At 33.7% G+C, this 144,179-nt stretch overlaps 4 protein-coding genes, 1 long non-coding RNA gene and 1 other non-coding gene across 6 annotated transcripts in view; 3 read left to right on the forward strand and 3 right to left on the reverse strand.

Moving 5' to 3' along the window:
- Nucleotides 1-22,396: 22,396 nt before the first annotated feature.
- LOC123655940 (protein mothers against dpp) lies at nt 22,397-34,095 on the reverse strand. The gene is made up of 3 exons (XM_045591678.1): nt 33,801-34,095; nt 27,271-27,432; nt 22,397-25,468 (listed from the first exon to the last, which is right to left on the reverse strand). Exons 1-3 carry the CDS (start codon nt 33,906-33,908, stop codon nt 24,470-24,472), a joined length of 1,269 nt encoding a protein of 422 aa, XP_045447634.1. The 5' UTR covers nt 33,909-34,095; the 3' UTR covers nt 22,397-24,469.
- Nucleotides 34,096-34,542: 447 nt separating this feature from the next.
- Nucleotides 34,543-43,935, forward strand: LOC123655762 (stress-induced-phosphoprotein 1). The gene is made up of 7 exons (XM_045591516.1): nt 34,543-34,551; nt 34,625-35,074; nt 38,789-39,245; nt 40,235-40,435; nt 41,721-41,917; nt 42,489-42,614; nt 43,102-43,935. Exons 1-7 carry the CDS (start codon nt 34,543-34,545, stop codon nt 43,279-43,281), a joined length of 1,620 nt encoding a protein of 539 aa, XP_045447472.1. The 3' UTR covers nt 43,282-43,935.
- Nucleotides 43,936-48,640: 4,705 nt separating this feature from the next.
- Nucleotides 48,641-49,222, reverse strand: LOC123655981. Its single transcript, XR_006743483.1, has 2 exons — nt 49,078-49,222; nt 48,641-48,853 (listed from the first exon to the last, which is right to left on the reverse strand). It is a non-coding gene; the product is annotated as an uncharacterized LOC123655981 (long non-coding RNA).
- Nucleotides 49,223-50,114: 892 nt separating this feature from the next.
- On the forward strand, nt 50,115-92,968 carry LOC123655540 (protein croquemort-like). The gene is made up of 11 exons (XM_045591311.1): nt 50,115-50,340; nt 68,878-69,010; nt 69,504-69,683; nt 74,266-74,391; nt 75,069-75,278; nt 87,024-87,232; nt 87,948-88,056; nt 89,233-89,393; nt 90,356-90,460; nt 91,197-91,344; nt 92,600-92,968. Exons 2-11 carry the CDS (start codon nt 68,897-68,899, stop codon nt 92,714-92,716), a joined length of 1,479 nt encoding a protein of 492 aa, XP_045447267.1. The 5' UTR covers nt 50,115-50,340; nt 68,878-68,896; the 3' UTR covers nt 92,717-92,968.
- Nucleotides 92,080-92,161, forward strand: Trnas-gcu. Its single transcript has one exon. It is a non-coding gene; the product is annotated as a tRNA-Ser (tRNA).
- An 8,253-nt stretch (nt 92,969-101,221) lies between the features above and the next one.
- The window catches only part of LOC123655763 (protein croquemort-like), a 47,906-nt gene continuing 4,948 nt past the window's right edge, over nt 101,222-144,179 (reverse strand). The window contains exons 3-13 of the mRNA XM_045591517.1: nt 126,547-126,703; nt 125,939-126,056; nt 120,067-120,246; nt 114,873-114,998; nt 113,705-113,914; nt 113,061-113,269; nt 112,538-112,646; nt 112,136-112,296; nt 110,852-110,956; nt 106,037-106,184; nt 101,222-101,374 (exon numbers count right to left, since the gene is read on the reverse strand). Of these exons, the coding sequence (XP_045447473.1) occupies nt 101,222-101,374; nt 106,037-106,184; nt 110,852-110,956; nt 112,136-112,296; nt 112,538-112,646; nt 113,061-113,269; nt 113,705-113,914; nt 114,873-114,998; nt 120,067-120,246; nt 125,939-126,056; nt 126,547-126,703 (1,676 nt within the window). The remainder of the gene's footprint in view (nt 101,375-106,036; nt 106,185-110,851; nt 110,957-112,135; nt 112,297-112,537; nt 112,647-113,060; nt 113,270-113,704; nt 113,915-114,872; nt 114,999-120,066; nt 120,247-125,938; nt 126,057-126,546; nt 126,704-144,179) is intronic.

Consider the following 144,179-nt stretch of genomic DNA (forward strand, 5'->3'; position numbering starts at 1 on the left):
GGATTTCCTTAAATTGTAGAATTAATTGTACATTTTAACTGATAGCTTTAGAAAAATTTTATGTTTTTGCTCTGGATGACTGGGTGTTGAAATACTTCTAAAGATCTGTCTAGTTTGTCTAAGTCTGTTTATAATTATTATAAGTTTATTTGTAATGACACCCCTAAGACTTTTTAATTTTTCAGAAATCATACACTTATGTATGCATGTCCTACATATTTTATTTATGAAAAGATTTTGGCACTGTGTACAAAAAATTTTATTTTGAGGCTTTAATATATCATTTTATATCATTTTATATTTAATATCATAAGCAAAATCGTATTGTTTGGATATAAGCATTTAATAGAAATATCATTAATAAAAAAAGTTTTTTTTGACTAGCCCGTCGGCGCAGTTTGTAATTAGTGGTCCAGCTTTCTGCTCCGCGGGTTGCGGATTCGATTCCCGCCTAAACCTGGGTATAATATTTGTATTTATATTTATTTATCTATTATATCTATTTATATATATTTCTCTTCATCCATATATGTATTATTTCTATGAATATTTATAAAAAAAAATGCTTTAAATGTGAGCTTGTTACCTATAACACAAGTATTAAGCTGCTTACCATAGGAACAGACTGCCGTGTGTGTATGTTATAAGGTAGTATTTAGACTTCATTTTAGACTATTGTTAATAAATTGAACAAAATTCCTTTTCCTATTCTGGATGACCAAATTTTTAAAATTATTATTTATGACACTCTTAAATTAATAACAACATGTACGTAAGTAACAAATCCTTACAAATTGAATAACCTAGAAAGCCTCTCATTAGTAAATACAATTAAATGTTTTAATTTATACAGCAACTAACGTACATATGAAGCTATGCGGATGAGTCTATATTAACGTGTAAACAAGCAACATAAAAAAAATTAAGTCAATTCCTACTTACGATTAGATCAACAAAGAAAAATAATATTCTAAATTAGCTGAACTGGCGATGTTTATAATACCAGTTTTTTTTTGTGAACATACTTTTTTTTTTAAATTTTATTTCATACAAACTTTGTCTTGACTATTGGTGAAAAAATCTTATTTGATGCTGTCGTTCGAAAGTTACAGACGTACATTTTGGCGATTTATTTTACTAATTAGTAGGTATTTGCAATTTTATTAATAATTTCAGTTGCCGTCCACTATAAGTATCTAAGATATTTTTGATCAAAAATGATCAAGCTTAAAAATATCTTAGAAATTTGATCTTACTTCTATTTTTAAATTTGGACTTTAGTGTTTACTGTTTAGTAATAGATTTAAAAAAAAAAAGTATTTTATTAGCGATTGAATATTTAAATAAGGTCTACAAAATTTCATTTAATGCATATAGGGAGAGTGTAAAGTGTAGGAATTAAAAAATGTAATCAAGCGTAGAAGTCATGACATCAATCCATGGTCATAGATGAACATTTTATTACGAAAATGTTAAAAAATTACACCTTGTTCTCATTGCCTTAATATTAAAAACTAACCTTCGTATATAACTTTAGGCTATTTGAAAATTAGATAAATAAAAAATATTAAGTAACTGTTTACGTTACTTTAAATTTATTAGTAATTAAAATTATTTTATTTCAAGACTAATGACGAAAACTAACGAGACTTAACTGAGGTAGGCCACAGCAGGAAGTTTTCTGCTCAAAACATGGAGCAGTCCGACTAAGGTACCTCGAGCTTACAGAAGATCACTGCTAAATAATAATGTTGTTGTTTTCCTATTGGTGAGTATGGTGACCAGAGCTCGTGAGGGTAAGGATGTTTTTGGTGTTGCAGACGTCCATAAGCTACTCTCGTGGTCAGAGTTCCCGGTAAAATGATACCAAGATTCTCAAGATCTAATTTATGAAATATTAATCCGCAAATGGTAGATGGCAAAGTTTTATATCTATAACGTTATGTTATACCTTTTCATATTTAGTGTCATCATTATAATAATTATTATAAATCTAATAAATAATAATAATTATTATTTCAAAAATAACGAACCAAAAACTTGTTTTAAAGCCTACTTGAAATATTTGAATAATCTTGAATAAATTATTTTGATTTTCACTGATATAGCCATAACTAATATAAATATACTAATATAGATATACTAGTACTTGTATAGATATAGGAGTATATTGGACATTAGGCGACAATTCAGCCTGTAATATCCCACTGTTAGGCATACGCCTCTTTCTCCTTGTAGGAGAAGGATCGAAGCTTAATCCACAACACTGCGCCACTAAGGGTTGGTGGAGGGACATTAGAAACGATCTACAATTTTAAAAACTTTTAAATCAAGGTTCATAATGTACATCAGAATCAGCCCTCAGAGCGCCTCCGAATGTTCTAGACGCAAGGCCAAGGGCAACCACTCTTGTGTATTTATAGCCCAGGAGATTGCTCACTTTCGATATACTTTGAAGAAATTAATAATATTTATTGTATTTTTATAATCATTATTGTTTAAATATCATTTTGAGATAAATATAGATTGACATTTATATGTTAGTGACGGTTTTTTTCAATATCATTTTAATGTGAAAAACAGAAACAATGTTTTCGTAAACTATAAATATGTTTTTTAATGTGGAGGACAGTATATTATTCTTACTTCAAAAAAAGAATGTTAAGGACAAAATTTTAAAAAAGTAAGACAAATGTAATCTTACTTTTTTCAAATTTATAAATAATTATTATAACTGAGGTAGGCACAAGAAAATTTCCTGCTCAAAATATGAAGCAGCCCGACTGGGGTAGTACCTCGACCTTACAGAAGATCACAGCTAAATAATACTTTTTTCAAGCAGTGTTGTATTTCTGTTGGTGATTAAAGTGACCAGAGCTGCTAGGGGGAATTGGGGGTAGGGTCGACAACGGGCTTGCAATGCTTCTGGTGTTGCAGGCGTCAATTGGATACGGTAATCGTTTACCATCAGGTGAAGGCGTACGCTTGTTTGCCGACCTAGTTGTATAAAAATTATAATAAGTTCACTTCTAATAAATTCTATTTAGTTATAGATAAAAGAAAATTGTTTATTAATATTATTAAAAACCATAGATTGTTTATGCTTATCAATAAACGTAAAATCATCACCAAGATCATTCTTTGAAGATAAACTTATACTCAAATAAGTATGTTATAACGCACAGCTTAAGACCGGGAAAAAAGTATGATACTCTGTGAAGTAAACACGGGTTAGTTGGTCTATATATATTCGTATATCTATGAAAATAAATAGCTTAATGAGTCTTATTTTTGTTTTAAAGTTTACTAATACTTAGTAGAAGTTTCTTGTTAAATGAAAATTGAATAATTATTATTGTTATATTTTAATTATGGTTTTTAAATTCTACGCGTTTGACAGTTAGCAAGAAAGAATGTCTGTCTGTTCAGCTTAGTTAATAACAAAATTGAAACTACATAAACGATACACGTCATTGATAAGTTAGTAGTATGGATTACCCGACTAGAAAAAAGGTCAGGCTCAACCAGATCATGTATCTGGACTGGATCAGGATAGAATGAGGCATGCCAGATCCGGCAAGTTCTATCAGGACCAGGTCTGGTCCAGACAAGGATAGCCTGATGTAAAATATAATCAAGTATGGTAAGGCATACTGGATCAGGACCCGGTCCGATCTAGATCAGGATAGCCTGATGTAAGATATAATCAAGTATGGTACGGCATACTGGATCAGGATCCGGCCTGGTCCAGATCAGGATGGCCTGAAAGAAATTACGCGAACTGAGCCTGAATCGCGCTATTAATGTTTTTAAGCGCACTTAGTATATATACAGTTATCAGGACAGTCTAGCAGGGAGTCCATTTCTACACAGTGGAGCAGTCGTAAGTAATAAGAAATAGTTAATTAGTAGTTAATTATTAGAAGTTAATAAATAAAATTTAATTAATAATAATAGTTAATTAATAACATAAAAATAATTAAAAATAATTAATATTTAAAGTAAACACATAAATAAATAATACATTGGAAAAATAAATGGAAATAAATATCATATGTAGTTTAGTGTTGCATTGGAGCAGCGTGGTGGATTAAGCTCTGATCCTTCTCCTACATGGGGAAAGAGGCCTATGCCCAGTAGTGGGATATTACAGGCTGAAGCGAGTATTGTGTACGAACTCATCATCACAATCAATATATAAAATATAGTGTCGCGTTGTTTGTTGTCAAAATTTTGTGTGCACATCGGGTAGGTCAGAGAATCGACCAACATTTATTTTTCATACTCCCAAATTACAAGGGGGGGATTAAGGGGGTTAATGATATATATGACAAAACAACGTTTGCTGGGTCATCTAGTATTAAATAAAAAAATAAAAAGCCCCACGATATAATTCCACTTTATGCCAAAAATGCCTTCCATAATTAGGCATTGGGATGGATTGGAATGGAGCTTACAATAAAGCCACATCGTTTTTTACCAAATATATACCATAGCTAAGAACCACTACAAAGAATATCACTTTAACGTAGAAAAGACGCATCGAAAGCGGTCTATTTGTTCGAGAGATAATTATGATCCACAAACAGATAACGGCGCGGAGTCAAACTTATAACACGCCTGTTTTTGCGTCGGGGTTCAAAAATAGGCTCATTATTTAAAATAATGTTTCGCAAGAACTTGAGTTCACGCAAGGTTGATATGACCTAGTTCCAACGCGGTAGTAAATATTTTTTTAATTATATAATAATAATAATAATATAACAATTTATATTATTTAATAAATTATAGTATTTTAATATTTAATTTTAGCGTTAAAAGCTTTTAGAAGAAATCATCTCTTACATTTTTTTTAGTTAACGTCATTTCAAGTTGAGTTAAAATAAATGTAATTTTCGTCAGTACAAAAAAAAAACAAAAAAAAAAAACAATCAGAAACAATGCAGGAATTATTTATAGTGTGCTACATTTATCCATATTATGCCTAATTATTAACATGTCTTGAATGGAAATTCGTCTTAATACCAATTTTTAAATAAATAAATATCTTACAACACGGTCGTCTGTTCCTATGGTAAGCAACTTAATACTTGTATTATAGGTAACAGTCGGCGGATATAGCTAAATACTTTTTTTTGATAAATTTACATAGAAATATTACATATATAAATATATAAATAAAATATTACACCCAGACTAAGGCGGGAATAGAACCTTCAACCCGCGGAACAGGAAGCACTACAAACTGCGCCAACCAACTAGTCAAGTTAAGAACATGTTATAAAAATTCTTATATTTACATGCTGTCTCATACACGAGTTTTCTTGTAAATCAATTTCTTCCCAACAAATACTTTACCCTTTTTTAAAGTAAGTATTATTAATTATTAATAATAAATAATTATTGTTTCAACTTATATTTAAGGCTATTTACGTCTTATGTCGTGATTATTAATTATTATAATAAATATATATTGCTTTAAATCTCACAATAAAGTTCTTCTTTTGAACCATAAATTCCATCTGAAGTTAAGCATGTTTTACTGTCACTTAGTCAGACAAATATTCCATTGAGAGAGGATAATTCGTTGATCAGGAATGCAGAATAAGCTGACTCACTATCGAACCTACGCTACTGCTTATGATTGAGTAAAATTTTTTTATTGTCACTTTATTCAAGTAGGCATTAAATATGCTCGTATCATTTTATAATATTTATACTAATATGAAACTTACGTGAAATTTAGAATGAAACTTCTCATTATCATCATCATCCTGACTTCAGCCTAATACAGTCCACTGCTGGACATAGACCTCCACAAGTTCGTGCCAAAAATTGTTGGCGTGAATTCATGTGTTTTGCCCATAGTCACCACGCTGGGCAGTCGGGTTGGTGAACGCAGGGCTGGCTTTGTCGCACCGAATACACTGCTGCCCGTCTTCGGCCTGTGTATTTCAAAGCCAGCAGTTGGATGGTTATCCCGCCATCGGTCGGATTTTTAAGTTCCAAGGTGGTAGTGGAACTGTGTTATCCCTTAGTCACCTCTTACAATATCCACGGGAAGAAAGGGGGTGACTATATTCTTACTGCCGTAACCAAACAGCATATGAATAATGAAACTTCTGCCGAGAATAAAATCTGCAACGGTTAATTATTCTATTATCATTGTCACATCAACTATATACGATCTACAATCTGCCTATTAAGGTTACATCAAAATCGGTCAACGGTCAATCGGTTCATTTTATTTTTTCGGCTAGTTCGGCAAACGAGCTTACGATCCACCTGATGGAAAGCTGTTACTGTAGACTTTTGACACCTGCTACAAGCATCTCAAGTGCGTTTTAGACACTACTCCTAATCCCCCAAGGTGCACCAGACACCTTAATCACCACAGCAACACAATACTCCTTGAGAGCAGTATTATTTAGCTGTGATCTTCTGTAATGTTGGGCTACTTCCCCATATAATTTACTCCAGATTTTAAGCAATCTATGAAATAATTAAATGATATTACTTTAATACAAAGAAATGTATCAACTTGATTTATTCGAAATTAATTTTAATTAGTTATGAAACCAAAATTACGGAAAAATATTATTCAAATTCCATAATTCGTAGAGCTGTACGTAATAATAGTACATTGCGATGTATGTTTGCAATCATTAACCCCGTTCTAGTACGTAACTTACATGTTAATTGTTATTTATTTACATTTTGTAATTAATGCTGTCATTCTCCTGGAGGAGAGAAGTGTTATTAATGAAAAATAAGAGCATCAGAAAGCACGTAAAGTCCGGGTTGTTATCATAAAAGCTTTTTTTATAAGGGTATTTATCCATCAACGCACAGTTTAGAAATTTTTTATTTTATTTCATTTCTCCTCATAAATGTCCCTGTGGCAGTGATGTCGATAAGCTAGGACATCACGGTCTGTCATGCCTAAAAAGTGCAGGCCGCTTCTTGAGACATGCCGCACTTAACGATATCATACGCGCGTCCCTTGCCACCGTCAACGTGCCAAGTCTACTTGAGCCGACTAGTATTGCAAGAGACGATGGCAAGAGACCGGATGGTATGAGTTTGATTCCATGGAAGATGGGCCGGGTGCTGGTATGGGATGCAACCTGTTCAGACACGCTGGCCCCTTCCCATCTACATGGAACCAACAACAGAGCTGGTGCGGCTTGTGAAGCGGCTGAAAAAACAAAAGCAGACAAATACAGGGGTCTAGGCTCCGAATATGATTTTGTCCCATTCGGTGTCGAGACCCTTGGTCCGTGGGGTCCTAGTGCTATAACACTATTTAAGGAAATAGCAAAAAGGTTATTCGACGTCACAGGAGACCGAAGAGCTGGCAGCTACTTCGGACAAAGAATTAGTCTAGCTATCCAAAGGGGGAACGCTGCCAGTATCTTCGGAACCTTGCCTAAAGGGACTCCTTTTAATAATATTTTTTAGTTATTATATTATGTATATATATATACTTAAGGTTTTTTTTTAGTTTAATGTAATAAATGTAAAATATATATATATTCTTATATTCACATGCACAAACGCCCAAATCACGGCAAATATCTGTATGGCCAATACAAATTATGCCATCAGAAGTGCAAGCGCCAGCGCTATAGTCTTATGACGAGTGCTTTGAGCGTTGCGCTAACGTGTCATCTGTACTTATCATCATAGCCTTTACTTGTGAAAGATATAAAATATGGTATCATAATTATTAGCTGCACGTATTTTTTTTTCATAATTACTATTTTTCGTTTCCTGATGATTTTTTTCATCATCAAAGTAAGAACGTACTTTAAACTGCACGTATAAATAGCAATTAAAAATTAAATAATTATTTAGAAATATTGTTTTAAAAATTACTACATTACAAAAATGAAATACTAAATTGTGAAAAATTAAGAAAGACATATGACCGTGCCTGTGTGTGTAACAATTTCAGTGTAATACATTATAACATCTTATGCAAAAAGTTGTATAATTTATTAATAATATAGTAATAAATATTTGCAATACTTTCAAAGTCACTGAAAACCTTACATCGCTCAATAGTCGATTAAATAATCGTCTACAGCGTGCACATATAGTGTGAAATTTAACAAGCAATTTTTTTTTTAATTTTACAACTGCTAATTGAATAATAATTATTTTATTAAATGCCAAGCGGACGAAGTCATAAAAAGAAGAATAATATATCACAACACAATATGTAATATTAGGACTAAACAAAATAGTAATAATATAAAGTAAAATGCAGCACCGGGAAAAAAGTGAATACATTCAGAGTCAAAATAATTAAGAGGAGTTTCTTCAATATTTCCAATTCATTAACACCCATATTATACTGGTTACGGCTGCTAACCCATTTAACAATGTAAAGACGGTCCACAAGCCTTCCGATTAAAAAACTCAACTGAAAAATGATACCTTACTACTAAGACTATCAGTCTCTCTGTTTATTACAAGACGTTTAAGGATGAGGTTGTTTGGACATGGCTTTTTAAGAAGTAGTTACGCATTGTAGATTTGTGCCTTTTTTCAATTTACATGAAAAAGTAATACAACGTAGGTAGACAGTCGAAAAAATAAACAATGAAACACACATTATTACGGTTAATTCCAAAAGCACTAGTCAAATCTCGATCAAATTTAAATGGGACAAAATGACAAGTATCACCTTTATATTAGAAGTTATCATCAAAATCGGTACACCCAGTAAAAAGTTGGGTTGGTGGTGAAGAGTGAAAATTTAGGGTTATATGAATTTTTTAATGTCAAATCATAATAAAATAAAATTGACAAAATTTGGCCAAAAAAATTAAGAAAATTTTTTTTGGGGTTGGCAACTCTTATAACTGATACTCGGACATGCCAAATATGCACAAAATTTTTCATAAGAATCGGTCAAGCCTTTTCGCAGGAGTTTGGCCCCTAACATTGTGACACGAGAATTTAACATATTAGATTGAGAGCCTGCTTTTTTTTGAAGTCGGTTAAAAAAAGAAACCTGAAGCCTTTTTTCATTATAGTAACTTTTTTTACCCTTCTGCTGTTAAAGGCCCAGCTCCTAACTGTATCGTGGTCTCTACTCTCTATGTAGTACACTTGTGATAAAAACGTCCGTTGTCCCCTCTTAACATACGTTCATCATTACAATAGAATTCGTCAATGGTACACCGTGAAGTGTAGGCGGTGATAGTTTAAAAGCCCTTTAAATATCTATTGTTCTTGATTATCCGTGACAAATGCCTGCATTAATGTGACGAGTATTGTTGACTTGACTTGATGACATTCAAATGAGTTCTGCTTCAGGCATTTTCTTGTTCAATTACAAGTTTTTTTTTTTTTTTTTTTATGTCACTAGGTCGGCAAACAAGCGTACGGCTCACCTGATGGTAAGCGATTACCGTAGCTTATAGACGCCTGCAACACCAGAAGCATCGCAAGCGCGTTGCCGACCCAATCCCCAATCCCCCCAGGAGCTCTGGTCACCTTACTCACCAACAGGAACACAATACTGCTTGAAAACAGTATTATTTAGCTGTGGTCTTCTGTAAGGTCGAGGTACTTCCCCAGTTTTACGCTTACCTTTCTTTTGTGATGTGATTTAGGTGTAATAAACATTTAAAATCATTACATAGTCTAAAACAAAGTCGCTTCCCGCTGTCTGTATGCTTAGATCTTTAAAACTGCGCAAGGGATTTTGATGCGGTTTTCTTTCGTAAATAGAGTGATTCTAGAGGAAGGACATGCATAATATAGCAGAGGAATACTGATAGTTTTTGCACCTGTCCGAAGCCGGTCGCTAGTATGCAATAAATGTCCTTGAATAACGAAAGCTTTAAGTTTAGAATTTAATAGTATCGTAATCGATAAGTTTATCTAAGTTGCCAAATGTCATTTTTGATAAACAATATTATTTTTATATAACTATGTTGCAAGACCGATGGCCGTTGGAGTAGACGGGTCCTGGAGTGGCGACCGCGTCTTGGCAAACGCAGTGTGGGACGTCCTTCGGCCCGTTGGACCGACGATCTACATAAGATTGCCGGTAGTAGTTGGAGCCAACGTTGAAAGCGACCAGTACTAGTTTATTATTATTTACATTGTTAATAAGGAATTAGTAGATTTTAAATAATAATAATAATATACCTAGATAGATGAGGATTGCGGAAAACCGGGATCTTTGGCGCGAACTTGGGGAGGCCTATATCCAGCAGTGGACTGCCATAGGCTGAAGTGATTAACTTTATTACCATAATAGAAACGTCTCAATGAATATCATCTAATAACATCATACGATACGTCAAGAAAAATGAAAGATGCACATATTGAGTGGGCCTTGTACCAGATAAAACCACAACTACTTGAAATTAATAGGATGCGGATCAAATCAAATGCATCAAACTTCTATTTACTGCCTACACTTCAGCCTAATACAGTCCACTGCTGGACATAGGCCTCCACAATTTCGCGCCAAAAATGGAATGAACTCACGTGTTTTGCCCATAGTTACCACGCTGAAAGGGGGTGGCTAAATTCTTAATGCCGTAACCACATGGCAAATGAACATTGCAGATGTATAATTATTAATTATTTATGAGGTAAGTTAATTTAAAAGTTCGTTTCGTTTCTGTGATAATAATGAAAATATAAAATAAATTGACCAGTGAACTCACAATTTATACTATATTTTTTTAACAAATAGGATCAACTACGGTCTGCCTAATTGTAAGCGGTTACCTTTATAGTAGCTTTTTAATGTCTGTAACACCAGGAATATCACAGACGCGTTGTTGATCCATTCCACAAGGAACTCACTTCCTCACAACATCAACACAGCAACACTACTTGAAAACAGTTTTATATAGCTATGATATTCTTTGAGATTGAGGAATTTCCACTATCGGGCAGCTCAAGATTTAAAATAAGATATTTCTTGCTGAGTCGTGTCTCAAAAATCTCAATTTTTTTATCTAACTAGTAAATAGAGATGACGACCAATAGATATTTATCGGTTTCTAAGTGGCTTTTGTCGCTTTTGATGGGATTCTAATGGAATTTCCAATAGGGTACGATGTAACCCTGTACTTGTGCAATGTGGTGTATGTAAACTTAAGAGGTATACACTCTTAACACTTCTAAGACCGTAATAAAATGTATAGCGCGGAAGTCTATTAAGCTACATACTAGCAGAACATTAAACCTGCTCTACTTGAGTCCACACAAATCGGCGGAACATCGACTTTAGTTGAATATAAGGTGGCAAGTTGTAGGCCAAAAGCCAAAATCTCCTCTTTTCCCATTCTAAACTTTCTTTTTGTCCTCATTATACCTACCCAGGAAAGTATTTGTCGAACTTTTGATGCTATAAATGGCAGACGGTAATCACTTAATAACGTTTTACCTGTCTTCTGGTTTGTTTGCTATTTCCATTGGCGCGAAATATTTACGGAATGCGCACTACGTACGGTCTTACTAAATTAAACAGGGTTTGCTTGTATGAATAAATAGTATATTCAAATGTACGTGATCCTAACTTCGCGTACTCGGTGGCATTCAAATCGTAAACACAAATTTTAAAGCACAGTACGATTATTATGAATGGGCAATTGACAGATTTAAAAGCGACGTTTGCGAACGAAATTAACCAAAATTTTAGCGTAAGTTAGCTATTTGTCCGAAGTACCTCAAACTCTCATGCAAAAGATAAATAGTTCAACAGCCTTATGGAAAAAAACCACATAAAAACATGTATAAATGTGGACAAAATTCCCATACCGAGTTATGAGCCTATAAGATCTATGAGACTATGAAATAGATCTATGAGAGTCTGCATTCGTCCATATCTTTTGAGGTTGACTAAAGATATTATTCCTGTGTAATAAAATACTTCAAGGAATTAATATCCGTCTTAATTTGTAAGAAAAACAAATTTTAAACAAATGTTCAATAAAACAAGCTTAAATTTTTTAAATTATCTCACACTTAGCAATAAAATAATTTAAATTAGAATTAGTTGTATCATCAACATCCTTAACGTCTAAAAAACTTGAAAATAATCTTTTATAATAACGATTAACAATTAAATTAAAGGAATTAATTGTTTGACCTTAAGTTTTATTACACAATAACCGGAAAAACAAGATTTTTATTAGCTTTCATATAAATTATGTTTATAGTATGTAATCTATTAAGTATTTGGGTTATAATGTCGAATTAGTCATAAGTAATACTATAAATAAATTTATAGTAATGAGTGTGAAGCATGCGTAGACGGATATAAAAGACAATTTTGTAAACTATTAAAATACTAATATTTATCGAATCTAACATTCACGCTACGAAAATCCAACTTAAAAACTATACCTAATAAGTAACGGCTTTTTTAATTTCATATTTATATCACGTGTTAAAATCTGAATAAAATATTATGACTATTTTTATTTTATGATTACATAACTCATAATTTCATAAAAGAAAAGTTTAGTAAATCGAGATTTTGGGTAAGCTAGCTTAATATTAAAGTTAGTAATTCAGAAGATCTGTAATTGTAAAATTTTTTTTTATTAGTGTTGTATCTTATCAAATAGATGTATGTCAAATAGCTTAAGGATATTGTGTAGATTTTTATAACTGAACTAGTTATAACTGGTTTTTACCATTTTAATTATTCAAACAATTTTAATTTGTGTTGCTAAATCATTAAGTTTTGATGAGCATAGTGATTATAAAACTTTAAGTAAATTAAAATTATTACTGTATGACTAACTACTGAAAATATTTCGAAAAAATGATTTGAGAGCAATCTATGACCGATACTGAACATATATGAAATTGTAACTTTTTCACATCACATCACGCCGCAACTACTAAATAAAATTAAATGAAGCTTCGCAAGGTTGAACTTATTCCTTCCTACCTTCAAAGGAAATTTTTTTTACCTAATTTTAATGAATTCGATCTGTTCAATATATATACCTACAGACTACAGTTTCTCTTTGGCTTTTCTCGACGAGAACCGTAGGCAACTTATTTATCACTGATTCTTTATTACAATCAGAAAACACTACTCTACTGAAAAAAGGTTCTTATGGTTAAAAAACTAAAACCCTAATAAAATTTTATACATGAATGTCCATCAACACTATTTTTCTTTTTCTTAAATTAGCCTAATGAATCTGTGAAAGTGTCTATGTCACTTGACATTTTGTATACCATATTCTGGCAAAAAAAATAAGAATAAGTAAAACTGCATTTAATTATATATTTCTTTTTTTTATATTAAGTCGTGATTTATCTATGTACTTAGATTTATTATGAATAACATGAATGAAATCGTTTATAAATTCTATAAAAGCTAGCCCTAGACGATATTCTGGGCACACTTAAATTAATTCGATTAAAGAGGGAAGGACACAGAGTATAGTAATAGTTATAGAAAAGGAAGGACAGTCAATGATATGATTAAGCAGATTATACAGAAAAATGCCACCAGGAGCCTGATTGGGTTTAACTGTTAGAATGTAGTTGAAATAACGTAACCGGTCATTATAGTTATTGAGACGATGATCATTTTATGTTCTAACTTTAGAAGATAATCTTTTTAAAAATATTTTTTTGCACCGTCTTAATGCACTGTACAGTATAAATAGCTTCGGATGCAAAATTGCAAACAAACTTTGAATTTGTTAAAAATTATCAAGATTGACCTAAAAATTATAGAAACAAACAATACAAGGTGAGTAAAGACGTGATATAAGTTTAGATTACATTTTCACAGAATTGGCACTCAATAGTTGTTACCTTAAACACTTGATAACGATCATTACTTGTGGAAAGTACTACAGAGGAGCAACATAGTGGATTAAGACCAAACTCTCTTATAAAAGAGAAATAGTGCCTTTTTTGCTGCATTGAAGCATATTCGAACTGATTTAGTTTAGTTTAGTTGTGCAAAGATTAAATACAAAACAATATTCCTAAGCAATGTATTATATAAGCAATTAAGCCGTTTATTTTGCGTCTGTTTCAATTATTAAGAGTCTTTTAATAATAACACTAGGTACAACCATATGATAATGTGGGTTATTTTCGTTTAAAAAAAGAGATATTTATTTAAAATGGCTTAGTATCTGTTAATATAAATATGAAATTTAATATCATAAACTATTTTGAAATACAGGTAAGTTGTTTTTTAAATAACATATTACGTCGACATTCCGGTGAATCATCGACAAGTCACCAATTAAAATTAAATGTACTGCACGATGTCCTCAACGTATATAATAAAGGACCTAATTTTCACCGCGTTTCGGCCATGACAGTTGTCATTAAAATTCTTGGCGCGAAACAAACGTCTCGATAAATTGCATATTATTTTACCGCTTCTGTTACATAATTGTAATGTTCAACACTATGCAATAACGTTGCGTTTGGTAACAAATATACTTGCAATAAGATTTGTTCATTTAGAATTTTTTTTACATGCCTTTATTAGAAAATATACCTATTTAACTGTTTCGTACGCAGCTATTACTAAAGTTATGTTTAAATCGAGTCAAGTTAACGTTTCAGCTTTATTTTTTATCTTTAGGTGTCAATTGTGTATGGCCAAGGCAGAGGGGCTTCTAATAACTTAAAATAAAAGTATATTTTTCATATTATTACTTAAAACTACATAAGGTAATTCTGAATGACGACCGCTCTGGTTTATTCTTAGTGGAGGAAGGAAGAAGGAAGGTTATTCCTCGGAGAGGACCCTAGAGTATAAATATTAAGAAAGGACGTTAAGCTGTCAGTCTCTTTTGTTATCATAGACACTTGATAGTGATCGTTACTCATACGCTACAGCCTGTAATATCCCACAACTGGGCATAGGCCTCTTTCCCTATCTAGGAGAAGGATCAGAGCTTAAACCACCACGCTCCAATGTGGGTTGGCGGATATATTCCCTACTATGAGTAACGATCGCTATCAGGTGTACATGATAATAACCGGGACCGACGGCTTAACGTGCTCTCCGAGGCACGGTGGGGAGACTCACAAGGACTGCACAAACACCACGGCAAACACCTGTATGGCCAATACAAATGTTTGTCATGTGCGGGGATCGAACCCGCAACCGCCAGCGCAACAGGGACAATCCATGGCTGTGACCGTTGCGCCAATGCGGCGTCGATCGTTACTCATAGTGGGAAAATATATCCTACAACCCGCAGTAGAGCAGCGTAGATTATGCTCCAACCCTTACATAGATATAAAAAAGCGGTGAGATATTACAAAATCAATCAATTCAAATATTTCTAATATTTTTCGATGATATATCATAACTAACTGGAATCGATTTCAGATCTGACATTGTCCTAATATAATTAGAGGTCGCAGAATAGCGGCTTACCGCATCTAAGCATTTATATATCGCTAACCGCTACGTGCTTTAAACCAGTAACCTTTAAAGACTAGTGTATAGTAATGAAATCCATTCGCAGTAATTGTGTATTTGTTCACTTATATTGCTTCTGCTTTTTGAGATCGCACAAAATCACTTCGTATGTCTATCTGCATATTGGAATATATTTTTTTTAAACTATAGCAGTGCCCCGCGGTTTTACACGCGTTAATTTGAAGCAAAACAACCTATAGTGTTCCTTGGTAAATGGGCTATCCAACATAAAGATTTTTTAAATTCGAACCAGTAGTTCCTGAGATTAGCGCGTTTAAACAAACAAATAAACTTTTCAGCTTTGTAGTATTAGTATAGAAGTCCCCTATAGGTATATCCTATTATAAGTAGGTACCTATCTATTAATTTCAAATTTTAAAATAATTCGTTTTGAAGATAATTTTTCATTTAGACTGCATAAATTTTTTCTTTTTAATTTGTAAGAAACGATGTCCACGAGAGTAAAATGTACAGAAGTTCTATTATAGTGTCTATTTCATTAAAATAAACACAACAAGAGAAGAAATAGAACAGAAAACAAAAACAAAATAGACTTGGTTCTGGAAAATGTAAGGTCTCTTTACAGATTTTTCTTATACATCTAGGCCCACCTCATGGTAAGCGATTACCGTGGTGTACGGATGGGACTGAGTATACAACATACTACACTACAGTGACTTACCGAAGTATGCAATTCCAGAAGCATCGCAAGCGCGTTGCCTACTCAATCCCTAGTCTCCCTCAGGAGCTCGGGTCACCTTACTCACCACAGAAATACAACACTGCCTGAAAGCAGAATTATTTAGTTGTGATTATCTGTAAGGTCAAGGTACTTACCCTGTCGGGCTGCTGCAGATTTGAGCAGTATATTACCTGCTGTGCCCTACTTCAGTTAATAGTTTAGTAGATACCAAGATGCTACTAGAGTATCATGCACCATTTTATTGCACTTTCTATATAATTACTCGGGATGGTCATTACACTTAAACAGCTTAAACTAGAACACTTACCCAAAACGATAGTATCAGATGTTATATAAGTTGTTTGATAAACTTCGATCTGGAATGCGCGTTTGCCATGGTGTTGAATGAGCAACGAGGTGTCGATGTGAATGTTACGTGTATCATTGTGGTGTAAATACGAAATTAATTTTGATTGTATATTACCTATGTCTTATTCAACCGTTAATTCTTTGATAAGTTTTAGTTTGGTCTATAATAGTTAGTACGTGGATGGCCGAGCTTAGCTCGGCATTTTTAGTAAATCGTGTTTTTTGGAAATCATATTTAAATAGAATTACATATTGATAAAATATGAATAATATTTTCCGATTTTACCAACATAATAAAACAAAATATGAACTGGTTATTCAAATAAAAAATAATGAGTTCAATTAAAAAAATAAGGAAAAAAATAATCGATCTGGACATGGTGATTTGAACCGTGGTCTTCTCGGTCGATCCCGACCGCCTGATTTTTTTGGTAAATAAAAAATAACAAAGGCAAAAAATCTAGAAGGCAATCTTCAAAGAATCCCATAAACTATCTCTAAATAAACAGGTGTAAGAATATGAAATAATGGTACCAGCAAAATAAGCTCGGCTTATACTTAGTTTTGAGCTAGGCTGAGAAGTCGCGTCCAAAAGAAAAGGATGCATCACATGCGCCTTTTTTGTGACGTGCCTAATATTTCGTTGCCTAATATGACGTTTCTCAAGTTTTCTGTTAAAGAAAGTTCTTTCGGTAATAAAATTACCTTACATAACATATCTTTATTTATTTGTGTGTGTGTGTTATAATTCTTGTTTTGTTTCCCACAGATATGCAAATTTTTTTCTTCCTATCCTAATAGAGATTAAATAACTAACTATTTTTAACGAAAACTTCTTAATCGATAGCCATAAATCTTAGTAGATATCTGAGAATGTTAAATAACAGACCAATGTTTAAAAATTCCTGAAAAATTGAAGGACTAGACTTTTTATTAAATAGTCGGATAAAACCAAAAGATACAGCTTGTGTTTTCGTACACGTGAACTGCTTTCCGTCATAATATTAATGCTATTACGGGTTTCAAAACGGAACGTTAGGTACAATTTGATGCAATGCAATGATTATATTGTAGATGTTGATTGACAATCTATTTGTGATCATTATAAAATACATCTAGTTCACGTTGGTGTAGTTAGCGTTAGATCATGGCGTCATTCCTTTTGAAATTATACCATTTTCTTCATATGAACTAAATCACCCGTAATAGAATAAATTTTTCTTTTATTGTAAAGAGCTATGAAAAAAAAATAGAGCAAATTATAGATATGAATCTTGAAATATTTGCCTTAAACGGGACATTATATTTTTGTTATGTCTCGTACAATAATTATCCAAATTGTATTAAAATACGCTTAGTATATCATACATTTGTCTATAAAAGACTGGTCAATGTTTAAATCAAACACCATCTGGCGCTTGTCTTGCACATACTGGACCAGAAAAAAATGTTAGGTCCGTGGAAGCAATAGCGTGCAATAGCTACAGCGATATTTATCTTTGGACAATGTTATTTCTCTGAGTAATACTTACTTTTCTTTGTCTCGCCACTGTGTCTTGAAGAGTATTTAACCGCAGAATTAAATTTAGGTGATCATCATAAATACCCAATAACGAGCGTTATTCTATGTATCAAAAATCTGCAGTATAGCAATGTGGCAACATAAGATAATTTTTTAAGCTACTAGGCGGGAAACAAGCTCACGGTTTGCCTAGTGATAAGTCATTAACAGTCTATGAACGGCTGCAACACCTGAAGCATCACACTGTCAACACAGCCTCAGGAACTTTGGCTACCTTACTCGCCAGCTCCCCGGCCCGCTGAACCGACGATATGTTAGATAATTGCCAGTGGTGACTGGATGAGGATTGCGGAAAACCGGGATTTTTGGCGCGAACTTGGGGAGGCCTACGTCCAGCAATGGTGTGCGATGGGCTAAAGTGAGTGTGAAGTGACTCGCCATAGAAACAATACTATTCGAAATCTTTAAATTTGGCTCTGATCTTGTGTAAGGTTAAAGAGAGTACTTCCCAAGACTCAGAAAAGGCAGCTCCAGATATTGGGCAAGATATTTCCCGCCGTAACTTACCTCATAAATTCCCAAGAAATTTTCATTAAGTACATGGTTTGGTTTAGCAATGAAGGAAATTAAAAACCAACAGCCTAAATAAAGAAACTTTATTAATTATGTACTAAACGGAGAAAAATGTTCACAGTATTAAAAATTAATCATACGATGGCATCTATAACTTTTAATATAAGATCGGTACCGTCCGCCATCATCGCAGCTTTCAACCTTACACACTTATAATACGGCTTAAAATTTAATAGCATTCATAAAAATGACTGAGCGATTTTGTCATTCATTCAATTACATATACAATAACGTTTTATAAATACATCTGTGCGCTTCTTCACGTACGTATTGTAACGTAATTCGTTCATTCAAGTTCCAAATTTAAAAAAGGAACTAATGAAAAAGTTGTATCAGAAAATTTGTTTTGAACATTGTATTTTATTATATTTAGACCAAATTGCTTGACACGCAGTTATGGATTGCTCAACTCATGGTTAGTTAATTTTTTACTTTATAGGAATACACTTTGACTAGTAGCCTATTAAAAAAATCGTGAAAAGCGCACAAATGAAATGCATAAATGTTACATACATTTTGAAAATTCTGTTTTTCATTTCTTTTATTTTGGACATGACGAAGTAAATATTATGATTTGTCATACAACACATATTTTTATTTATACTTCACTTAGTTTCATAGGTGAACGAATGATTCATGATTTTTTTTTTAAGAATAATTATCGACATGTCCAAAATTAATTTTATTAGGTCACGCCAGTCTATTTAATATTGACACGAAATTTACAACTAGTATATTTAAATGTATTTACAATTTTTTTTAATATCAAAATAAAACAAATAATCCAATTTTGACATAAGAACCTAATGTCGCCATGTTAAAATTTACAAATTAATAATTTTATTTTTTATACAATTACTTGATTTAATTTTATCATATTTTAAATTATTCATGTATTTAAAACTGATTGATCTAAAATTATTTGTATTTATATTAAAACTGTTTAGTGAATGCTTTTGTGTCATTATTTTTATTAACCAGTAAAATTATTCATACAGCTCATAATATTAGATTCACATTTGTTTTACAAATACAAAACAGTTTTATTAAATATTTTACGGTATACAGCACATATTGTTGGTATCAACATTAATAATATTTTCAAATATTTTAGTACCAATTTAAGTTTATATTTATGTAAATACATTTTTTATCATATTACTCTGCCTCATATCACAAATGTCTGCAGTAAAATAAAAAGTCAATTCAGTGGTGCCAGTTCAAAAAATTTAATAGCACAGGCTATGCAAAACAAATAACATTTTTTTTTACTTACATTGGTCAAACTGCCAGGACATTGTAACATTTAAAAAGCAATAAAAACTAGTATTTAAACGACCCTGTACAAAATATACATTGAAGTATTTTTTTATTATTATTTAAAGTAAGGCCCAATACTTTTTAACTGTTAAAAGTACATACAAATATTTTTAAACTTGTAACAATATTATTAAATCGTAAACCAAGTCATTACATTATTTGTCGCTAATCGTTTTGAGTTTTCGATACTTCGATACTGTTATTAGTGCCATAGTTTTAGGTACATAGCAATACAAGTAGATTATGTATACTCTACATAACAGCTACATCAGCTACCACTGCAGTTGTACTAGTACCAAAACTCAAAAAAGATTAACAACAAATAAATCAAATACCTTACTTTACATATAATTAATAAATGAAAATCACTGACAAAATAAGGCTTTATTACATTGTTTTAAAAAGGCACTCTATATATCATATTATATAAAGTATCAACGACTGTAAAGTAAACAATACATATTTCAATATTTATACTAAGAGAGTAGCTCAGTTCGGTCATGTTAACAATTATTAATAATATACACTCACGATAATAATACCGAGTCGAGTGTAAAACTTTATTAGATCTTTATTTATGTGCAATTTTACATTAAGTCTTATACACCATGTATATAAATCAACTGTTTTGTTATATTTAAGGACAAAACGGGTACATAGTGTAGTATTAGACGATTTGTAATAATGGTGTTGAGTAGGGTATGTGTATTCTGTTTGTATTAGGGCCTGATTCGCCGGTTGTTGACAGTTTATCCAGTAAATAAGTTACTAATAGACTTTAACACCAGGATAAATAATAGGCTATAAGGACATTTTTCTACTCAATTAATTAACAAAAGCATATAAATTGATATTTGCGAATAAAAATTCTCATTCATTATTAGAATTCAATGATAAAAAGTCTAATATATGAAAAAAAAAAAAAAATCTGTCGAATACCGTAATCCGTCAAATAGCGTTATTTACAACCGGTGAAACAGGCCCTTTGTATATATCTATAGATGTCTATAGTCTCGGCCGACTACTGTACCATAACACGGACGCCGGTGGTGGATAGTGTGGCAGTCGAGTATTACCCGGAGTAGTGTAAAGGTAGTGGCAGACAAGCGAGTCCATATCAATGGAAGATTACAACAGAAGACACAATACATACCATGATTTACATTAGGTGAATTTATTTCAAAAAATTTTTTATATCATTTATCAAAGTTTTTTGGTTTTCATGTTAAATACTTTGGCTATAATGGTACCAAAATGGCATGTATGGTCACGAAGAATGTTGAAGACACAAAAGACGTTGATTTGTGCGATCAAGGTTAGTGTCAAAGTTGAATTTTAAGGTGAATTGAAAAACGAACAAGACGGAGGGTAGATGGATATTGTCCGTGACATTTAATAAAATGATACATCGCTTCACAGGTCTCCAAGCTGAAGGAATTATACCAAAGGTATGAATAAATGAATGAATGAATGAGTGAATGATTGAAACTATTCCCCATTCCACGAGACACTGGCGAAATCACCCCTACGTTGGCACTTTTGGAAGCCAATCATTTAAGTGAATGAATGACCACGGACCATATAAAGGTCCGAAATATCGACATCACTAAAAATAAATCGTGTACACCCGTTTTATCATTAAATATAAAATATTTTCGAGAACCACGTGTCAACGTTTCAAAACTTTTTGTTACTAATTTGTAAAAAGTGGTTAAAACTTTCATATTAACAATTTGTATTAACAATTTATAATTAGTTTTGTTTCAACGATTTCCTGACTCTAAATTTACAAAGGAACCGAGCTACAGAGGCATTTAGCTGGACGGGTAAATACAATTAATTATGTAGGCACGAATATTTACTTCATATCTGTAGCTAATTATACAGACTAGTATGTAACTCCCTATTCTATATATTATATGGACCTATTATATTGTCTGTTCATCTGTCATAGTAAAGTATGTGTATTGTATATCTTCTCATAGAACTTTACCAATATTTAATGGTCAACTAAGGACTCGTGACCAAGACACCGAGGTGTGATCGGCTGTTCTAAATTTAAATGAGTTATAAAATTGAAAATGACAATATTTATATTTAAATGCATAAAATAATAAGGAAAAAACGATAACTGGTATTGTCGGCAGCATACAAAGGTATCGTCACCGACATTCTAGCCGATATCGTGGCCCTGTAAAGTACATAACAACACGGCCATTTTCAGTAAACTGTGCAGAAGTTAGTCTACTGTTACTTATATAATTAAAGATTTCAGCGCAAATATATCTTGATACAGTATGACATATATGTTATTGTCTATATATTTACGACTTTACATAATTAGGCCACTGTAATGACGTTAAAAATACTTTTTTTTAGTGTTTACTCGTAAAAATAAAATACAGAGGCGTATTTTGTAATATCATTCATTCTAAGTTTTTTTTTTTTTTTTTATTGAATGCACTCTCATAAGGCACGGGACACGCCAGTGATTTACGAAGGAACTAAGAACTTAGTATTATTCTGAGATCAATATCAATATAAGAAATTTTGTCTGCGCGATGTCCCAATTTGGTTTCAATGATTCAATCTTTTTACATATCATACCTTCATCATACATTATAATTCCGTCATCAAAATATAAAATATAACATTAAAAAAAAATCAATTTCCCTAAATACGAAATAAAACATTATCCATTTAATAAAAGTCAAGTTTCTCCAACGAATTTACAGATGGCACACACTTAGAACTGCCATTAATATTACATCAAACACTAACGTACTAAACTAAAAAAATTCACATTTCGGTCACGAATATAACGAAATAATTCTTTAAAAAAAACCCAATTAAATACACTTTTATCAGACACCTACTCATTTTACTTCATTTAAAGCACATTTTAAACGTTCTCGTGGCCCCAAAGAAGGGAATATTTCTTTTATTTATTTACATACAATAACTGAAATAAAGGTCTTACTTAATTTTTTGTTTGGGAACCACATGACTTAAAATTAATGTAAACGTTAGTCAAAATACATGAAAAAAATTGCATTTAAGATAACTAGAAGCATTTAATATATTGTTGCTATTCATATAATTACAATACCTTGGTGTACCATATCCATCTGACCGATTCTATCCCTTATCATTCCTATTTACAACGATAATATTAAATTGTCATCGTCAGCATTCTCATTTCATACATTCTTAATTAACGTCATTTTATCTTTAGCTAAAAAGTCAAATAATGGTATCCTTTTTTTCCATATTAACCCTCCTTTTAATAACATTTTTATATATTTTAAAATTACCAAGCAATATAGAATCAAACCGTGATACAATAAAGACATGCTACATTTTTTCATATGGCAATACTATAAAGAAAACAATTATACAATTTGTGGGATGGCAACAATAACTTGTGTCAATAAAAAAAAATCGAATTGACTTTTTGTATCATTTAATTTCCTCATATTCAACGGTCACGTATTCTATTTAACGACATTTTATTATTTTATATATTACCTATGATTGATTATGGCAACGTATGTTATCTTGAATGAAGCCACGCTTCTCAAAAGCTCAAAAAAAAAGATTACTTTGCCTACAAACATGTGTTCGAAATTGAACGAGTATAATGAAGTTGTTTTTTTTTTTTTTAATTAAGAACTAGACTGTAGAAAATATTTCAGCTTTTTAACTAAAGATAAAATGCAATTACACATAAAAATGTCTTTATAACAAATATAAACAAGTAGCCTAGAGACGTCTTACCATCTTGGACACATAATTTGAGCTACAATTTATTTTTTTAAACATATATAAAATATTTGGGCATATTTATATCCGTATATATTGAATACGCACTTATTTATTAAAATATAAAATCGATATATGGCAAACAAATTGTTACTTAACTGCATCGAATGTTACCTGTATGAAGTACCATCTCAAAAGAGTATATATACTATCGGGCGACAATTTTACCGACTAACGATTTAGTCGGCAGACTAATCGATCGGTGAGTGGGATAATAGTTTTGTATTAATTATTAGTACATGTAAGTTGTCGAAGAGTGTCGATAGCGCAAATATATCCGTCTAACACTTTCTCGTGATCAAAATTTAAGTTTTGTATATCAATACACTTATTTTCAAGCCTTAAGAGGTTACTAAGACATAATGACAGATTCTTTAGCGTATCGTACATTTCGGATCAATCTATCGACAATTTTCTGACAGAAATAACGTAGTCATACGTTACGCATACATTACCGATCACATCGAAATTCATACATCATTTAAGAAAAATTATCCCACATAGTAATTCATTCAAATAAAAGAAAAATATACGAAAAATCAGAAACTAACTATTTCTTAGCTTATACGAAAAATGCACTTAATTTTGTGAGATTAGCGATTAGAACCGAAATAGAAGAATACGAAAAAAATACGGTGGGGGGTGATCGACCGCGGCACGGCTAGGACACAGACGATATCGCGTTGTGGGGGGAGCCCATTTGTGTCAAAACTTTGTCTAGCCACTGGAGGGGTCCATGGAGGTGGATCTCGATCCAGCAGGGCGTTGACGTCACATCCTGTCTGTGGTACTCCGCCCCCCAGCCCTTTACGAACGACATCCTGATAGTACACATCTTAGTCAACTCGTAAACCGCCTCGAAACCATGATTCACGCTCTGTGACAGGAGCTGAGCAAACTCCCGATTATTGAATATCTTCAAAGAACACCCAGGCGGTATCTTGCAAACGGTCGAGGGGTGGAAACCGTGATGGTGATTACAATTGCGACTCTGAACAAAGATCGCAGCATCCGACAAACACTCTGCGTACACCTCGCCCCCCACGTAGTACAAATGAACCCCTTTACCTATATGACGCCTCGTGTTCTCTATAGTGGAGTTCCGATTCACGTTACTAAGTTGACCGAGACAAAATCTGTCGCTATTGTTTGACGGGTCGGTGAAACCGTCAACTACTACTGAGTGGGAGTTGCAATGGAAAACCTCACCGACTCGACAGTTCAGCTCGTAATACGCTACCGACGCCCAATATAGGGGTTCTTGGTACGAAACCGGGGCTACTTCCCCGGGGGGTTCTGTATCATCTGATGGAGGTGAATACGCTGGAGGTGGAGTGTCGGGAAGTTCTGAAGTCGCCGATGGTGGGAATCCAGATCCGGAGTACGATACGTTGTGGGGCATGGCCGGTTCCGTCGTCCTCTGGAAGGGTAGTAAGGAGTGCCCCGGGGCGAATTCTGAATGCCGGGGCACGAGAACAGGGGGTAGTACTGGACTTTCGACGCGTTTATAGTGGTAGGGGTTGATGCATACCTCCTTTTGCTTGGCGCTGAATGGGAATTGGCAGATTTCGAGGGGTTTTAATTCGTGATGGCTCTGCAAGTCGGGCCATCGCCATACGCGGCAATAGATCACGTGTGGCAGGCCTTTGCGATGTGAGACCTGAAATATTTAAATTAAAAAATGTAATTTTGTGCAAAAAAAATTTTTTAAATATAAATTTCTATAAAAAAAATTACAAATACAAATAAAAGTAGACAAAATACTTTTTCATAGACAAAGATATTTTGGTAATTATTATTTTACGGTAACACAACAGGAAAATTACAAATTTTAAACATACCAGCAATTTAAAATATTAAGTCATTTAAGCCTAGAAGGTTTTTTTATTTATTTATAGTTTAACTTATATTTTAATAGATTTGAAAACAGTTGAAGGTACATGTTAATGTTACAGGTTAAAATTGATTTTAATTTCATTAATATAAATGTAACTGAGGAAGGGCACAGCAGGAATTTCCTGCTCAAAATATGGAGCAGCCCGACTGGGGTAGTACCTCGACCTTACAGAAGATCACAGCTAAATAATACTGTTTTCAAGCAGTATTGTGTTCCTGTTGGTGAGTAAGGTGACCAGAGCTCCTGGGGGGATTGGGGATTAGGTCGGCAACGCGCTTGCGATGCTTCTGGTGTTGCAGGCGTCTATAAGCTACGGTAATCGCTTACCATCAGGTGAGCCGTACGCTTGTTTGCCGACCTAGTGACATAAAAAAAAAAAAAAAAACTAATTTGTGTTATTATTATTGAATGTTTGTTTTTTGGAATTTTATGATTTTTTTTGTGTGATTATTTAATTAGTTAAAATTATTATTATTTTTTTATTGATTTTATTGAATTGTTTAAATTATTTGTTAAATTTAATGTTATTTGTATACAAAAATCTGTAGATAGAGGTAGAATTTGTGATCAACTTAACTAACGCATTGGGTTCACTGTAATGTTAGTTTTAAGTTTTTTATGCATAAATAAAGAAAGAAATAAATAAAGTTATTACAAAATAATTTTAATAACAGTCATTCCAGTGTCATTTAGTCTGATCTAGATTATTGCCATTTCAATTATTGAAAATAGAATATTATAAGTGTATGTCTAATTTCTCAATTTCTTACTCAAAGTACTTAATTATATAGTACTCTCATAGACCTATATCTAAGTGTATTATTAACTGCTTTTATTATTACGGCTTTGTTTGAGAAAAATATTTCAAACACTTTAGCTACCAATGTTGCCATGGTATTTATTGTTGTAACATATAATTTATATAAAAAAACTATTTTCAGTGTGATGTAAATTTTTGTGTTTGTTTCTAAAGTTTCATAAATCAAATGAAATTTTCGCGCAGATTATTTTGCTAATGTGGAGGGAGGCATAAAGGTGATCGATCAGTGCGGATAAGCTAAATTAAGAAACATTCAGAGATTTTTGTTAATCTTTGAGACATTCAAGTTATTCCTTCACAAAATTAAGTGTCATGTGTATAGCTCATACAAATTCGACCGATTCACTAGATGAGTTTTCCTGAAGTGATTAATTACTCCTTAAAAACTTTACATTTTCTGGTATAAAATGTATATAGTCTGCAACCTTTTCAACCCTTCCTTATCTTTGTAGAACTTTTATTTTTCGAAATATCTTGCTCATAATTTGGAGCAGGTGCATAGGTAGTATTGGAAACGTATGTTGGCTACAGTATCTGTTTACCATCACATGAACTGCATCCTTGTTTAACACCAGTTATATAAAAGTTGCCATCCATAAACCCTTAAAACCTTGACCCCTTAGGACCCGTCCTTAACTCAGATCTTCATACTAATGAAACCTAACCAATTATGAATCTATAAATAATTATTTGTTAAATTAAAACATTAGTTTCGGCATAATTTTTATTTTAAAAGTTACAATACCTGCAACCGTCCATCCAGCGATCGAGGTATAGTGACGCATTTCGAAGGTGTTCCGGGGCAGGACAGCGCACGCTCCAACTCCTCGATGGCTCCCTTCCGTTTCTTCAGTTTCTTCACCAGGCTGTCCACAGCTTTCTCTGCCCATTTCTCTTCTTCATCACCCTGGATAAGTTGTAATTTGAAGTTTTACGTAAATATTTGGACAAATTACACGCAAATGTTCTAACATAAAATTGTCTTTTCACTCGTCTTTCACTGTACGGTAAACACGCACAGCAAGAAATAGCCTGCTCAAAATGTGGAGCATTCCGACTGGGGAAGTACTGACCTTAGAAACGATCACAGCCAAATAATACTGGTCATTAGTGTTGTGTTCCTGTGGTGAATAAGGTTGAAGAGAGCCCTAAAGATCCGAGGGTAGGATCGGAAAAGCATTTGCGATGCTTCTGGAATTGCAGAAGGCTATAGGCTACGGTAATCGCTTACCATATAATTGTATAACAAAATACTAGAAAGAAAACATTGTGCGTTTTATGTTTATGGTATGTTTTAGACAATTTAATCTATATAAATAAATAAAATTGGAGTGTCTATTTGTAATATTAAAATAACCTCTTTTTACGTAATTCACAAGGATGTACACAAGGTATATATACTAAAATAACATTTTTCACAATTTTTGTCTGTCGTCTGTCGGTCGTTCTATCTGTCTGTCTGTTTGTTCTGGCTAATCTCTAAAGCGGCTGGACCGATTTAGACGGAAGTTTCACTGGCAGATAGCTGATGTAATAGGGAGTAACTTAGGCTACTTATATTTTAGAAAATTATTTATTTTGTAAATCTGTGAACAACAACTTATTTTAAGTTCCATGCGGACGAAGTCGCGGTCGTAGCTAGTAAATATATATAGTTAGACTCCAGTAGAACTGAACTCTCACTCTTATACTACAATTGTATAGAATATAGTAGAATTGTAAACTAAACAAGTAAACCGTTATTTGAAAACAATCTTACATTACAATTATTATATACATTGGATGTATATCATAACTTTACTATGATCAGCTGTTGAACATAATTAAATACGAAATATGTATTTAAAATAATTGTAATATTTAGGTGTAGACAGCTTTATAAGTAATAGTAAACATTTTAACTGTTGTAAGGCACAGCACGATATCATCATTTTATCATCATTTCAGCCTATCACAGTCCACTGCTGGACATAGGCCTCCACTAGTTTACGCCAAAAATAACGTGAACTCATGTGTTTTGCCCCTAGTCACCACGCTGGGCAGGCGGGTTGGTGACCGCAGTACTGGCTTTGTCGCACCGAAGACGCTGCTGCCCATCTTCGGCCTGTGTATTTCAAAGCCAGCAGTTGGATGGTTATCCTCCCACCGGTCGGCTTCTTAAGTTCCAAGGTGGTTGTGGAACCTTGTTATCCCTTAGTCGCCTCTTACGACACCCACGGGAAGAGAGGGGGTGGCTAAATTCTTTAGTGCCGTAGCCACACAGCACCAGCACGATATATTCTGCTCAAAATCTGGAGCAGCCCGACTTGGGAAGTACCTCGACCGTACAGAAGATTACAGCTAAAATAATACTTATTTCAAGCAGTGCTATGTTCCTATGGTGAGTAAGGTGATCAGTGCTTCTGGAGAGGAGGGGTCAGTATGGACGGCAACGCGCTTGAGATGCTTGTAATGTTGCAGGCATCTATAGGCTACGGTAATCGCTTACCATCAGATGAGATAGATACGCTTGTTTGCTGACCTAGTTGCATAGGAAAAGAAAACATTAAATCTGAGCTGGATCATTACATTTTCCGAAATTTGCCAATTTTTCATTTTACTAAGAATCTTTATTAAAAAATCAGATGTTTTTTTTTATGATATTGATTAAGAAACAAAGTATTAGAAAACTTTTTAAGTAAATTTCGGCTAGAATTGGACTAACCCTTCTTGAACTTAGCGTTTAGCAACTCATTTGGCGATTTAGTTTTATTTATCTAGATGAGTGTGGCAGGAATAATCCTCACAATCCTGGAGAGGACTGAACTTATAACGTACGCGTTATATAGAAAAAAAAAGTCAAACAAGTCAGTCAAACAAACTATATCTGATATTTGCAAATACAAAACTGAGCTACTCTATTTTGTTTTATCTAAGATATATAGTTTAGTAATCTCTTCTAAATTCTAATGCTGGATATAAGGACTGAACACAATAAGGACAAAATCCCCAATAAACCATCTGTTTATTAATAATGAAGCAGAGATTAAACTGCAATGCTTCTAAAGAAGAATAGGTGTAAAAATTACAATGGAATGTTAAAATAAAAACATCTTAACAGGAACAAAAAAATTTTGTAGCATCCATAAAAAATCTAATCACCCATGAACATGTTGTACTGCAACTACATTTATTACATCCTTTAAAGTTTATAATTAATAGTAGATAGTAGCCATGGGCTGTAAGGCATCAATTGCAGCCCGAGGGTGCAATTGATGCTTACACCCGAGCTAACTATTCTGCTTTACATCTCGGTTGTGAGGTAAGTAGAAAAAACCGGAATTACAAGAATAAAACATTTTATTTGTTGAAATTTAGAGTGAAATGAGAAAAAAATTTCATTAAAAAGAATAAAGTAAAGAACTTTTTAATTTTTTTTTTAATATCGAAATTGAGCTTCGCCTTTCGATATTTAAAATTGATGACTATTATACGCACACGAAGATAAGGCTGAATAGCAAAGAGACCTCTTTGGTCATTGGGCTGAATGCATTATGTCTATTGCCAGTATGATGGTTAGATGTACGCGAACTTTTTGAAAGAAAGAAGTGATTTTTTAAATTACTTACCGCCCTAGGGCTTTTCTAGCTACATTATTACCCTAGAGTGCTAATTAGTCACCTACAAGCCCCATTTGGAGGTAATAAGAACCTACTTACGGAACATGAGAGATGTAAATTGAATAAATAAAATATGTTAAACAAAAATAGTACCGAGTAAAAATGAAATTTATAAATAAATCCTTTATAACCGTAAATAACACATTCATCACCAAATAATAAACGGATGAGTCAGATTACTGAGAACTCAATTGTAAGTTGCAATGAGTCATAGAAAAATACGAAAAATAACAAAAATATTACAATATTTGTTCTTGAAAAAAACAACAACATAAGATATAAATGTTATATAAAAACTTGTTATTTTCCTTGAGAAATTTACTTTTTCCAAGAACACAGGAAGGATGCTTAAATAACATTACTAACTATATTAGAACCTTTTTCTTTGAAATTATAGATTATTATAGAGATCTGATCCTTAAGAGTAATTTTTAAAATTTACATGTTTTAATGATTTTAATATACCTGTGGTAAGAAAACCCAAACATATACCATGTTTGGGTTTTCTTACCATGCCTCAAGATATTGAGCTGTTGATGCCAGTTGTTATCATAGATTATAGACACCTGATAGCGTTCATTACTCAGCATATGGAATATTACTGGTAACCCACAGTGGAGCAACGACGTAGCGAGCTTAACTTGCGCCCGGGGCACAATACGTTTTTAGCACCCACCCCATTCGAAAACGATTTATGTCTAGCAGTTTATTGTTTTGCGCATCGCACCATTTGGCGTCCTTTTGTGAGTAGCGCCCGGGGCATGATTGGGGGAATCATGCCCCGGGCCTTGTCTCCCCCTTCGCTATGCCACTGCAGTGAAATAGCATTGTGGATTAAGCTTCGACTCTCCTTAATAATAACAGTCGAAGTAAAATGTGATAGTCAGAGTAAATGAACAAGCTGGGATTTTAAAGATATTTATTTGCACTATCCCTAGTTGTGTCATGTCTAAATTTCATTTATATATCGGGGTTGTCAGTCAATATCAGTTATAAGACTGCCTTTGGACTTTTTAAAGTTTGAATATTGTAATTTTATTTCATGTTCTTTGTAAAATATTAAATAAATTGTAGTTTAAAATAATTCATTTTAAATAACTTGCTTTTGGAGATATTTATTACAAATAACATTCATTATATATAATTATGTGGTGTTTATTATTTCCTTGCATAATTATATATGCTTCAGGACAATGTAATTAATAGATATACCATTCACAATTACATTTACACAATAATTAAAGTAAATTGTGCATTTTCTGTTATGTATATGATATTTTATTAATATAAGGGTATGTTACTATACTAAAAACTCTTATTTACTAATTAAATTGATTGATTAAATAATCAGTAAATAATAAATTATTAAAATAAATAAATGTGTGAAGTCATTTTTTGCATTTTTTAGTATAGACTAAAACTAGATTTTTCACTTCAGACTATCGCAGTCCACTGCTAGACATAGTTCTCCCCAAGGTCCCGTCACACACGGTTATATATAAATAAATATTGTTAGCCAACTAAAACCATATTAACTTGCAATCCTCTTTTTAGTGAATAGTCTGGAAGAGATCACTATTTAGTCCCAAAAGTAGCTCTGGGCAGCAGATATATAGTATATTCTTTCAATGGGTAGCAGCTCCGCATGACAACATTACAGAACAGATTTGCTCGTAGTCTAGACTGATTGTAAATAAGCACGGAAAAAATTTTTGTGATAACACCACTCATAAACACTCGGTACTTAATCTTAAGCTTTGCTTTCTGGATAATTTTCTGTATGTCTAATATTTAAATTAATAAATATATCCCTCTGTTAGGAAAAAAAAATGGTGTGAATTAACTTATGCTGACCTAATACAGATATGGAAATTTTTGTTTTATTTTTAGTTTTTTTATCATTTTAATTATATTTTGATACATTTCATAGAGAATTTTAATTTTTAAATGTAAATCATTCGTATGGAGTAATTTTCATTTGTATGTTGGAATAGAAACACATATTTTTTATTGGGTTTTTGTAGAACCTGTTCAAAATTTCTCAGAATCTAATGAGAAGTGATTATTATTTATCCATAATTGATTTTCCTCTAAAACACTTGTGTTGTTTAGGTACATACTTTGCAGTGTCAAGTTATATACCTTATTCATATCTCATTTCAATGACTAAATCATTTATTACTCATACATGTTAACAAGCCATACAAGCATTACCAATTTTTAATTCTCTCTATAAAGGGTACATTCATGATCTCAAATAACGTATAACTTATTTAAATAATAATAATATAATAACTATATTGTACTAACAAATTGCCATACAGAGTAAATTTCAATATTAAATACAGCATTCTTAACACTTTAGAGTAGAACTACCAACTCCAGAAGAGAAGCTTGCAATAATGGGCCTGTTAATCAGTAATAATATTGAATCAAATAACATATACAACTAGGGTTGCCAGATGGCCGGGAATTCCGGGATTATCCCGGAACTACGTGTCTTGTCCCATGTCCAGGAATTATAGTTGATTGTCCCGGATTTCAAATACTACTAGTTTTCTAGCGATTTACAAAAAATATTATCAATTTTCATATATTTTTCAACCAACCAAATTCGTTATCCTCAAATTGTCCTGGAAATGACATGCTTGAATCTGGCAACCCTATATACAACTCATATATACATAAACGTAAAACAAAATCATAGGTACACAGAGTACAAATAATATGGTAAAATTTTTAAGTTTTTTATCTATTCTTAATTGTATAGTATCCGCTCTCATCAACGTAACATCACTCAAGCATAAAGTTTACATATTGCTGTAATTTCTTAATTTTAATCTTTAAGGTATTTTAAAATAGTATAACATGCTTTGTCATATTTTTTTTTTTATCCATTATCACTTAAATTCTTTAAATATTTATTTAGTTATTTTTTCAGTTGTAATTTTTTTATTACAAAACTATTACACATTCTAAAGATGTTCATTTTCATTTACGTATTGAATAATCAAAGAAATTATGCTGCAATTTTTAATTATAATAATTTACCATAATTAGTAACTATGTTTACGAATTATAAAAAAATCAGTCAATGTAGTTAAAGTTCAGATTAAGAACCTTTTTTTATTATGTTTACCAGTTACTTCTGCCTATTCACAGTTAAATTTTACCTGTTCCTTTTTTTGCTCCCTTATTATTGAAAGTTTAAGTGATGCATTTCTCAAAGAATGACACGTTTAAAAAATTATGCCGCAAGAAATATTCTTAAAAATGTTGATAGAATTGTAAGTTTCCAAATAGCTGCTTTAATTTTACGCTATTTATGCATATTAAATATTTTGATTAGCAATGTTATATCCGTTTTCAAGAATACCAAGATATTTTAAATTATTAATTCTTTAGAAGCAACCTTGTTATTCAATATTTTATAAAATAATAAATAGTAATTATTTTATTTATGCCGATCTAGTTAGTCTAGTGGTCTAGTTTGTAAACGCTGTTTCGCTATATTAACGTTGTATATATGCTAAAAACAGGACGCTAAAACTGAGTTCAGATAATGGTAATTCCGCATTGATTTTTAACGATTCTTAGATATTCTTGGCTGCCTTACCTGTTTCCAACCCAGTAATTTCTTTACAGCGGGACTTGTGAACGAAAATAAGCTGTTCAAGCTGGACATAGGTCCACTGCTTGAAGATTCACCATCGTCGGTGTCCATGGTGACAAAAGTATATAAAGCCGCGATGAATCACCAGGATTTACAGGAGCGCGCGACCCCGTTCACGTTTTAACTACGGAAATGTTCACTTTGCCATCGATCACCACTATTTCACTTGGTATTTCCCACAACGTTCGCCAATTGTAATCACGAATACTACAAAATAGCGATTAGCGTGACACTAACAGGAAACAGATTAAAATTATTTGAAAGCGGACGTTATTGTCTTTATTAAGTTTGTATGTAAGTCATGTAAGTGTGTAGTATTGAATTTAAAATTATATACAATATTATCTAACAAAATTCACAAAACTATATAATGAATATAAAAAAAATAATCTTAAATTAATATTTTATAAATATTATAAAATTTATAATATTCTGTAATAATGTTGCCATTGTTTATTTATTTAATAAGAAATTATTATCGCTTTTACCTAGAAAATTCTCGAATTTGAAGTGTCAGTGTCCGTTCGTTCATAATTCATACTGAGCTCTAGAACTTTAGTCTTGTTGAAATACTTGAAGTCTTGAACGATTGTTAGCGCGAAGTATAACTAAGTTATAGTGGTAGTAAAGGGTTCACTACGGTGTGATCTCAATTTTATATACAAAAAAAGTAATTGTTGTAATTATGGATCAGGTAAGGTTATGCCGACTTCAGCTGTTTTGGACGGTTCGTGGGGCAAACAATAAAAAAAAATTGCTGTTTTCAGGTAAATCAGTTAAAAGAAAAGGGTAACGCAGCTCTAGCTGCCGAGAAATTCGATGAAGCGATCAAATTTTACACCAGTGCAATCGAATTAGATCCAAACAACCACGTTTTATACAGTAACCGTTCTGCGGCTTACGCGAAGGCGAAAAAATATGCCTTGGCGTTAGAAGATGCGAACAAAACTGTGTCATTGAACCCTTCATGGAGTAAAGGTTACTCTAGAAAAGGTAGCGCGTTAGCGTATCTTTGGAGATTCGATGAATCAATCGAGGCGTACGAAAAGGGCCTGCAATTGGACCCAAGCAATGCACAGCTGGCCGAAGGGCTGGCGGACGTCAAAAAACAGGCCAAGGAAGCTAAAATAAGGACAGATGCGCTGTTCGAAAAGCTGAAAGCAGACCCTCAAACCAGAGAATGGCTGAAGGACCCAGAATATGTGAAAATGGTTAAGGTAAGTTAAATTTTAGTGAAAGATACCCAATAACAATGACATTGACAAATTGAATGAACTAAGTAATACTTCTATAGCAAATATACATAAAATTGTACAAAATGACTAAAAATATAAACTGTTGTGAAGAAAAGCTTTATCTTTGTTAATATATATAGATTACGCGTTGTTTGTCCGCGATGGACTCCTAAACTACTTAACTGATTTTAATCAAATTTACACACCATGTGCAGTTTGATCCAACTTGAAAGATAGGCTATATTTTATTTTGATATATGTAAATATTATATTTCAGAAAAATAAATAAATAAGGCAATATGAAGTTTGCTAGGTCAGCTAAGCTCAGTAATAATGTATGATTGCAGTTAAAATTATTGTGGCATTTCCACACACAACTTTAAAACTATTTCTATTCTAGATTAACCAAACTTTCTTTGTTTAAACATGCTAATATTATAATCTTTAAGAATTGTCATTATGCTAGAAATCTTTGTGGTAAGGAAAATTTTAGGCTATAAAACACATGCTGTATCTAATAGAAACAAGAAAGATTGTCATATTATAAAGTTTACAATCAACAACAGCATTTTTACATCTATAATCACACATATAAAGATGAAGTGGAAAGGTGTCTGAGAACTGTGCATACAATTAATGAAAATTTTATTCCAGTCATTGGTTTTGGTTAAATTTAGTTCCCAAGTAAATAAATATAGTACAAATAATACGTGTGGCTGTGCAGTTTTGACCTTGACTTCGACTATTATTAGAACACGATTATTAAAATAATCATGATGTTGTCCAAAATGTTTGTGATTCAGCAAGCTTGCGTACACGACATATCAAATTAACCTATTTAGCCTACAATGTCCCACTACTAGGCATAATGGCCGTACACCAGGAGGGGGGGGGGAATGAAGCATCCCCCCAACTTCAAACTAATGACAGAATTTTTAGAATTAATAAAAATATAAATAATAGAATTTAGATAGACGAGGTAATTTTTTTATGTACTTAGTTCAATTTTCTAGTATGTACTTGTTGAATTTTTTAGACATTTATTTTCTTCTGGGACCCCGTAAAAAATTCTGTATATGACCATGTTAGGCATATGTCTTTGCCATGTAGAAACGGGTAGATCGACCGGTATATCAAGTAATTGGTAATAATATGCAGGAATAAGCTATTTGAAATAAAATTAAGAATTTCTTGTATTTAAAAAACGAAATAGTACAACATAAAATAAAAAAATATTAAGACAAAAACAAGATATCAAAAGTACTAGGCAAGTTTCCAGCTTATAAGCTCGGACTCGTGGGTAACGGCTTGTTTCAAGTAAAAGATAAAAAATAATATTTAGGAAAAAAAACTTTCTATACTTAACCAGATAAAGACTATGGCGTTTGAATAATTATACCTTGTCTGCGAATGACGGTCATTGTTAAGAATGGGCTCATATTAAAATGTATGATAATTTTATGATGTATAATTAAAAATTGTAATTAGGGTTGTTAACATATCGATTTTAAAATTCTGAGGGGACTTACCGCGATTTTTATTTTGAAACTCCTTACTTATCGGCGCCGTTGCGTGACGCCTGCAATGACACCGAAATATCGCGATTTTGAAAATAACAATTGCAGTAAGTTGAATAGAGTCGAAAGTGCATTCTACATGACATTGGCGAAATCATCTGTGCTCATTTGACTCTATTGAAAGCCATTAACCCTGAAGAAGAAGAAGAGTCGAAAGTGTTACCATATCATCTGTAGAATATATTATTTATTAAATTAGATATAACTGAACAGAAAGAGTAAATAGAAAGAATAGACATTATAATATTATGTATCAACCTTATGGCAACCCCAATTGTAATCATATCACATGGGATGTTTCTAGTATAGTTAGTGATATGGATTTTTAACGATATTGTTTTGTGGTTTCCGTTCTCTCGTACTGGTTCTATTCGAAAGTAACTACTAACAGTACTAAATTCTTCAGGTTGACCATTTTGTAGTAAGTAATAGTGCGAGAATTGATCTTAATAGCAGTCTACGCGGTATCAATTCCTACTCAGGACATATATTTGTATTTATGAACATATTTGTTACATATATTTTTATGAAATTTTGTGTGCATATCGGTTAGGTCTGAGAATCGGCCAACATCTATTTTTCCTACCCATAATATATAGCTAGTATTATATAATTATTGGTGTTAGTGTTTGATTCTTTGTCTTGGACATACATCACTATACAAAGGGCACAAGCCCTTTTATTAAGTTTTTATACCATACTTAGTCCAGATTTAAATAACCCTGCACTGTTTTATTTTTGGTGATGTGTGGCGTATCTGGAATAAATGTTTTGTCTTTCTTACTTTCGATATTGCATTTTCTATATTTCTCAATTTAAAACTGCGTTCGTCATAAATACCGTAGCCGGAAATAAAATGACGGAAGACTGCTCTGAACTTCCCTTAAAGCAAGAGATAGGAAACAGTTAAATCTTCTAAGTTTTATGTAGTAGATATTCGGTCATCAATAAGTATTAAAATGTAGCTACTAAACGGTTTTCAAATAAATCTCACCCTTAACAGTCTTAAGCTTTATTTCATCTACTTTGGAGCTAAATAAAGTTTCGAACTATTTTTATTTGCACTATGTGATTTTTAATAATAATAATAATAATAAACGCTTCACACTCAACGGATCGCCCAGTAGGATTTTCTCTTGTGTTGGAGGACCGGAAACACACAATACACAAACACAACACCCAGACCACGACTAACATCTATATGGTCGATACAAATGTCTGTCGTGAGCGGGAATCGAACCCGCGACCGCTAGCGCCGATTTAGTGATTTGTTTCCAATCTTTCTGATATTTTTCCCCCGCAAAAAATACATATTAATTTAATTAACAACCCAGACTAAGTCATGGTATCAGATAAAATACTTCTAAAGCAGAAAAATTATAACAACCAGATAGTGTCATTGTTTTTTGTTAATCATTAATTTACAAAAAAAAAAACTCACAACGAAATGAGGTTTAAGAATAACGAGTGAGAAAACGAAAATATGTAACTGTTATAATTTTACAATGGAATTGTTATGGAATTGAATCAAGTAGACGATTTACTTGGCCTGGCGTTTCGAGTTACGATGTTTATACTCGTATTATAATTTCATTGAAATAGGGACGCAGGAAATATCTTTTTCAAAATTTGATTCTACCTGATGATGATCTATTTGATTCTATTTGATGCTAGATTGCGGAAGTACCTTACAGAGGATATTTTAACAATCTTAACCTTACAGATTTATAGTATAAAAAAATAACAAAATAATCAGTTGGGTTTTATGACTTTCCTTAGCCTACATATGTAAAAACAATTGTCCAAAGTATCCTGGAAACTCCTAACCTTCTTATCCAGCTATATGACGCGGTGAGCCGTAAATGTATATATAGAAGTTGTATATCGTATGAATAGTTAAATTAACTGCATTAAATCACTTGCTTTGATGCTAATTTCTCTGTTTCTAGAAACAGCAGATCGTGAGATTAGCATGTTGAAACAAAAGAAGCGTTTTTTTATTTTATTATTATATATACTAAAGTTACTATAGGACTAATTTATTATAAAGTTTTATGGCACGCCTATTTAATAAATAAATTTAATATTAATAAGTTAACCTAAAAAAAATCTCTTTCAGAGTATAAATCCAAACGATGTCTCAAACTTAGACTCTTACTTGTCGGACCCTCGTTTCATGCAGACAATATCAGTCATGCTTAGTCTAGATATTGGTACACCAATGGACGTCGACGACTCTCCACCACCGGAGCCTAAACCGGCTCAACCATCAAAAAAAGAGGTACCACCTAAGCCGAAATACGACGATTTACCCGAAAATCGCAAAAAAGCTTTACAAGAGAAAGATTTAGGTAACGAATACTACAAGAAAAAGGACTTTGAGAATGCTCTAGTGCACTATAATAAGGCGATAGAAAGTGATCCAACGGATATTACTTTCTATACGAATATGGCAGCGGTGTACTTCGAACAGAAAGATTATGAGATGTGTATAAAGGAGTGCGAGAAAGCGATTGAGATTGGTAGAGAGAATAGGGCCGATTTCAAGCTTATCGCGAAGGCTTTTACTAGAATTGGTAAGTGCTAACGGTATTAATATTCTTTCCTGTAATACTCATTGCATTGGGTTAGTTATGAGTTAACACATTGAATGCCTCGGGGGACACCAGTTGGGCCTCACTTGTTTAGTCCATAGAGCCAGTTTAAAAGTCCTTATTTACAAAATTTATGTTAAGTTATTATTGCATCACCATACCCATACTTAAAGATCTTACTTATTTTTTCTTACACTACATGAAATATAGTCGTAATAGTATAAGTCATATTTTTTAGGTTGAATCTGGCTCGCATTCATGTGACGTCCCCCGCGGCACCAATGGAAAAACTGTGTGTCGGCTACATGGTTTACCCCATGGCCAAACAGAAAAATTAAAAAAATCAAGCTGGCGTTTTACGTGTTAACTCATAAATTATAATATAACTAGCTTGTGTCATGATATTACACAAGAAAATTGTCACATATGGAGTATTTTTTTGCTGTGTGGTTACACTAGTAGACAATATAGCCACCCCCTCCTCCTAAAATAACCATCCAACTGCTGGCTTTGAAATACAAAATGACAAAGCCAGCCCTGCGGTCACCAACCCGCCTGCCCAGCGTGGTGACTATGGGCAAAACACATGAGTTCACGCCATTTTTGGCGCGAACATGTGGAGGTCTATGTCCAGCAGTGCACTGTGATAGGCTGAAATGATGATGAATGGTGTGTAGTTTTTGTCAGTTAAAGTTTTACTGACAAAATTAATTGAAAACATTAGATATTATGTACTTATATATTACGTGTCATCTCTTTTCAATATATTTACACCTCTTAACAAAATGAACCTCATTAAAGTCTACTTTGAAAGCACTTGTATTTTGCTTTATAATAATGATATAATATTATATAGTATACAGTTACTCTATTTATCTGGTATTGTTATTTGTTTATACTCAACAAATCATTTAAAGTGAAAATTCTTAACTATCCAATCGATTTTTAAAAAAAAAATTATTATTGAACAGGTAACGCTTACAAAAAGATGGAACAATGGAAACTAGCAAAGACATACTACGAGAAATCGATGTCTGAACACCGAACGCCCGAAATCAAGACTCTTCTCAGCGAAGTAGAGAAGAAGATCATCGAGGAAGAGAAGAAAGCCTACGTAGACCCCGTGAAAGCTGAGCAAGAGAAGGAACTCGGAAATGAATTCTTTAAGAAGGGTAAGTTAGTCAATTTTTTTTTATATAATCTTTAATTATTAATGCTACATACAAACACTAGCTGTAGCCTTCGCGCGTTGCTACGCTTTTTTTTTTCATTTTTATTTTTTGGTTGTACCAACGGAGAAGCCCTTATGGGCTCATGCACAACACTGCTGAAGTTCATGACATGATCAAATGTATAGTTTACGATTCTATAAAGGACATACAGACAAATGGTCATATTTATATATATAGACTTGCTGACCCCGCAAACGTTTCTTTGCCATATATGTTATTAACCCGCTTAATCCCCCCCCCCCCTTCCCCCTACAACTTAGGGGTATGAAAAATAGATGTTGGCCGATTCTCAGACCTACCCGATATGCTCACAAAATTTTATTAAAATCGGTCGAGCCCTTTCGGAGGAGTTCAATGTTTAACACCATGACACAAGAATTTTATATATTAGAGATATAATTCTCATGTCAACTGTGACAGGGCCCAAACACCTCTGAAACGGCTTGACCGATTCTTATGAAACTTTCTGCACATTTATTAGGTCCGGCTTGACCGAGTCTTATAAAACTTTTTGTGCACATTTAGTAGGTCTGATAATAAATGGGTCTTAAACTATTTTTAAACCCCTAAGTTGGGTGGCCAACATTCAAAATATTTTTTTTATTTTTATTTTATTATGGTTTGGCATTAAAATACAACCCTCAATTTTCATAATTTTCATATTATTAATAATATGACAAAAACAACATTTGCGGGGTCAGCTAGTTATATAGCTAGTAATAAAGTGTTAAAAATAATCACTCATTGTGTTTCTACTTCTGTAACTTTATTAAGGAATGGTTAATAACATGATTTATTACTACTTGTACTTCATAAGTTATTGATAATTTGTACGTGTGCCAACTAGTGCCATCGATTACTAATTTTCTATCCAAAGGTGCTTGGAAGAGAATTATAAGCAGCAAAATCATATGTTACAACTGATGTAACTTGTAAATTTTATTCGTTTCAACAATTTTCCATTGGTGTTTTTAAGTGTAAAATTAATGATTAATAAATAATGTGCTTGGTATGAATTGTCTATTAGAAACTCGTCCTTTTAATTCGATATAAATATAATTCGAATAAAATATTAATAAGTCTCTTATTTGAATTCAATCTAAATTATTAAATATGGCTTTTGAATATTACACAAGTGTTTATTCTGAATACGAGCTCAAAGTTATACATCTAACCCTATTTCTAACTAATAACCTTTTCTATATTATTATACAAATATTTCCAGGCGACTACAGTACAGCAATGAAACACTACTCCGAAGCAATAAAACGTAACCCAGACGATCCCAAGCTGTATTCAAACCGCGCCGCTTGTTATACTAAGCTAGCGGCCTTCGATTTAGGTCTTAAAGACTGCGAGCAATGCTGTAAACTAGATCCTAAGTTCATTAAGGGCTGGATTAGAAAGGGAAAAATTCTTCAAGTAAGTACAGACGCTTTTACTTAAATAATATTTTTGTTAAGATGTTTGTATTGAAATTGAATCAAATCTTTAACGGTGTGACACAAAATATTAGGACTAAGGTTTTGTTCTTTTTTAACAGACTTAAAAAAAAGTGGTTCTTTTGGTGGTTTATTATGTGTACCTCATAACTTCTTACTTGGTTTTCCAATTGTAATAATTCTTATTTTTAATCAAAACCTGGTACAAGAAGTAATTGTGGTCTTATTTTAAATTAATTAACATCTCAAGAGTACATTTTAAGTTATAACTAATAATAATGTGTCTTTAATTGATTATTTTGTCAACTACCCACGTTTTATTACCTATCGGTGTGAATTAAATCAGGTTTTTTTTTCGTTTGCTAGCAATTATTAAAAACATTTTAATTTTCTTGCACGATATTTATAAATGTATGTATTATTCTAAATTATATGGATGAGATCCCAAATTTAATACTCAACAGTTTGGCCTTAACAACTTTGTAAGAATTGCTACAACTTTTGCGTTTATCATATTAAAGTATAGCTTTAACCTTACATTTACTTTCTAGGGTATGCAACAGCCCGCAAAAGCTCTAAACGCATATCAAAAAGCTTTGGAGCTGGATCCCAGCAACGCTGAGGCTTTGGAGGGATACAGAGCTTGTTCTACACAGCTTAACTCGAACCCTGAAGAGGTAAGCCAGAATCACATACTGTTATTTAGGCTGTTTGAAGTAAAACTTCTTTATGCACGCTCGATTTGCGGAGTTAGCTGTTGAATGCGTGACGAGATCGTTACGAAAAGTGTGATTGGGTGAGGCGAACGTAGCAAGGGAGAGAGAGAGGTGCGAGCACACATTTTCTTTCTCTCATAGCCAGTTACGTTGCGTTATATTTCAGACACAGTGCAGGCCTATTGATCAGAAGTTTTACTTCAGTCGTGTGATCTAATTTGTATCATTAATACTCTGCCATTTTTATGGTGTTATGGGGCTGTTTTAAGGTGACCAGAAGTGACGGTGAGAAATTGCGGGTAGGGTCTGCAAACATGCTTTTGATGTTACAGGTGTTGTACAGTAAACGCTCACCTCAAGTGGACCTTACGTTTGTTTGCCGTTCTTATTGTTTAAAAAATAAATGAAAAACATTTAAGAGATTCCTAACACGATTACATCACAACAGGTCCGCAAACGCGCCATGGCAGATCCAGAAGTCCAGAGTATCCTCCGTGACCCAGCCATGCGTTGTATCCTAGAACAAATGCAACAAGACCCTCAGGCTCTGCAGGACCATCTCCGTAACCCTGACATTGCCGCTAAGATACAGAAACTTCTCGAATCCGGTCTCATAGCTATACACTAACTCTAGATACAGGATCTCTAAAGCAGACTAATCTAACCTTGGATCTTTCTAGATTGGCTTAGACCGGGAATCACCGTAGATACTGTTATTACAATTGTGGGTCAATGTTGAATTAGTGATTTACCGTTTTGATATTTAGTGTAAAAAAATTTAAGTGAATTTACAATATTGTGTGTTTAATTCCATGAATTTTGCAATGGTAAAGTTCATAATATTATAATTGTTCACAGATGGCATTTCAATATATCTAACAAGTCAGAATTAAGTAATAATCGCGTCAATATGACGACCGATGCCTTCAACTAAAATGTTTGTAATTTAGTAGTAGCTTACGAAATAGCATTTTAGCAAAACATTAAAACTACTAGGAATAACCAATTTTACTAGTACAATACCATTATAAGTTCATTGAGAGACTCCTGATCGACCAATGTTAGTTCAAACATCTTAAACATCTTAGTTCTAATAAGTACATAAGAATTATTTGTCACAAAGATGTCAAATTTGTTTATCACTGATTCACCATTGGCATGCGATTATAATAACCAAATGGCGTTCTAGATAGGATACATCTAGTAGCGGAATTGGGATTGATTTTGTGATGTTGCTATATTTAATTTTTTTAATTAAAATTTTAATTTGTTTAAACGTAAACCTTGTTTTTATAAGTCAACCTCCTTTGAATCGTAAAGATACATTTATCATCATTACAGCCCATACAGTCCACTGCTGGACATAGGCCTCCACAAGTTTACGTCAAAAATAACGTGAACTCATGTGTTTTGCCCATAGTCACCACGCTGGGCAGGCGGGTTGGTGACCGATACATACATTATACATTTATATCTTACTTTTAAAAAGTTTGTGCTTAATATGGAATTGAATATAATTACGATATAAGGCAATAATAGTTTAAATATCAATGTGTGTAGAAATTAAATGTACTAAAGCTCTTGTCATCTTGGCTCTATTATAATTATTGGATTTTTCATTTTTCTAACATCAATAATGTGCTGGACTGAGCAAAGTGTGATAAAGTGTTAACAATAAGAAAAGAACTAGCTTAGTATTGTCTACTTGTAATATAGTATGACTAATTTGAGTTTGTCATTTTATGCTTGATTTTATGGAACTTCCTTCATTGATACAGCTATGTCGCCGAAATATCGGAATTTTCAAAATAATATTGTAATTTTATTTCAAACATTAATTAATATATAAAGCATTAAGTCCAGTAATGTCACAATATTACCTTAAGCTGCCTAAAAACCAATAAAAAACTTGTATTTATTAAATTAAAAAGAAACAATATCAATAAAATCAATCCCAATTTTTTATAAAAATCAATTTTCAATATGTATTTTGATAATTCGCGAGAAAATTTAAATATAAGTTAATAATTTACGCCTACTTAAATAGAATTATGAGGTTTGTTTTAAATGATAATAACAAATAACTGATGATGTTGTGCTTTGAAGATATTTAGGGAGAAAAGTTTTTAGGAGGTTACTGCAATGTTCCGATACACATTCAAGTTCTATGAAATATGTCATGTGCATTATCTATTAAAAATGATTTGACAAGTATTCTGTAAGGAATTGATACTAACTTGTGTCAATATTAACTTTTTTGGATCATATCCCTTGTTTGTGGTGTACTTGGGAAAAATCTTTGTTGATTTTACTCTGTGAAGCATTTAATAACTTGTATTGAAATAAAGCGGAAAAATTTATTCATTACTATGATTGACATACAACAGAAAGTCTCAAAGTTACTGAGGTAGGGCACAGCAGGAATTTTCTGCTCAAATATGGAGCAGCCCGACTGGGGTAGTACCTCGACCTTACAGAAGATCACAGCAAAATAATACTGTTTTCAAGCAGTATTGTGTTCCTGTTGGTGAGTAAGGTGACCAGAGCTCCTGGGGGGGTTGGGGATTGGGTCGGCAACGCGCTTGTGATGCCTCTGGTGTTGCAGGCGTCTATAAGCTACGGTATTCGCTTACCATCAGGTGAGCCGTATGCTTGTTTGCCGACCTAGTGACATAAAAAAAAAAAAAAAAAAAAAAAGTTATGAATTTAAGACAGAAATTAACGTTTATAAACAATTAAAATTCACCGCTTCCCGTTGTGATTTATGTAACGAATTAAGAATTTTCTCGTAGGCTATTGTAAACCATTCCAAAGTATGCTTCACCTAAATGCCTTAGCAGAATAGACTTTCTATCGGCCGATTTAACTAAACAACCCCTATGTAGTTCCTAAACTACTAACAATAAAAGTGGCCTCGAAGAGATCGCAATAAGCGATACGGTCACCTATACATATATGTAATTGTTCTAAAATGTATCTTTTTTGAGTGCAATAAAGTTACAGTAAATAAAATCCTGAGTGTTAGAGCATACTTGTAAATCTGTTGAACAGTTTTGATACTTTTCTAAAAATTCTATTGAAGACGATTCAGTTAAGGAGGCATAGAGCTTTCGAGCAGTCTTGAAACTTGACAAAAAAATTCAATTCAAGACAGTCATGAAGTAACAAATGTATTTTCTAGGCTGATAGTGTCGTCTGCGAAGGCTTTTATACGCTAAGTAGTAACTCGGTGAATCTATTTTTTATAATTGTTTTAGGATTCGATGTTTATTTGAAATGGTAATTTATGCGAGTATACTGCCTGCGATTGCGATTTTGTAATTTATTCAATAAAGGAACGTGTAGTCATTTTTATTTGTTTTATTTATCTACTAGCTGCCCGGGCAGACTTCGTTCTGTCAAAAGTTAATAGTATTTTTTTTTGTTTTTAGTATTAAAACCTTCCGTGGGCCTTAATGACTTGTTTACCGCGGGGTTGAATTCAACCCCCAGATTATTTTGCTATGCATGTCACGATCTCACAAGTTTTAGGAACATACGAAAAAATAAATCAGCCGAATTGGTAGAGCCATTAACATTCATTTTTATTTATATAGATGTACTAGCTGTGCCCGCGACTTCGTCCACCTGGAATTAAAAAAAAATTTTGTTCGGTTCGCAGTTACAAAATAAATAAATTTTTAAAATAAAAAAAGTAAGTTACTCCTTATTACATCAGCTATTTGTCATTGAAAAATCGTCGCGTTAAAATCGGTCCAGCCGTTTCAGAGTTTAGCTGGAACAAACAGACAGACAGACAAAAATTGTAAAAATGATATTTAGGTATATGTACCGTGTATATATTCAAATTCATTTAGTGAAAAGCGGTTATTTTAATATTACAAACAGAAACTCCAATTTTATTGATTTGTATAAATTAATACGTGAACCAAAAACTTTGCACCCCTATTTACGAAAATTGCGCGGAAAGAGGAGTATGAAATTGCGCACACTTATAGTTTATAATGATTTTTTTTTATGTATAATAAAAATACCTACTATAAATGAATAAAAAAAAAAAGATAACACGCCTTACCATGTATTTGACACACACACACATACAGGCTGTGTCGCAAATAGTGGATAATCCGTTAACTGGAGGTAGCCCTGATGTCGATCTTCAAGAAAATGTACTTTTTATGTCAGGGTTGCCAACACTGTGAAAATTATGAATATTTTTGTGTTTTTTCAAAAAATTCCTACCGCGACTGGTAATTTGGTCATAATTTTTATAAATTAAGGTATTTTAGTGTACTTTTTATTTTATTTTACTCGGGAATACTTGTACTATCTAATGAAATTACTATTTCTGGCATAATGTTTTCTAAACTTGTAAAAATTAGCGTTAGAAGTTATTTTTATTTTTCTTCGTTACTTTTTGTCAAAATTTAACCATTGATTGTGAAAAAAAATGTACTGCACTAGAATTGCCCAGTATTTAAAAAAAAATACTTAGTTTGTGTAGTTTCTAAAAAGGTATAACAATTAGTACTTGACTCCATTTTGAAAATGACCTTTTGATACGGCGTGCATAGCCTGATGCTTCAATTTCACCAGCGGCTAATGCACACGTGTGCGCAATTCTTCGACTGTGGACACTGCTTTATTGTACACTTTTTCCTTAATGCATCCCCAATAAAAAAAGTCCAGGGGGTTCAAGTCAGGCGATCGTGGCGGCCATAAAATTGGACCCAAGCGCCCAATCCACCTATCTGGGTATGCTTCATTTAAATATTCCCGCACTCGAACAGCAAAATGCGCGGGACACCCGTCATTTTGCAGCCACATTCCTTGTCTTGTCTCAAGTGATAAGTTTTGCAGCAGCTCAGGTAAATTATTTTGTAAAAAATTAAATACCCTTCAGCATTTAATGTCGCTGGCAACTCATATGGGCCTATTATTTTCCCACCAACAATTCCCGTCCGCAAATTTATTTTAAATTGTTGCTGTGCTCTGTCTGCACGTATCAGCTTCGGATTTTCAAGTTGCCAACTGTGTAAATTATGTAAGTTTAAAAATCCATCTCGCCGGCACGTCGACTCATCTGTCCATAAAATTTTGTCGAAAAAATTTGGATCTTCTCTTATTTTTCGTAACATTATTTGACAAAATGTTACTCTGAATATGGTGCATGGCATCAAAGTTTGAACCTTTTGCTAATGGTACGGATAAAGTTGGTGTCTTTTTAAAATCCTATGTACAGATTTCTTCGGTATACCGGTACGTCTTGCTATTTGACTTAAGGATGTAGAAGGGTCTTCTTCAACCAATTCTAGCACTTCGACTTCACTGTGTCGTTGAGGCCGTCCTTCGCTAGCTCTGCTTAAGCCAGTCCCGGGAAATCTTCCTTCACAAAGTGAATTGTGCACTCGAATAAAGACACGGTAATCAGGATGCCGAACATTAGGATATCTTTCCCGGTAGAGTGCAGCAGCTCTACTGGCGTTGCCGTTGCATAAGCCGTAAATGAAATGCATGTTTGCATATTCAGTCGGTATGTACCGAGACATGTTTCAGTTAAATTACAGAAAAAAGTTTCCAGCACAATTCACAAGATAAGTCCGTAAGAAAAGCCAAGTTGTCAAGATCACCGAATCCAATTCGTCCAAATCACAAAGCAAAACAGAGTCCAATATCAAAAAGTTGTAAGCGTTGAAAATACACAGTAAAGAAGAGCGCATGCGACGTATAAAATCACACTGACAAAGAGCAATATGAGCGTCGTATTAAACAAAGACCGCGGCTGTCTTTTTCACAATTGGTGAGTGTGAAAGGGATGGAGCATTTCATTAGATGAACAATAGTCAAATAGTCCCTTGCGCACGCGGGGCGAGTGTGTATTGCTTTTTTTGTCCTTCTTTCACGTGTGTTTTAACCTTGAAATAACTGGTATGAAGTTAGTCGCAAGTCTTAAATTAAAATTAATTTTATAATTTTGAACAATTCTATGAGCTAGATTACGTTACACAATAGCATTTTTTATTGAATAAATGATATTAATAAGTTAAGGTGCCTAAATTCGGACATAGACGCATTACGTGAAAAATCAACTTTCTGACCGTCATAAGCTCTTTCGCTCATACAAAGTAATTTTGCTTGTCAAGTACTAATTGTTATACCTTTTTAGAAACTACACAAACTAAGTATTTTTTTTTTAAATACTGGGCAATTCTAGTGCAGTACATTTTTTTTCACAATCAATGGTTAAATTTTGACAAAAAGTAACGAAGAAAAATAAAAATAACTTCTAACGCTAATTTTTACAAGTTTAGAAAACATTATGCCAGAAATAGTAATTTCATTAGATAGTACAAGTATTCCCGAGTAAAATAAAATAAAAAGTACACTAAAATACCTTAATTTATAAAAATTATGACCAAATTACCAGTCGCGGTAGGAATTTTTTGAAAAAACAAAAATATTCATAATTTTCACAGTGTTGGCAACCCTGACATAAAAAGTACATTTTCTTGAAGATCGACATCAGGGCTACCTCCAGTTAACGGATTATCCACTATTTACGACACACCCTGTATACACTTGTTCATTTTGATAGACGTATAGTCTTTGACAACAGAACCTTGATAATGTAGGTAATTGGAACGAAGTTCCTTACGGCAGGCTTGACATTTAGATGGACGACCGAACTGAAAAAAACGTGATACTAAAACCGTTAGAAAAATATATAACGAATGTGACGTAATATCAGTCACACGACTGTATAATATGACGTCTGTAAAACTAAAATATTACAAGTAAACTTTTTTTAAATTATTTATGTAATTTTATACTGTCGACAAAAATAAATAAAGGCACATGTTTTTGAGGTGTGTGAACTGGTAAAAAATGTCATTATTTCTAATTTAAATAATATTCGACTGAGCAATATCTATATACGCTCTCAATCAAAATGCTTAATAGTTTTGCAATACCCATATTATATGTACTTAATTAGTGAGCTAATTAAATAAATAGAAGAAGCTAGAAGGATTTAAAATTTTGTCTTACCAACAGATGTGCTCTATTTAAAATGTTATTTGCTATTTGTTTAAAAGTCACATGATTAAATTTGCACCCTAATAGCATTTTTGGAGGTTTAAAATTTTTTTTAACTTCGTTCGTGGCGCTTTATCATTTATCTACCTCACTCACAATTAAAACATTTCTACTTGACAACATTGTTATTTAACTGTGATCTTCTGTACAGTTGAAATAGTTCCCTGTCAGACTACTCCAAGTTTAAAGCATGTCGTTCTCTGCAGTACCCTGTCTTAATTAGATATTCACTAATTAGGTAAAATTTAAAAATAATATCTTTCAATGATGGAATGTACACATTTTAACAAATTTACGAATGCGTCCATAGTATTTGTCAAATTGACAGTAAGCTCTTAATTTGTCATGTTTGACTTTGTCACTGTCAATTTTGTTTCATATCGACTGTCACGAGTTCGCGTAAATATTTTGGTGAGGAGTTACGTTTTCCGTGTATCGAATTGTGAATCATTTGCCGCACCGTGCTAATTTTTTTTTGTGTTTCTTCGTCTAATACGATGTAAAGACAATTAAATAAAATAAAAAATGATATTTATGCTCCAGAAAAAAAATATAAAGTTGTGATAATATTTATCTGTTCACCTATTTAAAGGTTAGTATTTATTTATTTTTAATTATGGGACAAAGAGTAAAATAGAATAAGAAATTGTTTTTTTATAAACAAATAATAAAAAAGATGTGATAATATAGACAAATAAAAAAAGGTTACGGTTCCTTTAGTTTTTTATAACTATTTTTTTTAATTTACAATGCTTTTTCTATACTATATAAAAATATTTAATTATATATCGATATAGGCACAAAAACAATATAGTCTTAGTAAGAAAACCATATCAAAGATTGCAATAAACTGGGCTATAACTGTAAAGATAAATTTTATACAAACATTATGGATGTATTAATTTTTTATTTACATATACTATGTTGAAGACAACTCAACAGAGCTAAGAATAAACTTGCATCATGATAAAACAAGGAAAACACATAAAAATATAATAGAAAATAAACAACTATTTTATAGGTAAATAAACTTAAATAATGCATTTTTAAAATGAGAATGGAATTCTTTATTATATTTTAATATAGGTCTTAAAAACCACCGAAGGCTAGGCATAGTAGTAATAATTATTTATCTTTAAACTTACTGTTCATTATTTATATTTGAAACTTTGAAAAAATATATATAAACTTTCATAGATTATTATAATAATTATATCCTTTATAAGGGCAAAGTTGTTTGTAAGAAATCACTAACAGTGATAAGACTGTCTATGTACTTTGTTTAGTTTGTTTTTTTTTTTTAATTTTTCTATAGATAGAGAGTATAATAATAATGGTTAAAGATATAGCCTATGGTAACTACTGATACACTATTACATAGAACTTTCTAATTTTAAAATAATCATAAAATAACATGAAGTTTAAATTTATGTAATTGTTAAGATTCTACTAGTTCATTAGTTTTCACATAAAAAAAGGCTATTTATTTGCTTCAATGAACTACATTGTATATGATTGCTGTACAGAATTCTCACCATGTATGTACCGCCTGTGTTAATCTGTCTGGATCCTAATTAGTCCAAATCTGTCTAAAAGAAAAAAAAAATTGTTTCATAATGTTGTACCGTGTATGTATTATGTATTGAATAAATACATATAAAATAAATACATAAGTAAAAAATTCAAAAATAAACATAAATTGAAGAGGAAGGAATTGAGGAGGAAAAGAGGGCTTTTGCCTAAAAGAGGTATAAGATCTAAAAAAAATAGTTATATTCTTATCGTCATAATTAAATATTAAATTAGTTGTCAGTGTCTGTTACCAGTGGTTATCTTTCTGTGTTTTAACACACACTACGGCACATCAGACTTTCCACTGTTTATGTAACGTGTACATAATGATTTCCTTATTAAAGCATGCAGCGAATGATGCGTGAGCACTATTGCAGCGTTATAGCTAATTATATATTTGCTATTTCGTTTGAGGAGAAATTTATGTGTGTACTTTCGATTTGCTGTCTTTGGATGACATTCGTGGTAATATTTTTGCCATTCCTATAGAATTTTGGGAAATAAAAAAATTGGTGTAATGCAATTCTCGGGTTGCAATGTCAAATTTTGAAAGTTAACCCTTCTTCTATTTTTGAATTTTGCAATCATAAAGGAGGATATCGCTGGGTTGCCTGGAAGAAATTGCCAATTAGCCATAAGTCCACCCATTGTACTTCACTGTCTGTAACTATCTTTATGCTTTATTTGTAATGTATTTGTCGTGTACAATAAAGTATAAAATAAAAATAAATAAATATCACTTAGGAAAAGGGTAATTTACGGTCGATCCGACGATCGTTATTAGTTGTCTATGTTAACAACTGCGACCGGCGACTATACGTGCTCTAAGAGACTGTAGAATCACAAGAGTATGTCTTTATAATCTAAATTAGGAAAAAATATTTTTACGAATACAAATCACTGACCTGAGCCGAAATCGAACCGATCGAACCGGCGATTATCGGATTTAATCTGTCTACTTACCACCATGGAACACACGAATGGAATGCGAAAACTGTCTAGTTTATGTTAAATATGTTTCCCAAAGTTTTCCTAAAGTAGTCAGTATTCAAAATTAAAAAAAAAAGTGTGTGTGTGTGTGTCAGCTCCGACGCACGACTGGAGTTTACTCCTTCAGATCGTCTGTCTAAATAGGCACAAAAAGGCTAACTAGTCTTAGAAAAAGATTAATACCATGTCAAATGGTATATAAACGAATCAAATAACAACATCTATTGGAACCCTTTTGGGTTATAATATATATAAAAAGAGTGACTGCGGTGTTTCTTGCAGTTTCTTCTATGCAGAATCTGCCTTCCGCACCAATTAATATTTCGATTTTTACAATGACGATTCGAAGGTGCCTGTGCCATTTTGAATCCTGATATCATGAAGATATTTTTGATTTTGACAGCGTTACTGTAACCATCGTTTGACATAATTTGTTTTTCGACTGTATTAATGACTGTCTCTGATATATTAAAATTATAATTATATTAGCTGTGCACGCGACTTCGTCCGCGCGAAATTTAACAAAAAAGTTATTGTCCAGCTTGCAGAGTTATAAAATAAATAAATTTCTTAAATAAAAGTAGCCTAAGTTACTCTTTAACCGACTTCCAAAAAAGGAGGAGGTTCTCAATTCGACTGTATTTTTTTTTTTATGTATGTTACATCAGAACTTTTGACCGGGTAGACCGATTTCGACAAATTTTGTTTTAATCGAAAGGTGGTGTGTGCCAATTGGTCCCATTTAAATTTATTTGAGATCTAACAACTACTTTTCGAGTTATATCTAATAATGCGTTTGTACTTGACGCTTTTTTCGTCGACCTACGTTGTATTATACCGCATAATTTTCTACTGGATATACCGATTTTGATAATTCTTTTTTTGTTGGAAAGAGGATATCCCTAGTTTGGTACCGTGATAAGGAAACCAGGATCTGATGATGGGATCCCAGAGAAATCGAGGAAAACTCTCGAAAATCCGTAATAACTTTTTACTGGGTGTACCGATTTTGATAATTTTTAATTTGATCGAAAGCTGATGTTTATCATGTGGTCACATATAAATTTGATCGAGATCTGATAACTACTTTTTGCGTAATCTTTGATAACGCGTAGTTGCTTGACTATTTTTTCGTCGATCTACGTTGTATTACTTGTTGATGTAATTGAAGTCGGTTTTTTTTTCGTTTGCGAGCAAACACAATTATTTTTGTGTATGTTACATCAGAACTTTTGACTGGGTGGACCGATTTCGACAATTTTTTTTTAATCGAAAGGTGGTGTGTGTCAATTGGTCCCATTTAAATTTATTTGAGATCTAACAACTACTTTTCGAGTTATATCTAATAATGCGTTTTTACTTGACGCTTTTTTCGTCGACCTACGTTGTATATACCGCATAACTTTCTACTGGATGTACCGATTTTGATATTTTTTTTTTGTTGGAAAAGAGATATCCCTAGTTTAATACCATGATAAGGAAACCAGAATATGATGATGGGATCCCAGAGAAATCGAGGGAAACTCTCGAAAATCCGCAATAACTTTTTACTGGGTATACCGATTTTGATAATTTTTAATTTTATCGAAAGCGGATGTTTATCATGTCGTCACATTTAAATTTTATTGAGATCTGATAACTACTTTATGAGTAATCTTTGATAACGCGTAGTTACTTGACTATTTTTTCGTCGATCTACGTTGTATTACTCGTCGATGTAATTGAAGTAGGTTTTTTTTTCGTTTGCTAGCAAACACAATTATTATTACATCAGCTACCTGCCAGTGAAAGTCCCGTCAAAATCGGTCCAGCCGTTTCAGAGAGTAACCGGAACAAACAGACAAAAATTGTAAAAAATGTTATTTCGGTATACATGTACTGTGTATACATCCATATGCATTTAGTAAAAAGCTGTTATTTTAGTGTTACAAACAGACACTCCAATTTTATTTATTTGTATAGATTTGTATAGATAGCATAAAATTGCTGCATATGTGTTACCCGCTTGTATTCCTTATAAGTAACACTTTTACCCCGGTTTCACGTTTACGAGCACAGATTTATTTGTTACTGTTAGATGTGACAAGATTATTTTGGTATGACGTAAAATTAATCAACACCGCGGTGGACTTATCTAAATGTGAAATCATTGCGATATCATGTATACTATAAATTTTAATAATATTTTATAAAACGAATAGGAACCACGAGTTTAGAAAATGTGTTTTTACATACTTTTTTGGAGCCTGAATCACTGGTAGTTAATAAAGTTTATCTTACAGATAAGTAACTAGGTAGGCTTTGTTAGCAGGAAATAAAACAGGTTCTGTTTCGCTTCAACTAACAAACTGCAACCGTTGGATTCAAAAGTTTAGAAAACAGTCTTTGACGAATAAAGTGGACCTATCCACTTAATATTAAAAAAGAAAAATATGTGATAGATAACTATTTATTTGTTACAAACCGTTATATGTCAGATAATTCAGTAACCGGCGAAACAGGGTCTAAAAATAATTATCAAAGCAAAAAAGTTATTTCTGATTCACTTCATAGTCTTTATTTTGGATCTTACGACTAGCACTCCCACAAAGCCTTACACAAAGCAAAGTTTTCTGTCCTAACTTAACGATTCTCATAACATAAGCTAAGCTCCACTCAGATATTGGCAAATCCTTCAGGGAGCCAAAGTAAAAGAAGAAGAAGAAAGCAAAAAAGGGTAACTTCTGCATATTTAATTATATATGATTAAATATTAATCAAACAAATTATTACGAGGTCGTTAAACTAAAATTGCAAATGAGATATAAGTTTATAAGTACTTATAAAACAATGTATAAGTATATACAAAAGGCGATGACCAATTACGTGTGTGTAAATGGACGCTATCGTCGTATATAACTTTAAATACATGTAATAAAATTGTAATCGTGTCGTTATGATATATTTAAAACGATTAATATACAATAAAATATAAATAATAATAAATAAATATCTTTAACACACACGGTCGACTGTTCCTACAGTAAGCAACTTCATGCTTGTTTTATAGGTATCACTCGACTCATATGGGTACATTTTTTATATGAAACTAGCCGTGCCCGCGACTTCGTCCGCGTTGAATTTGACAGAAAAATTATTGTTCAGTTCGCAGAGTTATAAAATAAATAAATTCCTAAAATAAAAGTAGCCTAAATTAGTCCTTACTATATCAGCTGTCTGCCAGTGAAAGTCCCGTTAAAATCGGCCCACCCGTTTCAGAGATTAGCCGAAAAAAACAGATAGACAGACAGACAGAAAGACAGACAAAATTTTATAATTTTTTATTTTAGTATATGTATCGTGTATACATCCATAATATGTCATATGTCAAAGGTTGTCTGGAAGAAATCGTTCTTAGCGATAAGACCGCCTTTGTACATCTTTCTTTGCATGTATCAGTTTTCACCCTGCGGTCACCTACCCGCCTGCCCAGCGTGGTGACTATGGGCAAAACACATGAGTTCACGCCATTTTTGGCGTGAACTTGAACTTTATTATTATTATTATTATTATTATTATTAATATGTATTTAGTAAAAAGCGGTTACTTTAATATTACAAACAGACACAAATTTCATTTGTGTATATAGATTACATACCAATAATACATATAAAAATAAATACATATACAACACCCAGACTATTGACAGGAACTGACCCACAAGCACTGGAGCATAAAGCAGCGTCACTACAAATTGCGCCAACGGGCTGATCAAAATAAAATTCAGTCAATCGATTCTTCTTTACCTGGATCTTTTCCATTTTATTTGAGGTCGGCCCTCCGAAGCCTGTGCCTCCAGGCGGTTCGGTCCTGGTTCATGACTTGTGCTTCTTCGAGGTTTTAATTTACTACAGGCATACTTACTTATTCAATTTCTCCCATATAAAACTAAAATTAATAAATTAAATTTAAAAAAAGGAGCCCTATGGAAATAATCTCATAATATAAGCTATAAAAAGATGGACAAGTGCTGACCAAATTCTCATAGATTTCATAGCTTCTCAAATTTCTGTAGCCTATGAGATTGTTTCTATAGGGATTATACTTAATTATAATGTCTACGCTTAAGAAGTCGCGGCTTAAATCTAGTTTTATTACAGTATACGTAAGTAGATGATCTATGAATGTTAATTAGTTAATTTAGGACACACATGTACTCCTATCAATATTAATATTCACTGCATTATTTGTACACCAACATTATTTGAATACTAGAAGTGAAATACGCTTAATTGTATATAGGTACTTGGAGATAGCTAAATATATAAATATCTATATAAGAAACTATATGACACGACAGACTTGTTTTCTGAAATTTTCCAATTTTTTATTCAGGAAAAACCTTTTTTTTTATATACAGATCACTAGAGTGACAAATGAATATACGACCCAACTGATGGTAAGCGATTACTTTAGCCTACCTTTTTTTTAACGTGGGAAAATCCTTCATGGACACCCTCCGGCGAGGGGGCACAAGAGGGGAGTCAGACTCTTAGTGAATAAAAACCATCCACGTGTGACTTTTACTAAGGTTATTTTTTAATATGTTGTAGGTCAGCCTTTCATCTACCTCCCCTTTTTTTTGTCGTACTCTTTACCGGACATCCTGTATAACGATAATAAAGTTTGAATGGATGCTTATTACTCAATCGGAATGGAATTGCTGAATGAATTCGGATGTTAGGTACAAAGATAAGTTAAAAACAAAGATATTATCTCATACTTAGTCATTAAAGAAAATGTCAGTAGTTATTTTGTCTTGGGAAAAAATGTATGATGAGTTCATCATTTGCGAACAAAACACAACGACACCAAAAATAATCACAACAATATTATCGTTATTATCATCATCATCAGGATTTATTTATTTACTAGCAGTGTCGGTTGCCGGAATTAAAAAAAAATCAAAAGTAAAAGTAGGCTACTTTTATTTTTGTTTTTTTTTGTTCCTTACTATATCAGCTATCTGCTAGTGAAAGTCCCGTCAAAATCAGTCCAGCCGTTTCAAAGATTAACCGGAACAAACAGAGAGACAGACAAAAATTGTAATAAAATGTTGTTTTGGTATATGTACCATGTATACTCGTACATCCATATGTATTTAGAAAAAAGCGGTTATTTTAATATTACAAACTGTCACTCCAATTTTATTATTAAAGTAAAAATTTTCATTATTCAAGTAGACTTCAAAAGCAGTTTTGAAGCAAAATACTGAATGATTACGTAACCCTAGGTTTCAATCCGATTCGATGTTATTCGTCCTTTATGGACACCCCGTTCGCGCAACGGTCACAGCACCGGCTTACGGCTGTTGCGTTGTAACTAACATCTGTTAGTGTTGGCCATACATATAAATGTATACCGTTTCTGGGTGTTTATGTTTGTGCATTGTGTGTGTTTCCGCAGCCCCAACACAGGATTAAATCCTAGTGTATGGCGCCTAAAAAAATATCAATCACTGAGTTTTGAAACGACTTATCCGTTAACGAAAGATAAGCGTGCAACAACAATTATGTGTAGATAATAATTCGCGCTTGTTTTTATACGACCGCCGTTTTTGTAACGTGATTTAAAGATTTTCGAGATTGTATTGAAACGACATAATACTTATTTTTTATTACTTATCTACTGCGATATAATATGTTAATCATTAGCGATTTTTGAAGTAAAACTTTACGCACGCTTGACTTGAGGTATTTGCTGGATAAAGCGTGACATGAGTGTTACGAAAAGTGTGATCGTGTGAGGCGAACAGAAGTTAAAAGGGAGATATGTTGAGGTACTTCCCCAGTCGGGCTGCTACAGATTTGAGATGGATATTTAATGATGTGCCCTACCTCAGTTAATTACTAAAATATAATATAGCCTTCCAAGGTAAATGGACTATATATACAACTCGAAATAATTTTTCAATTCAAACTAGTAGTTCCTGAGATTAGTGCGTTTAAACAAACAAACTATTTAGGAACGAAGCAAGAAAATGAAGACGTTATCATTATACAGGTATCGGTACGGATAATGAGCACTTGGTTCTAGGATAGGGATTGCTTCGATCGAGCAGTTGTCCCAAACGGAAAAATAATTTTGTTCAGTGCAAAAATAAAAATAAATAAAATGTAAGAAAGATGCCGCGTTGGCGCAACGGTTACAGCCATAGATTGTACCTGTTGCGCTGGCGGTTGCGGGTTAGATCTCCGAACACGACAAACATTTGTATTGGCCATACAGGTGTTTGCCGTGGTCTGGGTGTTTGTGCAGTCTTCGTGGGTCTCCCCACCGTGCCTCGGAGAGCACGTTAAGCCGTCGGTCCCGGTTGTTATCATGTACACCTGATAGCGATCGTTACTCATAGTAGGGAATATATCCGCCAACCCGCATTGAAGCAGCGTGGTGGATTAAGCTCTGATCCTTCTCCTACACGGGGAAAGAGGCCTATGCCCAATAGTGGGATAGCACACAGGCTGAAGCGTAAGAAAAGTATTCAGTTGCAAAGTAATTTTAAAATATGTACTGCTTATTAAATATTTATATTTTCATATGCTATCGAACTAGTGGACGCTAGTGTAACAGTCTATGACTATTGTCAATTTAATATAATGATTAGGTATCCTCATTAAGCATTCTGCTGCCGCGGCTATCAGCATTAATACTGTTTATCAGAGTCTTGGGATTACATCATGTGTTTTAATTTCGTTAATCTGTAATTAAAAGCGTGTACTTTGTGAAATAACTGTTTTCTTATCAAATCTATAGGCAAAGGCAGGTACGTATTCGAGAGTTCAGCCCCAAAGGTTTTATTTTTGTTTGTCTTTGGGAATGGAAAATTAATCATCGTTATTGGCGGTTGTCTATTTATAAATATTAGCCTTAAATAATAGGACAAAGTTTCACGCTTTATTATTTCAATTTGTTTGGCGTAAGTGTAACGATATAATCTTGATGGTTTGACGAGAGTTCTAAAATAAATAAATTCCTAAAATAAAAGTAGCCTAAGTTACTCTTTACAACATAAGCTATCTGCCAGTGAAAGTCCCATCAAAATTGCTCTAGCCCTTTCAGAGATTAGCCGGAACAAACAGACAGACAGACAAAAATTAAAAAATATATGATTTTGGTATATGTACATACATGGATGTGTATAATACACACATCCATGTGCATTTAGTAAAAAGCGAAAATAAAACTATTAAAATTTTAATATTACAAACACACTCTCCAATTTTATTTATTTATAAAGATAGTAACAGAAATATGATGGAATTCTGTCTTTTTTGCAGATTAAGTGACATTCCTTTTATCATTCATTATGAAATAACACGTAGTTTGGTACAAACTGTTGTTGGAATTTCACTTATGATCACGTACATACGATATTTGAAACGTGAATCGAAAGTTAGAGCTATGTATGTATTATGCTAACAATAATAAATGCTTCACGATCAATAACTTTTTGTAGGATAATAATTCTCTGTCAAGTTTCTGGAAACGTACGTAACACAAACGCTCGACTCCGACAACGTCATCACGGTCTACAATAATATTTGACACTGTAACCCAGATTAATTATCAACTGTCTGTAACAACTATGGTTACATACATTATTTAACATCTTTCTATCTTAGCCCAAGGACATTAGTTTATTCGTGAATTTGAAACGTATTTTCGAACTCTAGTAATACATATTACCATACGAGGAAATGCATTTTGCCTCTTTGATGTTTCATCATAATCATTACAGCCTATACAGTCCACTGCTGGACATAGGCCTCCACAAGTTTACGCCAAAAATAACGTGAACTCATGTGTTTTGCCCATAGTCACCACGCTGGGCAGGCGGGTTGGTGACCGCAGTACTGGCTTTGTCGCACCGAAGACGCTGCTGCCCGTCTTCGGCCTGTGTATTTCAAAGCCAGCAGTTGGATGGTTATCCCGCCATCGGTCGGCTTCTTAAGTTCCAAGGTGGTTGTGGAACCTTGTTATCCCTTAGTCGCCTCTTACGACACCCACGGGAAGAGAGGGGGTGGCTAAATTCTATAGTGCCGTAGCCACACAGCACAGCACTTTGATGTTTGCTAAACTTGAATTCAATACAATTAATTAATTGCCGATCAGTAGGCAAACTGCTTAAGTATGTCAAATATTGATTTGTCTAACGTTAGTTGTCTAATCATTTCCTATATCAAGCTATCGATTCTGTCGAAATATACTAGCTACAATTTCTTGAATTATTCTTTAAATCTGGGGGGGATTGGGTATTGGGTCGGCAACGCGCTTGTGATGCTTCTGGTGTTGCAGGTGTCTATAAGCTACGGTCATCGCTTACCATCAGGTAAGCCGTACGCTTGTTTGCCGACCTAGTGACATAAAAAAAAAATGACATTTTTCATTGAAATAAAGACTATAATTACTTTAACATTAATTTATATTAAGTTTACTTCGTTATGTGGTAACGGCAGTGAAGAATATAGTCACCCCTCCTCTTCCCGTAGGTGTCGTAAGAGGCGACTAAGGGATAACACAGTTCCACTACCACCTTGGAACTTAAAAAGCCGACCGATGGCGGGATAACCATCCAATTGCTGGCTTTGAAATACACAGGCCGAAGACGGGTAGCAGCGTCTTCGGTGCGACAAAACCAGCGGGTTAGATCACTAACCCGCTTGCCCAGCGTGGTGACTATGGGCAACACACATAAGTTTACGCCATTTTTTTTTCCTCTTCCGCTTGGGACGCCGTGAGGTGTGGACGTTTGATCTGTTGTTAATTATTTAATATTACCGATATTACTAAATAAAACAGTAAATAAATACTAGTGATATATTAGGAGTGCATACTATTCAAGAGTTGGTGTTTTTTTTGAGTGTCGTGTGCGCGCGCCGGTCAATCAGAGCAACGCAACGTATAAACCTGTCTTCTTCCCACTCGCTGCTCGAGCACGCATGCGTAAGTCCTACCTATAACTGTGCTCCTGGTAGTTTCGACTGCGTTGCGCTCGAGTCATCTGTTCGTGCTCAACTACTTACATAATAACGTCAATCAGAGTGGTGGCACGCGCTGTTTGTTTTGCTTATGTATGAGTATATTTTTATTATACTCGATATACTTGTGATATAAATATTTTAGGGCGCTTGTACTTGTTGCTTTTTTTTGAGCACTAATTGTGTCTGTTTCTACATTGGACTTTTGACAAAATGATGCGTACGCCACAAAAGTCCATTTCTGAAGGAGATCTGCAGCACTTATCTGACTCCAATTCGACACCACCTAATAATGAATGTAGGCGTTATAAGCGTAAGCGCTCAACTGAGAATGCTAGTGAGCTCACAGAATTTAAAAAAGAAATTATGGATACAATTTCGTCATGGAGGGCACAGCAAATCTCTGATACTAAACAAATATCGTCATCCCTCCGAACAATCGAGGACTCACTGAAATTCATGTCAGCGCAGTATGAAGATATGTTAAAAAAAGTGCAAGAAATGGAATGTGAACGCCGCAAGGATAAAGAACATATACTAATTTTAGAAAATAAATTGGAGAATCTACAAAAAAGCCAAAGAAAGTACTCGTTTGAACTGAAGAATGTTCCAAAAATTGATACTGAATCCAAAAACTCTCTTATTAACATAGTAACGCACTTATCTTCAACACTCAAGGTAGACCTACAGCCTAATGACATTAGGGACGTATATAGATCCTCTTCGAAAGGAGAAAAGAAACCAATAGTTGTCGAAATGTCTTCATATGTGCAAAAAACTAATATCATGACGGCCGTGAAACGATATAACAACCTCAATAAGAGTAATAAATTGAATACCTCTCACCTTGGATTGAAATGTACCAATACTCCGATCTTTGTATCCGACCACCTTACTCCTAATGGGAATAGACTTTACTACCTAGGGAGGCAATTGTGTGTCGCTTTGAATTACAAGTTTTGTTGGACGCACTTGGGTGACGTGCTCGTACGTAAGGATGAAAACTCACCTATTATAAAATTGGTGAATGAATCTCAAATACAGAGTTTGTATAAACCTACTAAATGACTAGCTAAATTAAAATTTAATTATCTATGTATAAATATTAAAATAATGATGCAACTGTTTCATGTGTCGGCTACTATTCCGCAGTCTATATTTTGTTTTGTCAATTTTGTCATTTCCGTTGTTCAAACACACTTACACACTACACATACATATTACACACCCCTACTATGTCTATGTATTTATTTTTCCTTAGTAAAAATTATTACCTATAACTGTAATAATCTTAATTGGTTATACTATTACATTTTTCTAATATTATATTATAATTATATTCTACATTTATTTTATTTATATTTAAGGTTAGTTTATCATGATTTTAGTACATGTATAATTTATGTAGAAATTTCTTTCTTTTCCCTGTTTATGCGAATTTATTCTATGAGCGGAAGTTCATCTTTATTTGACGTGTACCCGTTTCTTGTCGATTATGGATAGTTTATTACAGACTAATATCGATATAGACGAAACTTTAATAGCTCAGTCGGTATTATGTTCGCCAGAGGACTGTCATACTTATTTTAATACAGCGAATCACATAACTATTTTAACACAAAATATACGCAGTGTCTACAAGAATCTTGATGCTTTTATGATTACATTAACTTCGCTTAAATTTGACTGTGACATTTTAGTTATGACTGAGTGTCACCTATCTAAATTAAAACCTATTCCTCCACTAAGTAATAACTATGCTACCTTTTTTACAAATCATAATCACAACCAATGTGATGGGGTAATATTTTATGTACATAAAGATCTTAACTATAAAATAATAGAACCATGCATAGCAAATGCCTCTTGCCTTGTATTAACCCTGAACGATCTAGTTGTCATTGGGATCTATCGGACCCCATCAATGAGAAATATTGATGATTTCTTATCGTCACTTCAGTCGCTACTCCATAATTATAGGTCCTATAATAACATTGTAATTACAGGGGACCTTAATATTGATATTAAGGTCAATTCGTGTGATTCAAACTCATCTAATTACTTAACGACGTTAGCTTATCATGGCATGTTACCTGCTCATAGACTACCCACACGAAATAACAAGTGTATTGACCACATGATGTTAAAATCCAGCAACTCAGCTAAATCAGCTATTCTTACTAATGCCCCGACTGATCATTCTACTGTTATTTTAAGTCTGATGTTAAAACCCGAACGAATTTACACGCAAAAAACTAAAATAATTTTAAATAATCATGCTGTCATTGATGAAATTAAAACTAATCTCCATGAATTATTACAGTTATCGGATCCCAATTTAGCTGCTGAAATGTTAGTAAATAGAATATCTGTTGCCATAAATAACAATAAATTCATAAATATCATTCCAAACCGTAAACGTTGTATACAGCCGTGGATAACTCCTGGTGTGCTGCGGTGCATCCGAAACCGAGATAAGCTTCACATTAAAGTAAAAAATAACCCTCTCAACCATATTTTAAAAATTACCTACGCTCGTTACAGAAATTTTTGTCAAAAACTTATTCGTTCACTTAAAATCAATTACGAAAGAAATAAATTAGACATTGCTAAACACAACCCTAAAAAATTATGGAAAAGCATTAAACATATATGTCACGTTGATAAATTGAAAACTAATGTAAATCATAATCTTGCATCTATTAAAACCTCTCCGTTTGAATCGGCAAACTATATTAATAACCATTTTTCGACAGTTGGTAAAAAACTTGCAGAAAACATCGATTTGTCTTTCCATCCCCCAGTTACCTTTCCCTTACTTGGAACTCCTTCATCAAATTCATTCGTACTGTTAAACACAGATCCTTCTGAATTAAATGTTATAATCTCCAATCTTTCTAATGATTCTTCCCCCGGCTTAGATAACATTTCAACATATTTTATAAAAAAAGCTAAACATATTCTTATCCCTGTCTTGTGTCACATATATAACCTTTGTTTTGAAAAGGGCCAGTTTCCTTTATGCTTCAAAAAAGCCGTGGTTACACCGATTCATAAAGGTGGCAGTGTTGATGACCTAAATAATTACAGGCCAATCTCTGTACTCCCGGTTCTAGCTAAAATCCTCGAAAAGCTCATTAATAATCGCCTTAAGAAATTTCTCTTTGCAAATAATTTGTTGTCCAATCAACAATTCGGTTTTAGGGATGGTATATCAACAGAAGATGCAGTTTTGTCCTTGACAGGGGAAATTAGTGACCACCTAGATTCTGGCAGGAAATGTTTGGGTGTATTTTTAGACCTTGCCAAAGCATTTGACTCCGTTTCCTCAACAATCTTACTTGACAAGCTTTATAATATTGGTATAAGGGGCTTACCCCACCAGCTTCTCAGAGATTACCTCACTAACCGACAGCAACAGCTTAAATTGGGTAACTTATTGTTAAGTGACACAGCTAGTCTATCTTATGGAATCCCACAGGGTAGCGTCCTCGGGCCTACTCTCTTTCTTGTGTATGTAAACGATCTTTGTAACCTTAATCTTACAAATTGCAAAATCTACTCATACGCGGATGACACTGCCTTAATTTTTCATGATCAGACTTGGGACAAGTTGAAGGTGACGGCTGAGGAGGGACTCTTTTATGTCTCTCACTGGTTAAGGTTCAACCTATTGTCTTTAAATACTACCAAAACCAAGTTTGTTCCATTTTCGATTCGGAAAAACACATTGCCCAACACTAGTTTCACCCTGAAAGTCCACTCATGCGTAACCCCTATCTCAGAAGACTGCCAGTGCGATAATATTGGTAACTGTGATCATATAAAATATCTTGGAGTAATAATTGACCAACACCTTGTCTGGAACCGTCATATTCGAATGATCGCTGATAGGATGAGGAAGTTGATATGGGTTTTCAGAAAATTGAAACAGGTAGCAGATGATAGGATCTTAACAACGACCTATAAAGCTTTGGCCCAATCTATTCTTAGTTACTGCATTCCAGTCTGGGGTGGAGCAGCCAAAACCCACTTGCTGAATTTGGAAAGAGGACAACGTGCCCTTCTTAAAGCTACCTTTAACAAACCCTCCCGGTACCCGACTTTTGATCTGTATAATTCTTACAATTTTCTAACTATTCGTCAATTGTACATTTTAAGGGCAATTCAAAAACTGCATCAACAATTATACTATAAAAAAATATCTGTCAACAAACGTAGAAATACTATTGCTTGCCAAGTACCTTCACGAAATACTAAATTTAAACAAAACCAATTCGCATGTCAGTCTGCATTACTTTATAATAGGATAAATAACAAATTAAACATCTACCCACTAACTAAAATTAAAGCTACTCTCGCGTTAACTAAACTTCTGTTATCGTTAAATTACAATGAAACTGAAATGTTATTAGAAAGGCAAAATTTTTAATGCATAATAGTCTAAATTTTATCATGGAAATATGATATTTACTTTATTAATTCCCATTTTGATCCACTCTTTAGTTTAACCGTCCCATACCTAATCAAACTCCGGGGTGTATTTTATATATATTTCACTAGTTTATTCATTCACTTACACACTTATACACACACACATACACACACACACACACACACACACACGTACACACACATAAAAATTATCATTTTTTATCATGTCATTTTTTCTTTAATTATTATTTGTCTGATATTGATTAATATTGTAAGCCTTGGTGGATGAGCGGGGTACCCAGTAATATGGGACACCACCCAGTACAGGGGCCCTTGCGACTTGTTTGTTAAAACTTATTATTATCAATAAACTATTTTGAATTTTGAATTTTTAGCGCGAACTTGTGGAGGCCTATGTCCAGCAGTGGACTGCGATAGGCTGAAGAGTGAATGATGATGTGGATGAGATTAGATAGTGTATATGATGTAATCTGTATGTCAGCTTTAGGAGAACTGTACCATAAGAAGCTTCTGCACATTCCGAGATTCAATTAATTTGAATATTATATTGAAGGTTGTGGTGTAATTTTTAATTATAAACATTGTAATGCCTTTATCAATGCAAAGCGTTATCATAAATCCGAAGTAATCCATAGATAATAAAATAATTAATTTGAAATTACTGATTACTTTTATATTTTACTAGTCTGTTGTATAAAAGAGCTGTGTTGCCAGTTAAGAGAAAAAAGTTTTTTTTTTAATGAAAGAAAGGCAAAGGTGAAAGTTACACAATTCTATCTTGTTATCACTGTGCGTGATAAATAAAATCAGGTGATTTCAAGTAATAATTAGGTATGATAGTGTTTTATCTAAAGCTTATACTTCCAGTTATTTGATTGTAATGCGACCTTGATTGGTATTATTGTATCGCATATTTTCAAGTTCAATAGTGTTTCCAAGGAACTCGAGTAAGTTTAGGGTAAGCTAAGAAATCATTTGGTGTGAGGTCTTTATTTATATTTATCTAAAAATGAATTGTCATCGTTTTTTTTATACAAAATGGTCGGCAAATAAGCGTACGGCTCACCTAATGGTAAGCGATTACCGCAGCCTGTAGACGCCTGCAATACCAGAAGCATCGCAAGCGCGTTGCCGGCCCTACCCTCAATTCCCCTGGAGCTCTGGTGGCCTTACTTGTCACAGGAACACAACACTGCTTGAAAGCAGTATTATTTAGCTGCGATCAAAATCAAAACAATTTCATTCAAATAGGCTTCAAAGGCACTTTCGAATCATCATTTTTAAAGTGATTATTGTATTTAAAAGTAAAACTATCACCGATTTGAAATGTAGATTTTGCAGAGAAGAATCAGCAAGAAACTGCGCAGTTACTCTTTTGAAAATAATATATAAACTGTATTTTAGTACAAAATTAGTAATATCTTGCATGAAATACAGCGTCGCTAAGTCCACACATATTTATCAACTATGTAATATTGTACCGAATATCCTGAACCGAGTAATATGCTTTATCTTTTTTTTTTAACTTAAAAAATTGTTTGTGAGATTTTATTATACATGCGTATACCATAACCCAAAAAGAAGACTTTGCGTAGTCGGAAACTTGGAGTTACAATTTTGTCATTCCTTCTCGTGTTTACACAGCGATTATTACTATTTATATCAAAACAATCAATATTCTTGTGAATATAGATAACTTTGTCATAAATATATTGCGAATTCTGTAAGATCGAAGTATTTCCTCAGTCGGACTGCTCCAAATTTGAACAGAATGTCCTGCTGTGCCTTACTTCAGTCAAATAGATGTTCATGACAATATATATGGTGGTGCGAAGTTTTCTGATTCATCTAGTTATTTATAATATTACTGTACATCGAAGGTAGTTTAGGGCATTTGAATTGATTTATATATTAAAAAGGAATATCTGGTAATTAGTCGTATTAAAAAAAAAGAACTTGAAAGGGATGCTTTGGATGCGTTTCGTGCAGAGAATTAAATATCCGAAAGATGGCTGCGTTAGATTTATTAACAAACGAAAAGAAATAAGGATACCCGTTGCTTTTTTATTGTTTTATTTCCATAAAAAGGAAATACAGTATTAGTAATAGCTATTAATTTCAATATGATTGTCTATCATTGTAAAATTTCCTAAGCTCGAAACTTGATAATCGATGAATTTATTTTTTTTGTTATTAGTTTTTAGTTTTGGGTTTCCTCAACTGTTTTTTTTAAGTCAACCTTTGCAACCCTATTGTTCTGTTTTTGTTTATTTGCAGTTAAACATGCTAACTAAAATACATTTAATTGAATATTTAAAATTCTTTTTACAATAATGTTAATGTTTATGTGTTCGGAGATAAGATTTGTAATTTATTGATAGGTCTTTGGACAGTAGCATGTTTATAAAGGCTATAATTTCTAAGGCTAAAAAGGCTGTAGGCTGTATGGCGTCATTCAGTCCAAACGTCTTGATTTAGGTCAATTTATGTTTTATCTTCAAGTTTGTTGGTTATTTTTGGTATAAAAAACCTCGCGGATTCTGATAGATCTGATCTTTCTGATAACAGAAAATAAAATAGCAAAGATAAATGGCTAAACCTTGAGCAATGACAATAGTCCTAGCTTTTGGGACAGTTTTAATAAAACTCTGTGATCCTTCTAACTAAATTTTTTCTACTTTCCGCAATCTGTTTGCACCATTCAAAGAAAAATATAACAGTGACATTATCGTTTGCAAGCAGTTCAAAATTTCCGTAGCACATGTTTGTATGATGTATTGTTTCTGGGACAAACGATAATTGTACAGTAGGAATGACTAGAACAATCCAAACTAGTGTTTTTATGGAGCAAACATCACTTTCCGCTTTTTATAATCAATAAAGTATAGAACTACTGAATCGACCATGTTTATAGTCTAATTATTATAGGATTTTAACAATACTTTTACCACTAATCTCCTAATACAGTTTTACCCTTGAATAATAATAGATAATAAATAATTGTGTTAAAAATAAAAACACTACTATACATTTTTATTTTTGATTAATTAATGAAATTCGTTGTTCAAAATTTAAATATGTTTTTCTTGTTTCAGATATTAACAGGACTTCAAAATGAGACCCGAGAGAAAGAGCGCCTGCCTTATGACCTTCGGGTCAATCCTAGTTGTAATAGGAGCCGTTTTGGCTGTATTCTGGCCGTCGATATTCTTTGCAACGTTAAAAAGTGTAAGTTAATATGTGCAATTAAGCTATACGTTTGTGCAAGAGATAAGTACATGCACGCAAGTCCACAATTTTTATTATTGATAAAACATTTTATAATTTAGTTTTCATTGTAGATACAAAATTGCGAATTGTATTTTATGTTACAAATAAAAAAAAAAAAAATAATAAACGAGTGTGCTTTAGATTATTCGACTGAAGTATAACTTCTTTAACAATAGTCCTGCACTGTGTCTTAGATATACGAAACGTAACTGGCTATGAGAGAAAGAGAGTGCTCGCACATCTCTCTCTTGTTCTGTTCGCCTCGCCCGATCACACGCTCGTAACGCTCCCGTCATGTGTTCACCACCTTACTCCTCAAGTCAAGCGTGCATAAAGAAGTTTTACTCCAAAAAATCATAAGCCGTGCAGATCTTAAACTTTATAATTTGCTTAGTTAGTTAGGCGTTTAATCGTGCAAAAAAAACAAAATTTAAAAGCTATAATTTTCCAGTTGATGACATTATCACCGAACTCCGCATCGTACGGGATATGGCGTGACATACCGATACCAATGTACATGGAGTTTCATATGTTCAACATATCGAACATGGCTGATGTTATGGCGGGGAAGAACGTTACCCTCGAATTTGAAGAATTCGGGCCCTATGTGTACAGGGAGTCGCAGAAAAAGGTTTGTTTGTCTTTATTAATAATTATGCAGCAGTCCAATAAGCGGAGCAGTGATGTTTTAATCCTATCTATTACATTTTTTAACTATAATACAGAAAATTAAAATATCTATAACTATTAACTAAATGCTCCGACGCACGACTGGAGTTTCCTCCTTCAGATCGACTGTCTAAATAGATACAGAAAAGAATAGTCTAAGACTTAAGCCTAACCCAATAGGGGTCCGATAGATGGCGTTACGAGAAACGTAAAGAGGTCATTCGTTTAGTAGATTTTACTCCTCATATTTTTTCCTACGGGGGGGGGGGCTTTCATTAAAATCAATTGTTAAGGTGTAAATTCCAAAATATTTCTTAAACAGAATAATTCTAAACCAAAACGAATTAGAATTTAATTTACATGACGTCATATTTAATATTGATTTTATTAATTAAGATATCTAGTGTAGTAGGAAGTGACTATTTGATTGTTTATCTTCATTTAATTACGTTACTAATAATTTATCTAATTATTTTATTTATCAAAGTGGAATTAGTTTTGTAGCTTTTTATAATAATATTTAATAACCATAATTTTATTCAATTTACATTGATTACACGTAGTTACAACCGCTCTGGTAGTGGTGCGTGTGTCTATGTGCCGAAACACCGGCGTTTCAGCTTATTTGTACAAATATTTCTTTCCGGTTTGGACGTCTGTCAAAAATAGTGTTACAAACAACATACATCATTTTTTAAGTCCAAAGCAATATATAAAAAAAAAGTCATTGATTCAACAGATTAATTTATAGCTCAGGACTGAGTAGGTCTTAGGAATAATTTAAAACTGTATTTGTAATTACTAATCCCTGATTTTTACGTACTAATAGTAGGTAACTAGAGATTAGGGTCACATAGACTATTTATTAATGGGTTATTTATCACTGTAATCACTGGTTTTGGATAACGCTATTTCACGGATTTGTATCCAACAGATAAAAGTTTATGATATATTATTTATTTTTAGCATCAAATTCCAATATATTTACGAGATATTTCTATACGCACATGTACCTATTCTACCTCCTGCTCTTTAAATCTGTTCGTAACTTATGGGTATGATAAACGTGATCCGCAACAGGCGAAACTGACCCATTTAATTTTTCAAGTAACTAGTTTCCTTAACGTTCGTAGTTTTGAAAACTACAATCCATATCTTTAGAACGATGGCACAAAATCTTTCTACTTATATACTTATTGCGCATATATATCATACATCTGATTCGATTTTTTAATATTTCTAAAATTATATTGTATGTACTTATATTATTATCTTTCTAAAGATTGTATATAAAAGGTTGTCTTGTCGTTATGGTTCATTGTAAATTGTGATTTGAATAATCAATTAAAAAATTCAGCAAAGCATTTTGTCCTAGGACAAGGTTAATTAGTTTATCATACGATTTTGTATCACAATCTTGTTGTTTTAGCTTGCTTTAATATTTAACATTTGCACGTCAAATGATTACGTACAATATTGTTCTTGGTTTCATTTATATATTTTGAAGCATATAAATATATTATAATGTTCTTGAGGTCTCTTCAATTTTAAAATTGGTTATAAGTCATAAGCAAATAATAGAATGTACTCAGAAACTTAAAATATAGTGAAATGTCATTTATATATAAGAAAAATATAAAATGACCTACAATTATTGATCCCTGAGAAACAACCGCTCACAGAAGAGTTACGCTTATAGCATGTTGATAGCTATATTAGTTATGCTCTTAGCTCCGTAATATAGAAATTTACGTTACAGGAGTTTTTTTTTGAGTTTTTTCAATGTGTTTCTTTTCTATGTTTCTATGTATTTTCTTTCTATGTATTTTTGAATATATTAGTATGCTTGATAATTTATTGTTAATAGCGTTGAAATGAAAATAATACGTTTTATCCTTAAATAAAATATATAAAAAATATGTAATACAAGGAGAACTTAGAAAATGGTAAACATATTTCTACCGTCATATTCTTGCTTTGACAAATATTTGCAAATAATTTATTGTGTATTTCATGACACACGTAAAGCGTTGATACTAATTTCCTTAATCAAATTAATGGATAAGTAATTCAAATTCAAATAACAATCAGAACTTGATAAAATATTTTAAGATAATCGATAATTAATTAATCACGTTGGGGCCAACATTGGAAGCGACCATTACTTAGTGTTATTTGCGGCTTTAATAAGGAATTTGTAGATTTTAAATAATAATAAAAATATCTAGCTGGATGAGGATTCCGGAAAACCGGGATGTATGGCGCGAACTTGGGGAGGCCTATGTCCAGCAGTGGACTGCAATAGGCTGAGCTGACTGACTGACCTAACTACCTGACTTTTTACAGCCTTACATTCTTAGTTTATTTCAAATGCAGATATAATTAACATCATAATAACCACCATCATTGTAATCTCATACGTTTCGAAAAAAAAACCTGTGGCACTCGGGGACTGCCGCGGTAAAGCTATTGCATAGCATTTTTAACCGACTTCCAAAAAAGGAGGAGGTTCTCAATTCGACTGTATTTTTTTTTAATGTATGTTACATCAGAACTTTTGACCACGTAGACCGATTTCGACAAATTTTGTTTAATCGAAAGGTGGTGTGTGCCAATTGGTCCCATTTAAATTTATTTGAGATCTAACAACTACTTTTCGAGTTATATCTAATAATGCGTTTTTACTTGACGCTTTTTTCGTCGACCTACGTTATATTATACCGCATAACTTTCTACTGGATGTACCGATTTTGATAATTCTTTTTTTGTTGGAAAGGGGATACCCCTAGTTTAGTACCATGATAAGGAAACCAGGATCTGATGAGGGGATTTTGATGACTTTTACTGGGTGTACCGATTTTGATAATTTTTAATTTAATCGAAAGCTGATGTTTATCATGTGGTCACATATAAATTTTATTGAGATCTGATAACTACTTCTTGAGTAATCTTTGATAACGCGTAGTTGCTTGACTATTTTTTCGTCGATCTACGTTGTATTACTTGTCGATGTAATTGAAGTCGGTTCAAACACAATTATTTTATCAACTTATGCAATTGTAATTATTTACTTATTTTTTATTTATGTAGTTTTTTTTTTCTTTGATACTAATTCAAGTTTTTTCTTTGATATTTTATTTCAAGTTACACTTTGAGCATGGTGACCGATAAGAAAATATTTTTTTTCTTTTATTGAAAAAATGATAAGTTAATATCGTTTAAAGTATTTTTATTATCTTACAATACATGGAGCAGCTTTTTTTTTATTATTATTTTTTTATTTTATTTTTTTTACATGGAGCAGCTCGTCTCGATCCGTGCGAGCTGCGTACAGTCGTACCATATTTAAGCGAACGCTCGGCCGAGCTACATGGTAGGCGGAGTGGGGTGGGGGGGTGTTAGGTTTTATTTACGTTACGCAATTTCTTGATTTGGTCGACAAAAGCTATGCAATAGCTTAAAAAATATTTTTATATGTTTATAGGTAATCTGTTGAACCTGAACTAAAAAAAAAAAGAAAAAATTGTTTTCCGAGTTTCAGACTTTATAACGTCTCCTTAAAAAAATATGACATCACTACAGCCTAGCGCAGTCCACTGCTGGACATAGGCCTCCACAAGTTCGCGCCAAAAATGGCGTAAACTTATGTATGTTGCCCATAGTCACCACGCTGGGCAGGCGGGTTGGTGACCGCAGAAGCGGCCCGTCTTCGGCCTATGTATTTCAAATCCAGCAGTTGAATGGTTATCCCACCACCGGTCGGCTTTTCAAGTTCCAAGGTGGTAGTGGAACTGTGTTATCTCTTAGTCGTCTCTTACGACGCCCATGGGAAGAGAGGGGGTGGTTATATAATTTACTGCCGTAACCACACAGCAGAAAAATATGACATAGATGTAACTAATTTTATGAAAAATATTTGCTTTGTAAAATTAAGATTGAATTGAATTTCGATCAAAATCTTCTGACAGTGTTATTTAAAATCAATTTCATATATTTCTACTATATAAAATAAACAGATAAATTATTACAATGTTTATTATGTATAAATCAGTAAAGTGTCACCTCATTACGTATAGCATTATCTAGCAATAATATTTTTATCGTTTGAGATTTTCCATTATAACTCGGGTGTTAAAATTTAATGATAATTTTTTCATGAGAGACTAGCTGTGCCCGCAACTTCGTCCGCGTGGAATTTAACGAAATAATTATTGTTCACTTCAGTTATAAAATAAAAAAAAAATCTAAAATAAAAGTAACCTAAGTTACTCCTTATTATATCAGCTCAGCCGTTTCAAAAATTAGCCGGAACAAACAGACAGACAGACATCCATATTTGCATTTAGTAAAAAGCGGTTATTTTAATATTACAAACAGACACTCCAATTTTATTTATTTGTACAGATGTATAGATTTCTTAAATTTGCTAATACCTTTCGTAAGGCTTACTTGAGTTTTTAAAGTAGTTGAGTAGAAGTGAAAAGTACCTTAATTTTCAGATATCATTTTGTTTTTGTTATATATTTTTTATATTTCGTCAACAGACAAACTTAACCTGGAACGACAACGGCACAGTGACGTACTACAACGAGCGTTTCTGGCATTTCCAGCCAGATATGTCGAATGGCTCCTTGACTGACGTCATCTACAGCATCAACCCTATTGTTGCGGTAAGTTGCTAACATTTTAAAGTGAAATTTCATTATAATCGTTACGAATTAAAACTCAATGAAACGGAGATGCGTCACATTATATCATATAGAATAGAATGAGATAGAATATACATTACTGCTGAAAACGCGTAAACGACGTTTTTCAAGAGGCTTTGATCATCGTCGATAGAACAAATCTCAATCAAGAAACAGCCTATTTTCCTACGAATTTCCAGAAATTTCATTCTCTCTCACCACAGGAACTCCACACTGCTTAACAGCATTATTATAGAGCCGCGTTGGCGCAACGGTTACAGCCATGGATTGTATCTGTAGTGCTGGCGGTTGCGGGTTCGATCCCCGAACATGACAAACATTTGTATTGGCCATACAGGTGTTTGCCGTGGTCTGGGTGTTTGTGCAGTCCTTGTGGGTCTCCCCGCCGTGCCTCATAGAGTACGTTAAGCCGTCGGTCCCGGTTGTTATCATGTACACCTGATAGCGATCGTTACTCATAGTAGGGAATATATCCGCCAACCCGCATTGGAGCAGCGTGGTGGATTAAGCTCTGATCCTTCTCCTACATGGGGAAAGAGGCCTATGCCCAGTAGTGGGATATATCAGGCTGAAGCGTAAGAGCATTATTCTTTAGGAATTGTCTGCTACAATGAGTTAATGATCATTTCCAATTGCAGACAGTAGCCTACGTGCTACGTGACACGCCTACCTTCTTCAGGGTCCCCGTTGACGTCTTCATGCGTATGTATCACGAACATATGTTCATTAACGCGACGGTCTCGGAGTGGCTCTTCGATGGCATCGACGATCCAATCATTGACATCGCGATGCGTTTCCCCGATCTACCCATTAATATACCGTTCGACAAGTTTGGATGGTTTTATGCGGTGAGTAGCAATTTATTTTTGTAATTGTATTGAGTACGGGTAATGTACGTTATGTAATGGCTTTTACGGGACATATCAATTAGTTGATAATGGCTTAGTAATATATTTGGCGCAGCACTGACTGTTGCGCTGGCGGTCGCGGGTTCGATCCCCGCTCACGACAGACATTTATATCGGTCATATAGATGTTTGTCGTGGTCTGGGCGTTGTGTTTGTGTATTGTGTGTGTTTCCGGAGCTCCAACACAGGAGAAAATCCTACTAGGGTATCCTTTATTATTATTATTAATTAAAATAAAATGAAATGTGCTATTAAACGTTACGAAAGCGAGCCCTTTTTAAAAATCGACTCGCACTTGACCGATTATCATATTATTATATATATAAAGTTTTGCGGTTCTAGAAAATGATCTAAAACTAAATCATTCTAATAATAATTTCATCCTCACTCCGTGCATATCTCACGAACTTTGCTCTTTGTACGAACGAATCAATGTGTGTCATCATGTTGAGATAAAAAATTAACTCAGCATTATAATTATAAATAAGGCTGTTGATTCATCGCAGAATGTGATATAGATTAGTTATATAGTATTTTTAACTACTAGTGGTCACGACACAGGACACGATATAGTAGTGACGCATAGGAATATATATATTATTTATGACGCCGCGTTGGCGCAACGGTCACAGCTATGGATTGTGCCGGTTGCGCTGGCGGTGGCGGGTTCGATTCCCGCACATGACATACGTTTGTATTGGCCATACTTGCCGTGGTCTGGGTGTTTGTGCAGTCCTTGTGGGTCTCCCAACCGTGCCTCGGAGAGCACATTAAGCCGTCGGTCCCGGTTGTTATCATGTACATCTGATAGCGATCGTTACTCATAGTAGGGATATATCCGTCAACCCGCATTGGAGCAGCGTGGTGGATTAATCTCTGATCCTTCTCCTACATGGGGAAAGAGGCCTATGCCCAGTAGTGGGATATTACAGGCTGAAGCGTAATGTAAACTGAACACGAACTAGGAAATAATTATTCTTCACTAGTTATAATGTTTGACTAAGCGAACTTCACGTATTAATATTTTAATAATAACTATTACTACTTCGAAATTCCGTTTAATTTCCGACTGCGCATAACGTCTCATGTCTGGGTATTCGCATGTATAATAAAATCTCACAAACAATTTTACAATTGTCTCAACATAAATTTAAATTGTTTACTAAAATGTAATTAATAGATAAAGCGTATTATTCGGTGTAGGATTACATAGTTGATAAATACGCGTGGACTTAGTGACGCTGTATATCATGCAAGATATTACTAATTTTGTACTAAAACACAGTTTATCTATAATCTATAATATATATAAACGCGAAAGGTCACTCATCATGAAATCTCCAAAACTATAACACCTAAAAACTTGAAATTTGGCAGGTAGGCTCCTTATAAGACGTAGGCATCCGCTACGAACGGATTTTATGAAAATCGACCCCTAAGGGGGTAAAACGGGGGTTGGAAGTTTGTATGAAAGTCCTATGTTTTTGAAGTAAGAGACTTGAAATTTCAAATGTAAGCTTTATAGATAATGAAAAGGTGTCCAAATAATGTATTTTTAGAAAGCAACTCCCTTTTGGGGTTAAAACGGGGGATGGTAGATTGACTCACTCATCACGAAATCTCCGGAACTATAATAGCTACAAACTTGAAATTTAGCAGGTAGGTTCCTTATAGGGCGTAGACATTCGCTAAGAACGGGTTTTACAAAACTCGACCCCTAAGGGGGTAAAACGGGGTTTGGAAGTTTGTATGAAAGTCCTATGTTTTTGAAGTAAGAGACTTGAAATTTAAAATTTATGCTCTATAGATGGTGAGAAGGTGTCGAAATTATGTTGCTTTAGAAAGCAACTCCCTTTTGGGGTTAAAACGGGGGATGGTAGATTGACTCACTCATCACGAAATCTCCGAAACTATAACAGCTATAAACTTGAAATTTGGCAGGTAGGTTTCTTATAGGGCGTAGACATCCGCTAAGAACTAATTTTACGAAACTCGACCCTTAAGGGGATAAAACAGGGGTTGGAAGTTTGTATGAAAGTCTTATGTTTTTGAAGTAAGAGACTTGAAATTTAAAATATATGCTCTATAGATGGTGAGGAGGTGTCCAAAAAATGCATCGTAATCTATATATATATATAAAAGAGAAAGGTCACTAACTCACTCATCACGAGAACTCAAAAACCGCTGGATGGTCTATCTATCCAGGTTGGACAAAGATAAAATTTGGCAGGGAGGTAGATTATAGTTAGTAGACGTCCGCTAAGAACGGATTTTACGATATTCCACCTCTAAGGGGGTTTAATTGGGGTTGATAGTTTGTATGAAACATATACAGCCTGAAAATAAAACTAAAAATGTGGTGTATACAGAGGTTTTATAAAAATAACTATTAAATTATACTAAATTGTGCCTTTTAAAAAGTTTCTCAGTTTGATAAGCATTTCAAGTGACTGAAATAAAAAAAATAATTTGCGTTAAACATCTTAATAGTAATGCATATCTTCATAACCACGCGGACGTAGTCGCGGGCAACAGTTAGTGTATTATAAAACAAAGTCCCCAAAAGTGTATGTGATCGATTCGCTCAAAATCTACTGAACGGATTTTCATGCGGTTTCACCATTGGAGAGAGGGCTCCACCATTGGCAAGAAGAAGGTTTACGGAACGGCTAAGCCGATTTTGATGAGAGTTTCACTGGAAGTTTGCCGGGAAAACTTTGTGACATACTAATTTCAACGCGGGCGAAGCCGCGGGCACAGCTAGTAATGTTTATATATCTATGGCTCCTAAGTATACTGAGTCAACTCTACTTCTAATAACTTTATTTTTTTGTTACATAGGAGATAGGAAATGAAGTAAATGTTATTAATATCTTAAAAAAATGAAATAGTCAAAAGTTGTCAGTTGACTCAGTATACTTAGGAGCCATCGATATTATTTTCAAAAGAGTAACTGCGGAGTTTCTTGCCGATTCTTCTCTGCAGAATCTACATTCCGAATAAGTGGTAGCTTTACTTTTAAATATAATAATCACTTTAAAACTTTAATTTGTAAAATGCCGATTCGAATGTTTTTTTAAGGCCAATTTGAATAAAATTATTTTCGATTTTGAAACAAACTTTATCTAATTCTTGTTTTTTGGTTTTATGAGTAACGATTGAGCAAACATCACTTATATGATTAAACCATATTTAATTTTAACTAACAACAAAAAAAGCTTCTTCAGTTGATTGTATTTTTTTGAAGTTATACTTCTTTTGGCGCGCTTGGGAAAAATGATGATAGTAAATTTATACGATGAGCGCGTACACCGTCACAAAAAACCGATACCTTAAAGTTAGCTAGTCAACGAAGAAGTTACCAATTTTAAGTTAACTAGCCGAAGAAGTATAACTTCTCACTTGCGTACATAAATACACACACAATTCTTTTAATAGAAATAATAAAAAAAATCGACAATCTCCTCCTTTTTCCGAACTCGGTTAAAAGTAGTAACGATACAAAATATGTCAATGAAAGTTTTATTTTAAATATTTGTGTTATAATGTTATTTTTTAACGTTAACTAATCTGTTAAACTTTTGTTATGAAAAATATCCTAATATAAGTTAAAAAATAATAGTATTTTATTTGTTTACAACATTTGCCTATCTGCTGAATTCCGGCTTTGATGACAAAAACAATTTTTATTGTACAAAATAGTCATCGGTACTTGGGAAGCAGTTATCGAAAACTGCGTTTCAATTGATATCTATAACGACAATGACATCAATAAAATTAGCATAAACAGAAATGGAACGCCATTTAAAATTGCGTGTAATGTGCCAGCACATAATATGTAGGACCTTCTTTTGTTAATTTATTATTTAAATAATGTTGTCTTAACGTAAACTAAACACGAAGTAGGAAATAATTATTCTTAACTAGTTAAAATGTTTGACTAAGCGAACTTCATAACGTAGGTAATAACATAATTATATTTTTTTTTGTATTTTCGTTTATATAAATTTTGTTTTGATAATAATGAACACAATATGTTACAATTGTTTTTACTAAAACACGTTTTATATATTGTTTTCAAATGAGTAACTACGGAGTTTCTTTTTTGCAGATTCTACATTCCGATTCGGTAGTAGCTTTACTTTTAGTAAAATAAATAAATAAATAATAAATATCTTATAGCATGCATACACGGTCGTCAGTTCCTTTGTTAAGCAACTTAATGCTTGTGTTACAGGTAACACCCGACTGTTATAACTATTTTTTTTTTGACAAATATAAAAATAATACATATATAAATACACATATTACACCCAGACTCAGACGGAAATCGAACCCGCTACCCGCGGAACAGAAAACACCAAGGGCTCTACAAACTGCGTCAACGGGCTAGTCATAAAAATAATCAATTCAAAATTTTAATTTATAAAATGATGAATCGAAAGTGATTTACGTATTTCAACAAAGTAGTTTTTGATTTTGAATTAAAAAAAATGCATGAATAAAGAATGGAGTTACGTAAATAAATAATAAGGAAAATAAGGTCATATACTAACAGCCCTGCGTAGGATTTTTTCTCGGTCAGGTATATGTAACTCACACAATATAAACGCAAAAGTCCAGACCAATGCAAACATAATTAGGTATATCTTATACAAACATTTATTAATTCTATTATATAGGAAGCTAACATAATAATGTACTAGGTTTCAATTATTTCGTAAATAAAAAAATTGCAATAATAAATTTTCATTACACATTAGTACTAACTAACTCAACACATCTATGGAAATATGTATTAAAAAGAAAAATAAAAGTGTGTGTGTCAGCCACGACGCACGACTGGAGTGTACTCCTTAAGATCGACTGTCTAAATAGGTACAAAAAAGGCTTACTAGTCTAAGAAAAAGATTAATACTATTTTTTTTTTTATATATTACTAGGTTGGAAAACAAGCGTACGGCTCACCTGATGGTAAGCGATTACCGTAGCCTATAGACGCCTGCAACACCAGAAGCATCGCAAGCGCGTTGCCGACCCAATCCCCAATCCCCCCAGGAGCTCTGGTCATCTTACTCACCAACAGGAACACAATACTGCTTGAAAACAGTATTATTTAGCTGTGATCTTCTGTAAGGTCGAGGTACTTCCCCAGTCGGGCTGCTCCATATTTTGAGCAGGGAATTCCTGCTGTGCCCTACTTCAGTTAACCTACTATATCAAATAGTAAGTAAATGAATCAAACAACGCCATCTATCGGATGTAGCGTTATTAGAAAACGTTGTCGTCTATCGGAACCCTAATGAGTTCCGACAGATGGCGTTACGAGAAACGTAACGAGGTCATTCGTTCAGTAGATTTTACTCCTTATATTTTTTTCGTACCGGGGACCTTATATGAAAATCGATTCTAATTATTCTCTAAACAGATATGTTACGACTATATTCTAACTACAATAATTAAATTTCCAACCAAACAAAGCGCATTACATAAACACGGTCGACCTTCGAACTCATTTCATTTATATTCTACGAGTATATACATAGTCGGGTAAGCAACGACGTGTCCACATAGATGTTTACACATAGATATATAGTAAAGAGAGATTTCCTATTTTGAGACAAAATATTCTTCGTGGTTTCGTCCGGATACTTGTCAGAATAGTGGACAAATATTCAGGGCCGGATTTAGAGTACTTGAGGCCTCGGAGCAACAAAGGAGTGGACGCACCTCGGACCCAAATTATTTTTCAAATAAAATAGCATTTTTTTTAAATGCAACGCGAAAAAAATTTTAAAGGAAAAGTATTTTAATAGTTTTTACTAGTCTGAATTTGAATTTTTTTTCCGAGGTCTATTGTGGAGGCCCCGGGGCCGTAGCCCCAGTTACCCTCCGCAAGGAGGAAGTACTACTAAAGCGAATAAACAAACATAAATACGATTTTTTCATAATAGCATAAATTGTAATAATTTTTCGTGCGGTTTGTCTTCTTCTATTCATTCTTATTTTGTCCTATGTCCATATGGGTCTCTTCATCGTACCCATGCAAAGCTATGCGTCTCGGTTGTTAACATAGACGTTTCAAAGACCAAAAATGTGATTTGGTTAACTTAACAAACATATTTTTGTGAAAATTTTATCAAAAAAAAAAGTGTATACGAAATATCCAGTAGTTGTTCTTCTTTATAATTAAAATAAATCCTCAAAAGTATTGCGAAAGACGAAAATCGATTACGGCTTGACCAATTCGAGGAATTAAAGATGAAGAAAAAAAATGAGTGTGCTATAACTAGACCACACGACTTAAGTACTCCTTTAGTTGCACCTACAGTAATATACGAAACTTAACTTTCTCTCTTTCTATTTTCATTAACTTATATCTCCCTCTCAACTTTTGTTCGCCTCGCCAGATCTCACTTTTCGTAACGCTCTCGTCACGCATTCACCAGCTGACTCCCCAAGTCAAGCGTGCGTATAGATGTTTTACTTAAAAAAATCAGAAGACGATAACGAAATAAATGATTGGTCGGTAATATTTTCAGCGCTCACCGGACCGGTGGTGTTGCTACAGAGTTACAATAGTTCGATCGGAACGCATTCACTTTCCCTGATTGTATAATTTCATGCCTATTTCAGTGTTTATCATAGCATTGTATATTTATTAGCACGGATATTGAGTGCTGACATTCAATTTTAATATTTTATTTATATTTCAGTGTAGACATTTAATGATCACTAAATACTCTTACATTTTATTGATTATTTCTTATATTTTTTGTACTGAATAAGACAAAAAATATAAAAAATAATCAATAAAATGTAAAAATATTTTTCTCTCTCTTTCCGTGGGTGTCGTAAGAGGCGACTAAGGGATAACACAGTTCCATTACCACCTTGGAACTTAAAAAGCTAACTGTTGGCTTTGAAATACACAGGCCGAAGACGGGCAGCAGCGTCTTCGTTGCGACAAAGCCAACCCTGCGGTCACCAACCCGCCTGCCCAGCGTGGTGACTATGATCAAAACACCTGATTTCACGCCATTTTTGACGCGAACTTTTGGAGGCCTATATCCAGCAGTGGACTGCAATAGGCTGAAATGATGATGATGATGATGATGATTATTTTATTATTGTTTATTTAAATTTCAACATTAGTATTTCTTTTTTAAATGTTGAGATACTTTTCTTTGTATGACTTGTGTCTGGATCAGTCTTGTGTGAACTTGTATGTATGGACTATGGAGTAATAAATATTAATAATATCAACTTTCTCAAATATGTTGTGATTTTATCAATCGCTTATTTAAAGACTTATCAATTAGTCACCTAGTGTGCGATTAGCAACATGTAAAAATTTAAATATCAATCGATCATGCGATAATCGCTAACTGCTTAACTTCTGTTAAAAATTCCGTCGAATTAGTTGTACCTACGACATAAATCACCTTTCTTTTTATATTTATGATAATTACTAAAAAAATCGTAAAAAAATAATCTCATTTTTTGTATGCTTCAAAAGCACTTTTAAATCGTCATGTTAGAAACTATAAATTGATAATTCTTTTGTAAATTAATTTTGGTGAATATAAAGCAAACATATCATATATATATTAATACGTGGAGCAAAAACTTTGTACTCCTTTTTACGAAAATGGCGCGAACGGAGGAGTATGAAATCTATCATACTTATAATTTATATAGAGAAGGAGTGCAGAATGCTAGGATTTTTTTAAACTATGCATAAAAACATATTAAATCAATAAAAAAAAATAAAAAAAAATCTAAAAATAAAAATCTATAGTCAAATTTAGAAATTTTAAAAACGGTTATTTATTTTCATTACTTTTGTTTGTTTTTTTGTTATTAAATTTTTTAATTATGGTCGAATTTCGACCACTGTGCGACCACTAGTAACTATAATTATTGCAATGTCACAATTCCTGAAGGATCTTGGAACATCATCTGTTAACAGCACATTGGCGTAGTGGCGGCACGCTAGCGATCGTAGCGATCCCTTTATTTAGGACCTCCCTTTATTTTGCATGTGTTAGAATACAGGATTGTAAAAATTTAAAGCGTTTATTATGTATGTTTATTTTATTGTAGTTTTACTCGTCTTACTCATAAAAATAGATTATGACAGACAACACTTTACCGAAAGAATATATTAATACACATACAAAATATTTAATCAGACATTACCCTGATTTGAATTCAATAGTCGTAAAACGATTTCATTGCTGATAATAAGTCATAAACGTTTCATAACTGAGGCCATATTTGTTGTAACCGGTTTGTTGTTTCAATGAATCCTTATCGAGTTTTTTATTGTTGCACAATTTCACTCATATATCTATAGTCTAAGATCCGAACTAGACATGATGTTTACCTATCTGCTTAATGGATAAAAAATATTTTATACTTAAGTATGTTAAATATAAATCGCGAAAGAGTTGACTTGAAAATTTCTTGCCATATCTACGCGTACGCTACGCTTCAGCCTGTAATATCCCACTACTGGACTTTCCCCATGTAGGACTTTCCCCATGTAGGAGATAGGAGCTTAATCCACCACGCTGCTCCAATGCGGGTTGGCGGATATATTTCCTACAATGAGTAACGATCGCTATCAGGTGTACACGATAACAACCGGGACCGACGGCTTAACGTGCTCTCCGAGGCACGGTGGGGACCCACAAGGACTGCACAAACACCCAGACCACGGCAAATACCTATATAGCCAATACAAATGTTTGGCATGTGCGGGGATCGAACCCGCAACCGCCAGCGCAACAGGTACAATCCATGGCTGTAACCGTTGCGCCAACGCGGCGTCTGGCCATATATGTATAGCCTGTATTCGATAAACGCCATTCAAACCAGACTTTTAGCTGGAAATCCTATACCATCGTATTCGCAATGAAACAGCGCTCATTTTGATGTAAGATTTATTTATAAAACATGTAATTGAAAGTAACAAGAACAATATATCATAATATATAAAATTTCTGGTGTCGCGGTGTTTGTAAGTAGTCAAACTCCTCCGAAACAGCTTGAACGATTCTCATGAAATTTTGTGTGCATATGGGGTAGGTCTAAGAATCAAACAACATCTATTTTTCATCCTCCTAAATGTTCAGGGTAGTCCACCCCTATTTTTTTTCATTTTTAGATAAATTATTTATTTTTTATTTTATTATGATTTGGCGTTGAAAAATACATACAACCTTAAATTTTTCCCTTCTACCACCGACCCCTATTTTTAAATAGCGTACAGCGGCAAGACAACATTTGCCGAGTCAGCTAGTATTAATATACATTTTTATACCTATCTCCCAGTAGTTATTTCGGGAAAATGATAGACAACCTATCGTTTGAATTTTCTACAGACTTCGTGCTGTCGGTAGACATTTTTATTCTTTAAACTCGTAAGTGCATTTTTAATTAAAAATGTTTTTTTTTTTTTGAATTAAACATAGTCTGGCCAGAAATTTTTCATCCAAACCTTCTGCGTTTTTTTTTTCCAATATAATAAAATAAATATAAAATAATATTCATCCACTAAGCAGATAGGTGAAGTTTGTCCCTAGTTCGGATCTCCTACTACTATGTCTCCTCTAATATAATATTTTAGGTCTGACAGAGATCGCTATTTTAAAGATAAGATCACCGTTTGTACATTTGTTTTTCTTTGTTATTCTATTATGATTGGTTTATTATCAGCTTACAAAATATAATATTTGTATTTATGAGCTTTTTGCTTCACAGATAAAACAAAAATAATACTAATGAACTATGAAGACTGTAGTAGACACGTACGGGTAACAACGAAACAAAAATAAAATAAATCATTTTAAATCATTAAGATTGTGTGTGTGTGTGTGTGTGTGTGTGTACATTAAGATTAGAATGGTCGTAGAAACGATTTACATGGCACCTATAATTTTCCACGAAGACAGCATAGACTTGATAGAATCATAAAATCATATCTGTTTATAATACATTGAAATGGTATTTCTGTGCGAAGAAATAAATAATTAAATAAATAAATAAATATACGTTTCACACTCCACGGCCCCCAGTAGGATTTTCTCCTGTGCTGGGGGTCCGGAAACACAATACACAAACACAACGCCCAGACCACGACAAACATCTACATGGTCGATAAAAATGTTTGTCGTGAGCGGGAATCGAACCCGCGACCGTTAGCGCAACAGCCAGTGCTATGACCGCTGCGCCAACGCGTCGTCAAATATTCTCGGTGTGATAAAAAAAGGGACTATCTAAAGGGCTATCTTTTAATTACCTACCTTTTGACTGAGACCACACGACTGAAGTAAAACTTCCGCACAACAGGCCTGCACTGTGTCTTAGATATACGAAACGTAACTGGCTATGAGAGCGTGGTATAACATCAAGCAAGGTGTCCTCCGTTAATCAGTTGATATTCTTATCAAATTTTTAACCCTGGGTTGGGGTCCAGCTCACCTGGTGATGTGTGGTTAAGTTTTAGACTTCTTACTGTGATATCTCGTAACTTTTTTCTCTCCCCCCCCCCTCCCCCCCTTCGCACTTAATATGATTAATGGACGGCCCCTAAGGAGTAAAAATGAAATGAATGTTTCTAAGCGCATGACTCGAGAGTGGCTCGACGAATTCGGCTAATTCATTTTTTTTTTGTATGTTAGGCCCATGGACGGTTTTAATAGGGGGAAAAAAAAATATATAAATTTTTTTTACTATTAACTTTTGACAGAACGAAGTCTGTCCGGGCAGCTAGTTACTAATAAATTAATATAAGTCATAGTTTCAATCAACCGACTAGTTTTAGTCTATTTGATCAGCTAGTAAGATCGTCCTTGGGGCTGGAATCGAATCCACGACACAAACACAAATTAACCTTGTTTTCTGCTTCGGAGAGCGTAAAACAAGGTCTCATACTACATCAAAGTCTCATCAAGCCATCTAGTCGATACAAAGATAGTTGACCTGAGTCTTTCTTTCATTATGCTTATCATATATATAAAATTTTACTATCACAATGTTGGTTACCATACTCTTCCGAAACGGCGGGACCGGTTTTTATGAAATTTTCTTGCATATCCGGTAGGTCTGAGAATCGAGAGAGAAATTTATACTCCTAAATGATAAGGGTGACCTATCCCTAAATATTCTTTTGACAATATTTCATATTTTTATTTTTATTTGACATTGAAAAATACATACCTGCTCAAAATATGCAGCAGCCCGACTGGGGTAGTACCTCAACCTTACAGAAGATCACAGCAAAATAATACTGTTTTCAAGCAGTATTGTGTTCCTGTTGGTGAGTAAGGTGACCAGAGCTCCTGGGGGGATTGGGAATTGGGTCGGCAACGCGCTTGCGATGCTTCTGGTGTGGCAGGCGTCTATAAGCTACGGTAATCGCTTACCATCAGGTGAGCCGTACGCTTGTTTGCCGACCTAGTGACATAAAAAAAAAACATACATCCCTAGTTACGCAAATAAGCATACAGCTCACCTGATGGAAAGCTTATCTGATCCTACATACTCACCACAGGAACAAAACAACTTGAGGTGAACTTCCCCAAACAGACTAGTCCAGGTTTTGACCAGGACATTTCTTGCTGTGCCCCTCCTCAGTATAATAATTTTTATTTATATACATTTTTTACTCGTTTCCAGCGAAACGGTTCAATAGAATACGACGGTAGCTTTCTCATGAACACCGGCGAGAATGATTTCTCCCAGCTGGGTAACCTGGAGAAGTGGAGGTACTCCAACGAAACTTTGTACAGAGATGAGTGTGGAGCCGTGAAGGGCTCCACCGGGGAATTGTGGGCGCCCGAATTAGGCCAGCCGGAAATTACCGTATTCGCACCCGATATTTGCACGTAAGTGGCTTAAAATTCGATAGTAGTTCTAGTGTAGTTGATGGTGGCTGGTATTTCAATCTGATCTGAGCTTAAAACGTTCGATCTCGCTGGTTAATTATTAAACACGGGTGAATATTGATAGTTGGATAGAATATTTTTGCTAAATCGTATCAAAGCCAAATGGCGGGTTGGGTTCAAACCCTTTAAATACATATATGGGGAGATCTATTGCCGTTTACATTTAAGTTAATGAATTAGAAATATCGTATTGTTCTATGTACATTCAGTTTATTTATCAGCGATTGATTCGTCCCCATGAGACGTAGTGTTGTGATACACAGTCGAAAATGTAGGTCAGTGAATTGGTTATTATAACTATTTTAAAAGTTGACACTAAATTTCAATAAAGTAAAAACAATCATGCGAACAACATAGCGATCTTTACTCATAGTAGGGAATATATCCGCCAAACCCGCATTGGAGCAGCGTGGTGGATTAAGCTCTGATCCTTCTCCTACATGGGGAAAGAGTCCTATGCCCAGTAGTGGGATATTACAGGCTGAAGAGTAGCGTAAGCGTAAAAACAATCACGTCATTATATACGAGTAACCGTAGATAAAATGAACTAAACTTACCAACCTTTTATCAAAAGCAATTTCACAGAATCTTATGTAAGGGTAATGTAAAAAGTTTGTCGATGAATGGTTTTACATTGTATAACGTATTTTTTCAGATATATGACTCTTTCTAAGACCGGCCCGATGGAACTGAGAGGCATCGAAGGAATGAACTACGCGGCTAACGATTCACTCTTCGATAACGGATACAAATATCCCAGCAAGGTAACCTATTGTCTACTTTTCCGAAGTTTTTTTTTTATATCACTAGGTCGGCAAACAAGCGTACGGCTCACCTGGTGGTAAGAGATTACCGTAGCTTATAGACGCCTGCAACACTACAAGCATCGCTTCGTTTTGCCGACCCTACCCCAAATCCCCCCAGAAATTCTGGTCACCTTACTACCACAAGAATAAGCAGTTTTTCTGCAGTGTTATTTAGCTGTGGCCTTCTGTAAGGTCGGGGTACTTCCTCAGTAAGGCTGCTCCAAATTTTGAGCAAGATATTCCCTGCTGTGCCCTACCTCAGTTGTTGTTCTATAGTAGTAAGTACTTTACACCTTGCAATCCGGCTCGAAGGATATTAGGCCTCTCTCTTCATGTAGGCGAAGGATTGTAGCGTAATCCACCGCGCTGCTCCACTGCAGTTTGGCGGATATCTTTCATACTATGAAAAACGATCGTTATCAGTTATTTATGATAACAACCGTGACCGACGGCTTAATGTGCTCTCCGAGGCACGGTGGAGACAGCCACAAGGACAGACATACAAACTGGAAAGGAATATTTGTACAAACACAAATATCCATCCCGAGTGGCAATCGAACCGTCGGTGTTTTAAGGCGACTACTCGTACTACAATTCCCTGCAGCATACCGCAGTCCACTGCTGGATATAGGCTTCCACAACTTGCCAAATGCCAAATGTCGTGAACTCATGTTTTTCTCTTTTAACTGGCAACATAACTCTTTTATACAACAGACTAATAAAATATAAAAGAAATCAGTAATTTCAAATTAATTGGTGACCGCAGGGTTGGCTTTGTTGCACCGAAGACGCTGCTGCTCGTCTTCGGCCTGAGTATTTCAAAGCCATCATCGGTCCCCGTTATCGGTCGGCTTTTTAAGTTCCAAGGTGGTAGTGGAACTGTGTTATCCCTCAGTCGCCTCTTACGACATCCATGGGAAGAGAGGGGTTGCTATATTCTACATTTCCGTAATCACACAGTACAGTACACGTCACTACAGCACAGTAGCAGTTATTAAAAAACCACTTATAAAATAACGATAAAATAAAAAAAATATATAATTAAAAAAATAAAATAAAAATGAATAAAAAAATATCGAGTTTATTATCGAGTAGTCTAAATAATTATTGAGTTAACCGTACTTGACACGCCAGGCATGCTACTGCGACGAGGTCCGGGACGCCAACTGCTTACCATCGGGCGCGCTCAACGTGTCATCGTGTCGTTTTGGAGCCCCGGCCTTCGTGACACAGCCTCACTTCCTCAACATGGACCCGTACTACGCCTCAAAAGTGAAGGGCCTTAACCCTAAACCGTAAGTTTCGCTTAGTCCTACACTTCTGTACTGTAAAATCCGTCTTTCTTTTTTTATATAACTTGGTTGGCAAACAAGTGTACGGCCCACCTGTTGGTAAACAATTACCGTAGCTTATAGACACCGGCAACATCAGAATCATCGCAAGCCGATTTCCGACCCTATCCCCAATTCCCCCAAGAGTCCTGGTCATCTTACTCACCAACCGAAACACCACACTACCTGAAAGCATTATTATTTAGCTGGGATCTTCTGTAAGATATTTTTAGGTATCATACCAGTCGGGCTGCTCCAGATTTTGAGCAGGATATTCTTTGCTGAGTTTAATTTGGAAGAAGCATAAGATAGATGATAGAGAGGGACAACAAAGTTCATGAAATTTGAATTAATTTCATCATCATCATCACTTCAGCCTAATTTAGTCCACTGCTGGACATAGGCCTCCACAAATTCGCGCCAAAAATGTCGTGAACTCATGCGTGTTGCCCATAGTCATCACGCTGTGCTGACTTTTTTGCACCGAAGACGCTAATGACTTAATTTATGTTGGCAAAATATTTATTATTATTTAACGATTGCCAGTAAAAAATCTGCCATCACCAGAACTAACTAAACTTCTAAAGTAATTCTCAGAATTTCCTCTATTTCAAATATCTTGCACAAATTGTCACACTTTTGAACTTCGCAAAACTAAATTAAATAAATAAATAAATAACGCTCCCACAAGGATTGACTCATCTATCGTCTGGAAACACAATACACAAGCACAACCACCCAGACTACGGACAAAATCTGTATGACCAATACAAATGTATGTCGTGTGCGGGGACCAAACCCACGACCGCCAGCGCAACAGCCGCAATCCATCGCTGTGACCATTGCGCTAACACATCGTCAAAACTCTGTAACACTTAACAAACACGAGCCTTGTTTGTTAACTTAAATAAAATTTATATTTACAGAGATATGAATTTCGAACTAGCGCTAGAAATGTACACCGGAATGCCTCTAAGGGTAGCGGCTCAACTACAGATCAACCTTCTAATCAGACACATACGCGGTTTTAGGTAAGCTTATTAATTACTACAAATTTCTATCACTAAAATATTTAGTTAGACATTGAAAAGTCCGTACTCTTAGACTTTTTTATACTTTATCAAAACTTATAAGCAAATTCTGCTCATACAACTAAGAGCACATTCAATTTTTGATCAATTATTATTCTTTGCTAACAAATGTTTTCGTTTTCAAGCAAAAGATTATTATATCAATCAATTAATTTAATGATTATGTAGTTAATTCAAGTAGGCTCCAAAAGCACTTTTACAATTTTGATTTTAGATATGCAAACAAGTGGCTCACCTGATGGTAAGTGATTACCGTAGGCTATAGGCGTCTGCAACATCAGAAGCATCGCAAGCGCGTTGCTGACCCTAACCCCCCCCCCCCCTCTACCCCCTCCCCGGATCTCTGGTGACCTTACTGACCAACAGGAACACAACACTGCACTGCTTGAAACAGTATCGTTTAACTGTGATCTTCTGTAAGGTCGAGGTCGATATTTCCTGCTGAGCCCCACCTTAGTTAAATCATATGTAATAATCGTAGGCATAGGCACGTTACAACGTGTAAGTCATTTTTAAATAAATATATTTGACGTACACACATGGTCGTTTATTCCAAAGGTAACTTAATGTTTGTGTTTGGGAATTGAGTTCACAACCCTCTGCAGTAGGGTCTTTGCACACTGCGCTATCGGGCCAGTCTGATGGATGGTCATTGGACTTATTCTTTGTATTTCAGTCTAAACAACCAGCTACCAGACCCCGACACGCTGGTGCCCATGTTCTGGTTCCGGCAGGAGGTCCGCATCACGGAGGACTACGCGTCGCTGGCCAGGTTAGCGTTATCCCTGAGGAGTGGGATACCCTACGGGCTTTATGCATTAACGGTAAGTGGCTCTTATAACCTTGTTGTTGTCTTTGTATAATATAATCCTGAAAGTTATTCGTAGCCAGATACCATACGGACTTACCGCTTATGTGTTAGCCGTTGGCTTCTATAACTGTAGCGAAAGTTTTAAAGTCAAGTTATTTGTAATACGATCAACTTTGTGTTCTACGCGCTTCCGGAAAGTCCCTAGGGCCTAACACAAAAGCTTATTCGAAATGGTCTCCATTGGCCACAATACAGTCCTTTAAACGTTTGAGACCAGAGAGAGCAACGGTCAATCACTGGCATTGGTAATCATAAGCCGTAGACTTGTTGTTCATATAAATTGAATCAGCCTGTACGTACGTGTAAAACACCAAGGCTTCTTGTCCTTCTCTTTGGATCTTAACTCCTGCCGCCTTACTGTAGCCTCGGGTGTCTATGATAACAACCAGGAGAAGACCTACAGATAATTTTATACAAACAAATATCTTAGCGTGATAAGAATGACACGGCTGAGGGGAAGGGGTTGTCTAAATATATGTTACATTCACACTTCATAATTTTTTTAATAATCGAGTGTGATTTTTGAAAGTGTCATGCATACGTATAAAGGGGTCGGAAGGGGTAAAAAATGATGAAATTTTGCGTGACTTATTTACATTACTGTAAATGGATATAAATTAGTAGGGTAATTTATTTATTTTTACCACTTTTTACTGTTATGATGGTTGTTTTCCAACGTTGCTTAAGTGACGAGGTGGCCGAGTGGTTAAGGCGTTGGACTGCTAATCCAATGTGCTCTGCACGCGTGGGTTCGAATCCCATCCTCGTCGAATGCTTTTTTAACTTACTATTATTATTATTTTTCGTTATACTATACAGCTGTTATGAATTTGGTTGTAATGTATTTTATTAAAATATAAAATTAAAATTATAAAAATTAGTGAGATTGGAATAAAATTTGATTTTTTTAAGTATATTTGATTTAACATTTTTTTATTTTTTGATTTTAATATTGTTGTACATGTGCTACTTTCATATTTAATGAATATATTTTATTTATGTAACAGATATCTCAGTTATGTAGTATTTATTTTTGAACATAAGTACTAGAAAAATATCTGTATAGATCATACAAATGTTAATTGTGGTCTAAGCGTTTGTGTATGGTATGGTATTATGTGTATTTCTAGTATATAGACCCTCAACAAAGGTTTCCCTACTAGGCGACCATGACTTTAAAGGCAATTATATACTTTTTTTTCTTTTAGGGACTCGGACTTCTTCTACTAGTCGGTGGTATATACGTGTTGATGAGGAAGTTATTGAAGTCAAACGACCCGCCGATACTGGACTCGACGCTAGAAGACGAACCTAGGCTAATGTGAATAGGTTTCTAACGTTAAGGAATGTTAATTGTTACCATAGAAAAATTATACAATATCAATAAGAACTTTTGTATGTCAAGAAAGCGAAAAAGCGGGAAAGTCTGATGCCAAAATCGGAAACAGATAAAATAAAATCATAGTGTGTCATCATGTCATACAAGTCAATTTAGATTTGTTGTTATGAAATGATTACCATGGAAAGAAAAGTAATTTCATTCTTATTTTTGTAAGTTAAAGGTTTTGACAAATGAATTAACTTTTTTTTTTTCGTTTTTTCGACCTCATAGATACTCAAAGTTTTTAGGATGTTTGTATAATTGATAAAATATTTTATTTTACTATTTTTTTTTATGACATTTGTTACTTAATTTAATAAAGAATTAAAGTTCATATAAAATTAAGTAAATTTAGACCATGGTGCTATATAACATAAGATAGTACTTTTCTTGTGTAAATATAAGTACAGTTACGATTTTAAGAAGATATAAAAATAATATTTGTTTATTAAAAAAAAGCTTGCAAAAAAGAAAAAAGATTTAAATGGAATTGACTTGAATATTTATAATATAATTGTTACCGTGCCTTAAAAATATTATAGGTATTTACTAGGAAGTTTTTTTGTATTTTTTTTTTGTCTTTTCTCGAGATCTTTGTATTAACTGTACAAGAAAAATAAAAGAAAAGCAAAGAAGTTGGAGGGTATGTCCGATTCGCACGGACTAAAACCTCTGGGGTGTTCCTTCGCTCGCGTGGGGTGGGATCACGGGGATTAATGGATACCTGTTGTAAAGATTCGTTCTACATTGTTAATTATTTACATAATAAATACATAGTATATTGTTTATATTGTAAATAATTTTGTACATAATTTGTAAGTATATAAATACGTAAATCGAATTAACAATGTTATGATTTTTTATGTATATTTTTTTTTAGTATTGTTGCAAAGAAGTTGTCTACTATTATATCTAATGTTATAATAAAAACAGAATCTTAAAAAATTAATTTTTCTAATTTATTTTCAGTTATAACACACTTAATTTTCTTACTTATCAACAGATGATAAATTTGATTTTTTCTAGAACTATTTCTAACGCTTGTAAAGCCCTAAATTGTAATAACGGTCACTTAATCCTACAGATAAGAAAAATAAACATTAACTTGAACTAAAATCTATGCTTAATATACTTTAAGCGAAAATGACTTTGTATTTAATAAAACAGCTTTTTCTTATGTTTTAACTTTCGACCTAAGGAAACTTATAAAGCGTCTCAGAAATTTAGTTTTAGACAACATGCAACTATGGTAATAGCGATTTTTACATCAATCTCCTTATCAGGGACTATAATAATCTAGAAGGAAAACTACGAAGTAATTTTTCATTTCCTGATTTTTTTTCAATTTTTTTGTAGTAATGAATGAATAAATGTGACACACGGTTGTCTATTCCTAAAGTAGGCGATTTAGGGTTTGTTTCACTAGTTGTGGTAAAAGTTTATCCTGCGGATAAGTTACGATTAGACTTTAAAAGCAGGAAGTAGGATAAAGATTCATTTTTGCGAATAGTAATATCTCTTAAATAAGTAAAGTGAAATTTGATGGTGGAATGATAATATATTTTAAACTTTATCTGTTGGATATCTTTATACGTCAAATAGCGTCACCACAACTGGTGAAACAGGGCCTTAATGTCTGTGTTTTAGCTAACAGCCAATTATATATAATTTTTTTTGTATTTTTTATATTTCTTTTATATAATTTATTAATAATTTGTCTAATCGCTACTTAAATCTTTATTTATATTTTGACGTCTTACTTCAACTAACATTAAAAGTTATGTCTGTGAGTTGTTTACACAATTTCACTGTCATGTTTCTCTTTCATTTTGACACAAAAAAAAACTTGACACTTAGCTCTATTAATTGCAAGTGTCAAATTTATAAAAAAAAAATAGGACATTGAAAATGGCAACCTCAAAATAAATAATTTTGCCATTATCATCATTATCATCATCATCATCATTTCAGCCTATCACTGTCCACTGCTGGACAGTCCTCCACAAGTTCCGGCCAAAAATGGCGTGAACTCATGTGTGTTTCCCATAGTCACCACGCTGGGCAGGCGGGTTGGTGACCGCAGGGCTGGCTTTGTCGCACCGAAGACGCTGCTGCCCGTCTTCGGCCTGTGTATTTCAAAGCCAGCAGTTGGATGGTTATCCCGTCATCGGTCAACTTTTCAAGTTCTAAGGTGGTTGTGGAACCTCGTTATCCCTTAGTCGCCTCTTACGACACCCACGGGAAGAGAGGGGTGGCTATATTCTTTAATGCCGTAATAATTTAGTATGAACTGTTATCGAAGTATGATATTTTTTGTTATATTATGATATTAATAATGTTTTTACAATATTGTATTGTTAAGATAATAAATACTTTCTCAATCTGTTAATATGTAGGGACGTTGCAATGTTGTTCCGAATATATGATTTAATAAAAAATAATAATTTTTAAATGTGTTTTATTTAATTCTAATGTAATTACATACTGGCCAAGAGTCCAGGAACCCAATGAAGGAGTTCCAGTTCCTACCATATACCTGACATATTAACTGATCTTTTTTTTAATTCAATAATAGCAATCATTATGCTGCCAGTATCCTAAAGTGCAGTGCAAGAAAGACCACCATTATATTTTTCTAACGCTGTACCGAATGTTTTTTTTTGTGCACTGCCTTAACTTTTTACTCGGTGCAACGATTTTGATATTTTCATTTTGATATTGAATATAAGTTACAACGGTTACACCATATATCACCAATTAATATCCTTCATGCTTTATCTATTTCATGAGATTTCTGCGTAATCATTATTGACTGAGGCTGATTTAACTGAGGTAGGGCACAGCAGGAATTTCCTGCTCAAAATATGGAGCAGCCCGACTGGGGTAGTACCTCGACCTTACAGAAGATCACAGCTAAATAATACTGATTTCAAGCAGTATTCTGTTGCTGTTGGTGAGTAAGGTGACCAGAGCTCCTGGGGGGATTGGGGATTGGGTCGGCAACGCGCTTGCGATGCTTCTGGTGTTGCAGGCATTTATAAGCTACGGTAATATCTTACCATCGGGTGAGCCGTACGCTTGTTTGCCGAAATAGTGACATTTAGACAATATTCAAATGTCATTAATCCAAATGAATGATTTAATTAATAATTTTTTAACCGACTTCCAAAAAAGGAGGAGGTTCTCAATTCGACTGTATTTTTTTTTTTTTTATGTATGTTACATCAGAACTTTTGACTGGGTGGAGCGATTTCGACAAATTTTGTTTTAATCGAAAGGTGGTGTGTGCCAATTGGTCCCATTTAAATTTATTTGAGATCTAACAACTACTTTTCGAGTTATATCTAATAATGCGTTTTTACTTGACGCTTTTTTCGTCGACCTACGTTGTATTATACCGCATAACTTTCTACTGGATGTACCGATTTTGATAATTCTTTTTTTTGTTGGAAAGGGGATATCCCTAGTTTGGTACCATGGAAACCAGGATTTGATGATGTGATCCCAGAGAAATCGAGGAAAACTCTCGAAAATCCGCAATAACTTTTTACTGGGTGTACCGATTTTGATAATTTTTAATTTAATCGAAAGCTGATGTTTATCATGTGGTCACATATAAATCTTATCGAGATCTGATAACTACTTTTTGAGTAATCTTTGATAACGCGTAGTTGCTTAACTATTTTTTCGTCGATCTACGTTGTATTACTTGTCGATGTAATTGAAGTCGGTTTTTTTTTCGTTTGCGAGCAAACACAATTATTACATTTTTATTTAATCTAATAGCTTATATGTTCGAAAGAATTTGTTTCTGAAGTAAAACTTCTTTACGCACATGTCAGATTATTTTATATTAAGTAACGAAATAGTTAATTTATGATGTATCTATCTATACAGGAATGTATGTATGTCTATAGAGTTGTTTCACATTATTATTTATAAAATTAAACTGTACACCTACCGTCAATATATAATCTACTTTGCTTTTGTACATTTTTTGTCTACTATAAATAAATGTAATAGTTGATAATATAACAAGTGGGTAGGAGTCATACTTGTTTGTTGTCGTCTATAAAACGAGTGTTCCGACTCGATTGGGCATTCTTGATTGAGACGTCGACCGTTGCGGAGCTCTCGGGAAAAAGATAAGTATTATAGTTATGGTATATATATAATTATAATGAATAAGTACTTATGTAATAATATTAGTGATAAATTGTTACAAGATATTTAATTCATTATACGCTTCTTAAAAATAAAAGGATTTAATTTCACTGATCAGATAATAATTCTTAGATTAATAAAGTATGAATATATTATAAATTGTTTATTATTTATATTTTACTTTCTTTTTTTTCTTAACACACGCTTGACATGGGGAGTAAGCTAGTGAATGCGTGTAGAGAGCGTTACGAAAAGTGTGATCGGGCGAGGCGAATGGAAGTTGACGGAGATATAAGTTAGTGAAGATAGAAAGAGAGTGTTACGTTTCGTATATTACTGTAGGGGCAACAAAAGTATTTTTACTTCAGTCGTGTTGTCTAAACCACACTCGTTTTTTTTAAATAAAACAAAAAAAATTGTAAATTAAGAACCCATTTTATTATAGCCTTACACTAGTAAATTTGACTATTTGATTGCGTTTACTTCAATATTCTCACATATTTAAGTAGATACAATAACATAATTATGAATTTATCTTACAGGTAAATTGACTACAACTGGCACGTGCTACACATATTGCGTTTGTGTAGTGTGCTGTGTGCAAGAAGCTAATACAAAACATAATAAGCTTCTTGGCTGTGTGACACATCACGATGAATCGTTCTGTCTCTCTTACACACATAAAATTTTATGAACATGAAAAATATAATGTTCTTTTCGTCTGTTATTAAAATTAGTGTAGTTTTGAAGTTATCTGTCAGTTTTTATTTTGACGTTATCTTTAACAAGATTAAAAAAAAAAACTAAAGCGTAAGTATAATAAAATTAAAACTAAATTTATAAATAAAAAATCGATGATTAGGTACAGTTTTGTAATGATTTTTGGTGTTTTTTTTTTTCAATTTAAAATCGTATTTACGGAAACACGGTTGTCAATTTTATTATGCAAAAGTTATTTATGGTAACTTCGTAACACGCACGTGAATTAGAAGTTACATACAGTATAATAAAAAAATCTGATATAAACTTTAATGTCATGCACATATTATGCTATAATTAAATAATTTATTTATTTGGCGAACAAACGGCACAAAACAACACATTTAAAGTTCTTAACAATGAAAATAAACCTCTTATTTTTAGTGCAATGTTTGTAATTTAGAAATGTTATCTTTTATTATATTATTTAATGAAGTAAAACTTCCTTACGCACGCCTGACTTGGGCAATAAGCTGGCGAATGCGTGACGAGAGCGTTACGAAAAGTGTGATCGGGCGAGGTGAACAAAGCAAGAAAGACAGGGGTACGAGCACACATTTTCTTTCTCTCTTTTCCTCATAGCCAGTTACGTTTCGTATATCTAAGACACAGTGCAGGACTATTGTTATGAAAGTTTTACTTCAGTCGTGTGACTCGTTTTTTTATACAATCTGTGTTTACATATTTAAAAAAAACTTTTGCTAGCGATAACTTCAGTGTCACTTAAATAGCATTAAAATATTTTTATTGTATTAATAAGTATGAACTTTACATTAGACATAATAAATTAATAAACACATAATTAAAACATCTGTCTATTAAATAAAATAAAATAAAAATTAAAATCAATCAAACCTTAGCTCATCCACAAATTAAGTAAACATTAGTATAACAAAAACTTAAAGAGATTCTTATAAAATATTAAATAATTATCATTAGCAATAAATATTATTACTAATTTAAAATTAAATTAATCGATGTTTTTGAACGAAGTTCTTTATCGCGCGGTACACTGAGCGGGATGGGAGAGAGATCGAAAAAAGCGTAACAAGACCTTTTTTCGACGTTTCTAGTATTATACTAGCTGACCCGGCAATCGTTGTCTTGCCGCTAAACGCTATTAAAAATAGGGGTTGATGGTAGAGGGTTGAAAATTTAGGGTTGTATGTATTTATTAATGTTGTATCATAAAAAAATAGAAATTAAAAATTTTGTCTAAAAAATAAAAAAAATATTTAGGGGTGAACTACCCCTAACATTTAGGGGGATGAAAAATAGATGTTGGCCGATTCTCATAGATACCGGATAAGCACAAAAATTTTCATCAAAATCGGTCAAGCCGTTTCGGAGGAGTATGGCAACGAAAACTGTGACACGAGAATTTTATATATTAGATATTGTACGTATGTTATTATTTATAGTATTTTACGTTTGTTTTTATTTTTTATTTTATTTATTTATTCCATGTACAGCTTTGTGATTTTTACATAATAATATATCGTTTTACTATTTATATTAAATCATTATAATATGGAAAGAAATATATTTTATTAGAAATTTTTCTATTTAACTCTTTACAATATAAATTATTACTTTACATCAAACGACCACCAAAAAGCGCCCATCGACCCCTCACGCCGATTTTTCTTTGTATTTACTAATGTATATCTTAAATAATATCTTTAATTGTTCATTCCGATAGATGGCACTATGTGTCGAATAACTTGTATGTGTTTATGTATATTCTATTGTACTAGTTCAGGGGTTCCTAAACTTATTTTGTCTACTGACCACTGAGAGAATAAATTAATTTATAGTGCCCCCTTTGAGCAATCTTTTAATTAATATTAGTTGATGCTCACAAGTTGTAGTCGAGAGTCCTTATAGATTACATGACAAATTGCCCCCCAACGCCACTATTTTTTTTCTAGGTCTCTTCCACCTCCCTTTAGTACTGCAGCGCCCACAAGGGGGCGTTGTCGCCCACTTTGGGAAAGGCTGATGTAGTCTATATTAACATGACCGTTAGTTTGAGCATTGCTCGATTGTTGTTTGCTTATTGCAAACTTATACAAAATATTCTTTTGTTATAATTATGACATTTTTTTTCATTTAGTCTTAAAGAATAACAATAACTTAAACTGAATGCATACCTATTTTTTGTTAACCACCACATAATGGTTTAAACTTTGTACATTATATACAAGCTTAGAGTACAGCTTGTCAAAATCTATACAAACTTCTGAGCTAATCGACTAACTTCAAACTAGTTCTACTTTGAAACAAATAATTTAACTTGGAAACATCATCCAACTTTGACAATATGAAAATAAACGAGAATGTTGTCTGTGATGAAAATTGTTATTTTCTCACAAACTACACTTCCGTTAAAACAGGTATAGCCAAAAGTATCGAAATTATAATTAGATAAAAAACATTCCCAAATCCTCGTCCTACATTTCTGTATGTGTAAAAACTAATTAACAAATAAAAAAAAATACACCACGTTTTACCGTATTCGCACCAAAACTGCAACAAATTTAAGATACCCTTGAATCGACACATTATTGAGGGTATTTTTAACAAACTATGGATGCTAATAATAAGTAATGTAATGATGATCCTAGTTACATTACTTCGTTAATGAGCTATCTAAGTCAACTTCTATCAAAGTCTACTATCTAAGTCAACAACTAAGTAAACAAGTACTTTTCACAACAACTTAATGACACTATCAATTTGCATTAGGTAAATCATTTTTCGTTGTAACATTTCAGGCCTCTTTCTCTATGTAGGAGAAGAGTTATTATGTACGCTGTATTTTATGCAACATGTTACTAATTTTGTACTAAAACACAGTTTACATATTATTTTTCAAAAGAGTAACTGCGGAGTTTCTTGCCGATTCTTCTCTGCAAAATCTACATTCCGAATCTGTGGTAGCTGTACTTCTACAAATATAATAATTTGTTTTTAAAGTTTTAATTTGTAAAATGACGATTCGAAAGTGCTCTTGGAGCCTATTAGAATAAAGCTATTTTTGATTTTGATTCACCACGCTGCTCCAATACGGCGGATATGTTCCCTACTATGAGTAACGATCGCTATCAGGTTTTTTTGATAACAACTGGGACATGGTGGGGAGACCCACAAGGACAAGACATCCAAACCGCAAAGAAAAATTTGTACAAATAATCCCGAGCAGGAATCGAGCCCGCAAACCGTCGGCGTTTTAGGCGACTACTCGCCACTATACCAGAGCGGTTGTTATTATATAAAATTACACTACATACACAGAAAACAAAATGCTTCAAAATACTCAATATGTCCGCACGAAGCATAAGCGTATTTGCAATGGAGGGTTAACATAGTCTGGACTAGGTCACAGATTATTTTCCGGGGCGAGGTGGCGAATGCTAACGCGACCCCATCTCGCCCCACCCAGGCGGACGACTGCTCACACGTGGTGGTTTTTAGTCAGTAGGAGTCTGACATAACCCTCTGGCGCCCCCGCGTAAAAAAAAGGTCACAGATTATTTTGAAGTGATTGTAGACCGAGTTTCTTATCGCCGTGGCTCAAAAATTTCTGTGACGCGGCGATGTCTGCTTCTCTTATCTTCGCTAATGCGAATTTTCTTATTCTGTATATGCCACTGACTATCAGACATACACCGATAATCTGAAATAAATTAAAAATAATTTGAATGAGGTAAAACTCTATTCCCAATCAGATTGTTAAATTCGATCTCAGATGATTTTCTTTCAGTTTACTCGTTAATCGATTTTCATATAAGGTATGAAATGATATAAAAAAACACTACTACTAACTATTATATATTACTATATATACTATGCTAATAATATACTATTACCTATAACTAGCATTATGTTGCTTTCTTTAGGAACACCCACATATGATGTAGATATTTATTTATTTTAAAACTTATTTCTTCACGTAGAGAGTTTTCAATGTGCAATTGAAATCGCAAATGCCTAAATACTGCACAATTTTAAACAATTGAATAAATTGAATACATGGCACTCCCTGTCCTTTTTCTAAATGTTGTCTGGAAGAGATCGCTCTTTGGCGATAAGACTTTTTGTAGATTTCTTTTTTTTGTTATTTTTTCTTATATCATTTACGTCGCGAACGAAGCGAGGTTTGAAAAAATAAGTTATTGTGAGCGGATATGTTTTTGTTATATTTCTTAGTTTTATATACTTTTTATTCTACTTTTACAATTTTCAACTTTATGTCATTAGTTTTTACCTGTATCTGTAAGTTTCTTTTTTATTGTTTGCTATTCATAGCTATTGTTTGTTGATAAATTAATAGTTGATTTTACTTTCATCTGTTAATAATTTATATTTACAAAAACGTATGCCAGGCAATAACAATACATCTACCCTCTACTTATTAAACTTAAAAGTAACAACATAGACATGTCAATATAGCAAATTTTTGTAGTGTATGTCACTTATTTGGAACCATTCTCAACATAATAAATTGTACTAATTATTTAAATTTTATTTTTCATTTAATTACTTATTAATTTTATTGTTCTGTCTGTTTGTTTTTCTATTTATTTATAAATTTTTATTTTCTATTATAATTGTTATTGCCTGTCATTTCTCTTTCTGTTTATACTGAGTTTTGTGAATCATATACATGATTGTCATTTTTTATCGTGTAAGCTGGCGGGTGTACAGACATCATTTTAAAGTTTAAGTTTAGTTTAAGAAAAGTTTTTTTTTTTTTTTGTTGTAATTATTATTTTGTTTTTTATATATATAGATTATTATATATACTTATATACATATATTATTATTATTTAAAGTTGTCTTTGTAATTTTTTTTTTATTTTTTTTTAGCTGTATTTTATTTTATTCCATATAACTTAATTATACTTTTTTTTTCTTTTTTCTCCTTCAATTTTATTTATTTTTATGGATAGTGACGATGGCGATATCTTTCATTCATTTTCTCCATCATCCGAGGTGTGTAGCGATGACCTAAGTTTCAACAGCATTCCCTCCCTTAGCGAAACACTCGAATTCCAACTTCAGGACTTTCCCAAAAACTTGAATATTGTTCATATTAATGCACAAAGTATTCCTGCGCACTATCTCGATATGTTGTCCTCTTTTGATAACAAAAATATTCATGCGATCATGGTGAGTGAATCTTGGCTTAAGCCTTGTTTGCTATCAACTTCCTATTCCCTTCCCGGTTTCCATTTAATCCGAAACGACCGCATTGGACGTCCAGGGGGTGGTGTTGCCATCTACCTTCGCGCGCATATTCCCTACACCATTATTAGTAAATCCGTATCCCACAACGGGTATGGTCCAGATCACCTCTTCCTAGAAATTATTATTTCTAATACCAAACTCCTTTTAGGTGTATATTATAGCCCATCACTTGCTGTCGACTACTTTGCTTCTTTGGAGAATCTCCTAGAAGTATACTCACTTCAATACAGTCACACGCTGGTGATGGGTGATTTTAACACTTGCCTCCTTAAACAAGATAACAGAGCCTCACGTCTTAGCTCTATTGTAAATTCTGCAAATTTGCATATCCTGCCTCTGAAAGCCACCCATTCCTTTCCTAATTGTTCTCCTTCTCTTCTTGACCTCATTCTTGTCTCTTCCTTAGACCATGTTGATAAGCATGGACAATGTCCAGCTGATGCATTTTCCTACCATGATCTCATATATCTCTCTTATAAAATTAGACCACCAAAAGCTAAGTCAAGAATTCTTCTGCAGCGCAGTTTTGGGGGGATGGATTTGAATTGCTTACGTGACGATGCTACAAAGATTGATTGGTCTGAGGTATTTAGCGCGTCTGCGGTGGATGAAAAATTAAACGCTTTTAATTCCTTGCTAACCCAGTTGTACGACGTACATGCCCCTGTAAAACCGGTACGCATCAAACATCTTCCCGCTCCATGGCTCACGGCTGAAATAAGAGCACTGCAGGACCTAAAAAACAAGGCTAAAGCTCGATTTAAATATGATCCTAGTTCCTCAAATAAAGAGAAATACAGAAAGTTTCGGAATCGCAGCAACAAGGCGTGTAGAGATGCACAACGACGCCATATTCACAAATCTGTATTAGAGGAACCAGACTCTGCGAAGATCTGGAAATTCCTTAAGTCGCTTGGAGTTGGCAAAACCAAACATCAATTAACCTCAAATTCACTTGATCTTAATGCGATAAATAAGCACTTTACTTATTCTGTCTCTATAGACCATACAACTAAGTCTAACACACTTAGTCGCCTTTCTGCTCTTACAGCTTCTTCGACTTCTCCTTTTACTTTCTCTCAATTATCTGAATGTGATGTTAAGAAGAGCATATTGGCCATTAGTTCAAATGCAGTAGGGTCCGATTCTATTAGCCGTAATATGATCATCCCTATCATAGATTCTATCCTGCCCGTCATAACCCATATCTTCAACGAATCCTTTATCTCCAGTACTTTTCCTACCTCTTGGAAAAACGCTCAAATTATTCCTATACCGAAAAAACCTAACTCTACTGCGTATTCTGACCTTCGTCCTATTTCAATACTTCCTTTTTTGTCTAAAGTTCTTGAGCGTCTTGTCCATGAACAACTATCACTGTTCCTTTCCTCAAATAATCTCCTAAACCCCTACCAGTCCGGTTTCCGTAAGGGTCATAGTACGGCTACGGCTCTCGTCAAAATCTCCGAATCAAAATCTTACGGTGTTGACACTGCTCGACTTTAGCAACGCGTTTAGTACAGTAGATTTTGATTTATTGTTGGCTGTATTATGCTCTCTTAACATATCTGCATCAGTAATTGATTGGTTTCATACTTACCTTTACGGACGTCGGCAGCGGTTGCGTGTCCAGGATTCATACTCTGACTGGTCAATCGTAACCGCTGGCGTGCCGCAGGGTGGCGTGTTGTCTCCCCTTCTATTTTCAATTTTCATAAATTCAATATGCCTCCAAATATCTTCTCTCTACCACTTGTATGCAGATGATCTTCAAATTTACTGCCATTCTAAATTGAGTGATCTACCTATATGTATAAATAAGATAAACAATGACTTGGACAAAATCTATAGTTGGAGTACCTCATTTGGACTAAAGGTTAATCCGGAAAAATGTCAAGTAATTGTAATTGGCAGTCCAAAACTAGCTTGTCGAATAGATTGGTCACTTGTTCCACCTGTCATCTTTAACAAAACTGCCATTAACTTCTGTGACAAAGTAAAAAATCTCGGTGTGATTTTTGATAACTGTCTCTCCTGGACACCTCAGGTGAACGAGTTGAGCCGCAAGGTGTTTGCTGCAATCAATTCACTTCGTCGACTACAATATTTCCTTCCACTGCCCACCAAAATTGCGTTAGCACAGTCACTCCTTCTACCAATTCTTGACTATGCTGATACTTGCTTTCTTGACCTTAAGGAGGAGCAATTAAATAAACTTGAGCGCCTCCAAAATCTCTGTATACGGTTCATATTTGGTCTTCGCAAATATGACCATGTCTCCAATTTCCGCAATCAACTCAAGTGGCTCCCAATCCACTTCCGCAGGAATACTCATATCCTCTCACTGCTATATCGCGTGTTGTTTCGTCCTGATTCACCTTCTTACCTCAAGGAACGCTTTGAGTTTCTTTGCGACACCCATGATCGTTCCCTTCGATCTGACACCAATTTAATCCTTAAAATTCCGTCTCATACCACTTCTTATTACTCTAACTCCTTCTCCGTTAAAGCTGTCCAACTTTGGAACTCTCTTCCTCTTCCTATTAGACAAGCTCAATCTCTCTTCTCCTTCAAAAAATACCTTAAACTACATTATTTGTCACTAAACACGTCATGATCGCCTATATCGTCTTTGTATGATATAATATATATTTACTATGTGTATATATATATATATATTATATGTGTATTTTATATATGTAAGTGTTATGTATGTTTATTATTATTATATATTGTCTATTAGTACTTTGTTCGAGTATTCTAATTCGCACACCAATCGTTTGTTTACTTCCTAACTGCAGTTTCTATTTCGTGTCCTATACCCAAAGGTTGTCTGGAAGAGATCGCTCTTTCAGCGATAAGACCGCCTTTATACATCTTTCATTTTATGTTTTTTTTTTCTCTGTTGTTTCTTTTAATGGTGTACAATAAAGAGTATTATTATTATTATTATTATTATGTTATATGTTTTGTTTCTGGTTGTAAAGCATATTTGTATTGTATTGTATGTCCTTGCTATGTTCTTTTGAACAACTTTACAAGTTTAACTTTTCATCACAACATTTTAAAAATACAAAAAAGAACTTACAATAAATAAATAGAAACCATACGGAAATCCAAAGCGAACTCCAAGCGCGGTTTTTGCAAAGTTTGCATATTCCTCGTTGACCTGAATGTCTTCTCGAAACCAAAACATCGGGACCAGCATATCTGGATCTGGTAGCTGGTTATTGATACTGAGGACAAATATTATTTTAAATATTGTGCACAAAATGAAAGTGCTAAAGATTAAGGAATTGGCCAAATTTTAAATCATCATTATCATCATCATCATCATCATCATTACAGCCTATACAGTCCACTGCTGGACATAGGCCTCCACAAGTTTACGCCAAAAATAACGTAAATTTATGTGTTTTGCCCATAGTCACCACGCTGGGCAGGCGGGTTGGTGACCGCAGGGCTGGCTTTGTCGCACCGAAGACGCTGCTGACCGTCCTCGGCCTGTGTATTTCAAAGCTAGCAGTTAGATGGTTATCCCGCCACCGGTCGGCTTTTTAAGTTCCAATGTGGTAGCGGAACTGTGTTATCCCTTATACGCCTCTTACAACACCTACGGGAATTTTAAATATGTCATGCCAATTGATTGTTTTGATCGCATTATAAACACGAGAAAGAATAACAAAATTAGAACTCCAAGTTTCCAACTGCGCAAAGTAAACGTCTCCTTTTTGGGTACTCGGTACACGTATGTATAATAAAATCATAGAAACAATTTTGCAATTGTCTGAACATAAATTTAAAGTGTTTATTAAAAATAAATTGATAGATAAAGTGTATTATTCGGTGCAGGATTATATATTTGATAAAGATGTGTGGACTTAATGACGCTGTATCATGCAAGATATTACTAATTTTTTACTAAAACACAGTTTATATATTATTTTTCAAAAGAGTAACTGCGCAGTTTCTTGCCGATTCTTCTTTGCAGAATCTACATTTAGAATCGGCGGTAGTTTCACTTTTAAAATGTTAATTTGTAAAATGGCGATTCGAAAGTGCTTTTGGAGTTTATTTGAATAAAGTTATTTATGGTTTGGATGTTTGTTGTCGTTGAGTGTTTGCGGTTTTGTTGTGTTTCTGATACTACGGAACTATGGGAAAATGCAGAATGCATTTTATTATAACTCATGACATTAATATCAATCAACTTGAGTATTTGCATATTTAGTAAAATTTCATTTATAAGTTAGTAAAAAAATTATGTGGTGTCATGGGACACCAGGTAGGAACGAAGTTCCTTCGGATAGTATAGAAGCAACACAATTTGAAAAATAAATGTTGAATTTTATATATATTTTCTAGTTCTTGATTTTTTTAATGTTGTTGATTGGTTTTTAATTAAGTACATAAAAATGTTTAGGATATTTAGTATTTTAGAAAATAACAAAGACCGTAAAATAAAATAAATCAAACCAAATAATAATAATAATTCAAACTATTAATTGAAATAAAAAAACATGTCTTTATTTATTTTTGTCGACAGTATAAAATTACATAAATAATTAAAATAAAGTTTACTAGTAATATTTTAGTTTTATAAACGTCATATTATACAGTCGTGTGACTGATATTACGTCACTTCCGTTATATTCTTACGGTTTTAGTATCACATTTTTTTCAGTTCGCTCGCCCAGCCAAATGTCAAGCCTGCCGTAAGGAACTTCGTTCTAAAATTGGAAAACCTTTCATTCTTGAACCGCACTTTAGCATTAAACTATTTAGATGAAAAAAAAAATAGTTTAGGCTTTTGTCAATATCTCGTAACATCTTAATGGTAACTACTTATATATTTAAAAATGTTATACAGTTTTTATTACAGTTTTGTAAAATGGAGAAATTCCCTTTCTTATATAATTGCGTAGGTTCCATGTATAAAATCAATATGAAAATTAAATCCAACTAAGTGTCATAATAGCAGTCAATCGACCATTTTTGCAATGAATAATGTATAAAGATTTGCGTGTCTACGACCACTTAAGACGGCAATAGTAATCGATTAGAATCAGTGCATTGAAATGCATTCCTGCTGTAATGTAGTTTTAATTATTTGCTTTATATTAGCACCTATGCAGAACTAACTTAGAAAAATGATACTATTTATAGTATTCTTATTATATTTATATTATTCTTATTAATACTGTGTGGCTACGGTACTAAAGAATATAGCCACCCCCTCTCTTTTCCCGTGGGTGTCGTAAGAGGCGACTAAAGGATAACACAGTTCCACTACCACCTTGGAACTTAAAAAGCCGACCGGTGGCGGGATAACCATCCAACTGCTGGCTTTGAAATACACAGGCTGAAGACGGGCAGCAGCGTCATCGGTGCGACAAAGCCAGGACTGCGGTCACCAACCCGCCTGCCCAGCGTGGTGACTATGGGCAAAACACATGAGTTCACGTTATTTTGGGCGTTAACTTGTGTAGGCCTATGTCCAGCAGTGGACTGTATAGGCTGTAATGATGATTTTTATTATAGATTTATATTATATGGGGATAGAATATATATTGAAAAGAATAAACGAGTGAGCTTTTGACCACACGACTTAAGTAAAACTTACGAAACGTAACTCTCTCTTTTTATATCTTCACTCACTTATATCTCCCTCTCAACTTCCGTTCGCCTCTTCCGATCACACTTTTCGTAACGCTCTAACGTAATCACCACCTTACTCTCCAAGTCAAGCGTGCGTAAAAAGTTTTACTTCAAAAATACTACATAACATTTTGACTGTTTGGTACCGTCATATATCCGGACTTTAATATAACTTGTAAAAGATAGGCTTTCGAGATAACTGTTAATAATTGTGTTTGCAGACAAACGAAAAAAAAACCGACTTCAATTTCATCGATGAGTAATATACAACGTAGATCGACGAAAAAATAGTCAAGTAACTACGCGTTATCAAAGATTACTCGAAAAGTAGTTATCAGATCTCGATAAAATTTATATGTGACCACATGATAAACATCAGCTTTCGATTAAATTAAAAATTATCAAAATCGGTACACCCAGTAGAGAGTGATTGCGAATTTTCGAGAGTTTCCCTCTATTTCTCTGGGATCCCATCATCAGATCCTGGTTTCCTTATCACGGTACCAAACTAGGGATATCCCCTTTCCAACAAAAATCGGTACATCCAGTAGAAAGTTATGCGGTATAATACAACGTAGGTCGACGAAAAAAGCGTCAAGTAAAAACGCATTATTAGATATAACTCGAAAAGTAGTTGTTAGATCTCAAATAAATTTAAATGGGACCAATTGACACACACCACCTTTCGATTAAAAAAAATTGTCGAAATCGGTCCACCCGGTCAAAAAAAAAAAAAATACAGTCGAATTGAGAACCTCCTCCTTTTTTGGAAGTCGGTTAAAAACTGCTCACTGTTGCCTATATCTCTTTGCCAGCAATAGACTATTTTTATTGCGTATATCCAGTCTATTACTGAACTGGTTTGTTGACTGTGATATTGGTAGTAATCTGGTAGTAATCCTTATTGTTGATTCCACTACGCCGTATGATATTTTAAATTTCTCGTTTAGGAATAAATTGATTTTAGTATTCCCAAATCTATCCACAGCACTGAGGATTTACCTGATACTTCCAGTCACTGTAGCATACAGTGAAAGATCGTTATCTAAACTAAAAATAATTAAAAATTATCTTAGATCAACATTGTCGCAAAGTACATTGACTTTATCGTTAATAAGTATTGAACATGAAATCAAAATTGAAGTCGGTGACATTGTTAAAGATTTCGCTAATACAAAAGCACGAAAAGTAACTTTTATGTAAATACATACATGTATGTGTGTGTGTGTGTGTGTGTGTGTGCGTGTGTGTGTGTGTGTCCGTGTGTGTCCGTGTGTGTGTGTATTTATGTGTGCGAGCGTCCTGTAATATATATAAGATTTTGATTAAATATTTTTAAAATAACTACAAAGTTGTGATTTTTTATTGTCGTAACCCCTCCTTCCTAAAAACACTTTTTGCTTCCCGACGTCATTTAAAATTGCACTCTTTGCACCCGAATTTAACTGTAAATATTCCATTTTGACCCCGCGCCTACTAGAGGGCGCTAGACGGTACTGGTTGCACACGGGCGCCACACGCGCTAGAGCCGCCTCTGATCCTAGCCTCAACTACTCTATTTGTAAAAATGTTTTCTGTTAGGCTCCTATAACCTCTCATGTTGATGGTTTGCTTAGTGGTCACCTGCTTTTTGTATCATTGGTCAATCCATGCTCGTGAAAAACATTTGTATGATTTTTGATATGATATTAAATATTGTTTAGAATTAACTAATGTGTAGGTAACACAAAAATAAATCATACGAATCAAAAATAGCACGGTGTCGCCTCCTGTCAAAGAATTCATTGTAATGTGAAACTTTGAATAGTTACGAGTGCTGTAAAGGACTCACTATAGACGGTTCCACGGTCGCTTAAACCGAATATAAAATCATCATATCAAAAATTTCGATCTAGCGGTTACATCGTTCGCAACGGTCGATTTTTGATATGATATTAAAAATGTGTATGGCCATACAGATATTTGTCACAATCCGAGCGTTTACGACGACTACATTCAGCCCGTAACATCATCATCAGAAGGTTTGAAACTTAATCTATCACGCGGTTTACTACCACTACGGGTTGGCGGATATGCTACCTATTATGACTAATAATCGCTATCAGGGCGTGGGCGTTTAAGTTTGTATTGAATATTTTCAGAAAAGATAAAGAATTACTAGTTTTTTTTTTTTTGCTTAAATATATACCTAATTAAATTATTATTGCGAATGTAAAGTAATTAATAATTAAATAATTAAGCTTACCTGAGACCTGGTATGTGTCTCACCAGAGCGTTAGCTTGTAGCTGAGCAGAGATAGCCAATGGCATTCCAGTTATTGGCTCTATTGACATTCTGAAGTTGTGCTTCCTGAAATATCATACATTTATTGTTGTCACTCATATATATGTTACATAGACCTTTATGTTATTCGTTTAGTGATATTACTAATGATAATTCTGACATGGATTAAAAATACGCTATTTTTTTGTTTTGTTTTTCGCTGTTTTAATGATTAGTTAAAAATTTACGTATTAGCTGATATTATCACTACCTAATATAAAACAAAGTCGCTCTCCACCTCTGTCTCTGTTTGTGATCTTTCTTCTTTTAAACCACGCATCGGATTTTGATGTAGTTTTCAATGTTATTTCGAAGCTCGCCAATTACAAGGACGTTGCTTTTCAGCGCGAAGATGAAACTTTTGGTATGTTTATATTTTTAATTAAATGATAGCTAAAAGAACTTTCTGTAACGACGTTCTATCACTGTCGAAGTACCAGTTAGTGTTTGAAGAACCCCGTGCGAAGGCTGGCTCGCTAGTTAGCAATGATTGTAACTTTTTATAATTTTAAGGACAATCTATACATATAATAAAATCGCAGGAAAGTCAAAACTGTACATTGAATATTTTTTTAAAATAATACTTGGGGTGTGATTTACAATCGATACTGAAGCCAAAAATATAGTTTTTAGAATTTTTGTCTGTTTGTCTATATGTATATCCGGGATAAACTCAAAAAGTACCGCATGGATTTACTTCAAATTTGGCACGAATATTATTAAGAAGTCGGGTCAACATATAGGCTACATATTATCATGCTATCACCTACCGGGAACGAGCTGTGAACCTTTATTTCCTCAACGCATTCTGTAACAACGTGTAAGCTAACGACGCATATTTGAATGTTGTTGTTATTATGTTAATAACCATGCTATATAAGCTAGCTTCACACTATAAAAATCACGCAATATAAGTAACTAAGCCGATAAACATAATTAAATGAATATAAGTAGACAAGACAATTTTAAAGCAGCGCCATCTATGAGATTTTTCTGTAGATATAAAATGTAAAGAAGAAACGGGTAAATGAATGTTATTTTAAAAGGCATAATCGTAGGTATTTTTAGTGCTGTATAGCGTTCACGCAGGCAACGTCGCGGGCAGCAGCTAGCAATTAATAAAATAAAATTCAAAACAGTGTGTATAATGCGCAAAATATTTTGATATGTTTTTTATTTATTCGTAAATATTAAGTCAATACTAACTCAGAGGGATTCAGTCCCTGAATCTTGCTAGGATAATAGGAATCCATGCCAAGGAAGTGAGGCCGGGTCACGAAGGCTGGGGCACCATACTTGCAAGATGATACGTTTAGTGCCCCAGCGGGCATGCAGTTCTCATCTCTGACTTCATCGCAGTAACACGCCTAGTAATTTCAAATATATTTTCCTGTATAAAATACTTATTGTACCACATGAGTTTTCATATTTTATGGTTTACCAATAAATTCTACTTTAAACAATTAATACATGATGGTACATACAGTTATAACTAATATTTAAATTGAATTCTCAAAACCGTTTCGGTGTAATTTTAATTCCTTTCATCATTTACAATTAAATATATAATAGTAATTTATCAGTTGATTATTTTTTTGCAAAACTTACCATATTTGGATACTTGTGACCATTATCAAAAAGCGAGTCATTGGCTGCAAATTCCACTCCGGGTAGACCTCGTACCATAACTTTTCCGGAATACGCTAAGGGCATATGCCTACAATATTAAATACCATGGGCATTATTCGGAAAATTCTCATCTCATTAAAGAATCATGACAAATCGATCAGAATGCACAATGTAGATTACGGACTCTTTAGTTAATTCATTTCTCGTATTAGTTTATGTCATGCTATTATTTAAACTACCAAAGAAATTACATTTTTTCGATGATCGAAGGATGGCGGGACAAACATCCAACTGCTGGCTTTGAAATACACAGGCCGAAGACGGGCAGCAGCGTCTTCGGTGTGACAAAGCCAGCCCTGCGGTCACCAACCCGCCTGCCCAGCGTGGTGACTATGGGCAAAAGACATGAGTTCACTCCATTTTTGGTACGAATTTTTGGAGGCCTAAGTGCAGCAGTGGACTGTATTAGGCTGAAATGATTTTGATACTTGATAAAACTTACGTGCAAAGATCTGCAGCAAATATGTTAATCTCTGGCTGGTCTTTCTCCAAGGCCCAAAGCTCCCCTGTTGTTCCTTTCAATTCTCCACACTGATCTCTGTACACGGTCCTATTTGAATTTTGCCAACGTTCAATGTTGCCAAGATCTCTAAAATTTGCACTCCCAGTATTCGTTACAAACAAGCCATCTGTATCTATTGATCCATTTCTCTGTGAATACCAAGCGTGGGCATTAAAAAAAGCTGAGTTTTGTACAATTTCTGTTAATAACCAAAAATTACTCTATAAACAAAAATATTTAAGACAAGATCAAAGCAGTTTTGGCTTTGGTTGTTAACCTATTGATAAAAAGTGTGTTAAGTTAAGCTCGAAATTTTTTTTATTTACAAAATAATGAGCTTTTATCCAGCAATGAGACTTTATAGAATGCTTATTAGTGATAAGTGCTTAAAATGAAGCAATAGATACATATATTTTTAATCTTTCAAAGACGTCTGGTTTTTCCTTCCATTTAAGCTGAAACTACAAAAGACAGACAGTTTAAGCTTTTAGTCAAACAAATATGAGTAATCACAGATTTTCTCGTTTACGATATAGACGCATAATTAATATTTGCACCCTAAAAAGTTTCAAAAAAAATCTTACTTTATAAAACCATCCAAATCTATCAAACGGTATTGTGTATGGAAGACCAGGGATGTGCCCTACGAGGTCCAGTATAGGATCTTGGACGCCTTCGAACAGCCACGACGACACGTTAGCTGTTAGAAATATATTTGAATGGTACATTCTCATGGCCATATCTGCAATTATTTTTAACATTATTCGCTCCGTGCGTAACGTGTATGCAATTGTCTGTAACAACAAATGAAATGTATTAAAGTATCAAATCCTTATCAAAATAATGAACGGTTAAGTTATATTACATAAAAGTCACAGTGAAAAAAGAGTCAAAGGCAAACGTTTCCAAACGAAGGATAAAACTTGGATGACGTTAGGATATCTAAGTGGTTTACCGGACCGTTGACGGAGTTGTGACAGATCAAAGCTTAGATGGTTGGATGGAGTCAAAGACGATTTAAAAGCTGTTAGTGTAAGGAGTTGGAGGAAGTAAGCATTAGGAAATCGGGTTAAAGAAGTATTCTTAATCATACCAATATTTACTGGTGGCTAAAATAACTAAAATGAAAATGATGAAAGGAAATTTATATTTCTGAAGAAACCCAAATCTTAATATACATTGCTTTTTCACTCACTAGCTTATGATTAACAGAACAATGCAATCATTTTTAGACTCATTGTGACATTGATACTTCCATTTGCAACTTAAGAAATAAAAATGCTAAGTGTTACATTACATTTATAGAGTTCTTTATACTTATTTTATTTTAATTAAAATGGTTAACATCATATTTTCATTTAACGTTATTTGTAATATGGACGATATATTAATTACGTTTTCGTATCGATTGACGATAAATAATGACATCTAAGAAAAAAATCTATCTGGGCAAGGTAAGAAAAGAATACATTAGAAAATTCTGCATTTTTTTCCGACTTCAGTATCATTTTTAAATTGGTTTTATCGAGTAGGTACAGATTTTTTTTAGTATTGATACATAGTTAAAAATAATGTGGGTTGTGTTGATATTGTCAAAACGCTAAATACCAGTGGCTAGCGCTGTACTGTACGTTGAGATTCCAAAAATAAAGAATGCTTGCCTTAGCCATTTTGACATATTATTTTTAAACTGCTAAAACAGATAAAAAATATTCGGTTCAATAAAAAACGTTAGTTATAAAGTTTTCTTACCGCTACAACAGGATTAATACTAGTGACGTTGTCAGAGAGGCTGCCATTCGATAAGTGAGGCTGAAAGTACCAAAATCTCTGATTCTTAAATGTCACCGTACTGTTTTCATTCCAACTTATATTGACCTGAAAAAAAGAAGAATCGATTATTTCCATTCATAATGTTACACTCAATCTGTAATGAGGTACAAATATCCAACTATAATGGAAAAAAATATTGAATTTGAATCCGGCAAATTAATAGTTAATTAGTATATTCATACTTTTCTTAAGAATATTATTTCTAGACGAATCTTTTTAGCAGAAATTGCACCCCAAATCGATAGTCGCTACATATTAACGATAATTAATTTATTAAATGACCTAGAGAAAACAGTGGGAAGCCGCTGGATTCAGACGGCTCAGGACCGGACGGAGTGGCGAGCATGTAGGAGGCCTACGTCCAGCGGTCACGGTAATCATACTGGTCGATAAGATCGCCTACTATTATGCAGTTACCTGTTTAATATTTTCTTTTATTTTTAATCTACTTTCTTGTCAAACGTGATTCTACTATTAATAGTAACAATAGAACATAATTATGTGTATTTATCTTGTCATATTTAGTATTTTATGTTATTACGAGTAATAGTAAACATTTTGAAAACTTTGATAGGTGATTGTTAGCCCCATAAAGTGTATGTAACAGTGATTTAAATGTTTGACTTATATTGTTATACATTTATTGTACTATTGTTTCATTAAATTAAAAAAATAGAAATAGAATAAAATAATTTTGTAAAATGATGATTCAAAGATGTTTCGGAAGCCTACTTAAATAATATATATATATATATATATACATATATATATATATATATATATATATATATATCTAATATAAATATATATATCTTAGAGGTTTGCGATTATAGTATGTTGAATGCTAGTATTTGTTGTCATTTCAAATTTAAATAATCCTACCATTTTTGGCTATGATAAAATCTGTGAGGATAAAAAGATCAAGCGGAATAACAATTTACTAGTATTAGCAGCAACATACGAATAAAAAAAGATTAAAATTAAAATGCAAGTGCCATACTCCATAGTCTTTCTTAATCGCACGAAATGACCCAACTTAAGAAAGTTGCGTCATTTCGTGCGATTTAATTTAATGTCGAGACATATTTATGATATTATTATAATGAAGAATTTTCTTTTTCGGGACTACGAAATGTATTACTTTTGGTATCTTCCAAAACTAAAATGATACAATCATTCTGATGTTCTAAAACAGTAATATAATAATAAACCCGGCGCCGGCGTTAGATTCACTTTAACTAAAATTTATTAAAAACGAATACAATAATTTGTAAAATGACAATAAAAAAGCGCTTCTGAAGCTTATTTCAAGCTTATTTCAAGCATATTTCAATATAGCGTTATTTTTGTTTCGATTTTGATATATTTTTTAATCTGTAAAAAGGTAAGTTTTTTGTCATTGCTTTAAACAATACCCTATTGTTTATATTAAATTGTATAACAATGTACTTTTTAAAAGCAATAAATTTTTTATTTGTTTATTTATTATTGCGATTATTGATTATATATTTAATAACCTATTGTTATAGTTTTATGTGGAATTAATACCCCACACCATTTAACATTTATTTTTACTGTTTCTAGTTTCTACTTTGTAAACATTGCGTGATATTTTACAATTTATGATCTTCCTCATAATCTATACAAATTAAAATAAATCGCTTAGGGCCGTGTTTCACCGGTTACGAATTACAACCACGGTCTTATGTACAGGTCTGAAAATTGAGCCCAATTTCAATGGTGAGAGATTAGTACGATGATGTCATAACTTTTCATTCGCGTCAACGCCGCTGTACGTCACTGCTATCGATCTATGCGGTCAAGTGGTGCGGTGCGACCCGCGTAGGCCGGTTAAGTGACGCTTAATTGTAATTTTTTATATTGAGTGACATTTCATTGTAATAGGTTATATCTTAAAACATAAATGCGTGACGTGTGACGACCATCGATCGTCATGCCTTTGACGGCTGTAAGCCATAGATTATATACTTATATACTGGCTGTAAGCCATTAAGCTTAAGCCAACGTAAAAAGGACCGTGATTACAACACTATTTGACGGATGACAGTATCCAATAGATGCAAGTTTATGATACACCGATCTTGCCTTCATGTCTTTTCCATTCTACGTAACATTGACATACATACAAATCAGTCGTACGATTTTGACACTCTTGGAAGCAATTAACTAATGAACGAATGATCGAAGTGTATGATATATTTTTCTTGGTTACAATCGAATTCCATTATATTTATTACATAGCAAATGTGAATCTAAAAGTTGTAGATAATTTAGAAGAAACAGGTCCCGATTGCCTATTCCACGTCCTACTGTAAAAGTCTATTCGTAACTTATGTGTGGGATAGTCTTTATCCACAACGGCACGGTAAAACCGGCCCTTAACATGTTGCTTAGCGCAAAACTCGAAAACGTACAGTATAAATACCCATTATTCCTCTAAGAAACAAAAAAAAAAAACTAACAACGTAAGATAGCTATTAAATTTTTTTCTAATATCGATATCGAATGAAACTCGACACGTCTGATAGCTTTGTAATACTTTGGAATAAAATTAAATGTTGAACAATTGTTTATTTCAGGGTAAATAAAATCGAGAAGCATAAAATTAAACTATATACATATACATATATTACACACCGTTTCAAAATAAATTAGATTTTTATAATTTGTATTGACCACATAGATTGTCTTTGTCATGATCTGGGCGTTTGTGCTTGTGTGGAAAAAAGCCTTTATTTTTATTTTTTTTATATGTCGTTTAACTTGATTATATAGATGTGTATATTTAGTATAATTAAATCCCTATGTATAGTCAATATGTATAGGTCCCTTCAAATTTCGGTTCGCTTCTGTTTTTTTTATGGGTTATATTATAGTTAAGGCTTTAAAAATAACGCTATGATTTATGAAATTCGATCGTAGCAATCATATACCTTAGTAACAGGTAAAAATGCTAGCCGCCAACCCGCTGTACAGCATCTTATATCAGCTTACGCTCAGCAGTGGGATAATACAGGCTGAATCGTGATATAGTTGTAATAATTTTGTTTGTTCACACTTGAGTTTAAAAATAGTAATGGGAATACTAAACCGGGCTTGGTACATGACGAGCTCTAACTTTCGAATTGTTTGTGATATTAAAATAATCGCTTAATAATTAATAATTCGCTTAATAATTAATTACTAAATGCATATAGATGTATACATGGTACATAGGTATACCAAAATATATTTTTTTACGATTTTTACCGTCTGTCTGTCTGTTTGTTCCGGCTAATCTCCGAAACGGCTGTACCGATTTTGACGGGACTTTCCCTGGCAGATAGCTGATGTAATAAGGAGTAACTTAGGCTACATTTATTGTAGAAATATACGTATTTTATAATCCTGCTAACTGAACAATAAGCTTTTTGTTAAATTCCACGCGGACGAAGTCGCGGCCACAGCTACTATTAAATATAACAAAATTTTGCAGTATTGGTAAGCGGAAATCAGTTACTATACATACATAGTTACTCCATTTTTTATCTTGTACTGTAATCTAATGGATTACTAGGAAATCGTAAGTTTTGATAATAATACATACAAATATATCGAAAATATTCTAAAATTCTTGTAAGTAAATTCTTTAGCATTTGACGAATCGATTACGTCATATCTATGTAAAAAGTCTAAACCCGCATACTAAAGGGCTGACCATTTTACGTAGAATTGTTAGCGAACGAAATAAATATACAATTGTGTTAAATTTTGATAATAGAATCAAAGATTAGATTTGAAAATATAGGCATTAACCTCTATGATTCTATGTCCTTTCTGATTCACCCACACTGATTCAGAAAACAGCGAATTCCGGTTAAATATTTTGTAGTAAGAATTGTAGTTCCACAAAATTATAAACCTGAGGATCTTTAAGTCGCGAGTGAATGGGTTATTCCTAGGTAAGCGTGCTCCATCTTAGACCGCATTTTCACTTATCATCAGGTGAAATAGTAGTCAAACGCAAGCCTATCATTGTACAAAAAAATATAAACATGCTTATTGTACGAGAAAAACTGATTTTCCGACTGCGTGATAATTTTTACCCTATTAGCGGATACAAAGTATTCAAATGTGAAACTTTTAGGCATCAAAAGCATTCGAATATCATAGAAATTGGTCCAACCGTTTGACAGGTTTATTGACCTATGACGACTCATATATTAAAGTAAAGGACAGAAAGAAATATCTGCCTCAAATCCGAAGCCACCCAACTGTTGAATAACCTCAAACTCACAGAAGATCACAGCTAAATAGTTTGTACTTAAAAAATTGGTTGTCTTTATATTCGGTTTACGAACTATATTTTTACGTGATTACGCCGTAAAGAAACATTGATGAAAAATTGCATATTTATATGAATTCAATTGAATTATTATCATTGAATTATTTCGAACTGCTAGCTCTGACATCAGGCGAGAAGAAAGATAAATGTGTCACAAACCAACGCTTGGGCTGGTCGTGCCTCTTTATCGCTTGTTCAGCGCTCTCACTTGCACGCTTAGGCTTAGGCGGAACGTGACACTTTTTTGTGCGTGTAGCCGGTGTTCATAGATTTATAAGGCGTTATCACGTCAAAAACTGTTTTTTAATAGTCATGCCATGTCATATCATCACATCAGCCTTTCGCAGTCCACTACTGGACATATGCCTCCACAAGTTCACGCTAAAAATGGCGTGAACTCATGTGGTTTGCCCATAGTCACCACGCTGGACAGGCGGGTTGGTGACCGCAGAGCTGACTTTGTCGTACCGAAGACGCTGCTGCCCGTCCTCGGTCTGTGAACTTAAAAGCCAGCTCTAGGATGGCTATCCCGCCATCGGTCGGCTTCGCTAGTTCCATGGTGGTATTGGAATTTTGCTATCCCTTAGTCGCCTCTTACAACACCCACGGGATGAGAGGGGGTGACTAAATTCTATAGTGCCATAGCCACACAGATAATGTGACATACATTTTAAAAATAACAATCTATGGAAAGTTTTAATAGATTCCTTAATCAGATTTCATGCACAATTACAGATTGAAATGTGAACAGATGTCATTGAAGCTCACCTTCTTATTGATCTCCCTAAACACGTAGGGTCCCAACTCCTGCACCCGCATCGTAACGTTCTTTCCAGCTAATAGTTCGTCCACATTTGTGATGTTAAAAAGGAAGCACTCCAAGTAGATTGGTATGGGGATCTCGCGCCAGATGCCGAATGAAGTCGATCCCTCTTTGAGAATCATCATCTGTAAATGAATCAATACTGATCTTATAAGTGTAGTTAAAGTAGTCTGTTTCAGTCAGCAAATTTTCTATTATAGCCTTTTGAAATCTTAACCAAGGTGTCTCGTTTTTCATCTATACAAATAAATAAAATTGGAGTGTCTGTTTGTAATATTAAAATAACCGCTTTTTACTAAATGCATATAGATATATGGATAGTATACGGTACATATACCAAAAAAATATTTTTTTTTATAATTTTCGTCTGTCTATCTGTCTGTCTGTTTGTTCTGGCTAATCTCTGAAACAGCTGAACCGATTTTGACGGGACTTTCGCTGGTAGGTAGTTGATGTAATAAAGAGTAACTTAGGCTACTTTTATTTAAGAAATTTATTTATTTTATAACTCTGCAAACTGAACAATAATTGTTTTTAAATTCCACGTGGACGAAGTCGCGGGAACAGCTAGTATAGTATATAGGGCTACCATGAAAGCCTTAAAATTCATAATGCCTTCTCTACAAAAGGAGGTTATGAAGAGTCAAGAAGAAGTGTGAAGCATTTATTTATAAAAAAAAAGTTTTCTTTTAAAGACTAACTGCGGAGTTTCATAACCAATATAATTTTAATTTGTAGAATAACGACTCAAAAGTGCTTTTAAGTCTGCTTGAAAAAGTAATTTTTGAAATAGATTTTGATTTAATGATCTTGGCTGAGCCAATCCCACGACTTCCTCTGCTCGTATAATTTAAAACTTATAATTAGCAAAACAATATATATTTTTCAATTTAATTAGTTAACTTTTTATATTTTTAATCTTTGTCGTCAATTAGTGATAATATGATAACTTAATATCTGTGTACGTGTCATTACACAATGGCTATTGTTAATAATAACACTATTAATAGTTTAATTATAGCACTATTGTAATTATTTTTATTTTTATTACTCCTTAATATAACGTCAGGTTAACTTAATTGAATCTTTCGATGTAATCTTTTTTAATATCGGACATATTACCATAATGAGTATTGAGATTCTAATATAAGCTCATTAAAACAATTTTATCCGTTGTATGATATCGATACATTTGAGGGTCTTTTTATACAACTAAGTCGGCAAACAAGAGTATGGTTTTCCTGATGGTAAGCGATTAACGTAGCTTATAGACGCTTGTAACACCATAAGCATTGAAAACGCGACGCCGACCTTACGCCCAATCCCCCCAAGTCCGGTCATCTTACTTACCAACAGGAACACAACACAGCTTGAAAGCAGTATTATTTAGCTGTGATCTTTTATAAGGTCGGATACTACCCCAGTCGGCTTCTCCAAATATTGAGCAAGTTGTTTCCTGCTGTACCCTGTACCTACCTCAATAAAATTTCGTTAAAATGTAGTTAACCTTTAACCACCGTCATAGATTTTTTGTCACGTGGTTACTGACCTGCGGTCACTGAGATCGCTATATTATTTTGTTAATAAAATTTAAAAAATTATAAAATATTGAGTTGCCTTATTCTTTACTTTTAAGTTAATTTAATATAATATTTTTCGTTTGCAGTTAGAATATACTTTAAAATGTTTGCTATAATTGGACAAGTTCTATCCCCAAGGGCTAGCGAAACAAACATAAAACTGTTTGTAACTGTAGAGAGATTATTGACTCCAAGGGGTTTGAATGTAGAAAACAGTTAACCCTCAACCTTATGTCACGCAGTTACCAACGAGCGGTCAAAGAGACCGCTATGTCATTTTGTAAATAAAATTAAAAATTGTTTATATAACATTGGTTTTATTGTTTTTTTGAATAAAGAACTATATTTGACAAATAAATACCAATATATGCATATAATGTAAATTAAAACCGTAAAATATTATTTTTATTTTTTTTTTTTTATTAAATTAATAACATTTAAAAATGTTTGCCCGCAGAAAATAATCAAAGCCTTAGATGGTTTTTAGCCTTATATATGAATCTTCCACAGGTCGATTTCTCTCGTTATAATATCATAATTTATGATTACGTGTTAAGGTTAACGCGTTACAATAACAAGCGTGCAAAAATTTTTGCTTACTATGCCAGCGTTTTTTTAAAGCAAATTTAAATTTAATTTTTTTAGTACCTAGTGTGGCTAATAAGCGTACGATCCGTCTGATGGTAAGCGGATACAGTAGCCTATGACCTGTGATAACAGGAGCGTTGCAAGCGTTTTGCCGACCCAACCCTCGACCATACCAAGGAGACCGTCCTCAACACAGGAACAATACACTCCTTTAAAGCGGAATTATTTAGCTGCAATCTTTTATAAGGCTGAGGTACTTACTACGAAGGGATCGTTAAGCACACTCCTGATCTTGAGCGGGATTTATTCTGCTGTACCACAAGGGAATGGCCATAACTTAATTACAAGTCTAAGTCCGCGTATTTATGTTGTGCAGTCTGGACCTTCTACTCAGAGTTTTATCCTACTGGTACTGTTTAAATATGACGCATCAATTTATATTTATAAAACAAATGAGTTATCTCAAAGATAGTTTTAAAATATTTACAATAATATCTTTAAAATATTTTTTGTATTATTATTCAATCATCGTCCAATTATCAGATACCTACTCTCGGATTGCTCGGTTAATTGCTGCTGTGACATTTAAACATCGGTTGGTTAGTTCAGCATTTGAGTTGACAGATTAAATAAATTGTATAGGTTTCATTTTGTTGCTGTTTATCTTTGAATTAATTTCCATTGTTTAATGTTTTAATTATTAAAAAATAAGAACTGCACTCATACATTTTTGTATTATAACTGCTGGTTTATTTCAGGAATTTTCAGCGGATACAATAAGTCATTTTCGTGTATTTTTTTATAATTTATTAAGCTCAAGAATTAGCAACCGAATACCATGGATTTTTTCGTACTAATATAAAAATTGGAGCCTAATCTACCGAGCACTGTGGTCTAGCGGATAGTTTCCCAAAAAATGTTAGCAATCGATATCAGGTTTCTGTGATCAAAACCGAAACCAACGGCTTAATGTGTTCTGTAATACATGATGACGGACATCTAATCAACCAGACAACAAATTAACATTTGTATAAATATTGATGAGGATGATGATGAGCGAATCGGAACAAAATGATCATTTTTTTCCGATTAGTATCATTACCACAGCAAGAAATATCCCGCTCAAAATCTGGAGCAGCCTGACTGGGGAAGTACCTCGCTCAACTCAACCTTACAGAAACTCACAGCTAAATAATACTGCATTCTAGCAGTGTTGTGTTCCTGTGGTGACTAAAGTGACCCAAGCTACTGGAGGGGATTGGGAGTAAGGTCGGCAACGCACGTTGCGATGTTTCTGGTGTTGCAGATGTCTATAGGATAAGGTAATAGCTTACCACCAGGTGAACGGTACGATTATTTGCCGACTTAGTTGTATAAAAGACACAACTAGTTTTTCTTAATTGTGATACTAAAGTCGAGAGGAAATTGTCTTGTCGAGTGAGCTGGCGCTAATGTCGTTTTGAATCATCATAATGAGTTATGAAAGATGGTGCAATACAATATTTAATGATGTAGTCATATTATTTTTTGCAATATATTCGTAAATACTCATAATTTTTTTAGCTTATAAGTGGTCACAATGGGAAGTTATTGAAGTATCATGAATTTAGGTTTGACTATGTTGTGTCGCGTGCTTTACAAACTGTTAACACGCCAGTGAGTATTTTTGTCATAATTTAATATTGAAATTACATATATAAAGCGAGTTTTGGAGCGAGCGAATTTTAAATTTCGAATTTCAAATACATACGAATACACTTATTTGTATACAAGATTTTTTATTCAAACAATGTGATAATTAATCACATAATTTTAATTGCTTTAAATTGTTTTGGTAAAAATAATTATCAATATTAATACGAATAGTTCATTTTTTAAAACGTTTTTTTGCTGTCTAATTTTTTAATAATATAACACACTATTTCATATTTGCTTAGGACCATCATTAGGTTGTTCATAATACACACAGCCATCACACACGATGTAAATACCATAGAATTAAGTGTCGTGGTCTGGCTGTTTGTTTTTGAGTTGTAGGCATGTGCTACCGGATCCTCAACATTTGGCCCTACTTGGGGTTGTTGGTTGTGAGGCATTTATTTACATATTTATTAATATTATATTGACAAATAATTGTTAGTAAAGATTTATTTTTTAAACAATTATAATCAGAGGTATAGCTAAAACTTTTTCATTTCAAGAAACAATAAAATAATATAATTGTGTTTGCTCGCAAACGAAAAAAAAACCAACTTCAATTACATCGACAAGTAACACAACGTAGGTAGATGAAAAAATAGTCAAGTAAATACGCGTTATCAAATATTATTCAAAAAATAGTCAACAGATCTCAATCAAATTTAAATGGGACTACATGACACATACCACCTTTTGATTAATACAAAAGTCAACGAAATCGGTCCACCCAGTCAAAAGTTCTGAGGTAAAATACATTAAAAAAAACAATTGAATTGGGAACCACTTCTTTTTTTGGAAATCGGTTAAAAATAAATTCTTAAGATTATATAAAATTCAACCGAAAGTGGTAGTTATTTTGATATTGTTTCCTTATACTTTCGTCAGTTGCTTATTTTAAAATCAATAATAATAATAATACTTTATTTCAGACAAATTTTAAGTCCATATTGGGTTACAAAAAAAAAAAAAACATAAAATTAAAAAATCAATAAGTGAAAATGAAATCAAAAATCAAAAAATTCAACAATGGTGTTAGTAGACAAAAACAGAAATTAAGAAAATAAAAATAAAATTACATGAACTCATGAACTAGCTAAATAAAGCTAAATTTCCTAAAAAAGGCTAATAATAAACCATGTCCTGCTATACTGACTGACTAACTGATTCATCATCACCTTGCGTAAAATATTAAGGTTTGTCATTATTTCCAAAAATGATTGAATATTATTGACATATTCTGACTGACATTGTCCAATGAACACTTTCATACGCAGGGCTGGCAACTGTTTTGTGTGATAGTGAACAAAAATTATTGTAACTAGATATTATTGACTTCCAGTTAGGTCGAAGTGTACAAAGCGTTTTTTTATTATTTACTAGCTGTGCCCGCGACCTCGTCCGCGTGGAGTTCAACAAAATAGTTATTGATCTGTTCACAGAGTTATAAAAAAAAACTGAAATAAAGTAGCCTAAGTTACTCCTTATTACATCAGCTATCTGCCAGTGACAGTTCTGTCAAAATCAATCCAGCCGTTTCAGAGGTTAGCCGGAACAAACAAACAGACAGACAGACAGATAGACAAAAATTGAAAAAATTGTTATTTTGTTATTCATATGCATTTAGTAAAAAGCGGTTATTTTAATATTACAAACAGACACTCCCATTTTATTTATTTGTATAGATTTATACTCATAGCTTTTTACCTACGGTTTTGCCCGCGTGGATTGCACGATGTTGTTTTGTTTTCTCACGTTTAAACATGTCACTCAATGTCACTCAGTGACAACTTGGTTATAAAAAACCAATAAGTAACCAGTAAACCAATTTTAGTATTGTAATACTATTCAAGCGAATACAAAACTTTAAACTAAATTTTCACAGACTGATATTTATACTAAATAATATAATATTAATAATATAAAATAAAAATGAAATCTCTTCAAAACTTACTTGCTGTATCTTCGCGTGGAATATCGCTGACCATGTCGTGCTGAAGAGTACTCCCACCCCGATCAACCCCATGCCACTCCCTATCAACCACTCGTTCTTCTTACTGACCACCATGGTTCTGAAGAAAAATTACACAACTACATACATAAACACTGCATGCAACACATACACATGTCATACATAAAATCGTAATGACATCATTAAAAAAAATCGTTACTAAATTTAAAAAAATTGATATTTTTTAATTTTATTGAACTTTAAAAAAAGTATTTACTAACATTATGAATATTTAAATTTAAATTAAATATAGCAATGCGAATGCACACATCCCAAGTGCTCAGTTGACTGCTATATCATTGAATACTATTTTGTATATAAAGTTCGTACTACACTAGCGATAAGACCGTCGCAGTCATTTTTTTTTATTTATCTTTAATTATTTGCTATAAATCATATACGAAGTTATTATTGAGGTACTTCGTCTGACGTCTGCTATTACAACTTCGTCATAGATCAAATATGATCATATGTGAATTTTGGACGTCATAAATGAATAAATAAGTAAATAAAGTTTTCACACTCAATACCTACTAAGAACTAGGATTTACCCTTCTTTCGGGGTCCGGAAACACACATAATACACAAGTACAAACGCCCACACCATGGCAAACATGTATGGCCTATACAAATGTATGCCATGTGCGGGAATCAAACCTGCAACTACCAGCACATGAGCCAATGCTGATCGTTGTGCTGACGAGTTTCCTACAGTATATAAAGCTATAATATTATAAGGCTATTTAAATTCTATTAAATAGTCAGTATCAGTTCAGCCTATCGCAGTCCACTGCTAGACATAGGCCTCCCCAAGTTCGCACCAGATATCCCGGTTTTCCGCAATCCTCATCCAGCCTACACTGGCAATCTTACGTAGATCGTCGATCCAACGGGCCGGAGGACGTCCCACACTACGTTAGCCAAGACGCGGTCTCCACTCCAGGACCCATCTGCTCCAACGGCCATCGGTCCTGCGACACATAAATAAATAGTACAATACTTTAATAGTAAATAATCAATATGCGTAAATTCCAGATATTATTAATAATATTTGTGTACAACAGCCTAAACTGTTGCGTGATAATAAGAAAAAATGGGTAATTAAGTGTATCACTCAAGCTTTCAATAAAATTGGAGTTCGATGTCGGAGGTCAGGCAAAGGAAATGAAACAAATAAACGCCCTGACAATAGTCAACACAGTACACCCCACGGAGCCCTAGCTATCTTATTACCACAAGAACAGAACACTGCTTGAAATCAGTACCCGTATTATTTGGCTGTGATCTTCCGTAAAGCTAGCATACTTTCCTAGTTAGGTTGCACTAAAATTTTAAAAATGCCAACTACTACTTCACAAAATTGTCTTCTATACACAACACAGTAATTATTTTCTTGCCAAAATAACCTTATGTTGCATCACAGACTAAAGTAATGGACAATAATTAAAAAATATTTAAACAATTCACACTGAAGGTCTTATCGCTTGGTAGTGATCGTTTATAGCCTAATAGGTGGACATGAATTGGGTAGAGGGAAGATAGCGATGCAAATTACGTATGACGGGTGTGAAATAAATGGGACATATAAAGTAAAATACATACTTAGTTATACATATAAACGTTAGACAACAGATTTTTTTAACCGACTCCTAAAAAAGGTGGTGGTTACTCTTTTTTTTCGAATTGTAGAATGCTGTTGGTCCTATCGGCCTTTACGTCACCGGTGAGAGGGGCCGGGTACTAAAGACATCAGCCACGAAGGAAGAAAGGGAGCACTCTGGGAGGGCTCGGGGAGAAAGGCACGCCCTATGGGTGTCTCCTAGCGAGATCGCACCTCGGCTTAGAGCGTCGTCGGAGTGGAGGAGGCGCTATGCGGAGCGCTGAGACGGCTTACGGACGGTCCGCTACGCCCCTAGGCGCTTCCTCGCCCTCGCCGGCGGGGATCAATTCGATCGTATATATATATATATATATATATATATATATATATATATGTATATATATATATTTATGTATGTTCGGGGATAACTCCGTCATTTATAAACCGATTTTGATAATTCTTTTTTGTTGGAAAGGAGATATCCCTAATTTGGTACCATGATAAGGAAACCAGGATCTGATGATGGGATCCCAGATAAATCGAGGGAAACTCTCGAAAATCCGCATAACTTTATACTGGATGTACCGATTTTGATGATTTGTAATTTAATCGAAAGCTGGTGTTTATCATGTAGTCAAATTTAAATTTCATCGAGATCTGATAACAAGTTTTTGAGTAATTTTTGATAACGCGTATTTACTTGACTATTTTTTCGTCTACCTACGTTGTATTACTTGTCGCTGTAATTGAAGTTGGTTTTTTTCGTTTGCGAGCAAACACAATTATATTATATTCTATTCGCTTTTGACATATTCGTCAATAATTCGAAACGATTGAATTTAACATTAATCGAATATTACTGCAAATTGAAACTACTATTGTGTTTTAAGCCTTATGATAACGTAAACCGATATCAGATAAGTACGTTTCGAGATTACCGACCGAAACAATACGTTTTTATCGATAGATAATCCGCAATATTTTCTCGTGTTAGTTTCGTCCAAATTTGTCTATTTTTTGTACCGAAATATGAAACTCTGAAACTGTTTCTATGCAATAAGTATCAATGCTTAGTATGAAGTAAGTTCTAGAAAAGATCAAAATGTCGAATGGGTGTCTTTTTCATTTTTATAATAAAAAATATGAACATTGAAATTTTTAGCAGGTAATATTTAAATTACTTGCAGACATTAATGGCATTATTTTAGACGTGAAAAGTTTTTTTTTATGTCACTAGGTCGGCAAACAAGCGTACGGCTCACCTGATGGTAAGCGATTACCGTAGCTATAGACACCTGCAATACCAGAAGCATCGCAAGCGCGTTGCCGACCCAATCCCCAATCCCCCCAGGAGCTCTGGTCACCTTACTCACCAACAGGAACACAATACTGCTTGAAAACAGTATTATTTTGCTGTGATCTTCTGTAAGGTCGAGGTACTACCCCAGTCGGGCTGCTCTATATTTTGAGCAGGAAATTCCTGCTGTGCCCTACCTCAGTTAAATGTTAGTTTAATGTATTAGTAAAAACGACTTCACACTTAATCTTCCTTCCTACTTTACCCCCTATAATGTTAAGAAAGATAAAAGATACCTTTAGTCTATATTTATACAAATGAAACGCAAAAATTTGTATATAGCCTATAGCCTAGGAACATATTTACCGCTAATGCGTTTTCTTTTTTTCGCTTAACTGCTTGGGAGGCAGCGCAGGAAATTGGAAAATTTCAGAAAGCAAAATAACTATTTTTAAATCACGTATTTTTACAGTAATCGGTAAGCTAGGAAGCCTGCAAGAAAAGGAGTATTGCGAGCGCATTCCCGACCCTTGTAACTAAGAGTACCATCTTACAGATACGCACTTGTTGACATCTCCAAGAGCTCGAGAGCTACCTTATTTACTTTTAAGTTACACTCCAGGAATACCCCTGATACCTATCTACCTGATATCAGTTTTATTTAGGTATGATCTTTCATAAGGTTGAGGTACTTCCTCAGTCAGGCTGCTCCAGATTTTGAGCAGGATACTTTCTGCTGTGCGTAAATCACACAAATATACAGACCATATATAACAAATTATTACAGAATATTATCCCATTAAATTGTTTGAAAAATTGTCATATCTCTATGTGCGTTAGCTAAATTATGAGCGTTAGATATAAGTAAATGATATAATAGAATGATTGAAAATATCTTGTCAGGTTATATAGATTGCGCGGAATTACTTAATCACATAAAGCTGAGCGTCCCCCAAAAATATCCACGACATCGCATTACTAGGCTTGTTATACGTTCCTGCACGTAGGACTAACATTCTCAAAGATGCTCCAATACCGCGAATATGCTCTGAGTACAACCGACTCACCACGTCAATATCAGACATAGATATTTTTAATGATTCAGTTTTTTTCTAATGCTAGAGGCATTAGAAAAAAACTTCTGCACATTTCTGTTCATTACCCTCTGCATAACCTGCAAAATTGTTAAGTTTATTAGTATGGTTTTTATTTTAGATTATATTTTCTAATTTTTCCCTATATTACCTACTGTACGTACCGTACCGTATGTAACGTGAACTCACATTAATTTTTTTGTATTTTTTTTTTCATTTTTGATTGTATAAAGATCAAATTTAATTAATTAAGAGTGATGTACATACCTGTAATTGACACGCATACTTTCTTAATATTGTAGACTATAGCTTATTATAATGTAATGTTTGTAATGCTGTTGGTGTGTCTGTAAATAAATAAATAATAATGGTTTAGCCAAACAAGTTTTGATGGAGCCATTGTCATAGATAAAGATAAGGATGAACAGAATATCGTACGATAATCGATAAAATACGTTTTTATTGCCGATAAACCTTTGAGATAATTAATCAATTACGGTTTTATCTTGTTCAAATTCCTGTGAGAATTCTAAATGCACTTGATTTTATTTTGTTTTTTTAGGCTTTTAGTCATGAGGTTGCGTTTGACTTTGTTTTTTTAAAGTATTTACTTTATGTATATTTACTTTATTATGTCACTTAGAAAGAGTGATGTTGGTAACATATCTTATCTCCTATTTCAAATCTAATCTAGTAAAGAGTTGGGAGAAGTATCATCGAATAAGGAAGTAAATAGTTATATTGACACTGGCACGTGCCAGGCCACGCTATTGTATTAGCTTTATCACATTAGTATTTTCCAACGCAAATATTCGTTATCTGTATTCGCAAACGATCGTCTAAATAAGAATTCAACTTTAAAAACTAATTCAAGATTTTTGTAACCGACTTCAAAAAAGGATGAGGTAACTCAATTCGACCGTTCATGTGTATGTTCGGGGATAACTTCGTCGTTTATTAAGTGATTTTGATAATTCTTTTTTTGTTCGAAAGGAGATATCCCTGGTGTAGTACCATGAGAAGGAAACCAGGATCTGATGATGGGATCCCAGATAAATCGAGGGAAACCCTCGAAAATCCGCATAACTTTTTACTGGGGGTACCGATTTTGATGATTTTTAATTTAATCGAAAGCCGATGTTTATCATGTGATCAAATTTAAATTTCACCGAGATCTGATTACAACTTTTGGAGTAATCTTTGATAATGCATATTTACTTGACTATTTTTTCGTCTACCTGCGTTGTATTACTTGTCGATGTAATTGAAGCCGTTTTTTTTTCGTTTGCCAGCAAACACAATTATTTGGTCTTAAAATGTTTTCTTTTTTTTTAATCGGCAATAGGTTCGAATAATAAATTGTTCCATTAAACAGACAAAATGAACTAACAAACAATTGCTTTGTTTTTTACAGTAACATGTACACATTTTAATTAAGAATGTAGTAAGTATTTTTTTTTATATAAAACACACTTGATAACAATTTAAATATATATTTTGATGTTAAAAAAATTTGATAATCATCACAACACCGCGATGTTATCTTTATCCATAAGTTTTATTGGTCTTATTAATATAGATTTAAAAGATATTATTTTGATAGAATATTTAATGAAATATTTTGGTGACAAACAAGTCATAATTTTATTATTACTCATTGTATCAACGAAATGTCGGAAAGTAATTTTTCAAAGTTAATTTCTTTAACGTTTACGTTACGCACGTATTAGACGCATCTATTGAGATTTGGGACCTTTCAAGCAACTATAATGTAAATTAAAACATTACCAGCCTTTTAAAAACGATTTTGTTTTCAAATTTTGTAGGTGAAATCGTAAAAAAGGTTGATGACTTGATATGGTTCGACAGAAACATAATTAACCACGGAACTGCTTCTTGTACTACACGATTTTAAGGTGAATTTTAACCTTGCTTTGTTACTAGTTTGTGATGTACAATAAAGTAAAAAAAAAAAAATATCTTCGAAGATTCCGCATTGCTTCAAAACAACATTTTTCGAGCAATGCGTTCTGCTTAGACATACGGTGCCGGATGTGGACACTAAAGAAGGAACTAGTCCACAACATTAAAGTCACCCAGCGTGCAATGGAACGGACTATGTTTGGGGTCTCTCATCGTCATCGTCGTCGGAAAAGATACTAAAATATCCTGTAGAATATGCAAGTTGAAGTGGCACAGCGTTGGTCACCTGTGTGGTAGGAACGATGGCCGTTGGATCAGACTTGTTCTGGAGTAGACTTGGCAAACGATGTTCGATAGCTGTATTATCAGTCAGGCTGCTTCAGATTTTGAGCAGGATATTTTCTGCTGTGGCCTAACTTAAATAATTAAACAGTTATACAGTCACATACAATGACAGTTTAAATAGGTACATAATTATGCAGATAAATAATAATCGAGATCCGTAAACAATATTATTATTTTTAAAATTTCATGTTCACTCTGTGGTCATAAGCCACAATGATATAAATTTAAGACTGCGATAAAGTTTATTTATTATTCGGTGACATTTCGATTAAGTTGCATCGGGTCTTGGCTTAATTGCGGTGGCTGTCTGTCTGTGTTGAAAATGAATCTATATAACCTGCCTCTTGTTCATTTATAAATGACATAAAAAATAATATAATTCTACATAACTATAAATGAAAAGGACATCAAAGTTGGATGATTTATTTTTTCTTATGTTCATTACTGTCAGGTTAAAAAAAAAAAAAAAAAAAAAAAAAAAAAAAACAATTTATAATGAAAATAAAATTAAGCCAGTATTAAATAGAAATAAGGGTTACACTAAAATAAGGTTATTCATTATAGAACGTAACTTATTTCACGTTTTTTTTTTTGAGAAGCTTTGTCGTATGTACTCATAAAAATTATATTATATATTGTTTTGTATTATCATTTTTAATTGAATATCAAAAAGACGAATTAACGGTATTAATCAATTTATAAATCCTCTTAAATATATTTACAACGAGCGAAGTTGCGCTGAAAAGTAAGATTATAAGCGCAGAGGTTAATTAATCGATTAAGTAAAATAAACAACAAAATTGTTCAATTAATGCATTGTATATTTATTACAAATTGAAAAACAGCGATAATTTTATTGCATTTTAATATTAAAAGCGTTCGTTGGTAACAATTAATTGAATATTGGTATCAATAAAGTATCGTAAAAGATAGGTTTAAGTCAAAGCTGTTTGAAGGAGACTAATATATCACTAGCTCATACCCGCGTCTGCATCTTCTTTGCTTATTATATTAAAAATGTATTTTGTGTAGAAATAAATGAGCGGGTAAATGAATTTTCGTCATTACTACACAAAAATGGTCGTCTTTTTAACCGACTTCCAAAACAGGAGGAGGTTCTCAATTTGGCTGTATTTTTTTTTTATGTATGTTACATCAGAACTTTTGACCGTGTGGACCGATTTCGACAATTTTTTTTTTAATCGAAAGGCGTTGTGTGCCAATTGGTCCCATTTAAATTTATTTGAGATCTAACAACTACTTTTCGAGTTATATCTAATAATGCGTTTTTACTTGACGCTTTTTTCGTCGACCTACGTTGTATTATACGACATAACTTTTTACTGGATGTACCGATTTTAATAATTCTTTTTTTGTTGGAAAGAAGATATCCCTAGTTTAGTACCATGATAAGGAAACCAGGATCTGATGATGGGATCCCAGAGAAATCGAGGGAATTTCTTGAAAATCCGCAATAACTTTTTACTGGGTGTACCGATTTTAATGATTTGTAATTTAATCGAAAGCTGATGTTTGTCATGTGGTCACCTATAAATTTTATTGAGATCTGATAACTACTTTTTGAGTAATCTTTGATAACGCGTAGTTACTTGACTATTTTTTCGTCGATCTACGTTGTATTACTCGTCGATGTTATTGAAGTCTGTTTTTTTTTTCGTTTGCGAGTAAACACAATTATAACTTTTACACTTTACCAGCGAACTTTACTCATAGTAAGGAGTATATGCACCAAACTACACGGAGAAAGAGGCCTATGCCCAGCAGTGGGATGTTCATGAACCGATCAATCAAGGGTGGGAACAAGCATGATATCCACCTGATAGTTCGCAGATACCACAGCCTTTAAATGCCTGCAACCCCAGGAGTATTGCAAGCACGTTGCCGAATCAACCCTTATTCTTCCCCAGGGGCTCTGGCTACACAACAAAATAAACACAAAATAATTTGAGAGCAGTATTATTTCACTTCAGTCTATCACAGTCCACTGCTGGACATAGACCTCCCCAAGTTAGCATCAGAAATCCAGCAAGAATCTGTGTGTTTTTTTTATCTTCTCTAATATATAAAATTCTCGTGTCATGGTGTTAAACACTGAACTCCTCCGAAACGGCTCGACCGATTTTAATAAAATTTTGTGGGCATATCAGGTAGGTCTGAGAATCGGCCAACATCTATTTTTCATACCCCTAAGTTATAAGGGGGGGGGGATTAAGCGGGTTAATAACATATATGGCAAAGAAACGTTTGCGGGGTCAGCTAGTATTTATATATAAATATTATTTCTAAGTATATTTATCAAAAAAAGAGTTCCAACAGTTGGCTGTTACCTATAAAACAAACATTAAGTTGCTTACCACAGGAACAGATGACCGTGTGTGTATGTTGTACGATAAATGATTTATTTATTCGTCATCTAATGAACAATTTGTATAAAACAAGACACGTTGGTACGGTGATCTGAGTGATGCGGTCTGTGATAGCTGTTGCGGTTTGTTAAACAAATGTTTGATTAATTTGTACAAGCACTTGTCGTGGTCGAGGCGTTCATGTTTGTGGTGAGTGTTTCCCGACCCCAGACATTTTGCTGGGGAGCATCGAGTATGTAGTGTTTTAAAAATAGTATTATTGCATTAAGTTGATATATCTCTTTTTTTTATGTCACTAAGTCGGCAAACAAGCGAACGGCTCACCTGATGGTAAGCGATTACCGTAGCTTATAGACACCTGCAACACCAGAAGCATCGCAAGCGCGTTGCCGACCCAATCCCCAATCCCCCTAGGAGCTCTGGTCACCTTACTCACCAACAGGAACACAATACTGCTTGAAAACAGTATTATTTTGCTGTGATCTTCTGTAAGGTCGAGGTACTACCCCAGTCGGACTGCTCCATATTTTGAGCAGGAAATTCCTGCTGTGCCCTACCTCAGTTCTTTTAATCAATCTAAGATAAAATGGATCACCGAAAATTATGTATGTGCTAACTTTCTGGACGACTGCACAACGTTGAATAATTGCTTTTTTTAACCGATTGGAAAATACGGAGAAGGTTCTCAATTCAAATGTATCTTTTTTATGTACGTTACCTTAAAAATTTTGACTGGGTGGACCGATTTTGATGGATCTTTTGTTAATCGAAAGATGGTGCATCGCAAGCGCGTTGCCGACCCCATCCCAAATTTCCTCCAGGAACTCTGGTCATCTTACTGACCACATGAACACAATACTGCTTGAGAGCAATATCATTTGGTAGTGATTTTCTGTAAGGTTGAGGTACTTACCTAGTAGTGTAGCTTAAGATTTAGAGAAATATATTTATTTATTTTATTTTATACTTTATTGTATAACACACCTGTGTGGCTACGGTACTAAAGAATATAGCCACCCCCTCTCTTCCCGTGGGTGTCGTAAGAGGCGACTAAGGGATAACACAGTTCCGCTACCACCTTGGAACTTAAAAAGCCGACCGGTGGCGGTATAACCATCCAACTGCTGGCTTTGAAATACACAGGCCGAAGACGGGCAGCAGCGTCTTCGGTGCGACAAAGCCAGCCCTGCGGTCACCAACCCGCCTGCCCAGCGTGGTGACTATGGGCAAAACACATGAGTTCACGTTATTTTTGGCGTGAACTCGTGGAGGCCTGTGTCCAGCAGTGGACTGTATACTATCATACTGGCTGTAATAATGTATAACACAAATACATTACGAAAAAATCAAAAAGATAGTTACAGACAGTGAAGTACGATGGGCGGACTTATGGCTGATTAGTCATTTTTTTCAGACAACCCAGAGGTAAAAAGGAAACTTATCTAGATATTAAAATATGACAATTAAAACTACATTTCCTATTCTGTCCTACCTCCTCGGGTAGAGAACCCGGTAAACCTTGGTTTATGTCGTTCGAAGTTGATTTTATTAGTTTACAAAAAGAGAGCGGGTATTTAAGTTCTTCCGGCGTTAATTTGATTGCCTTTCACTATAAATATTTAAACAGTAACGATTTGGCGGTTACGATGACGCGTTGATTGAAAACTTATTGAATATTTTAAAAATAATTTCGTATAAAACTTGGCGTGATTGAGCACATATAATAAATAGTATAAGATCCGAACTATTAGATTTAGTATGAAAATTTTGGATAGGCTATATTGTATTTGCCAACCGCCATTCCAACTAGTATTTTTAGGAGACATCATCAGTCATCGTTTTCGCAATGAAACAGCGCTCTTTTTGGTGTAAGATTCATTTATTAAACGCGTGAGTGAAAGTAACCTTTGTTAATGTATATTAATAAATCTGTTTGTATCTGCGAACCCAGTAAAATGCCAGAAAAATAATAAACAATCCAAGGTTTTCATTTCTTACAGGCTTCATACTGTCGGTAGGTATTAAATTTATCCTTTAAACTCGCATTGTTAAATAAAAATAAAAAATTTAATTCTTGAATTAAGTATAGCCTGGCCAGGATTTTTTAGCCAACCCTGTCGAGATTTTTTTACTAATATACGATAGTAAATATAAAAAAAAATATGTGGTCTCATGGGACACCACGTAGGAACGAAGTTCCTCCGGATAGTATAGAAGCAACACAATTTGAAAAAAAAAAATGTTGAATTTTATATATATTTTCTACTTCTTGATTTTTTTTAATTTTGTTGATTGGTTTTTAATTAAGTATATAAAAGTATTTAGGAAATTAAGTATTTTAGAAAATAACAAATACCGTAAAATAAAATAAATCAAACAAAATAGGAATAATAATAATAATATCTCAAACCATTAAGTGAAATAAAAAAACATATGGCTTTATTTATTTTTGTCGACGGTATAAAATCACATAAAAAAATTAAAATAAGTTTACTAGTAATATTTTAGTTTTACAATCGTCATATTATACAGTCGTGTGACTGATATTACGTCACTTCCGTTATATATTTTTCTTACGGTTTTACTATTAAATTTTTTTCAGTTCGCTCGCCCAGCCAAATGTCCTGCCGTAAGGAACTTCGTTCCAATAATTTACATCCATTAATTAGATTGATGAAGTTCGTTTCTAGTTCGGATCTCCTAGTAATAAGTAACTCTAGAACTAATCCTTCTCTTAGTAGATTGGATAAAATTTAAAGCCTAAAATTGTGAACAAAGTTTCCAACAAAAACAAAAAAGCTCGTGTTTCTAAACGTACAAAAAAGTATTAAATAAATAAATAATGAAATAGAGAAACGTAAAATTTAATGAATAACGTGAAATAAGATATTAGTTCTCGCTTTGAACCAAGAACTTAATATTAATCGATCAAGTTGAATTGGATGTTGCTACTATTATATTAAAAGGCGTTCAGATGAAACCGCAGTAATATAGCCTGGTCTAATAGATTTATTTACCTAACTAGCTGTGTCTGCGACTTCGTCCGCGTGGAATAGTGACTATGGACAGCATTGTTTGGATATATCTTTTGGTTTATTTTGGATTATAATCACCGTCGTTTGGGTATTTATAATTATGTTCGACGTGATTCTTTAAATTGGCATAACTTTTTTATTTATGAACCGATTGACATGAAACAAACACTAAATGTTAAGCGAAGCTTATCACAATATATTAGTGAAAACCACGTCTAAATCAAATAAGCTGTTTCAGAGATGTGACCAAACGCACAGACAAACAGACAAAATTTCTTACAATCATTTTTTGCGTGTTATTTGCGTTGTTAAAGGTTCCAATAATATTTTTTCTCATATATCTTCCATTTATTATATGTATAGATAGGTTAATATTAATTGTCAATAATTTATTGTTTACTTTATAAATTTTATCAATTAAGTATATAATATAATTATTATAGACTCCTATATAATTATAATATCTACCTACATATATAAATAAAAACCATTCCACAAGCGACAGGACTAATTTGGGATATTTTTTTTTTTAAGAAATTCTTATGCTTAAGTCTGTAATATCCCAGTGCTGGGCAAAGGCGACTTTCCCCATGTATGAGAAGGATCAGAACTTAATTCACTACGCTGCTCCAATGCGGGTTGGCAGATATATTCCCTACTATGAGTAACGATTGCTATCAGGTCTACATGATAACAATCGAGACCGACGGCTTATCGTGCTCTCCGAGGTACGATAGGGTGACCCACAAGAACTGCACAAACACCCAGATCACGGCAAACATCTGTATGGCCAATAAAATTTTTTGTCATGTTCGAGGATCGAGCACGCAAACGCCAGCGCTCCAGCTAAAAAGCAGTGCTGTGACTCGTCGTCAGAAAAATTAAAAATTGTTATTCAATAAACATAATGTAGCAATTATTTAAATTTCATCTGCTTCATAGTTTGCAAGGTAGGACGGAGTCTGTCGGGCAGCAATTTAGCTGTTTTTTTTTTTTAAAAAAACTTGTCAATATTTTACGTAAAAGAATTTTTTTTTCAAATGAAATTAATCTATTTATATTAATAGCTTTCAGTCCTTTTGGAATAATTGTTTTATATTATCTAAAATAATATTATTAATAAATGAAATTTGGGATATAAAATATAGAACTTACTGCAAATTTACGAAGTTAATATGAATCAGCGTGGTCAAAAAATATTGAAAATTGTTTAAACAACAAAAAAGGATATCTAATCTAAGAAGTTTATATATCAAATTAAAACGATAGACCACTTAAAAAAAAATATGTACAACTCACCCCTGTTTTCAACCTGTAACACGTTCACTTCGTATTGAGAAAAGCGATTAAATGGACGAATCTAGTTTGGTATCTCCTTGAAATTAATTTCATTAATTTCTAGTATTGTTTTAACTTAAAACCTTCGTAATGCATACTGAGAACAAGATGCTAAAGTTTGTCTGTGTCCGCTGATATAGATGTAGTGCATTCTGTTTATTCCTTTTCGTTTTATATTAGCAGTTAGGTCGTGACTTAGAGAATATATACTTAAGTAGAATCAACATAGATGGCATAACTTCAATCAACTATATTTTAATAGTGAATTAACATAGATGGCATAGTTCTTTCTACTATACTATAATACTCTGCAAATATCTAACAACTAGGTTGAGTTTTCTTTTTTATCGAAATAGAATGGCTGTAGCTCAATTCCAAACTGCCTAAAATGTGACAGTTTGGTAAATATGTCAAAATATTTTTTCTAAATATATATTTCATCATTACAGCCTATACAGTCCACTGCTGGACATAGGCCTCCACAAGTTGACGCCAAAAATAACGTGAATTCATGTGTTTTGCCCATAGTCACCACGCTGGGCAGGCGGGTTGGTGACCGCAGTGATGGCTTTGTCGCACCGAGGACGCTGCTGCCCGTCTTCGGCCTGTGTATTTCAAAGCCAGCAGTTGGATGGTTATCCCGCCATCGGTCGGCTTCTTAAGTTCCATGGTGGTTGTGGAACCTTGTTATCCCTTAGTCACCTCTTACGACACCCACGGGAAGAGAGGGGGTGGCTAAATTCTTTAGTGCCGTAGCCACACAGCACTAAATATATATTTGCTAATGGAAAATTTTCATTAACACATGCGTTCAACTGCCGCCTGGTAGCTCAGTCCGCGCGGGAGGCGCACGTTCATTCCTATTGTGTCATCAGTCATGTTTTTTGTTTTAGCTTTTTACGTATTAAGGTTTGTGTGAAAGTGTTATCATAATAGTAAACCATTTGAATACATCACAATAGACATGGAATGACGTTTTTGAAAATTTTTGGAATTGGAAAAGTCATATTTTTTTATACTTACTGAAATATATGAAGCATCTTTATTAAATCCAGATTTATTAATTCCCATGTAGAAACGACCAAGTGCTAGTTAATTCAGTTGTCATATTTTTAAGCACAATGTAGAGGCAGACAACTGCAGTATCTCGTAAATTAAACATAATTAGAAGAAATGAAATATACAAGTGTTTGTTTTTGTAAATAATGTAGCAGTGATGAAAATTTCAACAAATTTGGTTTAAAATTGACAAAATAGGAGCTCTTTTTCCTATTATGCGGTCTCCTGAAAAGTAGCTGTTTTGTATGTAACTCTTTTTACTTTGCACCCGTCGAAATACTAATAACGGATTTTGTGACCGGGCTCTTTTTTAACACTGGAAAATGAATTTACGCACAAGCCCACCGTCCGAAGACGACGGGAGTGTGAGGCTCCCTTCGCGGACAGAACGCGCATGGACTACCCACTAAAACCCAGCGCTGCCCTCATCGTCATATTGATTTTGTGACAGGACTTGATTAAGGTATTTTAAGGACTCGAATAAGTTTGTGTGAAGTTCTTTCATTTCTCGTGCTACAAATACTACAAAATTATTGTATTAGACGTCGAATGAAAACGTATTTTGAAAAAAAAAAACCTCTTATGTTGATGATTGAGAGAGGGCTCACGATCACGCTACCGAATTCTACGCTACTATGGAAGCAGTATGGTTGTTATATGTAACAAAACGGTCATGAATTATGATAATGATTATACATTACCTTAGCTCCCTTTTTGTAACATTAACAATTTCAACGCAAGTGAAGCCGCGCAAACTGCTACTTCTTTATTGCAGTTGTGTTTTCGTTGACACGAGTTGCTGTCTCCCTGACATCAACGTCGTGAACGCTCGGTATTTTTCGGCGGAGGGGCGTGTCGTGCTGCGCCACCGTCGCTTATCAGATCGCTTTACGTAACTAATTAATTTGCTTAAGAACTTATTTATTAGAGGAAATAAAAAAGGTTTAATAATGTTTGCTTTTTACTTTTTCGGTGGTTTAATTTGTTTCTTAAATGTTTTTATAGGTGTTAAAGTTAGTTATGCTTATTTTTTCTTTGCATGGAATATGAAATGCAATCCCAGGTGAAAGTTCCAAATAAAAAAAACCCAGATCTTGTATGTGTGTTTGTTATAAGGTATTAATATTTACTCACTCGAAATCAATTCTGTGCAACGTTTGTATTGGCTGTTTTCTATGTTGTAAATACTTAAAAGTAGCAATATCTTATCACTTAAGCCTATCACAGCCCACTGCTGGACATAGGCCTCCCCAAGTTCGCGCCAGACATCCTGGTTTTCTACAATCCTTATCCCTCCCTTATAATCCCATCCTTATAATTTTCAACCCTCTACGATCAACCCCTATTTTTAAATAGCGTTTAGCGGCAATAAAACGTTTGCCGAGTCATCTAGTCACATATAAAAATGCAAAAAAAATTACCAAGCGATTGGGCTTCAACGCTTTTCCTATATGGAAATGATGGCTTTGCTATGAATGTATCGTTTACAGGCTTCAATTTAGGTGGACTTTCATAAGGCACTAGCTTTTACCCGCGGCTTCGCTCGCATTGATTTTTTTAGTATAAAGTATCCTATGTTACTTCTAATACCTCCAAGAATATGTGTACAAAGTTTCATGGTGATCGGTTAAGGAGTTTTCGCGTGAAAGTGTAACAAACAAACTTACATTCACATTTATAATATTAGTAGGAAGGAGGAATACACTACATACAGTATGGGTATCTCTCCTTGTACCGACGAACAAAATAAAAAAGCATTATCAAATTTCTTGCAGTCCTTCGAAAGTTTTATAAGATTAAATTATACATACACTTATGTATAATAAAAAGTATATATTATTTTTTATATATACCTACGCTAGATAATTAAAAAACATAATTGCGCTTGATCTCAAGCAAATGAAGACCAACTTCAAATACAAATTATCAGAGATAGCTCAAAAAATACTCGTGAAATTTAAATGGTATCACATGACAAGCACCGTCTATCGTAAACAAAACCCTAAATTGGTATACGTAGTAAAAAGCTGTGAAGTAACAGACATCAAAAAATTAAATTGGATTCAGAACCTCCTCCATTTCTTGAAGTAAGTTAAAAAGAATATGATAAAATATATATACGAGGCTACGCGACAAGCATTACCTTTCGATTAAATTAAGAATTATAAAAATCAGTGAAAAGTTATGCGCTATAATACAACTTAGGGCGACAAAAAATAGTCAAGTAAATACGCATTAATAGATGTAACTCGAAAAGTACTAGGCAGATCTAAATTAAATTTAAACGTAACCACATAATACGCAACATCTTTCGAGTCAAAGAAAATGCATCAAAATCACACCCAGTCAAAAATTCTGAGGTAGCATACATAAAAAAATACAATCGAATCGAGAACCTCCTTCTTTTTTTAAAGTCGGCTTAAAAACGTACAAAATAATATAAAAACATTTTTGTATAACATTTGTAATAATATAACTCTCTTAATTCTTAATTCTTAATTCTCTCTCATAATATTCTCTTGCCACAACGTTAGTTATCATCCCATACAGGAAAGTACCACCTGGGCCTGGTACAGGCTTGGCCCAACTATGTAGAACTCTGGCTACTAAGGCTGGGTCAGCCAGTCTTGGCCCAAGATTGGATAATCGTTGGCATGGCCGGGGCTGGGTTAAGCAGTCTGGTCCAGGCATGGGCCAATACAGGTACGCCGAAGCTAGGTTTCCCAGTACTGGCCCAATTGTCAACTCTGGGGGTATCCTACATGGGATACTCTTCTGACACAGCTGGACCGATTTTTATGAAATTTTGTGTGCATATCGGGTAGGTCTGAGAATCGGCCAACATCTATTCATATCTCTAAGTTAAAAGATGATGGGGTGATCAAGTGGGTTAATAACATAAAATATATGGCAAAACAACTTTTACTGAGTCAGCTATGTACATATGTTAGTGTGATGTAGGTAGTATGTATTTATTTAATTAGTCTTTTGAAGGTAAGATAAATCTTTTGTAAGCAGTCTCTCATTAAAGCTGTAACCGGATACCGGATACCGGATATTCGTAGGATCCCCAGGAGTCCAGAGATTTTCCAGTTAGGTTTGACCATATCTTAGCTAATCGTAAGCATGAGACAGGAGATTTATCTGATTGGCCTGAAAACTCTGATTACCTGTACTTGATTATTATGTAATTATCATTTTGTTAAAAAAGAATTGAGATCGTTAAATTATATATGACATGTGAACTAAAAAAATATTGTATAAGTAGGTATCCACAATATGTTATGATTAATATAAACTCGTAGTTTCAACTAGAATTCATAATATTATTTTAAGAGTGCGGAATCCTGCGGGATCCCACGTGGTATAAATCAATCCAACTTTTTAATCCTGCTCGATTTATAATTATAATTTTAACCAGGTGTGCCCGCGACTTCATCTGCGCGGAATTTAACAAAATAGTTATTATTTAGTTCGCACTTTTACGCCGCCTTAGCACAACGGTCATAGCCATGGATTGTGCCTGTTGAGCTGGCTGTTGGGGGTTCGATCCCCGCACATGACAACCATTTGTATTGGCCATACAGGTGTTAGCCGTGGTCTGGGTGTTTGTGCAGTCCTTGTGGGTTTTCCCACCGTGCCTCGGAGAGTACGTTAAACCGTCGGTCCTAGTCATTATCATGTACACCTGATAGCGATCGTTACTCATAGTAGGGAATATATCCGCCAACCCGCTTTGGAGCAGCGTGGTGGATTAAACTCTGATCCTTCTCCTACATGGGGAAAGGGGCCTATGCTCAGAAGTGGGATATTACAGGCTGAAGTGATATAAAAAAAATCAATAACAAAAGTAGCCTAAGTCACTTCTTATTACATCAGCTATCTGCCAGTGAAAGTCCCGTAAAAGTCGGTCCAGCTTTTCAGAGATTAGCCGGAACAAACAGACTGACAGACAGATAAAAATCATAAAAAAAAATTATTTAGGTATATGTACCGTGTATCCATCCATGTGCATTTAGTAAAAATTGGTTATGTTGATATTACAAACGAGATGACAATCCCTGTTTGATTGAAAATTGAAAGGCCAATACTTTTACAGACGATAT

The sequence above is a fragment of the Melitaea cinxia genome, chromosome 8 (assembly GCF_905220565.1).
Source record: "Melitaea cinxia chromosome 8, ilMelCinx1.1, whole genome shotgun sequence".
In the NCBI taxonomy this organism is placed as follows: Eukaryota; Metazoa; Arthropoda; class Insecta; order Lepidoptera; family Nymphalidae; genus Melitaea; species Melitaea cinxia.

Bases quoted from the DNA above. Each gene is read 5' to 3' on its own strand.
- LOC123655762 (XM_045591516.1), top strand. The intron at 39,246-40,234 runs GTAAGTGCTAAC...ATTATTGAACAG, and splicing joins GAAGGCTTTTACTAGAATTG to GTAACGCTTACAAAAAGATG. The intron at 41,918-42,488 runs GTAAGTACAGAC...TTTACTTTCTAG, and splicing joins GAAAGGGAAAAATTCTTCAA to GGTATGCAACAGCCCGCAAA.
- LOC123655540 (XM_045591311.1), top strand. From the start codon at position 68,897: ATGAGACCCGAGAGAAAGAGCGCCTGCCTTATGACCTTCGGGTCAATC. The intron at 88,057-89,232 runs GTAACCTATTGT...TTGACACGCCAG, and splicing joins GATACAAATATCCCAGCAAG to GCATGCTACTGCGACGAGGT. The intron at 90,461-91,196 runs GTAAGCTTATTA...TTTGTATTTCAG, and splicing joins AGACACATACGCGGTTTTAG to TCTAAACAACCAGCTACCAG.
- LOC123655940 (XM_045591678.1), bottom strand. From the start codon at position 33,908: ATGGACACCGACGATGGTGAATCTTCAAGCAGTGGACCTATGTCCAGC. The intron at 27,433-33,800 runs GTAAGGCAGCCA...CAACTTATCCAG, and splicing joins AATTACTGGGTTGGAAACAG to GGTGATGAAGAAGAGAAATG. The intron at 25,469-27,270 runs GTATTGTAACTT...TAAATATTTCAG, and splicing joins CGCTGGATGGACGGTTGCAG to GTCTCACATCGCAAAGGCCT.